Here is a 144,179-nt window from a genome sequence, read left to right on the forward strand (position 1 = left end):
TGCATTGAGGAAACACATTCCTGATGGTGTCTGCAGTGTTTCATTCCTGATATACGAATTCAAATTCATGACAGTTATAAGCAATATCGTCCCAATAACGCAAACCCATGTTTTAATGTTGGTTACCCATGCATCGTATCTGTAAGGCATGGCGATAGACAATAGACGATTTAGGTGTTGTAGGCCGTGCAATGCGATATTGTAAGAGGCAAATGTCGCAGCAATCCAGCTGCTTGCGGTACAGTACACATCTCTGTAAGCCCAGGAGTGGCTGACGATTAAGGGAACCATGAATCCGAAGCCCACTGCCAAACATACATCGGAAATTGCATGGACTTTTAACATTATTTTGTTTGGGATGTCCGCAAGATATGCAATCGTCTTGAAATGGGCAATATTGAGACTGATGGACAATGCAGAGGTTGCAGCAATCACGAGGGCATACACGATGGCCACGTTGACAGGAACAGTTTGACCAGTTGCAGATGTCGTTGTTCCATTATTGAAGGAGTCGTTCAAATCCATCTTCGAATATTTCCTCAGTGCAAATCTTACAGAAACTAAGTTGCAGAAACAACAATTTTAGTGCGTTTGATTAATCACTTGCATGACAATTGGCAATACTGTCTAACTTAAACAAAGTGGATATTCAAAGAAAAACGGTGTCATTGCCGACCGGAACGTAAATTCCATAAACAGACGATGACGTACTTGATAATTTTTTATTAAACGCAAATATATCTATAAGTATTTTGAAGAAAAAAAAATCAGAAAAAATTGCATTCTGTAACATGTCTTAGGAAGGTGAGACACCTTTCAAACACTTCATCTGCAAGCTGCCCAGTAAAATTTTGCTGATAGCACACATGTCAGACTGTATGACCTGAAAGGCCTACTGTTAAAATGGCAAACCAGTACTCGACTTGATTCTTGTCTACATATAGTGTGTTCCATGGCGTCCGTGTAGCTAACATCTGATATGAATCAATAGCATGCATTTTCGGTGTTAAATACGTACATTTCCTACATAGTGCATGCCGGGCGTGGCAGAGAAAGTATTGGAACCAGTTATACAACGTCGACATCAATGCTCAATTTACAGAATCCATTTCCCTTTCGGCGCCACTTAACTCGCTCTATTGAGAGAGATACACGGTTCATTTTCTTTTAGACAAACATAGTCCTAATAAGGCAGGAACGAATGAGCTGAGATATGGAATGATTGGCGGATAGAATAGCTGTCTGCCTAACAAAACCAATAGAGGTGTGACATTTAACTGGGGAGTTTTCGCTTTCACGATGCACGACAAATTCAAGAACATAGAAAATGTGTTGTCAAACGCCCTACATGTCAAAGCACAGCCACGAGTTTCGTCTGCATGGATTCTTGACAAACGATATCTTTGCAATGTTTCGTCAGCTCCGGAACTTAGGACGAAACTGCTGCTACGGTTCACCAATTTCGACGAAGACCTCTCACCTTTTCTTTGTCAATTGACGGGAATTGTTTGTACATTTACTGTGTTCTCAAATCCGGCCCCGTTGCAGCTACGTACAGTCAACCCTCTAATAATACAGCACCGGAAGCGCTGCTGATGTCGATTGTCAATCTGCCAATATCATATTGTATTTCGGAAATGTGAAATTATTACATCTCCTTTGCAATGGTGATACTGGTATAGATAAGAATTTGACTTTAATAGCCCTACTACTGATCATGATTAATTTATATTTTGTCCAGCACTACGATTGGTGTCATTTAGAGCATCAATGTAAGCCCTTTAGTAAGATAGGTCTACAGATTGAGTTTTAAAAAAAAAATGTCTCTGCAGGTGTCTTTAGGAGCCAGCTTTGGGTTGAAGGTCAAGTATTGGTCAACCCATCGAGTTGGCGTCCGATTTCAACATTTAAAATACTTAATCCTCAATTCAGAGTTTTGGGCAGCTTATTATGAAAATGAGAGAAAACTACATTGTTAAATTGATCTTCGGCGGCGAAATTTATTTATCTTCTGCATGAAGTCCGCCCACAATAATAAAAAAGCGTATTGTGTATTATTGCTTTATTTAGACCTCCAAGAAGACCAAAACCTAGCGAAACAGAAAAGTCACCCGCATTATGTTGCACTCAACGTAATTTTAGTATGGGTACCTAACAAAAAATGATTACATGTCTTTTTGGGCGTAAGTCTAACGTGAATATTTCAGTTATTATCATGATATTTGACGTGAGTTAAAATCAATGTCCCGTATTCTGAATTCGGGTTTAACTTTAATAAAACATGGTCTAACTCTGTGCTAAAATTATGGGAGGCAAAAATGTCAGAATTCTGTTAACATTGTATCTTTCTTAAGTTCACTGTGGTTTTTACTAATTCTTGAATGGAGAAGACGCTATCTTATTTAAGTTAAGAATGATTTGAGAGCCAGATGAGCCGCTACATAGAACCTTTAACATTTAAGATTTATGCCACAATTGGCTATCCATAGTTAAACCACAACTTGCTTTAAAAATATGCAAATCAATCAAACTGAATTTAAATGAATCTATAATAAAACGAAATGTGCCTAACGACTTGTTCGTGCATCTGTCCCTGCTATCCGTCCTTTTCACATTATACACCGCATTCCTTCTTACTGACTTCTGTCAGTGTATGTGTGTCTCCCAGCCTTCTCTCTCTGATCATGTATCTTCTGCTTCTAATCTTTTAAGTACATGCCACTTCTCACCGAGTCATTATTTAATCTGGGTCCCGTTGCATATAAGTAGCTAATATGGTATCTTTGCCATCCAATGGTAACTACCATGGTAACGCTGATCAACAGCCAATAAAAATCAAGGATTCCATGCAAGTTACCATTGAACGGCAAAGTTACCACAATGGGTACTTTAATGCAACGGGGTCCTGTAATAAAATTTCATCAATGTGAGTGCCGTGAACCTCAATTTCGAGCAGGGGAATAGAACACAAAGGTAGCTGCCCCAAATAATAACATTTTGGGAAAATATGTCCCAAGTCACAAGAATACAATAGATAATAGGAAGAAGGATATTAAGGAAGAGGAGAAGAAAAAAAAAGATGAAGAAGAAGAAAAAGAAGAAGAAGAGGAAGAAGAAGATGATGATGATGATGAAGAAGAAAAGAAGAAGGGAATACGAAGGCGATGGAAGAGAAAAAAGGAAGTTAAAGAAGTTAATTTTGTACAGGAAAACTACAAATATTTGAATAGTTCTTACTTTTTCTGCAGAATCTTCAGACATCTCTGCAGCAAACCCATTAAGTGCTTTGTAATATGTTCTTAAAACCATGAACTTTCCCTAGTGGGAGTTTATCGTCTGTTTTATGTATGTTATTAGAGCATCTCTTCATCCTAAAATAATATTGGATGAAACAAACAAATGGATTACTCGCAGTATGGAACCTACGTTTATAAAGTGATTTTGAAACTTTTGTGGAAACTCTAAAAACATTTATTTGATGTTAAACAAATATTTATATATATAATGATTTGAGATATAATTCATGAATGTGAATAATTTTGACGTCAGTTATTTGCCTACTCATCATTTATTAGTGGGATGCACATAATATTTGTAAAAGTGTAAATCTAAAAAAGAATGGCAACTTGGCAAAAATTGAATATTTCTTTGGTTCGTGTATTCGTAGGTTTTGGGACGGGGTCGGGTGTGTGTGCGTGTGTATGTGGGGGTGGGGGTGAGTGTGTATGATGTTTGGCATGCATTCGTGTGTGTGGATACATATATATATATATATATATATATAAAAAAGTGTGATCAATCTTGGCGATGTACGTGTACGGGTCTCCTTCATAATTATATTTGAGATCAAGAGTATGGAGAGGGCCGTATAGCAAGGTCAATACCAGTCTTCATCAAGCTTTCGGGCACATGCCCTTCATCAGGATCTAAACCAATATATAAAATACAAAATATAGGCCTACTAATAACAATGGTAAATACAATACAATGCAATATATAACGACGATAAGGAATTATAGTTCATAAATCATAACCAGTTATTCATATAAGGTAATGGTGAGTCAATGTGTAACGAAGTATAGCATATATAGTTACTGTAAGGTCCGTAAGTAAGTGTATTGTTGACAGTAAAGTTAAGTGTGAAGTGAGGTCAGGTGTGCCGGGATGAGTTCATTAGAGGGTGAAGAGGGTCGTTTATTGGTCGGCGTTTATACCACGTGGGCTTAATGTTTTAAGTTTGTGTATCCAATGAGATTCCCTTTTCATGATGGTGTCGTGTTTCTTGGTTTTTACTATTTCGATGGCAATGATGTTAATGTTGCGTACTGTATGCCCGGGAAGGTTGTAATGTATGGTGTATGAGAGGGTTTTGCTGTTGGGTTTGTTTTTGTTGTAATTGGTTACTTCTGATCAAGTGTTATTTAAGCGTGTGTATAGTGTTGTTTCAGTCTTTCCGACGTATCGCATGTTGCATTTAGTGCATGTTAGGAGGTAGATGACCCATGAGGATTTGCAGTTTATGTGATCGCGTATGTTGAAGGGCATGTGCCCGAAAGCTTGATGAAGACTGGTATTGCCCTTGCTACGGCCCTCTCCATACTCTTGATCTCAAATATATATATATATATATATATATATATATATATATATATATATACATATTGTTTTATTGTCCAACTTAATGGAAATTCATTTTGTTTACCTGCAAACATACAAGTTACAACACATTAAAAACTATACATAATCAAGGAGAGACAAATACACAATATTGGTGTGCATTCTTAAAAACAAATAAGAACAACAAATAGGCAAATTTAGTATAATTATCATTATTATCATTTCAGAACTGTTAAATTAGTAAAAGTATCACGTCATTTTTTTTATTACTTGAAGCATAATTGAACTCTACATGTACATTGACCATTGACCATGTTGTCAATATTATTATAATGACTGTATTCATTATAGTTGTTGTTATTATCATTATCATTATAATTTTTGTCATTATTATTATTATTAGTAGTAGTAGTAGAAGTAGTAGTAGTAGTATTACCACTACTACTACTACTACCACTACTGCAACAGCTACTACTACTACTACTACTGCTGCTGCTACTCTCATTACTCTTTACATTTGTGGCAGTTATTGTATTCATAAGGAGACGTAGATGGCAATATTGAAGAATAAGAATAATTCTGTAATTAGATGACTTGTTATCTATTTCATTGTTTATGGAAATTCTAGAAATCGTTTATATTTTCATATTAACATGAAATTGGCACGTGTATACATTGATAACGACGATGTGGTTATCTGGAATATTGTGTAATCTGCTATCAATACAACTGACCACGCCCACCAACGATAGCAATAAACAAATTGGAATCCAGATTCCCATCTTGCAAGATGTACTATAGGGCTTTCTTAAGAGCTGAAGAGGAAAAAAATGATATCAATAGAAATCAATAGATAGTGAGTGCCATGTATGTCGCATTTATTCTACTTTTTCTCCTCTCTGAAGTGTTTTATCTCAGTCAGCACGATATGTCACATACGATTCTCAATATAGATATTGAATATTAGTCTTCTGGTAAATACAAAATGCGAAATAAAACTATGATGAAGAAATACGGTTCGGACAACTGAATAAATATCAAATAATGCTAATGCCATCATAATAGGAAACAACTCAATAAGTTTCCTGTGAAAATATATAAAAAATATCATATTAAAGAACTTCAAATGATCATATTTCATTTCGATAATTAAGAATGGATATAACATGGTTAAGACCATTCAAACAAGATAATAGCATAATGTTGTTATCAGATTAATCCTAGAATATTTCAATAGCTTGATAGCTAGCATATACGAAACCAATTGGACCGTTTATAATAGAAAGGGGGGGTGAAATTAAATAGATGGTTATTCAGTCGCTTTAAACGAGTACCCCTCCCCCCTCCCTGCTAGCTAAAGATTTCATACAATATTTTCACACTTTAGGTGTGTTTATCTGTTGAAAGTCATATACTTTATGACCCATTTTCTTAAACCACCATGTGCCTTGAACCTTCCCGCTCTTTTTCGTGAATATCTTGTTATTATGAAATGAACCTATCGTGAATTGGAATTTAAATATGGTTTAGACTTACCTCTGAAAAAAATGTTAAATTTTATCACAAAGATCTGCTGAGCCATAAAATGTCTTTATCGATAATCTTGAAGAAATATTATTTGCGCATGAAATCGAACTCTGCTTGTACTTTGTTCCGTTAATTGACAAAATCAATATCTTTCAGTCACCCGTAAAAGATGACATGTAATAAATAACATAGATTGTCATATAGGGCGCATTATGTTTGTGTACGCGAGTCCGAAGTCGGATAAGGTTACAAAATGAATTTGTTAAAGTAGAAGATATGTGCTGTATAAAAACTAGTTATAAAATTAATAATTAAAATAAGGGATATTAAAATAAAATGGCTGTTACATTGTTACAGTGATCATTTTAATAAAGACAGGTATTATCTTTATCGTAAGCATGGGTGAGAGAATGTGAGGGAATGTGAGGGCGTGCGTGTGTGTGTATTTGTTTGTGTGTGTGTTTGTTTGTGTGTGTGTATGTGTAAGGTTTAAGGTAGAGCTGACTAATAAATTCGTACATGATGTGAAATCAAGGTGGTGATAGGATTGGGCACATAGATGAACGCCTTTTCTTTAAAAAATAACAAGAAAACTCCAATCAAATTCTCCTTATAAATTTCCATTTCACATATCTATATTGTGTTTTTCTTCCCCCCCCCCCTCTAAATGGTTGGGGCTGCTAATTTACTTACACATTTTTTTTTTCTGCTTGCACCTTAATAGTGCGCTTGTGCCATCAAACTCCACTGCACGTTGTATTACTCTATGCGCATAACAAGAGAGTGACCGAGAAGCACATTAATTTTGCCAATTTTCCATCACAAGAGAGACAAAGAGGGAGAGGGAGGGACAGTTAGTAATGTGCCATGCATGTTCAAGGTATACTCCCCGAATTTTTCTTTTCATTGAGCGTTTGGTATTGGGGATCAATTTCCTTCAATTCATTGTTATAGCAGGTGCCACCAAAAACTGGGGTGCTGTATATGTCATCACACCTGACAAATAAAATATGTGGTACAAAATATAGAAAGCTGAATGGCATGACAGGTAGTTATAAGGAAAGTGAAACTATAACCTGTTTCAAAACATGACACAATTTGTGATATTGCAAAGATAAATTAGCTTTACAAGTATCAATATATGGTTACAGAGATGACTTGAGACTGATTGGCATATTTCATTGAAAACACTTGTAAAGTACCTGACATCTAAAGACCCGGTCCCACTGCAGGTACGGATGCAAAGAGGATGTAAAACGAAAAAAATCGTGCTCTCTGTTGGAAAACGCTATCTGTTGTGTACTCATTGCATACGTGCTTTAATACGCTTTATCCATCTACCATCCGTCCACTTTGATTTCATCCGCGCAAAAAGTTTTGAGCTGCATAAAACTTATAAAACTGATGAACTTTCCGCTAGGTCTGATGTAAATCCGCAACACATACGAGCGGCAAACGTTCCATGTCCGTTATCGTCCGTTAAACATCCGCTGTATCCTATCTGCATCCTCTGGGCATCCTGGCAACTCAGATCCACTGAAGCTGAACAACGGAAAGAGGGAGCATAGATAAGGTACATGGAACGTCTATACATCGTTAGTAGCACGGAAATAGAAGGGATGTAAGCATATGCATCTCGTAAATAAAGTATTTAAAGCCCCCGGTAACACCATCGGAGCTGTCATCCACTTCCATCCATTTATATCCGCAAGGTTTCCGATGAACAACCGTTTAATATCCGCGTTACATACTATCCACGTCCGTTCTTTTCCGTAATGTTTTCGCAAATTCTTCACCAATGTTGTCCATTTCTGGAGCGGATGAAAATGGATGGAGCCACCAGAGAAATTTTGCTCGTCCGATGTGTCCCTTCTAAATACGTTTTGTATCCATCGACCAGTGGGACCAGGCATTAACTTGAAAAGCCCTCATGGCTGATTCACCCCATCCCCCCACACACACCTTTCAAGATTTTGTTTGGCTTATTAGTATTGCAAAATGTTTGAGGCAATCAGTTTGGCCAATGTTGGGAGGAAGCAGCTGTTTTATCCAAAGCCCAACGTAGAAGGAGACTCAAAGGGCAGGTTCCATTACATGTGCTCCGGCGACAATTGCTACGACGGAAATTCTATAGGCCTACTTAAATCTAACATTCAAAACTAAATAGCCCCTAATCCTTACATTTACATTATTCTGTACCGAAAACTCTATTACAATCGTAATTCTAACTCCGAGATATAAGGCCGAAGCAAATTAATATCGCAGGAGCAAATGCCTTGTCCCCCATGACCACCGACCAGCCCTGATCATGGGCGGAAATCCTAGGGGGACAGGGGGACGCGTCCCCGGGGGGGGGGGGGAATCGACCAAAAAATTCATGTTATGCTTTGGAGCGGCTTTCTTTGTTCTTTTTCTCAATAAGACAAAAATGCTATGCCTTGGAACGGAAATTTGAGTGTAAAAATGAGGGTCCCCTCCGTGGCACATACCCACTATGCATTATATACTGAGAGCCCCCCCCCCCGGGGACGCCTCCCCCTACCCAAAATTGTAGGGAGGACACAATATGAAAGGGCATCATTCAAAATCGAAATAAAACATGTATTTTGGACGAGATGACCTTACTTTTTAGGTATTACTTTTTTTTTTGCTTGTCAAATTTTCAAGCCCCTTGTTCCCCACCCCGACCTTTAGCGAGAGATTTCCGCCCTTGGCCCTGATCCACTCTGACTGTATGGACAGTCGCCAACAAAACTGAGTCTCCCTCCCTGTAGCGTGCAGACGTAGCCTCTGCATACTTTCGTAACACATTTTATTTATAGTAACTTGTCCGATGGGGGGAAGGGGGGGGGGGGGGTTATCCGTAAGTCCTGCTAACTACTCGAGTCCAACAACTCTTAGAAATTGCACACTATATGGCGCGATCGAGATAAACAAAACTAGCCACTAGTTAAGATGAGGACACTTGGGTAGGGTTAGTCGATTTCCGATGATTAATAAGAGTATGAAATAGGTATCGCGCTTTTGGTATCCGCTATTTCTCTGAAGAAATAAGATAAGGAGTGCATGGGTCATGATCAACTTGGATCTCATAGTTCGCATCGCTTTAGAGGGCGGCTTTTTGATGTTGATTATGGTTATAAATATGGTTCTAGAATACGACATTTAGGGTGCTTTTCTGTCACGGGTGTGTAGCACTCTATATGGATTATTAACCGCCGCCCCAAGTACTAGTTTATGACATTGGCACGATTCTCTGGAATCACGCAGGGACCCCACCCCCCTACATACACACACACACACACACTATCTCTCTCTCTCTCTTTGTTTAGCTCATCCACATCCATGCACACACCATCAGTCACACACATACCCTCCTATACGCACACATACACATATACATATACAGCTCACCCCTCCACACACATTTTGGTGTGGGTGGAGGGGTGAGCTGTATATACTACCTTGAACAATTTTCCACGGTTTTATTTGTTCATATATGAATACACCGTGTATACTCATAAAGTTGACAAATTATTAATGAAAGGATTGAAAATTAATAAATTGAGTGAAAGTAGGGGTGCCGTGGCTGACTGGTCTCGGGCGCCTGACTAGACAAATTGAAGCCTCGGGTTTGAATCTTGGCCACAGCTCATATGCCCTTGAGTAATTAAGGCAACTAAAATAACAAAGTTCGAATCTACGATTAAAATAGATGGAGGTGGTCAGGCGCGGATCCAGGGGGGGGGGGGGGGGCACAGGGGCACGCCTCCCCCTTTGAGAAGCAAAATTAAAATTTGTAATGTAAAAATGTCATTTAAACAGAGGTGTTGCCCCGCTTTTGAAATTGAGGTCAATTTTTTTCGGGTACGAAATATCCTTAATTTGTGGTTGAAAACCTTTTTTTCTTTTTCTTGTCAAAATTTTCCTCCGAAAAATTTGCCTACCCCCATTTGGAAAATCCTGGATCCGCTCCTGGAAGTGGTGTTGGCATCATTGATTCCAATATGTAATTATGTACATGTATGTCTTAATAAAACACTGGGAGTCTGAAACATTTTGTTTGTTTGTTTTGTTTTCTTCTGTAATTCATAATTCATACAAAACTTGTCAAAATATGGCATAAATATAGCTTAATTTATTTTATTACAAAAATATACGTTTCAAGCAAATAAGTGGAACAAATACCTAAAGCAGGCGTCATATAAACTGCCAAATAAACTTTGTTCATCACCCCCTTGTGTGAAAGATACAATATGAAATCCAACATGATTATGTACTGAAATTTTATCAATAAGACAAGCCGGCAACAATAAATGTTACTTTTCACTAAAAATAAAGAGAGAAAAAAGAAATATTACCACGCAATAATCTAGGTGTGGAGTTTTATGCTATCCAATTACAAAATATGTAATTATTGGAAAACAAAATATGCGAAATGTAGATCGACAATGTTGATCAATGATCAAATTCCAACTTTCAGAAAGAAACCTTAAACAAAATTGATATTTTAGTCTATTCACTGTACTTTGAGAACAGGAGTGGTTCCATCGGGGAAGGGGCGACCTCCCCTTGCGATCTTTCAAGTAATAGAAAATGAGGAGAACAAAAACTTGAAGAACAAAAAATAAAAAGGAGGAAGAAAAGGAAACGATAGAATATATTGCTCCCATCAATCATTTTTTTTTTTAATGGCTTCAACTTGAGCCCCTCCCCCTCAATAAAAACGTTATCACACCGCACCGCACAAGAATAATTAATAGTCACATCAACCCTTTTGGGGGGGCTGTCACTAATCGTAAGGTTTAGTCCTGACATGCATTACAGGCCCATTTCAAGAAAATGGATTTAAAAACGTCATTACAATCTAGGAATTAGAAAGTTAATTGCATTCGAATTTTCATTTTGAATTAATGGACTTGATATTTCTAAAGTTCTGAAATAAATCTATAATACAGAAGGCATACCAAATGAATAATAATAGAATTGAATTCAGAGTGAAACCTGTGCATGACCATGATAATTAGGATAATGTAGTGCGCTTACTCAGCGACCACTATAATATCTCTTCACAAAAATCATGAAAATAGTCACTAATATTACAAATAATGTGCTTGCAATAATGTAATTGTTTGTCGTGCTCGTTTTAGTATTTGATACATTTTCATTTTGTTTCAAGAAATTTTTCGAATTCTTCGATCGGCATTGGTCAATACCAAGATCTGCCTGTACTGTTCTTGTAGCCGGATCATATATGAAATCATTACAATCACATTTGTTTTTCTTTTGTTCGGAAGTGGAAGTACAGCAAGATATACGATTGTTCCTTTCCATCCAGATAACCTGCATTAAATGGGTCTCATTTTGAACAGGTCTAGTCCAAGGAGGGACCCTAGCTCCGTTCTGATAGCACTCTATAAACCCAATGTGGCTTCCCACTGGCGCTGTACATTTAAGCTGTGACCAGACCTTGTCACTTGAATCAACTGGGTTGGTGTTCTCGTTACATGTTGGTTTCCCCGGTTCATACTCAATATCGACACTTGTAACTTTGGTAAGATGTTCTAATTTCTTCCCATTTCTGTAGACCTCACATTTATACAATCCGGAATCTTTTCTCGAGACACGATCGATTGTAACACGGACTAAAAACATACAAACCCCTAATGAAAAGTGCTTCTCGATCTTTACATCTATGTTTTTCTTTTGACTTGGATTCAATCCATTCAAATCCAATGACCTGGATTTATAAAATGGTTCGTTTTTACCAAAACTCAAAACAAATTCCATCCCGCCTTCATGATTATACTGAAACAATATTTCTGCACCACCACCTTCACTTAAGGTCAGGTGCATAGAATTAGAATATCGGAGGTTAATTACCATTAAGAGGGATATAGCCAACGCTCGGTACGTTATGAGCATAAAGTTATTCATTATGCATATATTGTATTTTGGGTGAAAAGGGATCACCGAGCGTAGGGTATAGATTGTAATTATGTATACAAATATGTAACACCAGAATAATAATGATGAAACCAAGAAAAGTAGTTACGAGATAACAAGATTCTGTACATCGATAGTCACAATATCCCACGAATTCAGGTTCAACGTCTTTTTCATTTAATGGTAGGGGTCCAGTGGTGGTATGTAAAGTATTGGAAATATCATTGTCTTTGCCAGGGTAATGTTTATCAAATTCAAATGAACGATAGTCAGTACAATGATCAGTTGCCTTTCTATATCTTTCACTTACAGAACAACAAGAGAGGTTGCTTCTTCTCTCTAACCAAAATGTTGCCGTTACTTCTTTAATACCGCTTAAACTTAAAGGTGTTTGCGCGAGTGTTTTTCTCCCGTTCTTAGAGTAACAAATGATTCCAGCCTTAGGGTATCCGTTTTTGGCTCTGCACTGCAAAGTCGAAATTCCAGCAGGATTGTCTGGAGCAAGATGCTCCTGGTGCCATTCACAGAATGCCCGCCCTGGGGGAAAGTATACCCGTAGTACAACGTGCTGAGATGAATTATGGCTGGTACAGATAAATTTACAATGATATCTTCCAGCATCAGACGGAAGAACCTGTTTAAGTACTATTACAACGGCGAAGTAATTGAAGACATTGTCGACAAAAAGCTTGGTTCGTAATAAAGCGCATTCTCCGGGATACCGTTCTGACGAGGACGGGGTTCTCTGCTGTGCTGTAAAGTTTGTATCACCGAAGCGAATTTCGTACGAACAACTTTGTTTGCTTCCGGGGGTTATGAATCGAATGGCGATGTTGTCATTTATGCTGGCGGAAATCTTTTGAGTTTTTTGTGTTGCATCCGTTAGAGGTTCGACAGGATAAGCTCCATTTGCAATCAGAATAAAAACATGTAAAATGAAAAATGCAAGCATGTTAATACATGACATTATTGCTATCCTGATAACGTTTTCCACTAGTCATGCTGGCCTCTTTCGTAGTCTCTGTGAATGTAATACAAAGCAGAAAAGGAATTATTATTTACCTCTTATATCTTTGTCATAATGAAATAACCTAGTTTAACCCAATTTATTTTGAAAAAAATAATTTCTTAATCACTAAATGAAGTCATCATTCAATGTCCTTAAAACAATACAGTGCATATAAAAAGTATACAGTTTTGTAAAGTTTTTCAAAATGTTGTTTCAAATATGGAAGTCTATAAATATTTGATGTTCATAGATGCTCTAAAGTCTTATCTTTCAGACGTCATTAAAAAATAACTTTTATTCATGGATGAGCGAATACGTAACGTTTCTGTTAAAAAAAAAGACTTGCGTCAATAATACAGAAAATAGTCTTCAGACTTTCTATTCCAGCAGACCCCTATTAAACTGGCATTATTTCTGCCATTTTTAATGCTATCAAAATTCATTTACAAAGCTATTCATTGACCTGATTTTTTCATTTTCGACTCGCCTGAACGAAGTTCGGCAAAGACCTTGTGATTTGTTTTATCTGTTGGTCTGTAGTTAAGTTACAACGTTTTTTTTCAGCTTGCTATCTTTTATTCTTTTCTGCATCAATTATGCATTGGTAATAATAATAATAATAATAAACAGTTCTTGTATAGCGCATATCACGATTATGAATAATGAATTGGTATATGATCCTTGGGTAATAAATTCATACGTCATTTAGGGGTTAAAAGGTTATGATATGAGGTCATCCGTTTTTTGAAACATTTGTTCAACCTACTGTAATTTCTATGTTTTTCTGCATCAATTTTGAGCAAAACTTGGCACAAATTATCCTTGGTTATAAACACAGGTGTTTTCACGAGGATAAGTTCAAAGGTCATCAGAAAAATATTCTGTGGGTCAAAATTATATTGCACATTTTATTGATCGCGAAATCAGACGAGACTTATGGTTTTCGAGTCATGTTGTAATAGGTTATCTATTAGCATTGAATACATTCTTTCAAATAAAAAAAAAGGCCAACCCAAGTAAGGGGATTTGCATTGCATGAATTAATAGGACAGTTTGTAATTGATACAAATCACTCCATTGTGTGCAACAAAGATTACTCTAAAAGCATAAATAAGGGCAAAAATAGTTAACCCCCTATATAACAGTTCCCTGTTGCTCAAGCATGAACGAAACTTATATTTCTAAATGACATTCGAAAGACAAGACGTCAGAGCATCTATGAACACCAAAATATAGACATCATAATTTGTAAAAAAATGTTGATAAATGAGGTGTCACATCGATTTTGCATTCTGGTTTTTAGAAAATGTGTGCCATAAAATACGTTTTAAACACCCACAGATCTGGATTCCGACAGAATATGGTAGCATCTTCCATCTTTGTTAATATTTTCCCTCATGTAACAAATATTAAGTTCGGCAAAAAATCACCCTACATACATGCCGACTTCATTGTCATAGCAACAGATGTAACCAGATGAGCTTTATGTTTTAAAAGATGTGCTAAATCCGAGATGACTTACCTGGTCCCATATCAATGCAAGCGAACTCCCCCAAAATCACACTCCATTTGCCGTCCCATGGTCCGAAGAGAAACGAAAAAGCGCTTCAATTGTGCTTCTATAAACCCACACACACCAATGTCATGTGATGGATCATGCATGCTGATTTACTTTGAACAACATCGTCCTGCTTACGTGCATATTGTCATGAGCTTCATTATTATTGCTTTATGATTTCGAATTCCTAGGCATTTCCCCAAGTTTGATATCATTTGTTATTTACTGAAGATCAATGACATGCACATTGTAATAGTCAATAATATGTTACAAAGAAAACGTTATCAGGACAATATACTATTAAGTACTTTGTTTATTTACTCTTTGAAGTTGTTACAAAGGGTATGCAATCATTTGTTACCCATAAATGAATAGAATAGCATGTTATTGTTTTTCAAACCTTCCTGACCATATTATGTATCAGACATAAAACACGAGGTAAGAAGAAACTAAAAAAAGAATATTTCACCCTTGGCATTTGTTCTACTTTCATAGCAGTGAGTAGCATTGATGTTCATTGAACACGTCACATATTTTGAAGATAATTTCTATGTTAATAAAGGGCGAAGAAAAGTTATCTCTACCTGTTTGTCGTCCTAAGCTTCTCCTTTCCTTCTTTTCTTCCTCCTCGCTCTTTCTCTTCTGGTTCATCGTTATTTATCTCTCTGTTTCATTGGGGCTTTTTTAAAATTCTTTTTCGTTTTCGCTTTCTTATTCGCATTTTTCTTCGTCTTCATATCCACCTGCTAATTCGTCTTTTTGTTCTCCTTTTCCTCCTCCTTCTTATTCTTTATGTTTTTTCTTCCTATTTTATTCTTCTTTCTCTTTATTTTTTTCTTCTTCTTGAACATCTTTATCCTCTTCTTCTTCTTTCTTCTTCTTTTTTTGTTCTTTTGCTTTCTCCTTCTTCCTTTTCTCTTTCTTCTTATTTCTTGTTTCCTTAATCCTCCACTTTTTGATTTCTCGTCAATTACATTTTATATGCCTTTATTTATTTATTTAGTTTATTTTCTCGAGTTTTAGCATTTACTACGGAGTCACTCACTACAATGCATCGATTTCTATGAGAACGCAATTAAAATCATAATGAAGAGCTGAGAGGCTTTTGTCTAAAGCTCATGGACTAGGACAGCAGATCATCCGAAGATTTGCACCAGATGAACAAATAAAAATATGTCGTTGTCAAGAGTCAAGAGATTCCGATACTGTCCAGGTCCACCAACTTTCGACAAAAGCCTCTCTGCTCTCCATTGTGATTTGACTTGCATTTTCAAAGAAATCTCCGTAGTAAATGAAACTGTAAAATATAAAAAAAGAAACATAAAATTTGATGTTTGTTTTTCATTTTTTGTGTAAAACGAGCTCAGTATGTCCTTATATATTATTAAATGACAAAAATTGTCTTTCGACCAATTTATATTATTACTCCATATTCATTTTTTACCGTACTCACACCGAATATTTATTGGATAAATTTCGCATTATGTGTAAGCGTATTTACATGGATGGTATCGAACTCACGCTTAATACGGTACAACATGTATCGTCCTAAGACAAGGACGTTTCTTGCCATATCTGAGACATATTTTACGCCTTTTCATAAACTCTCATTCTGTACGTAATGTTATTGGTTAAATACAGTTTCCACAACACACAAACATTAATTGACGTGAGTGGTGAAATCACAATCATTGTCCATATTGAGAATCAGTTTAAGATGGTTCTGCAATCCATTTGGTAGCAGATAAAATGTATCGCGACCTGTCCTTTAGGCTTGTAATGAGATATGCGGGAACGTATAGGACATAGTAAAATTCGGGAAAGCTTTCGGCCCTTGATTTCCCCAGAACTATTACACATTAAGGACTAGATTGAACAAAAAATAGCAATCATGAAATGGGAATGGTTCATCGAGAATGCATGACCGCATTCGACTCTCCATCATGACTTAGGAAAATTATCATTTTCACCCGTTATCATTGACCAACTCGTCCCTCCCCCCTTCCTAAGCCCCCTCAGTTCAGGCGTATTCGGATACCCCCATTTCCAGTTCCTATGCATCCCCTTTTGCAGAGGATGCACCTAGTTCGTAAGCCCCTGATTTCCTAGTAACTTTAGTTAGCATGGGTATAATTTCAGATTTCCGGGCCGCACACCCCTACCCTTTTCAAATCCTAGCTCGCCCCCTCCACCCCGGGCCACTAGAGTATTCAAGCATGTTGTGGAGCTAAGCGGAAATGACAGTAAGCATGGTAAGTATTGTTTGTTTTTCTGGACTTTAATATTGTTTTTAAAGTCTTTACAACTTTATTCCTTTCTGTTTGGAAGGGGAGGGGGAGTAGGAAACTTGGATGACGTGTCTATCTGTCTGCCAGTACAACTTGCTTTAGCTGTCTTCGAAGATTGTGCATCCATATCCACCACGAGCTGATTACCATATATGAATCCTGGGGAATGTCGGTTTGATTTTAGATCAGGGGAACTTTCATTTTCAGACCCTCTGCTTGTAACGTCGTCAGATGGATCGCGTGAACTTGTCGAACTCATTGTGATCGAGCTACTCGAACTGTCTTGGTGCCTAGAATCAAAGATCTTTGAATCACAGGAATCCCTCCAGCAAGTGATGTCATGATGGGTTGGTCTTGGGGAAAGTGGTGCGTTCCATGATTGCGGTTCAGCATAATCGGGTTCGTCAATATTCACATCATCCTCTCTGGAGTACTGACATGCTTCCTGCTGTGGTAATGGAATTATGCCGGCAATTTTTTGAAGTTCCTGGAAGTCACTAAAAGTGAGAGTTCTGTTAGCATGGTTAGGTTGATTAAAATGCATGTACAGGACGATTATGAGAACAGAAAATAGGCAGGTGATCAGAAGAACTGCAGCTATGATGGCTCCTATGGTTATGGTAAGATAATGGTTTTTTGTCAGAATAGGGATTTCATTGTCCGCAGCCGAAGGAATTATGTCATGAACAGCCACACCGCTGCTGACATCATCTAGATCACTGACAGTAGGTCTAACTGTCATCAACGAAGCACCCGGATAAGGAATTGTAGAGGTACTTGCTGGATCGGATAATCCTTCAACTTTACCATTTTTACCAAGAACAGTAACAGCATCTTTGTCAACAGTGTAGCTGAAAGTCAAGTTTTGGACGCTGGTTGCTAGTGTTCCAAAACTGGCGCTTGCAATCTGTGGCACTCTCGTTGGTTTGCCATTAACGATGATAGGACCAATCGAGCATGATACCTCTTGTCCAGGAAAGGACGTCGGGGAAGAAAGAACACATGTGAGGTATTTGTTGTGAAGTTCATGTGCTGCTTCAAATGATTTGGGAAGCCCCTGTGTATTATTATTTTGATCGTTAAAGTTCACTGGATAAATAGTGATATTGTCTAAATACCACATCACCAGCATCGATGAGTCCAAGTACGAAGTGTTACACCAGGGCTGAATGATATCTTTCTCGTCGAAAATCAATCGGTCCTTTGGTCCACATTGCAGTTCGTCTCTTTTGGGAAAATACTGAACATGCAACGTTCCAGTCTTGGAATGACACATGTGCAAGTTATAGTTTTTGTCAAGAGCATACAACACGCAGTGGTGAGATTGTTCTCTTCTTCCAACATGTCCAACGCGGTAGACTGTCAAAGTAGATGTCATTTCTCGAGCGTTTTCATTGAATGAATCCTTAGTATCGTGGTCATGCAACGTTGGGTTTATGAACCAGGTAATGCTATCAGTGCCTTGATTGAAGTTAGAGACAACGCAAGTGAATGTTGCATTTTCACCTTCCTTCACTATGACACTCTTTGGATTGGTGACGAATCTTTTAGGATTACTATGATAGCACATTGATGATACCCCATATATTAAAGACATAACAAAGATCAATGATGTAGTAGCCATGCTTCGAGGTGTAGCTTTTGGGTGACTCCTGAATTCCGATTTGTATTTTTCAATGGAAATCACGTTACTTAAACATTCTACGATGCGTTTAAAATTGACTCATCATCCGTATTAACAAACAACATGACAAAGGTGGACAAGAGATATATATCGTTCTGTTTCTGTATTCATGCTGAAGAAATTTCTGTTTCGAACCGGTGATTACACAAAGGCTATTCAGCATATCAATCATACGCAAAGCCACACTTGAGGAAATTAAAATGACATTATATTCGACGTCATGTCTTGTATCATTGATTATGTTGAGTGGGCAACTAGTCCTTAACTATAACAGTTGGTATAATATTATTCACATCTGAGGTTTCTAGTGATATGAGGCATTTAAAGGTCAAGTCCACCCCAGAAAAATGTTAATTTGAATAAATAGAGAAAAATCTAACTAGCAAAACGCTGAAAATTTCATCAAAATCGGATGTAAAATAAGAAACTTATGACACTTTAAAGTTTTGCTTATTTTTCACAAAACAGTGATATGCACAACTCAAATTAGAAAGTCGATGATGTCCCTCACTCACTATTTCTTTTGTTTTTTATTGTTTGAATTATACAACATTTCATTTTTTATAGATTTGACAATAAGGACCAACTTGACTGAATCATGTAGTATAAAACAGAGCTCATTCCATATGTTCAGGGAGGAATTAATCGTTGATTCACTTGACAATGAGGAGAAAAATGGAATATTCCCTATTTCATATATAATAAAATACAAAAGAAATAGTGAGTGGATGACGTCATCAGTCTCCTCATTTGCATACCCACCAGGATGTGCATATAACTGTTTTGTGAAATTAAGCAAAACTTAAAAATGTCATAACTTTCTTATTTTATAACCGATTTTGATGAAATTTTCAGTGTTATGCTTGTTGGATTTTTCTCTTTATATTTACATCGACTTTTTGTTGGGGTGGACTTGTCCTTTAAATGTACACTTTTGCTGTTTTTTACAAGACATTTATTAATTACACCCTCAATCATTGTGTGCTATGAATTTATTGATAAGATTTTTCAATGATGCTTTGTTATGCCAATATTTGATGAATTACAATCACCAACATTTATTAGATATAACTATATAGCTGAGAAAAACTCTGCATGATGAATTCAATATTATTTCATAAGGTTATCAACACTTCATACTTCGGCTTGAAATATCTTATCTCGGATTTCTTTCCTCTTTATGGGGCAATCATTCATACTTGGCCGGGCTGTAATTTACTGTCATTCAAGTGGCCATATATCGAGTTCCCATCTTCTTTCTCACCTGAAGAAGGAATTATTGAATTTGATTTTTTTTTCCTTTCAACATGTTCAAACTCGTTTCGCACAATTGAGAAAAAGTTCAGCCTCTTTTCTCATTTATTTCCCTCTAGTTTCAGTTATACAACGGGAATTTACTCGTTGTCGGTCGTCTTTTGAATTTAAATACTACTATGATATTATTATTAATGTAATCAGTATCCATTATCATTCTTATTATTATCATCATCATCATTATCATCAGCAGCAGCATCAGCATTATCACTAATCCTTCTCATCCTGTTTGCTGTATGTTTTTGTTAGTTTCGTTATTCTTATAATTTGGTGGTGATTTGTTTTACCTGACTGCTAAGAAAGCATGAATGCTTGTAAGCAAGCAACCAGAGGACCAACGGCTTAGGGTCCTCTTCGAGGGACCTGGTAATGAAGATTAATGTCTCAAAGAGCGCTAGCGCACCATGAGGGAATCGAATGCGAGTCACTAGAATCCGAAACCCCCGCTCAATTTAATATGTTTACGTTCCAATTCACCAGACTCGGGTCAACTTTTAAAGACATGGTTCTTGTTCTGACAACATACAGCAACGGCGATCGCAGAGGTCGGCATAATGGCATATATATGAACAATTTTAGGGGACACAATTTGAAAAGAAAAACGCAAAAACTTAAGGTATTAAATGGCGCGACGATAACTATCTATCATTGATTAATGTAAAACATAGTTGTACAGGATTTGATTAGAATCGCATTTGCTTTTCAAAACAAGCATTATATAGGTATAAATGGTATATGTTATTGATAACTTTCTTAGCGTATTAACATTGATAAACGCGGATGCCAAAGATTTGTTGACACACATGTTACCGTAACCCTGAAATCAAACATCGATTTATGGTTAAATTGATACAGAAGATGAGAGTTGACTCAGATGAGAAAAAAACAAATATATCATACATGATCAACATAATTAAGGTAGAATTCCAAGGCCAATTTTTATTTATTTATTTATTGTCACGCTCATGATATGTTATGCATGGCTCACTAAGCGAGCAATTCAAGAGAAAGGAACTGGTCACCGTTTTTATCAGTTCAAGTTTTTTTCTAGTTTAGTTCTTTATTTCATTTCCATTAAAACGTGATATATGCAAATCAGATACAAATGAATGGGTTGAAATTTAATAGAGCATAATATGGAAATGAAACTTTCATAAAATATCATTTCATTGAACTACTTAATTTCTATTCAGTGATTATTATGGCAAGGGAGATGTTGGCTTGTAAACTGGTTTATTTTATACGACAGCATTCAGAAAACTTTACCTGACGGCTGACCTCAGACAAATGATCATGCTATCATCCTCATCATTCTCATTATCCCCAAACTATGTCCCTTTTCAGTTCATGTTAGATGGACGTGTATGTCCGAACACTGATATGGTGTAGATCTGAGGGTTAAATCATGTCCAGGTATAATTGGGGAATGTAAGCAATACATCGAACTGAAAATTCAAAATTGAGGATCACCTCAAAATTGAAAATATTTTCCAACTCATCGGAGAGGATTGGCTCTAGTTCCACCTACCCAGGCTGTGCTTCTCTCAATGCTCAAACCAGCCTACGCCCTTGGAAAACTCAGATACTTTGAACCTCTTGAATGTAATATGAAACATGTTGCGACAGACATGACAACAGGTCAGAGATCACTCCCATTTGCTGATTAAATTTGATATTGTCTTGCTGTTGTGTCCAGGTATTTATATGCTTTGAAAATGTCAATATTATATCTTATCAAAATGACATCTTAAAGTTGATTGTTACGCCCCCTACAAAATTGAACTTTATCATAGGTTTCAGCAAAAAAAATAAAAAAATCTATGAAATCTGTGAAGGCGCATACTGTCTTCTGTTGGTTGTATCGTGCCTACGATAGACCTATTTGTGACTGAAGGAAATTATTTACAGTGCAGCCTGCATTCGTCAGGATGCAGAGGTAAGATTTTTTTTGTGTATTTTAATGCTTTTGCTAAAATACAATGTGGACGCATTTATAGGGAATGAAAGCGAAATTTACAAACTCACGGATCTACATGTACATAACCCCGATGTGGTATACATACGTATTTCTTGTATGCCCATGTATGAAGCATGTTAGAGAAAATCAATTAGTTTTGAGAGTTTGACATTTCAAAAGTGTAGAAAATATCACTTGACTACGCACGGGTTACAAATCGGAAGATTGCATTCAGCTGCACTGTGCAGTATACATTCATCAGACATGTCAGAATTAGTTAGCAAGTTCTCATTTAATTATCACTGTAAGACTATTTTTTTCTCTGTAACGGAGCAGTGTGAAAATGGGATGCATTAAATAAATAGGCATAATTTCGCATGGCCTACATTATTTCAGATGTTGATTCAGATATGAAACAAAATAAATATCCATGTCTTTACCCTTTTTTCCTTTTTAGAAACATCGGAAGAGCATTCACCATGAAAAAATGAATCTTAAAAAGAAGTTCTTGCTCCTCATAATATCTGCTGCTGTTCCTTTATGTCTCTCCGATCACAGTCTACAAGAAATTACGTCGTATGAGGACAGAACTGTTACTCTTTCCTATTACTTCCATGACCCCGCAAATGTGAACGAATGTACATATAGTTTAACGTTTGATACTGTGTTATTTAACAACAATGGTACATTTATAACATCGGACATATACACACCTGACAAGCAGCAAAGATCTCGTTTGAACGCAAAACGTATATTTCAGTCTTTTCAAGTAACTTTAGAATTGAACAATATCAATAAGTCTGACGCGGGCGTATATGGATGTTATTTCCAGTGCGGGGTGACTGAAAGCTCTCAAAGTTATTTGCTTCAGATATACCATCCACCTAAACCAGCCGATTGCAACTGGGTTAGCACTGCAGAAGATCCGTCTCTAGATCTTGGGCAGTATAATCTTTCCATTCTGTTTTGCAGCGCCACTAATGGGCACCCGACATCAGCAATTATATGCTTCTCTCAACACAATCAAATAACATCAGTACACGCACCAAAGCAACTAACTGGAGTTGAAGTTATTGAAGCAAAGTTTTGGCTTTCAAGAGATGTACATATAAGATGCTGTTCTATGTATCCACTCTACCAGAAAAACTGGGATTCATGCAAGGATTATGAGACTATTTCCCCTAGTCACCTACCAACGCCTGTTTCAGATAGTGGTCTTATCAAAGAGGTAAATGATATCAAAACTGCTACTACGGAACCATTTCCTGAAAAAGTGACGATAAGTCCAATTGTCAAATTTGGAACGAATAATTCTTCTGGAATAGCTTCTAGAGCGATATTTTCAATTGCTCACGCAATCCTTGTTTTGCCGGTACTTATTGCTTTATTAGGGATTGTTTTTGATTTCAGCAGCATATGAACTTTCAATATGAGCAGAATTATTCCAAGATTATGCATCTACATTGTAATCCATATCATTGTATATATTCAAGGCAAATTACCCATCGTCGAATCCAGAAACCTAATAAGTTTAAAGGAAGGTGAGGCTGCAGATCTATCATTTCAATATGATTTTGTACCAGACGTAGATATTCAGATTAGAATTGGTAGTCGTCTTCCTTTTTATAGACATAAACCAGTCGGTAATATTGATACCACCGGATTAAGTGGGAGTCAGGCAGAAAGGTTCGATGTGATAATAACCGAACCTGTACCAAATTATATGATTGTGGTCCATGTGCTTATTACAGAAGTTCATAGAGAAGATGCCGGCACATTTACATGTGCAATGTATAAAGATGGTGAAATATTAAGTGATCATGTTAAGAGAATAGGAGTAACTGTAGAGCGCCCACACGGTAAGGCAAGATGTAGACATGATAATCATTTTATTGATTCCAGTAATTCAGTTTGGGCACATATGAAATGTTTCTCTTTAATAGGAAGTGAGTCTCCCCATGGTCAGGTCGAATGCTACCAAAGTGGTGAACGGGTTCCCCCATGGTCAAGGCCAATTCTGAACGAAACTCACTTGATGCAGGTTGTCTGGATGAAAAAGACAACCCGTATCTTTTGTTGTACATCTAACATCAAAGAGCCAAAAGGGAGATGCAAATGTAACGATTATATTTGGGACCCTACGGCTAAAAGAGAAATGCCTAGTGGTCTGAGGCCATGTTCTTCGGGTATAACAGAAACTATTTCCTCATCGAATCAAAATAATCAAAATACGATTACTCCCACAATTCAGTACAATGCAGAAACAGAAAACGAAGATAGTGATATAAATCGTTACGCATCTGAACTAAGTTTGATACCTTTTATTCTAATCATCGTTTGTTTGATCCTATTTGTTCAAGTGATAGAATTTCTGAAGAGAACATATCGATCTTGGAAATGGATTGTGCAAAGCCCCTCAAGCTTAGGTGACAGCAGTAAAGGGGAATCGAATATTCAAGATAATAATCGTAATGAACGTGCAGAAATGGACGAGCCAATTGTTAAAAATAGGAAGAAATATGCAAAAAAATAGACTTGTTCTTCATTATGCAGGTCAATGGCGTGGGTTCAAGAGTGGGGGGGGGGGGTTAGCAAAAATGACAATGGCCCTTTGAATATTAAAGTATACTTCGTGATGGCTCAGTCACACATACCATTAAGAACCGGTACGAACACCGAACGAACGAATGAATGCCGTCGAAACCAGCGTTCTTATTTATATTTATTTATTTTGTTTTATTTATTTTATACTGCAGGGTAGGCCTGTTCAGTTCTTAAAACTGCTTTACAAAGGCGCCCTGCAGTTTAAAATACATGTCAAGATAACTATGAACAACATCAACAAACAACATCAAAAATACAAAATACAAAATATCTAACATCAGAAACAATTAACACCAAAATATAGAGTGGGAAGTGACAATTTAAACATACATAGCATTGTAAATCAATGGAATATCATTTCGCTCTTTATCAATTCGTATGAAAGGCTTTGCATAATTTTTCAAAAACTAACAAGGAGGTACAAACTTGTAAATTTGAAGGAAGTGCATTGAATAATTTGGGTCCGACATATGCGAAAGATTTTCTTTTATGTTCAATTCTAGCTTTGGAAGCTGAAGGGGGCATCGTAAAGACCGTTCGTGAGTTTTACTGTTTGGTCGATGGTCTTGTTTAAGGTTTTTTTTAACTTCGCACAAATCTCTCGTAGTAAGACAGCCATACGAACGTCGTGAGAACATCATAAGAACCACGCAGGATTGTGTAGGGCCGATAGATAATTCTAAAAGCCTTAAATTCTTACGATGATCATAACAACGCCATAAGTAGTTCAAAGAGGGTTCTTACCATGCTTACAGCGTTAGTAAAAACCTCTCATACGAGCCGAAATTCACACGGAGCTCTTGCGGGCGACTCTTGGTGAAAAGTTAACCTTTTTTCGATTGAGAGCAGTAGCGCACCGTGACCCGGAGGAGACAAAGCATTGGAGGGGCACTGTAGGTTCCACGGGCCTAATTACATCAGGAGGGCTAAAGATATTCGTTCGACCCAACCCATTCGAATTTTTGTCAATTTGATATTGCTGATTGTCAAAAATGTATAAATATGATTCAAAATCTAACACTGATTCTAAAAATGGTAACTATTGAACTTCCTTCCCCCAAATTGGGAAGATAAAGAAGTGACTTGGAACTATTTTTTGACTGGCGGAATAATTAGGGCTATTTTACTGTTTCAGTTGATGAATTCGATCCATTCATAGTTATCTTCATAAATGGCGATTTATTTTTAAAATGAGCTGGCTACGGTACCCTATCCTGGTCAGATTTGGAATGTCAGATATATAACCTATCCATTGGTAGTAAACATTCCACCCTCTAATTTCACATTTATTTTTTATGAATTTTTCAAAAGTGCCATTTTAACACACAAGTCTATGGGGAATGTTTTACGCGCGTGACACCTGTAAGTAATATGGGAAATCCCTAGTAGTGGATGGTATACCTGGCCAAACTGTTCAGTAGCAAACAATTTCTCACTGATATCAATATGTTTAGTCATCAAGTGGTGCAAAAATGGATTTAATGCCTAGCAGGGCTACATCAGGTAAAGTTAGTAGGTCTGTGTAGCCTAGGAATGTATGTAGATTGGTCAATGTATAGAGTCAATGCCTCTTTATGTTCTGATTTATCATTGTTTTGTGTTAGTGTACATCACCTACTTAGCATTAGAAAGACCTTTAGAAATTGCTCATGTTAAAATTGTTCTTAGGAAGAGGGTAGGTAGAGAGGAGGTAGAACTTTGAGAACTTTACTGAAGAGAACTAGAGTGGTACCTTCAAGAAGGAATTCAGAAAGGGCACAGAGTAAGGTAAGGTATCTAATAGTGCTCAACTAAGGAGGAGGGGGGTGGATGTGTGCTGCAATCTTAGTATAGCCCCCCCCCCTCTTTATTAAGCCATGCCATCTATAAAATTATCCTTCTTTCTCTCTCTCTCTCTCTCTCTCTCTCTCTTTCTATCTATCTAATTATGTATCTCTTCCTTCTTACATTTGAGAGGCAACAGCCCTAGGAAGATTTTGAATAGGTCAAATGCAAGTATACTAAAGTAGTATCTCATTCTTTTATTGTTTCCTCATCAAATCTCATGTATATTTGATATTTGGTAATTATGTTTGGGGCAGTTCTGGTATCCTGATATCTACACAAAATTTACATACAACTTTATATTAAAATTGATAGGGACCTATATTGTCATTGCATTCACTGTTGGGCTATATGCAGGTAGGATTTGTATACATCCATATATAGTGAAAATAACATGTATGAGTAACACATTAAAATGGGTCATTGCATAGAAAATAGACATTTTCAATGCATTTCTTTGTGCTAGTGTGAGTGTACAGATATATAAGAATAGCAAAGTAGCTATTCAAAAAAATAAAATTCATAGGTCCTATAATATAGGTTCCACGGGCCTAATTACATCAGGAGGGCTAAAGATATTCGTTCGACCCAACCCATTCGAATTTTTGTCAATTTGATATTGCTGATTGTCAAAAATGTATAAATATGATTCAAAATCTAACACTGATTCTAAAAATGGTAACTATTGAACTTCCTTCCCTCAAATTGGGAAGATAAATAAGTGACTTGGAACTATTTTTTGACTGGCGGAATAATTAGGGCTATTTTACTGTTTCAGTTGATGAATTCGATCCATTCATAGTTATCTTCATAAATGGCGATTTATTTTTAAAATGAGCTGGCTACGGTACCCTATCCTGGTCAGATTTGGAATGTCAGATATATAACCTATCCATTGGTAGTAAACATTCCACCCTCTAATTTCACATTTATTTTTTATGAATTTTTCAAAAGTGCCATTTTAACACACAAGTCTATGGGGAATGTTTTACGCGCGTGACACCTGTATTTGCTGTGCCCCCCAATGCTTTGTCTCCTCCGGGTCACGGTCCGCCATTGATTGAGAGTGACATGGGTCGCGCGTACGACTATCTTGCGAATTCACAAATCGTAAGATGGCCGTAAGTCTGAAGGATAAATAATTCAAAGCATTCTTACTAAAAGCGCAGGAGTTCTAGGGGCATTGTACTAACCAAAAAAAATTTTGTTTCAGGAAATTCTTAAAATGTTCTTAAAGGGGAATGAAACCTTTGGAACAAGTAGGCTCGTGTCAAAACAGAAAAATAAAAGAATAAGAACAAAGAAAGAAAAATCGGACAAATAATGAGAAAGTTATGAGCATTTGAATATTGCAATCACTAATGCTATGAAGATCCTCCCTTTGGCAATGCGTCAAGGATGTGTGATGTCACATGTGAACAACTGTCCCTTTGATGGACTATAAAATACCCCCAAAATGTCTCATTTTGCTTTTTCTTATGGTGATATAAACTCTTTATCCATGATGTATTCTTCAGAAATCTGTATTACATGCCCTCCTATAGAAAGAATATCATGATCTACTGATAGATGTGATAAAAGAGGCAGTTTAAGTGAAATATATACTAAAGTAAAGGGAGAGTTGTTCACAAGTGACATCACATATCTTTGTCGCATTGCCAATATGAGGATCTCCATAGCATTAGTGATTGCAATATTCAAATGCTCATAACTTTCTCATTATTTGTCCTATCTTGTTCCAAAGTTTTCATTCTCCTTTAAGAAAGCCGTAAGAAGCTATGCCCCATCTAAGAAACTCTACGAACTCCGAATTCGTACGAATATTGAGATTCGTACGAAACTTTGTGATGGTAGCTTTAGCTGATTTACTGAAATATGATGTTATGATGTGAATTACGAACACATTATGTCCGGATAAAAATTGTTCAGAAACGACCCAAATGTATGCAGTCGAAATAACTGAGCATTTTACTGGTATATGAAACCACTTTTGGTTCCTGCGAATAGGCTTTACTAACTAGTGTTAGAGCTTTGTAAAATTATGTTTCGTTGGGAGAATTTGAATAAAAGTTAAAATTCTTATTTGATTAAACATTTTTTTTAATTTCATGTGGCGATAACATCCGATGTTTCAGTGCTTCTATGTAAACACGACTCTATTAGTGCATGTGGAAAGTTACAATGAAATATATTTTTCTTTAGTCAGACATTTACAATTACTTAGCTTTAGTACCGAGTTTTTTTCAATCATGCCACTTCTAATTAATAACCAAGAGTTTTTTTCTTAATTTGTTTCCACCGAAACTTGGGATATGCCACAAACTAATTTTTCACTATAACTTACCTTTTAATTGCTACCGGATCGAAAGAACCCCTTTTGTTTCAATGATTATTTATCTATCAGCACGAGATGGTACTGTCAAATTATGCACGTTCACATCATTATTAGACAAATGAAACAACTAAAATGACACGTTCTCATGCATTTGTTTCATTCGTCTAATTGTTGCCGTGTTAGTCTGTGTGATTGAGGAGGCGACGAATGTACAATATTAAACTATCTGATATTTTTTTCAACATTTTCAGTTTATCCTCGCTGCTATAGTACTAGCAGAATGGCATTTGCCAATGGAAGTAAATGTATTATTTTCATCACTGACCGTGTTTTCTAATATTTGGGTCATGTTTTCTTGTTCATTGTCATCCAACGTCTTTGGTATAGAACCAGCAGATAGAATTGCAAGTCCAGGAGAGCTCATAAATTTCACATGCGTTATCCACAACTACGATCCTTATTTGGACCAATTTCACTGGAATGTTATTCCAGAAGCCAACAACACAATTAAGGTTATCAATAAATATTTAGAACAGACTCGTGATATTTGGTCTATTATCACCCTTCAGGTTAGCATTAAAATACAATACATTGCATGCGAACGGATTTATTCTAAACATAATTTCTGTATATCATCTCGAAAAGCAACATTAAAGATGCAGATGGCGTGGCATTTCCCTGAAGAAAACGATCTTGATTGTGGGCCAAGGAATCCAAAGATGGTTCAAGAGGGTGATACACTAGATATTTTCTGTAAAGTTGCCAAAGGTGAACCTGCTGTGGACATTACTTGGAGACTGCATCCTAGCATAGGCCTACCACATCTATATTTACCTCCACACGAAGATGATGGACTAGAAAGGACTTTAACGCACACCATCCAGATTAACAAAACATTGCACGACAAGGTAATATTTTGTATGGTGACCAGTGAAATAGCTTTTCCTGGTCGCAACCTAACGTGTCGTATAGGCCCAATATTGGTTTCGAAAAAACCTACAGTTCTGGTTTATCCAGAAAATGCTACACTTGGTTGTAGACACCCTGTTGAATTCACATGCGTTGCACAAGGCTTTTCTGACAATTTCAGCTACTCCTGGTCCTGTAACCCCGAGGACGTTCTCATGGGATGTTTGTCATTGTCGGAGACCGCCAACATTTCTTTGATCAGACATTCTAACTTGCCTGATATTGAAGCTTATGTAAAATGCTCCGTGTCCAATGGCTTCGAGCTCGGTACATGTGTTGCTGCGGTAGAACTAGTTACAAGTAATATCCCATATCGAGCAGCAAGTGAAACCGGAAGAGAAACAAAACACTCTCCTGAAGAAATCCTAACAATTCACATTGAAAATTACACGAAATCCGGATACATAAGAGAAAGGATTTTGTGCTCCATATCAAAAAGAATTGAAGACGAAGTGCAGTTTCACTGGTATGTGGGTGATCAGGAAGTGCATGATGATAACCCTTATTTTCTCAAAGAGCAGAATTCCTCCACGGGTTATTATCTTCATTTGATAGATTTAAAACTAGCGAATTTTAATGATTCCTTATCCTGTGTCGTACGTACATTTTGTAATCTAACATATACAAGATTCGTTAACCAAGAGAAAAGTCAATCGACCATCACTAACGAAATGCAATGGAAGAACAGTGTCCAAGCTGGGCTATCGACGACATATCCAACTAAATATCAATATAGTTCTTCAGTCCCAACTAGGCCTATCAGTCAAAATGCGTTACAACCAACAACCGAATTATATCAGAAGGAAAACATTTTCAATATTTCTAACCTTCCTCAGTCAAAGAATGATGCTAATAGTCCTAACGAATGGAAAAGCATTACATTTGCACTTGTGAGTATGGGTATCATCATACTCGTTTCATGCACATTGGCTGCTATTTCAGCCATGAAGTACAGGCACTTGAAGAAGGGAGATTTGAAAAACATGAAGCATTTACAGAGCGAAGATAAAGACCCTAGCAAAATCATTGATGGAAGTGCATCAGTTGTTGATCACACCTACGAAGATCCTCAGGCCATGAAAACTGAGTCTACAAATAATTTCAGTAATCATATTTTTGTTAATCATGCAGTAGAACCCAATTTTACCACAAACCACAGTTTTCTGTCATACTGTACTGATAGCTCTTCCTCATGCACTAGTTCAATTGCTAGCATGCGGAGTAATTCCAGTGGGGTCTACCTAGAACCCAACGTTAACATTCATTCTTTGAATTTGCATTCAGAAAATGACAGTGATATGCATGTTTCCTCGACATGCCTTAATGATACGAATGTTTATGAAAATGAAAAGGTATTCCAAATGCGAAAGCACAGAGCTGATAGGTATCTCAGATCTCAAGGCAATTTATGCTTATCAGCAAGAAGCCTGAAACCTGAAACAAACCCTTGGCTACCGATGCCATCATTACCTCCAAATGCCCTTGCAAAAGAACATGAGGAGAGTGTTTGAATTCAGAAAAGTTATCATGCAGCAAGACCCCCCTCCCCCTCCCCCTCATGCGCCTCCCTTAAAAATGAGTGGGTTTTTTCAAATTAATTTCAGTGGTATAGGAATTTAGCTTTGGCACAACTTTGTGACAAATTATTGCAGTATCTACATTATTTTGATTGTTGTAGAACATGTGGACGCAGGCCCCTACACATTAGAAGATAATATATGACATAAGAGCAGATTTCTACTCGTCGAAAGCGCAGTTACGGTTTTTAAGGTAATATTAATGTCGCTAAGAAACCACAAATGATGAAAAATTTGAAATAATTTCATCCATTAATAATGTTAATATCATATTTGTGATATGTTAGGGAGATTGATAACAATCATTCAAACCACTTTCACAAACAGTTAATTGTTTTATTGTAATTTGTATACATTCATGATTACACTAATATAAACTTTGCTTCTGTCGAGCATAAAATGCGTATTTATCATGTTTTATGTAATTATGGGATGTGTATAACTGGGTATAGATATCTTCCTTGTCACTTTATGTGTGTACAAACTTTTTGCATGAAGGAAATTAATGTTAATCATTCCGATTTCAATAATTATACCAAAGGAATTAATGTACATATTTCGACCTGTCTGATACGCATTTGTAAAATTTTCCAACGATGTTGGCCCATACCCCGGACCGTCCAATAGCTCCAGAAAGATCGTAGAATATTATTTGAGATAAAGTATTATAAACATTCAGCTGAAACTGTAGTGTATATTGAATACAAAACGTCGTATGAAATACAATCGCTACAAGCAAAATCTATCTGATACTCCCACATTTCAGAGTAATTTGGGGACAGCTCAAAAAGGCTAGATCATGGCCGTACCCAGAATTATTTTCCTGGGGATGGAGCGAAGCGAAAGAGCTTGTAATGAGGCACTTTTGCATTTTCTAAAGTGGAAGTTAAGGATTTCGTGGACACTTTTGGTGAAGTTTATGAAGATTTTGAGTAAAAAAAAAGCAAGTTTTTTTTTTTTCGGGGGAGAGACTGCCCCTCTGCCCCCCCTCCCCCCCCCCCCCCGCTGCGTACGGAAAAGTTTTAGATACATGCAAATGGCGATGGATTGGTGGCATTCCTGTCGAGAACTCATTCTATGTTTTTAAAAATAACCTGTCACTTGCATGTATGTCATAGATATCATAATTCTAAAGAAAAGTTTGTTTTTTTCTTCAGTTTTTCTCATTTTTTAACATTTTGATATTTCAGCAACCCAGGGACGGGTATACTCACTTCTCTTGGATATGTTCTGTATATATTGATTGTTGGGTTGCAAAGTGTAAATGTATAAATATTGTAGTATACTTGTGAGTTGTTATTATATATATATACGAAAGATGTATAATTAGTTTACACCCTTGGGTGTTTACCCTGCATTTTGTCCTATAAATTTCACGAACTGTACCAATGGGTATGATCAGTCATTTGATAAAAGACAATCTTTTGATTTTGAAAAGATGTTTAAAACGTGTTTATCCCTACATGATACATTTGGATCAGTTAACACAGAATTGGTTTAAAGAGTGAACCGAGTGAACATGAATTCGAGAGATGTTGAATGATTGTCATTAGAGTGAAGCACCTTTTCATAATTTTAGGGGAAAGGAGGATAGAAAAGGGAACAGCGAGAATGAATGATTGGGAGAAGTACGTCTTTGAGCAAAGATCCCTTAGTAGCAATGCCAAAAATAGTTAATTCTCGAACTTCTTTATCAGGTTGAGTTTCTCTCACATTTCTTTTATATCACATGAAATAGCTCATCAGAAGCTGTAAGGTTATTACCACTAATTAAGTAATTATTCTATCGTAAATAAATATATCAGTATTTCAAGTTTTTGTTTTCTTTTCTCAACGTGATTTGTTTTATATAAGTCAAAATCATTTTCCCATGAAGATATCATTAACCAATATCATTTAATTTTTGATGCATCCATGTTTCTTTAATAATCAACTTTATACATATCCAAATCTGCATTTTTATATCTAGTTTTCATAAGATTTTTAAGTGACAGATATTGTTCCTTACAACATTAATAGTTCATGTTCATGTAATCTAAATTATAAGATTTTTGAAATGTAATCTATGTGTTCATCTCATTTTTCTTTTATTTTGTTACCATTCATCTCAGATTAACACAGAAAAGGGAAATTACTATTTTCCGTCGGGTGTGCTTTTTTGTATGAACTGTATTGGAGGCCTGTATACGTTTTTTGTATCATTTATTAAATTCAAGGTTCTTACTCTAGGTTTTTAGCTATGTGTTTATGCTATCATTTTGATACTTTTTCACTGCTGTATAATATGACAGAATATAATTAACTGAAAGATTTGACTTGATTTCAGTGAAATACAAATACCAGATATACATAAAAATATTGTATTGAATTTGTATATATTTACAAACAGTAATGTGAAGCTACACATAGATACAAGGAAAGAAAATACGCCCCACTCATTTCCGATATTAAATACTTTCCAATCGAAGTGGGATCGAGAAGGTACATTTCCCCGGATAACACAAAACGACTGAAAATGCTTTAAAACGAATTTTGCAAACCGACCCCTTACAAAATCTTTAGAGATAACTTATCCAAACTTGCAGTGACATCATCTTTTGTAATTTACTATTCCAAAAATAATCCCAAATTGGAAAATCAGATTCCTATGCGTATACAGCCTAGTTGTTGCTAGTGAATTTTTATCAAATTCTCTATTTCAAGTTACTTTAATTTTCGCTTCAGTGACTCCTCTGGTACCTTATGATCTCGTTCAATACTTTATGATATGCCCTGCCTGTGTCAGTAATGCGACCGCTACCTGGGCTTTCTTTTCTTATGTCTAAATTAATGTATAAAATGGATCTGCCATGCACTCTAAAAAAATATTAGGTTAATGTGCTCCATGAGGGTAATTATGTGTCCAACCAACATTGGGCATTTATTTTGAGCATTTTTAAGCTAAAGTTCTAAAGTAATTGCTGGTTATTTTTTAACCTTACTGGACAATATGCTAATTCCCACATTATGCTGCCCCAAATTGGGCACATAATTTCCCTCGTGGTGGTAAAACTTTTACCCAATACTTTTTACAGTGCCGGTATCATGCATTGTTCCTTTATTGCTTTCTGTTCAATATAGTGATGCGAAACAAACCTAAGCGTACATGTAGATTATATTCGCGACTTCTCATGATTTTTGTTATTGCTCTTTATCAAATAATGATTAAGCAGCATTCAACTTTTACATCCAATCAGTCTTAGAAAAGGTAACATTAAAAATTGTCATCGCAAACGAAACTAGATATTTCCACTTTGTATTATTAATGTCTGTGTGCTACAGTTGAGTATTAGGTGAGAGTTATCAGCATTGCTGAAGAAGTATTATGGTTGTAATTTATTCGGTTCAATGAGGTTTGAAATTCAACGTTTGATAAAAGTTTGGTAAGGTGTGTGCGGGAGTGGGAGTAATAGTTATACCATTGAGACATAAAGGAAACTGTAGAGGATTATCAAAGGGAAATATGAAGAGACATATACAAATGAGATAGAGGGGAAAAGAATGTAGGTGTACATGTATATTTCTGGGGAAAAGGTTGGATACATTCTTGTATTATGGTAGACAGTGTGTTTATATGTGTTATGACAGGCCGTTCATGCCATAAGCCGTCATTCATTCACTCACTCGAGTAGACATGGTAAGTGCGTGATTTGTACGTATTTTACAATCACTCGGAAGAGTGAGTGATTGAACATTTTTATCCAATCAGAGAGCTATCGTTCTCGAGACCCCCCCCCCCCTCCCCCTCACTGAAGTAGTTGTACGTTCACTCGAGTGGATGTACATCCTCTCGAGTGGTTGCACATGCATTTTATAGTTAATTGAAATACACTTCGGTGAGGGTGGGGGCGATTCTAGCTCTCTGATTGGATAAACTGACTCGCCCGAGTAAGTGCTCATTCACTTACTTCGACATGCTCGAGTGAGTGAATGAATGGCGACTTATGGCATGAACTGCCCGTCATACTGTGTTCCCGTGCGGGGTGAGTGTGTGTGCGCATGTGGAGGATGTGTGATGCGTGAGGGTGTGTGTGTGTGTGAGAGAGAGAGGGTGTGTGGGTTTTTTTTGGGGGGGCAGTTGCATGGTCTATATTGGTAATTGTTATTAATCAATTGGTCTTGTTGCCCATAGCTGCCTTTATACCCCCAGGGTTTATTATTTTTAATCTGTCCTCATTGATGCCGAATTTTCTCCATTTACAGTGTGTGTCTATGAAATAAGACTTGTAAACCGTTTTTCAGGCCTACACCCATATTTCCGTTTCTGTAATCTGCCATTATCGCGCGTAGTTTTGCAGTTTTGCATAGATTAATAATATTACCCAAACAAATTACCCTTGGGCTTGGACAGAAACTTGTGTGTTTATCACGTCAATGGACATGATGGTTGATCTGACTGATTGCTGTCCATGGGTAATTGGTTAGGGCATCCAATTGACCTATCTGTGAAATCACTTTAGTTCTACATCACATTCAAGGAAAATATAGGGGAAAACCGATCCATTCCTTTTTTGTTGATACTCTTTTTATTCAAAATAAAAGATTTACTTGTTCGGATTTTGTCGATTTTTTTTTCTTTTTCACTCCTTCAATAATTGTACCCCCCCCCCTTTATTTCCATCCGTGAGTATGGAAAGAATATACAATTTAAAAATGTGTTTATGGAATCCTGACTGTACAGAAACATCCCGAGGTAATTAATGTAGTTAGCTTATCAAACATGTCAAATGTAGATATCATGGAGGGCTTTATTATTCATTTCAAAGGTTACTTTGCTTAAGAATGAATAAAGACATCGTGACAAGGGGAATAAAAAGCTTTTCTGTTTGTTGACGTATTTCAAAGTTTTATGAAAGCCTTTATCAGATATATAGATATTAAGTTCAAATATGTTATACAAATATTTATTCCTGATAATCCTGTAACCTAGTTGAATGATCATCAGCATGATATCATAAAAATAGCGAGTAGAGTGGAAAGGAAATTTCGCATGAGGTGAAAAAGTGATAATATATTAAAGAAGCGAAGCCAAATTGAATGTTTCGCTGTCATCGGAAATGTGATGTAAGAAAATAACACAATTTTTATACAGACCGCAACAAAGAATTAATTAGTTTTAAAATAACTTTGTTTCATACTTTTTATAATTAATTACTTTTAATGGAATTAAACATTTGATATTATCTAGTAAGTCTTATGCCCCGAATAATGCACTCTAAAAAAAGGTTTACCCAATATTGAGTAAAATGGAAACATGCTTATGTTGGTTGGGTAAAAATATATTATGTAAATTATACGCAACGTTGCGTTAAAATAGCCCAATATGGGGTAAAAAAAAATACCCAGCAAACATTCATGTTTCCATTCTACCCAATATTGGGCACAATTTGCTCAGTGTTTTAGAGATCTCAGTTACAGATATAGGCCTAGCCTTGTTTTTGTTCGATTATTTGTATTATTATCATTATTATTATTTTTTTTTTGCTTGAGTGGGAATGAGTTCGTGGGAGGGGGGGGGGTGGGATGAATAAAACATTATAATTGTAAAACTAGTGATTACATTACCTTTCTTATGTTGTAAACTATAGCTCATGTTTCTATCATTTAATTTCAATTTGAAAAATAAAAATGAGAATGTTAAAATGTTTATTCGGCGGGATTTGATGATGAAATCAAAATAAAATAGTGTGAAGAAAATGGAAGTTCAATTGCAGTGTGGATGCGTGTGTGTGTCTCTGTGTTTTTGGCATATTCTGGTTAAATCTCACATTTTGGTAAATTAATCGATGAATTTCAGACCAATATAAACCGTCTACATTGCTCTAGAGAAATTAAAATATTTGTATTTGAAAAGAGTGATACATGCAATGAAACAAGACAACGGCTCAAAATACGATTTAGTTCATCTTACATCCAAGATATTTACAGATTTACAGTGTTGTGTTCGTCTAGGACAAGGATCAGATCAATCAGGGGCCGCAGAAGCGGGGAGGGGGGGGGGGGGCTTCAGCCCCTCACTTTTTTCCATAACCGTGTACCAAAACGTTAAAATGAAATTAGATGTTAGGTATTTCCACCTTGTATTATTAATGTCTTTGTGCTACAGTTGAGTGTTAGGTGAGAGTTATCGCATGTGCGTGTGTGGTCCCTATGTTTATTGTATAAATAAAAGTAATTCTACGAATAATATATTCTGCTCCGAACACATAAATTCCTTATTTTGAGAACCAGACATTGCTGAAGAAATACTATGATTGTTATCTATTTGGTTCAATAAGGTTCGAAATTCAAACGTTGGATATAAGCTTGGGAAGGGGTGTGCGGGAGTGGGAGTAAGTTATAACATTGGTACCTAAAAGAAACTGTAGAGGATAAACAAAAGGAGATATGAAGAGACATATACAAATGATCAATATATAGAGGGAGAAAAAGAATGTAGGTGTATATTTCTGGGGAAGCTAGAGGTTGGATATAATTGTTTGACAGTGTGTGTGTGTGTGTATCTCTCTCTCTCTCTCCCTCTCTATGTTATGACGGGCCGTTCATGCCATAATCCTAATTCGCCCGAGTAAAGGATGGTAAAATACGTACAAATCATTCACTTACTTCGACATGCTTTCAATTATTTATATTTCGATTTGATAATTGTCTATTGTAATTTTATAATGTTATCAATTTTTGTATGCACTTCAAATGTGATTATATGTTACTATGTCAATTGTATCATAATTGTAAATATGAAATTGAAAGTGGAAAATTAAATAATTGAAATTGAAATTGAAGTTGAGTGAATGAATGGCGACTTATGGCGTGAACTATACCCGTCGTACTGTGTGCCCGTGCGGGGTGTGTGTGTGCGCGCGCGCATGTGGATCGAGCCGGTGTGGTGTGTGTGTGTGTGTGTGTGTGTGTGTGTGAGAGATAGAGAGAGGGTGTGTTTGGGGGAGGGGGATGCGCTTATGTGTAAAACGTTAAAAGGCAGTTGCACGGTCTAATATTGGTAATTGCTATTAAACAATTGGTATTGTTGCCCATAACGGTTTACACTACATTTTTATCCGCAAGGCTTATTACTTTTTAAAACTTTTTTCTTTTACCCAAGCAATTGTGAATTATTGTATGCCGAGTTTTCTCCAATTCCAGTGTGTGTCTATGAAATAAGACTTGTAAACTGTTTTTCCTCGATATGTATACACCCATATTTCCGTTTCTGTAATCTCGGACATTATCGCGTGTAGTTTTGCATAGATTAATAATATTACCCAAACAAATTACCCTTGGGCTTGGACAGAAACTTATGTGTTTATCATGTCAATGGTTGATCTGACTAATAATTATTGCTTTCCATGGGTAATTTGTTAGGGCATTTGTTAGAGTGATCATTTGTTAGAGTGATCATTATATTAAAGAAGCGAAGCCAAATTGAATGTTTCGCTGTCATCGGAAATGTGATGTAAGAAAATAACACAATTTTTGATACAGCCAGCAACAAAGAATTACTTAGTTTTAATATAACTTTGTTTCATACTTTTCACAATTAATTACTTTTAATGGAATTAAACATTTGATATTATCTAGTGTGTCTTATGCCCCGAATAATGCACTCTAAAAAAGGTTTACCCAATATTGAGTAAAATGGAAACATGCTTATGTTGGTTGGGTAAAAATATATTATGTAAATTATACGCAACGTTGCGTTAAAATAGCCCAATATGGGGTAAAAAAATACCCAGCAAACATGCATGTTCCCATTTTACCCAATATTGGGCAAAATTTTGCTCAGTGTTTTTAGAGATGCCCTATACTCAGAAACAGATGTAGGCCTAGCCTTGTTTTCGTTTATTTGTATTATTATCATTATTGTTTTTTTTTTTTTGCTTGAGTAGGAATGAATTCGTGGGGGAGGGATGAATGAAACATAATAATTGTAAAACTACAGATTACATTACATTTCTTACGTTGTAAAATATAGCCCATGTTTGTATTATTTAATTTTAATTTGAAAAGGAAAATTAGAATGTTAAAATACTAATGTTTATTCGGTGGGATTTGATGAAGAAATCAAAATAAAATAGTGTGAAGAAAATGGAAGTTCAATTGCAGTGTGGATGTGTGTATGTGAGGGAGGGTGAGTGTGTGTGTATGAGGATGTGTTTCGGCATATTCTGGGTAAATTACCAAAATGTGCAGTTGCCAAAATGTGCCTTATAAACTAGTACATTGTAGCACATTTTGGCAAATTTTGCATGCTGGGATTGTTCGCTCAATCGTCTGTTATCATTAATTGCCTTTAAAAAATACAAAATACACTGACTACACAATGAGGTCATATCAGTTAGTCTTTGTTTTTCTAAAACCACAACGGCTAAATTTCCCATTTAGTTACAATTAATTTTGTGTTGGTCTGAAAATCTACATGGTCTAACACCCATGCTTTAAGTTGGTCAGTGTCCACTAGGCCTACGTCCAATGCCATTTCATCCAATTGCCATGTCGTCTAATGCCGTTTCGTCCAATATCATTTTGTCCAATAGACATTTCGCCCAGTAGCCACCTCGTCCAATCCTGCGTCCAATGACCATTTGGTCTAAAAATAAAACATAACACAAATCAAAATACGACCCCAAAAACGTTACAATTCCTGATTACAAACGCATAAATACTAATAATTCCATATCCAAAGTACTGGCGCTTTGTGCAAGATATAGAGAAAGAGAGAGAGGGGGATAGAGAGCAATAAAAAAAAAAAAAAACAGTTTAAAACAAAACGCGACAAAGAATACAGCTTCTCGAAAATATTTGATATTTAATTAACATTACTTCGCCCAATTTTTATTTGTATTTTAGTAATAAAATACGCTCATACTTACAGATTTAATAAGGGAAAACAAATGGATTCTCCAGTATCTGATTTAAATTCATGGCTATCTCTGAACCAAAAAATAAAAATAAAAAGGGGGTGAGAAATCAAAGATATACATGATTTTTGTGTGTTTTTTGTTTTGATTTTATTCTTTAAAATTAAAGAGTTAAGCTTTCAGTATGCAAATATGACTCAAATTTAGATGTCATATTCGCAAAAGCAGGAGGTTTTCGGGGTTTCACATAACTTGATCGACAAATCAATTTTACATGAGTTTATCTTCAAGAAGAGAATAAATTGCAACGCCTTAAAAATGTAGACCATTGTGGCAATAAGACGAAATTGACAAAAAACCGTGATATTATGCTATCAGATAAGACTATCAGAAATTATTCCTGAGAAGTAGATCAATCAACGAATTGCAGACCAATATAAACCGTTTACATTGCTATAGAGAAATTAAAATATTTGTGTTTGAAAAGAGTGTTACAGGCCTACAATGAAACAAGACAACAGCTCAAAATACGATTTAGTTCGTCTTGCATCCAAGATATTTCCAGTGTTGTGTTCGTCTAGGACTATAGGATCAGATCAATAATGCTCTCGCAATTAAAGCTCGAGCTAATTTTTTTTTTTTAATTGACCTGGAAATAAATTATTTTCAGGACTCTTATCGGTTTTCAAGGTTCTTTCCTTACACTCTACTTCTCACAAATTTCGTGTGTTCTCCAATTATTTCACATCATTAACCAGAATAGGAAAACTATGAAAAATGAATTATATGCCAAATGTTGGTAAAATAAACGGGACAAACCGCATTTTGCTTGGTTGCATGCAGGAAGAGGTAACAAAAAGGAATTTTGAAGAAAAAGATATGATATATCAATACAGAGACATGAACATGTTATTCTGTTTGATCCTGATTTTTATTTTCTTTTTCCGTCTATATGTTTGTAACAGTTTCAAAAATGAGTGGTTTCATTCTAAAGCGATCAAGAACATTATGAGAAAAACACTTTCAATTGTCATCAAGCGTAAATACAATAAACATCACTACCACCATCTTGACGTACAATCATCATCATCATCATCATCATTATTATTATTATTATTGTTATTATTATTTTTACTTGTTGTAGTAGTAGTAGTAGTTGTTGTTGTTGTAGTAGTAGTACTACTAGTAGTAGTAGTAATGTTATTAGTATTATTATTGATATGATGATTATTATTATTATCATTATTATTCATCATCATCATTGTCATTCTATTATGATCGTACATGTCATACGCTTCATCATATTGAAATATATTATGATGTTTATCGAATTATTGGGTGATGATAACTTAGGTCATCCCCTCCCACCTACAAATAATTAAGGATATATCTCCCACCCCCCCCCCTCCTCCCCCGGATCGAGACAGTCATATGGTTTTGACCTAAATTGTAACCAGCTAAATATCTTATCCTGTTTGCTTCATATTCAACAAACCAACACATTTATATCACTTGGAATTATTCAAGCGATTCTGTATTCCTATTGCACATATGGCTTACCATACATCATAAATATGTATGAGTAATTATGAATATCATTCCTTGTGATTGATCATCGTTTACAGGCAAACATGCGGATAAAAATCTATTCAGAAAATCAAGACGCAAAAATCTTTAGTCTCATTATCTTCCAATTAATTACCAACCAGGTTACGCATTTATATATAAGCACAGCACCTATGGATTATTAATTAATGTGCAATCTATAACATTGCATCTCTTTACTAACTGCTACAACAAATATCTTTATTTTGGTTGGGATGGTTGAGTGCCCTCTTCGGCGGCATGCCTTAAACTAATGAGTAAGGAAAATAACGAGCCTAGGTAGCCCTAGGTTCCACAGCTTAAATAGTCTGTGAGGAATTTTTCTAGAGGGAACAGGTAGCCCTTGGAGTGACCCATCTTACTTTGATGGGATGCACCACGATTGGCTATCTTCCCGTTCATCCCTCAAATGTCATAGAAAGAAATATCAATCATATAATACCTTGGTCACGTTTGCTCTACGGCCGCCGTAAGGCGAATCGAAAACAGCCGTTAAATATTTTGTGTACCAGCTTCATATAGGTGGTTTGAAAAAATGAATATAACGGGTGCTTTCGACTCGCCGTACGGCTGCCGTAAAGCAAATGTGACCGAGGTATTAGCAGTGTCTCGCATCTCATATTGCCAAGAAAAAATAATAAACTTACAAATTATTTTCGGAATTTAGATTTAAGTTGTAAGTTATTTACTATCATAATTATTTTACAACTAACAATGTCTTGATGAGCCTGAATCTAACTTGTTCTTACGCGCTGATGTTGCAATCTTGCCCATTCGTGCGATTAAATTCAACAATCGTAATAATAAATTTTCTCCCCTTCCTTCAAATTAGATAAGCTAATAAAAAAGCAATAGTTCTTGGATAACATCTATATAATAATGACCGTGCAATATGAAAATCTTACATTAAAGAAAATAACAAGGAAATCATAATATTGTCATTACTATCCCCCAACGCGTGCAAAGATCCCACTGTTGCTACTTTCTTGCCTTTAAAGGGGCCCGATCACCCTGTAGAAAAGTTTGTTGTAAAAATAGCCGGCAGAAAAAATAAATAATCAAACATATTGGTGAAGGTTTGAGAAGAATTTTAACATGGTTAAGTTTTGGATTTGTGACGTCATAAACGAGCAATAGCCCAACGGGTAGCCCAACATGTTATGTAATATAAAATGCATCCAATTTTGTAATGGTCCGTATTTGTGGCCGTGAATATTCCTGGTTTCTTTTTAGGAACGGGTGCGGAATCATTGTCTATTGATATACTGAAGGCACAGAAAAAGAAACATTTTCAATTTTCTGGGAAAATGACATTTCATTGATCAGTTGATTTTGCCATATTGTAGGAAAGCTGCTCGCATATGACGTCACAAATCAAATAATTAAAATTCGAATAACTTGTTTATTCTTTGATCGATTTTTCTCAAACCTCAGGCGGCAATATTAGTTTATTATTTTTTTCTAGGATATTTTCACAATAAACTTTTTGTCAGGGTGAACTTCCCCTTTAATATTATTATAGGGGATGAGGAATACGTATATAGAAGAGACAAAGTGACTACATTAACTACTTGTTAATCATTGTTAATTGATATGTCGTATTAATTGTTTCCAAATGATGACAATTCTATTGCTCTATTATTTTTTCTCTCATTTCTTTTTCTCAATTAGGCCCTACTTGTATTGATTATCTGTGATTTATTGCACAGAATGATAAAAAAACAAGAAAAAAATATAAAGGACCCCCCCAAAAAAAAAAAAAAAAATTGTGTCTATTATCATCATTTACTAGGATACTTGAACGTGAGAATGTAAAGCGATGCCGGCGTATCGAGCTATATTTTCGATAGTAACGTGATTGACTTACATATATTTCACACAATTATATAACATCCGAATGAATATCGTATGAAAAATAAGACATGGCAGCATATTCATCTTTTTAATTAAATAATACGGCGATTTGAAATCAAGGACAGTTCAAAATATGGTGAAATATTAGGGAACCTGCATTAAAAAAAGCAAAGCTTGTCAGGTCTGCAGGATCAAAAAGAAATATGAAGTCTTAATTTGCAATTGATATAATCTGAAACTAATACATAAAGAAATGCCAATATTTACAACTGTAGAGTACGTGTACATGAAAAAGAAGAAATACGTGTTAATTTGCCACTATTTGCAACTATTATGTATAGTGTAATTAGAATCCTTGACAAAAAAATAGAAAAATAGGCATAAATATATATAGGGCCTATTGGAAGTTCTGCCTTACTGTTAATTTTTCTTCGTTGCTTAATTTCTTTATCTATTTCATTAAGTAATTTATGCATTTATTTATTACTTATTCAACTTTTTGTCTCGTTTATTTCTTCGTTCTCATTTAATTATTGATTTATTGTTTATTCATTTAATTCATTCATTCATTTATTCATTCATTAATTCATTCATTCATTCATTCATTCATTTATTTATCTTTTTTTTTTCAATTAATTAATTTATTTATTCATTCATTCATTTTTTATTTGTAGATTCATTTTTTTTCTCTCTGTCTTCATCCAATGTATTACGGTGGATAAAATGGTCTATGATAACATAATATTAAGGGAGGGAGCGAAAGAGTGGAAAAGAGAGAGGGGGGGAGAGAGACTGAGAGGGGAAATCCTTATTTTAATTAATATTTACCCATAGGCCATGTGACGTGACATGTGTCACGTGATAATGATAAACAACTTTACGCAATCCGCTGTTTTCGCTTATTCTGACTGCGACGAATACAAATTTGTGACATCAAAATGCCAATTTCAAGCAATGCACGACTACTTGGGAAGACTTTGCGGCCTCTACTGGCAACAAAGTTAGTTCAACCGGTTCCTGCATCAGCCTCGTATCATAAAAATGTGAGTACATCTTTTTGTGGCGACCAGAAAATTATGAGAAGAATGAGATGAGAAGGCTGCCTACACGGCTACAGTACCACTACCACTGGTACTAGTATCAAAGCCGAGTGAGAGCGCGCGGAGCTGAGTTTGTGTGTAAGGTTGCAGTTGGTAAAACCAGGTGGCAGTTTCCGGTCAAATGTGTAGTTAGTTAGTTGCAGCAAACCATGAGAAAGGGGCTTACGCTTAACAATACTGTAAGGTATAATGTTAAGCCCCTTTCTCATGTCCCTATAAATAGGAACATGTAATACCAATACCATTTTGTAATAATGGAAAAGTTTTAAGTCTGAAATTTTTCCTCAAAATTGGCGCTAATGCAGTTTCGCACCAGCCGATTACCAGCATACCTCATTACCAATACTTGTTCCCAAATGTCATGACAAGTCTGTCAGTCACATTTCCAGGTCAATATACCCACCTTTTTGGACTGAAGTTATGCGACCAAGGCAAAAGATTCGCCTAGCTGCAGCATGCTGGCAGTTCGCCACATGTTCGCATGATTTGGTTGCTAACTTCAGTCCATCAACATTACGGTGCCCGGCGAATCCAAGGCCAAGATCCGTGAAGTGATGTCTGAGGATTCGAACAACGACATTGAGATCAAAGCTGAAATACAGCCGTTCCTGATCGCGATATTTGGAAAAGAGGTAGGTATATATTGACCTCGAAATGTGACTGAGAGACTTGTCATGACATTTGGGGACAAGTAAATTTAGTGGTGATGAGGTATGCTGGTAATCGGCCGGTGCGAAACTGCATTAGCGCCCAATTTCTTACATTTTTTAGTATGTAATCCCCACCCACCGACGGTAGTCATGGTAGTGTGTTAGTGCGAGCCTGCCTGCATGTGTATCACGTCGCCCAATTCGAGGTTAGCTATAGCTATACTAACCAGGCACTACACGTCACAGTCAGTGCCGTGAGTCAGTGACAGTGGATTTTTGAGAAGTCAGTAAACATCACTTCATAACAGAAGTAGATTTAAACATTGAAATTCAATTTAAAGAATAGAAAAGTTGCTTACTTTTTTGGAAAGCTCGAAAGTGGTGTTGCATACTCTTCCACAGAAGTAAAAGGAAGCCCGACATGCCTGATGGTGGCGCTAACGAGCTAAATTAGGGTTGCTAATTTTAAAAGTGCCGCGCTATTAATATTCACAACCTTAATTCAGCTCGTCAGTAGTTTTATAACTGTGTCTAAATTCTTTGTAGACCCTATGTGCAATTCTTATGATTATTTGATAAAATATGGGTAGAGTCTACCAATAAATACAATACCTTTGAAACGTAGTTAAAAGGGGAATGAAACCTTTGGAATAAGTAGGCTTGTGTCGAAACGAAAAAATCAAAGAATAAGAACAAAGAAAGTTTGAGAAAAATCTGACAAATAATTAGAAAGTTATGATCATTTGAATATTGCAATCACTAATGCTATGGAGATCCTCCTATTGGCAATGCAACAAGGATGTGTGATGTCTCATGTGAACAACTTTTTCTTTGATGGACTATAAAATACCCCCAAAATGTCTCCTTTTGCTTTTTGTTATGGTGATACAAACTCTTTATCCATGATGTATTCTTTAAAAATCTGTATTACATGCCCTCCTACAGAAAGAACACATGATCTACTGATAGATGTAATAAAAGAGGCAGTTCAAGTGAAATATATACTAAAGAAATGGGGAGAGTTGTTCACAAGTGACATCACACATCTTTGTCGCATTGCCAATGGGAGGATCTCTATAGCATTAGTGATCGCAATATTCAAATGCTCATAACTTTTTCATTATTTGTCTGATTTTTTCTCAAACTTTCGTTGATCAGTTTCTTTGAGTTTTCTGTTTTCACACAAGCTATCTCGTTCCAAACGTTTCATTCTTTAAATGCAAGGTTACTCTCCAAAGCATCTGCTACTTGCTTGTCAATCACACAGTGCAAGAAATGTGTGCAAGTAGTAATCCATCGTGAAGCTTATCTTAGTCTAACCTGTCTTGATCCAACTGATCTCATCTCCTATTTATCTTTGTATTCTTAGGTGATAGATCACTACGAGAACCCAAGGAATGTTGGAGCAATGGACAAGAATGACAAGAATGTTGGCACAGGGTTGGTTGGTGCACCAGCATGTGGTGACGTCATGAAACTACAGGTAAGCTTTGATTTAGAAAGTTATTCCGTTATGATTCTTGTGACTGACTGTAAAATTAGAATATAAGGTTAAGTAACAATTATGAAAAAATATTGTTCAGCTGTTAATGACAACATCTAGAGATGTCAAGTTCAAAGTATAAAATGAATATCAATAAGTCATTTTGCAAAGCATTTTTCATTCATTCATTCATTTCGGTGTTTTTTGTTTTTTTTTTAAATTTTATTTAAATAGTAAAATCAGTGAGATATCAGGCAGGATTTTCCTAAGAATGTAACCAGTATTTTTCTTTATCTTGAATGCTCACAAGTCTCAATTGACTTTGCATTATCAGCACTGACTTTAAATTGGCAACACCGTGCCAATTTGAGGAACAAAGGCAGATTACTCTCCATACCAAAGTTGTGTACTCACTGGGGTAAAAGAAATAGGTAATTGCTCTGAAATAATCTATAATAAAGAAAAAAAAGATATCTTAATCTCTCTCTCTTTCTTCTTTCTTTGTTTTTCTTACTCTTTCTCTCCCTCTCCCCCTTTACCCTCTCCTCCTTCCCTTGCTTTCACTCCCTCCTACCCCTTCTCTCTTTCTCTCACAATCTCTATTTTTACAGATCAAAGTTGGTGATGATGGAAAGATAGTAGATGCCAAGTTCAAGACATTTGGTTGTGGGTCAGCAATAGCATCAAGTTCATTAGCCACTGAGTGGATCAAAGGAAGATCGGTAAATACACTGTACACAACCTAGATGATGATTGCTCATGATAGATGATCATAGATCGAATGGCCTGTATTCTGAATTTCGGTTTAATTTAAACTCTGGTGTAGATTTGTGGTTTAACTATGGATTGCCAATTGTGACAAAGTTAGAATTCGAATTTTAATTTTTCAGCTCATTCGACACTGAATTCATTCATAACTGACTGGGAAGAATTATTGAAATAGTTCTTTTCATCACTATAACATGATAAATGAACTAAGCAAAGATAGGGATTAACTATGGATAACCAATTGTTACAAGTTTCTAAAAGTACATGTTCAAAATATCAGCTCATTTATCAGTAAATTCTGTAAAAACTGACTGGGAATAATTAGTGAAATAATTCTCTCCATCATTAAAACTTGAAAAAAGAGCCAAGTAAAGATAGGAAACATAATTTAAATTTTGAAATTTTAGCATCCCATATAAATGGAGTTAAAAGGGAGTTATTAATGAAAGATTCATTTTGTTTCTGTTTTTGTTTTTGTCAAGGTCGATGAGGCAAAGAATATCAAGAACACAGACATCGCCAAAGAGTTGAGTCTTCCTCCAGTCAAGTTACATTGTTCAAGTAAGTAGTCATCATAATAAATAACTTTTTTTCTTTTTTTCAAGTGACAATGTAAGAAAACAGGCTGCATCACCATTCAATGTACATTATATTCAAAGATGGAGCCCCCATTATATTAAAGTATAATTACTTATAAGCTTCATTTTGCGCAAATAATTTTGAAAATGAGTGACTGAAAATGCCCTTCGGATTTTCTCCCAAAGAATTATTTAAAGAATTTTATCATTTATTCATTGATTAAACTGTTTTTGAAGGGTAACTCAAATCTCCTTAATTGTCCATAAGGCCTAAATAAAGCACATACAAAAATTCATCAAATCAAGCTCACCAGGGTCCTGTAATACAAAGGTTAGCGATTAATCGTACGCTTGATTTTCACGATTGGTTGTACATTGTAGTCTATGCAATCAATCATAGAAAAAAATGTTTGATGATGATTGCTAAGCTTTGTGTTACAGACCCAGATGTAAGAAAACAGAAGTGCAACCGACACTGCATTCACCCTATCTTAACTGGGCTATTTCGGACCAGTGTATACTAGGGGGGGGGGGGTCAATTTGACCCCCCCCCCTCAGATCTCGGCCGCTGATTGCGCGATCGCAGCGAAAATTTGCACACGCCGGATGTAAACTACAAGACTATAGAAAAAAATTTAAAATATTAATTGTTTATATTTTTTTTTTATTTATGCAAATTTGCCCTAAATTTTTTTTTTTTTGTGTATGTTTTTGCCTTTAACTCAATTTATATAGCTAGAAGAATGCTAATTTTTGGTGGGAGTATCAATTTATACATTTCTAACAAATATCTACAAAAAAATTGCGAAAATATGATTAATTCCTTATGTATTTTATTGTTTATTAAATTCTTATGTATTTCTGTTTTTTCAAACCTTTGTTTTTTATTGTTTTTTCCGATGAACTTTGTCAGGGACCCTTTTGCGATCATAAATAGCATAAAACAAATCCATTAAAACCAACAAAAGTGAAAATAATCATACATTTATGATTTTTGGTTGAAAAACACAATTTGCATTGACTTTGAACACGGAATCACGTTTTTGAGCAATTTCGGGTCTGACATGCACTTACAAAATGTTGCATAATTTCGGAACCACGTACCCGGGCGTCGCAAATTTTGTCTCAAAAGATGCGCAAGACTTGACAGTAAAAAGTCAGCGAGCGGTGCGGTAAAAAAAATTGGCGCGACGGCGTAAGTGACAAAATTTGTCGAGGGGGGGTCAAATTGACCCCCCCCCCCCAGTTTAATAAGGGTTAAATGAAAATTCAATTAATTGCCTAACTCGAAACTTTAGGTTACGTGTAGACCAGAGTATACAAAACCTGTGTTAAATAACATCTTCTAAGTCAAATTTTGCCTATTAAAGTCAAACAGATATCTCTGGTCCTAAGAGATTCTACTTAGGCAGAGTTACCTGTACTTCATAAATTCATACATGTAGAGAATATAAAAAGTTATTTACTATGGGCACTACTGATTCGAATAACAGTTTTCATCTTACTATTATAAGTCTCATTATTAGATTATTATTATAACTATGACTTATACAGTACATGTATATTTTCTACAGCTCTAATGACAGATCTATTCTTTGTGGGGCTAAGCCTTGCACAGTGTACCTATTGATAATTAAATTTAAAACCTCTTTTCTTCATGCACTATAATGCTGGCAGAGGATGCTTATTATGGATTATATCATCAACATTCTTTTACACAATTTTTTTAAATATGTTAAGAAGGTGCAAAGCCTGTTCATAATACACCTATTGATAATTTGATTTCAAATCTTATTTTCTTCCCACACTGTAGTGCTGGCAGAGGATGCCATCAAGGCGGCGCTCCAGGACTACAGGGTGAAGCAGGATCCCAAGGAAGCAGCAGAGAATGCATAGAAACTGTTTTTATGTTATCATTATTAATAATCCTTCATTATATTTTGTGTGTATTTTATTTTTATGCAATGAAAGCAGTCCACTTTTTCAGTTTGCAGGAAAACTGGCATTACCATAGATTACAAAACGCACAGGATGGTGTAATAGAAAATTAAGAACTCACATGTAATATCATTTAAAACTGTTACACTTGATTCATGTTTTGCCAGTTACATGCACATGCCCAGTTGTACACAAGTCTATAACTGATTGTACATTATCTTTTCTGTTACACGGCAAAGCTTTACAGGGCATACGTGTAGTTCTACTATAGAATGTTCACACAATTCCACTAAAAATTTCCCAAATTTTGCAAGGAATTCTCGCCACTTTTAAGTCAATAATGATGTCAGTTTTTATATGGAGGAAAAAATGACAACCATAATAGCCTCCTCCATTTATGTGAACCATAGTGGACAATTTTCTAGTAAATAGTGGGAAATTATGGTACATTATGGTAAATGTTTGGTCAAAAGCTGAGCAATACTACAGTACCAGATTATTCTGAGTATTGTATGAGTTCATACGAATTTTTTCTTTTTGGGAGAACTCTGTCATGCTATTATTATTTCTCTCTTTTTTTATGGAATGTTCTGAATAACAGTGATGCTCAGGTTTCTGAGTAATTTGAAAAAGAAAATAAATCAAAGTCAAAGATTGGATGCCTCGTTTTCTGTTCCTATGAAATAAAAAGTGTGTTTACTATTTTTGAATAACTGTAGACTTGAATAAGCATGTTATTGGCTAAGTGGTATTCTTGGTAGACAAAAGTTTAGTGCAATGAAATATATTGTCAGTGTAGACTTACAAGGTTAAGTACATGTATGCTCTTTGATAAAATTCTGATACTCATTGGTAATGACTAATCATATCTAGACAGGCTTGTTGCAAAATTGTGATGCATTTTCACATTCTGTTGCATCTTTTAGTGATATTAATAAAATTTGAAGCACTTTCCCCTTTTCAGATTATTGTAGAATTGTTTGTTGTTACCAAAATGTGAAGTGGTTTCATGTTCAAGAACCATGAACATTTGTTGCCGAGGGAAATACATGTATAGTACAACACAATTGATACTTTCTTTGTTGGCTGAATGAATTTTAGCTGCAAACGAGGATGTTTGGTTAATACAGTGTACTTTCTTTACTAAACCTGGGTGAAACTCATTAATTGTACAAGCCCTCTCTTTGATGCACCTTTTCTTTATTTTTATCTATTTTTCATTAACTACTGCCCATTTTGTTTTGAGGACAGTCCTATTCTGGACTTTTTGCATTTACTACGGGAAAACTCTACAACGCACCAATTCCTTTAAAAATGCAATTAAAATCACAATGGAAAGCTGAGAGGCTTTTGTCGATATTGGTGGAACAGGACAGCATCTGAATCTCTTGCCTCTTGACAATGACATATTTGCAGTTGTTTGTCTGGGGCAAATCTTGGGATGATCTGCTGTCCCAGTCCACCAACTTTCGACAAAAGCCTCTCAGCTCTCCATTGTGATTTTAATTGCATTTTCAAAGGAATAGATGCACTGTAGTTTCCCCATAGGAAATGCGAAAAATACCTAATACACACCTACAAACTTCATTCAGATGAATGAGTATCATTCAGAATAAATTGTTATTGAAATGCATGTATCATCCAACTCCACATGGAGTGTTTCTTATAACCTGCATGTACAATGGTGTGGGGGTCTCCAATTTTCAGTGAATTAGTGACCTATATGGATGGCTATCATAATTCATGTATGGCTTGCTTGTTTCTGCACAAACATTGTCGGGTTCAAACTCTGAGATTATTATTTGCTTTTGGGTGTTATCTCGATGTTCATGTATATAAATAAAGTAAGAAATATATTAACCAATGTGTGTAGATTAGTTTAATTTGAATGTAATTATGATTGGGATGTTGCCAAAACAGAAGGAATATTATGTGAACATAGACAAGAGGTGAAAGAGAGGGATATCATTGAAAGGTTGAAAGGAGGTGAAAAAAATCAATAGTTACAATAGATTCAATTCAAACTCTAATTACATAGTGATGAAAGATTGCATATATAGACTTTCATATCAATTGCTTATTTGAGTTTGATTTTAATCTTTTGCATCGATTCGGATTCATTGAATTTGTAACACCAGGCCCAGGTATAATCATTGAATGTGGGGTTTAGAAAAAAGGAAAAGGGAGATTCTTTTTAGAGAAAATGAAATGCGAAGAGGGCATGAGGACACAAAATAGAGGGAGAAAGAAAGGAAAATGAAGGGGAAAAAATAGAGGAAGGATAAATGGATAGAGAGAGCATGAGCAAATAAAGGGAGACAAGAAAGTGGGTGGGTGTGAAAAGGATGAAGTGAAAGAAATATGGGGAAGAAGAACGATAGAATATCAGTTGATGAAAACAAATATTGGGTTGGATAAAAAATGAAAAGAGGAAGAGAGATAGAAAGGAAATAAGGGGCATAAGACATAGAAAGATACAATGACAGAATATATAGAGCAAGGAAAATGGGAGAGAAGGAAAAAAAAGTAAGATGATAAAAAGAGGAGGAAAATAGTGGGAATGAATTAAAGAGGAATAAAATAGAGGAAGATACAAGTGAAACAAAAATGAGGGAACATAGAAGAGGAAGGAGAGAGAGGGAGAGCATGAGAAGAGGGAAAGATAAAAGTTCAAGGCAGAAAGGGAAGGAGCGAAAGTTGTATTAACATGTGCTGATTGGTCCAACGATTTGGTTAATTGCAATTTAACCAATTTCGTCTCATTTCCAGTTTGGCTACACCCATTCCGCCTAATATCCACTTGGTATTTGTATTTCTAACACCACTTTAATAGTCGATATAGTAAGTTAAACTGTTAATAAAAAGAACTTTCATTTGAAAAAGTAAGTGGAAATTAGACCAACTTGGCATTCTAGACTAAATGCTAATTTGACAAAGTGAGTATTAGACCAAGTATTCTGTAGACCAAATTGATAGTAGACCAAATGGTTTAGTCTATGTGGTATTGGGACTATCTGAGCAGTAGACCAACTGCTTATACAACAAGTGAATATAAACAAAGAAAACATATACATGAGAGAAAGAAAGAAAGAAAATATGAAATGAAGAGTTTTGGGACCATTCTCTACAAGCAGTTTGCTTTTTTATGGTCCTAGCCATATTTTGTACTATTTATTGCATAATTATGTACACTGTATGATTTGTATATACATATTTTTATGGTTGAATAAATTGAATTGAAATTGAAAGAATAAAGATGAAGGCAGGAAGAAAGGGAAATGGAGATACACAGACGTCTTTAGTTGAAGAAGGATAATGAGGAAGAAAAGGGAAGCAAGAGAGGCAAGTAGGTGGGAACAGAGGGATGGGGGATTTGTAAAAATAAAACGGATGTAATCAATTCTACTGTTCACAATTTCAAACACACTCTAGCTTTGTACTGACAAACTAGATCTTCTGACAATTCTCTTTTTTAATAAAGCATTTATTTTTATTACTACATTCAGGTAATGCATGATAGAATAACATAAATTACAACTTTAACCATTGCCTCTTTGATATCAGTCATTACCACATTGAAAATCAAATGCAGTTTGCACCTGGTCTGTCTGATGTTATTTTCTCTTATTAGCCCAATTGCTCTTTCATAACTGGTCTTATCCTATTTGTACCCCATTCATATCATTATGCCAGCCAAAGGCAGCTATCCATGGAAAATCAGTTATACTGTTACTTTATGGACATGGTTCTTTCTATAGCAAGTATGAATGAGGGTCAATAAAGTTAATACTTTGCTTTGTCTTTCTTTATCACTTTTTGTGTGACTATTTAGACAAAATACCACCATATTACTCTTCATATTGTGGATTATAACAACTCATAAACTACGTCTGCCCAAAAGTCTAAGCCTGTAATCTAGGTGGAAGCTGCAGCTATACCTTTGCTGTTAAGGTAAACGTAAGCAAGTTGTTTGATGCAGCCACCATCTATACACTCCCGCCTTGCTTTAGTATTGTTTTCTTTTTATCGATCAGTATTTGGTGCAGGTTCTTCATACGAAAAACAACATCTAAATCAAGACAGGAGTGTAAAGTCAGTCGCTCTCATGCAGCCACTGTTTGTATTCTTTTGCATCAGACTACTCACTTACATTTCGTGCAACACAATCAGACTCATAAGTAATGCCAAAAGCTGTTGCCTCAACCTAGAATTAAAGGCTACATAAGCCTCAAATGTTGCATAGATTTTTGCAGATATGTTATACATGCTCACTTTATGGGCAAAATCATTGTTTCTCAACCCCTTCTCCCCATCCCTCCCATGTCTAAATAGTCAATGTTGGTTGGAAAAGAGCCCTAATTAATTACTTTAGAACTTTCACTGTTCAAACTGAATATTTTTCTTTACACTAATATGTCAGTTTGACATCACTGCAGAGAATGTTCTTTTGATAGGATATTTCCTGTTTTAGTGAAATAATTTACAGGTACAGTGTATACAGTATAATGTGAGGGTGTCATCTCTTCCGTTTCATGTGGAACTTGTAGACTGGTGCCGACTCGGGTGTCTCCTCCTTCACAAGCTTCTTACGAGATTTATCCTGCAGTATGGAAATAGAGAGGATAAGAGTAAGAGATAAAAACTTAGACAATGAAGACATAGGGAGAAGCAAATAGTTCAGCGACAAGCAAATAGTCAAGAGAGAAAATAAAGAAGAGGAATAGAGAAAAGAAGAAAATTTAGAAGAGGATAAAAAATATAGGAGAGGGAAAAAGATGGACAGAGAAAATAATTAAAATAATAACAACATCTTTAATTGTGCAGTTCTTGTATAGTACATTCATAACGTCCCGATGCACTTCCAAACAACTTGGATAGAAGTACCCTAACGTTAGCCCTGCAGTATTTTATGAAGCATTTCAAGGAATGAATTCCTGCCAGGTGCGAATTTTTTCTAACATGGGTTGAGTGAGGTACAATGTGGTTTAATTTCTTGCTGAAGGAAATCATGCCATGGGTGGCATTCAAAACCATGACCCTCTGTTTCAAAGTCAGAAGACTTAATCCACTGGGCCACAACACTCCAAATAATGATATATAATCAGAATAGTAAGGCAGCTTTGGGTCATCATTTATCATACTACGCCTTTATCATGGTTTTATGCTGTTTGTCATTAAAAACTATCAGGGCCAAATGCATAAAAGTGGTTTAAAGTTTGACCAGGATTTGGACAACTCCATTACATGACCCTGCATTTACTCCTGGTGGGTGTTTCATCAAGCTGTTCGTAAGTTAATAAGAGCGACTTGAAGAATGACTGGTGATCCTTTCTTGTGGTAAATGGCATATTCATTAGCGATGGTTTGGCACATAAGAAAGGTTCACCAGTCATTCTTAAAGTTGCTCTTAACTTTAATACGAACAGCTTTATGAAACGGCCCCGTGGTCTTAACAAGACAAAAGTGCAAACCAGGAGCATTTCACCGATTGCACTCACTTTGTATCACGACCTATTGGCTCATTCCAAGTGTATGATAGACAATGAAATGTTCCTATGCCAAAATTGAATAGTCCATGCTTTCCAACTTTTTTTTTTCATTCCAGCCTTTATGTTTTTAATTCTTATGTGTCCAGCCTTTATGGTTTTTTTTCATTTCTAATTGATAGTTCTACATTTAAGAACATGCACAAGTAATGAAATACCACCAATAAATAACCTTAGAATTTTTCTTTGCTTCCATCTTCTCTGCAATGATGTTGAGTTGTTTTTCCCTTTCAATTCGCTGGCTGAGCTCATGGTATCGCTTCTTCTTTTCTTTTCCAACATCCTGGAACAAAAAAATGATAAAATGTAAGATTTATATTAGTGCTTAATATAATGATTCTAAGTACTGCATACCATTACCCCAGCTTTAGCACAGCAAACCCTGATCAGGTGCATTCAAGGAATTCCTTCCTACCGGGTGCCCATTTACTTTACATTAAAAAAAAAAAGGCATACCTATTCGACAATTTGCATGCAGCATGTATCTGCAAAAAGCTTGTAACCCGAAATGTGTTTTGAAATCTTATTCTACCCCAGAAAGATATTATAATATATACATGTAACTCTGGTGTTCTACTATAAAGGAGAAATTAGACTTACACAAGATAAACAATTACATATTTCATGCATTATCCGGTCTTATTCGACTTTGTTGCCATAAACCGTCAGGTTGACGGTAAGTGCACCCATCGATGATATGAAACAAAATCTTATTGATTGTAGGACTTTGTATCTACAATACTGCTCCTACATGTACACCAGTAGCGTATGCAGGATTTTTTAAAGGGGGGTTTCAAGCTGAATGAAATGTTGACAAAAAAAGGGTCTTCAAAATTTTTAGGGGGAGGTATTTGGGTATCAAAAATATTTAAGGGGGGGGGGGTTGAACAGCTGTAACCACCCCCCTGCGTACGTGACTGTCCTACTCTTACTTAAATATGAATTTGAAATTATATTGACTCGACTCACCGCTAAGCCTGAAGATGTCCCTTCCCCTGACCTGGTTCCTGCTAAAGCCTTCAGCAGTGACGGGTCAGATAGCATGGACAGTGTAGGACGATTGTGAGCTCGATGGAGCAAGGCAGGATGGGTGTTCAGATGCTTAGCTGGATCAAATTCTTTTGCTACAGGACAAAAGCACATGCAAACTAGAAGATTGAAGTAGTGAACATCACAGAATTATGGGGTAAACAATCGTAGGAGTGATTCTAAATTAAATTATTACACCACTGCAACTAGTACTACTAAACCTACTTATACTACTTCTATCTCTCTCTTTCTCTTTTCTTCTTCCTCTTTTTTTTCACATTGTCCTCTTCTTAGCATTCATCTCGTTCTCCATGTCGTTCTCATCCTTCTCCCTCTCACCCTCCTCCTTCATTTCTCTTCCTGTTTGCATTTTCCTCATTCTCCGCCTCCTGCTTCTTCTGATGATAAAGTCATAGGCTTTGCATGGCAGCATATTTTTTCAACAAAATGCAGAAGATGACACAATCAGGCAAATATTGTGAAAGAAGATGGAAGGTACATAATGTATAATGCTGCATATGCCTGTCACACTGTCAGCAAAGAAACAAGTTGGTATCGAAAAGAAAATGAAAAAAAATATATATACATATATGGACGTACCTTCTTTGACAGTGTCAACAAAAAATGTGTGCTTGTTCTTTGGTTTCTCCTCTCTATCTTCAAGCATATGAAGACTGGATTTCAGCTTCTCAATTTTCTAAAAGGTAAACAAAAATAACAGAATTAGAAAAAAATAAAACTTTGAAGAAAAACAGAAAGATAACTAGTTACTGCATGGAATGAATTGATTAGAACTTTTTTTTAATAAACAACACAATTTGAAGATTTGCATTACACTGCATTGCTTTGAGAAGGAAAAGTCATTGAAAATGGAGCTATTAAAGAGGAAAAGAATCCCACCATGGCCTAGCGTCCTTTGGCAAGGCGTTAATCCACACTTTGCCACTCTCCACCCAGGTGTTAAATGGGTACCCGGTAGGATGTGAAATCCTATATGTAGTATGCCTAGCAATTGAGTCTTGGAACTCTTGTTGGAATGCTCCCCAGGGAGTGGAGAAGTGCATACATTGTATGCGGGCATGCAAGGATCCGATGACCGGGGTAATAATATGTCTGTAAAGCGCTTAGAGACGTCGTTCCGATGTATTAAGCGCTATATAAATGCGGAATATTATTATTATTATTATAAAAGTTAATTTTAGTAAACAAATTAAAATATTATAGAACTCTGATAAGAATCATATGTGACCAGCCACCCCAAAATGAACAATAAGTCGCCCAAAATGAATTTTGAGATTTTTCTTGAATTTGAAAAGCAAATCCTAAGCTTTACAATAACATACAATTCGTCAAATTTGATCAACAATAACTCACTGAAATACTTGATTGAATGCAGAGAAAAAAAAAGTGAGAGCTTCCGAATACAAGGAGAAAACAACATTTCAAGTTATTGTTCACTCAGGCATGACATACGTGCACACTGAGTAGTTTTAATGAAACTTCCAAGCAGTCAGCAAAAACTTGTGTCAAAGAAACTCTTGAATCTTGTTTTTAATTCAACTTTACAACTCGAAATTTTTACAGTAGAAGAATTACCCTTCAGACAAGCTAAGTTTGAATTTTTGCGTTTTGAAGAAAAGTTTACTACTTTGGTTATTAACAAAGAACCTTCCCTGGTGACTTATTGGTGGTTTTGGGGTGGTTGGTCACATATTATGTTCACAATATTATGAGAGAAAAGGATGATGAAAATCTAACATAATTTTTAATTAAAGGAATCTGACTCCCCGAGGGAAAAATTGGCATTCATGACAGAAAACTGAATTACAAGAATATGTACATGTAGTAATAAATTGCAGATTGCCAATAAACTTACTTTTGATTCAACCGTCATCTTGTGGTTGACGTATCTCAGATCTTGCGTTTCCATCATCTTCACTTGTTCTTCAGTGGTCGGTTCGTCTTTCTTCACGCTGGTATGAACTCCATCCTATCAGAAAACATCAGACACAAAATTCTAGGCTTTTCCATTGCAGTTGTGAAAAATAATCACAAAATACTGTCAAACAGGCCCCCCCAAAAAAAAAATTATAATACAGTAGTAATATGAATAATGTTAACAAATAGATAAATACAAAGAATTTAAAAAATCAATGATTAAATGGAAAAATTTATCATAAAACAGTTCTCAATCATCACGAACCATGGAATGGCAATTTCTTCAACTTATAAATGACCGTCACTAAAGCAAAACTTTTAAAACTCCTCATTCTGTTATTCGACATGTATTCAAGGTGGATTTTTTCTCTAACCTTATTAATGTTATTCAATTTGTTTTATTAAAACCACCGTAAACACAGTGTGAACTTCTCCTTTAAGATTTAGTTATCTCCAAAGAGATACTGACTGAATTATTTTTTTAGAGCAATTCAGATGAAAATAGTACATTTGGGATTTACATGTACACAAAATTATTCCACCTGAACATATTTATCCCATTTTAATCATATTTCCCTCAATCGTATTCTCCTCAGCAGCAAACATTATTTTCCACAAAGTTGAGAGGCAATGAGATTAATTACAATCATCCTTGTGCTGATCATCTTGTAATAGAATTCATCTGGGTTCCTATCTCGTGCTTTCTGACGAAGCCGCTTGAGTGCAGCTTGTTTCTTGTGATAATCCCTGAAAAAAAATGCAATAGAACATGGACATAAAATGACTGAGAGATAATATATTCATTTGTTTTTCACTTATCAACTAATGCATTATTCATTTCTCCTAGCCATTAAGAAACAAGTCAAGTCATGTATGCAATGATAATAACTTATCATAATTCACAGGGACAGAGAGGCATTACTACCTTTAGTTAACAGTATAACTATATAGGCAGTGAAATAATTCTCTTTCTTGGCAAACCTAATATTAAGATAAAGAGTAAACAGGTAAAGACAGAAAAGCGTTGCTAGAAATCAGAATGTATTTTTAAACGAGCTGAAGAAAAATAAGCTAGCTTACCTTGCACGTAGTTGATAATCTTTCTTCTTTTCTAAAAGTCCAAACTTGGCACGACTGGAAGGCTAGGTTAAAGAACAGAAAAAGAATATGAAAAAGGGAATGCAGAGGATTCAAGGCAAGGAATTAATTTGAATGAGTGGAGTCTGGAGAGAAGCTCAAGAACTTGATCGGATCATTTTCATGACAAAAAACATGTACAAAAATACAAGGAAAAGAAGCGGGGAGAGGTTATGATAAAAAAGGCGTAGGGTAAGAATCTACAGTTTATATATTATATAACTTTTAAACAAAATTATCGAAATCGCGACAAACACCCACGAATATTTATCACGACCTTCCAACCACTCACAACAAACACAAAAATATATTGATGGGACCGTTGACGTAGTAACCGTCGATCGCATTGAAGACTTCTTTAATAATTATCGAAATTCTCTAGTCTCCACTCACCTGAGATCTTTCTCGATGGCTTTTCTGAGCTGCCTTTTGTGCCTTCTTGAAAGATGACATCTTTTTAACTTAACAGTACTGAGGAGATCTCCACGCAAATGATGAGGTTACAAAAAAAAAATTCACACACGTGTGAACGTCACAAAGTTGTTTGTGTATGGAGCGCCAAAGGGAAATGGGAGATTATCAACTAAAAATTCGACAAATAATGAGCACAAAGTATAGGCTGTGCCGTGGGGGGGGGGGGGGGGCTGTAAGTGCATTGCTCACAGATTTGGAGTCAGGCATTGACCTATTTCCTTATTCACTATTGATAATGATAGTTGGATTTGGACATCAGATATCCCATCCTGGGGAGGGGGGGGGGGGCACGCAATTAATATGCTGCTGCCCCTCTTGTGTGTTTTCTAGTTAATCAACTATGGTGGCCGGCGTGGAGGCGCATGATTAAAGAAAATAAGAAATGTATATTATTATTATGGACAAGACGAAAGAAAGCAGGGATAGATTTTTTTAGATGTGGAATCGAGGCCCTTCTTTCGATATACTAAGCAGCAAATAACCATTTTGGTCCAAGCACCCATTAGGTGTAGAGCCCCATCCAGCATTCTTTATTCAGATTCCTTCAACTTCTCTCTCTCTCTCATGCAACTCCCCTCTTTTCCATGCCCTGAATCTCTAGATTCAAAGAGGATCTTAATTGGAATTAAAGTTTGTTTATCGATCAGAGCAGTTCTATCTCTCTCACTCTCTCTCTTCTGCCACATATTACATCCCTCATTCTAAAATGTTACCCAAAGCTTGTTATCGATCAAAAAATTGAAATTTTAATAACTTGAAATATTTGATGGATTTCTCTCTAGCCTTTACCAATATTTTTTTTCCTGCTATTTTTTAAATAAACTTTCATTCGGGTTGAACTTCCCCCTTAAACACAGAAGTATGAGATAGATACAATGATCTCAAGGCCAAAATGCTTAATACAAAGCACAATGCCTTTGTCCCTCTTAATTATACCAACAGTTTAATTTCTGTATATATTACAAGACACATAGAGACATAATGAAAGTAAATTGAAACTCTTTTTTTTCTTACAAAAGTTAATTTAATGCAATTGAATTGCAGACATACAAATGAGCATACACAGAAACAGTATTGTACATTTAATGTAGATAATCATAACTAAGTTACTTCTGTAATACGGAATGAAAAATCTGTCTTTAGTGGGAAGTGTTGCATAAAAGGACTTTCTGTTGTTGGGTATTTTTTATTTTTTCAAAAAGGGGGGGGGGTTGATTTAACAACCCACCGAGACTTTATTCTTCATGTACATGTAAATAACTGCTAGGGGTGACAGGAAAAATATATAATTAACATTTCAAGAAAAGAACATGGTGGTAAATAAGTTGCATATGGTAGGTATAATGTTTCATCTATGAGGTTCAACAAATCAGGAGGATTCTCAAATATCGAGCCCTCATCATGAAGCTACGTTTCCAGGGATTGCAACAGTTTAACACTTACACTGTACATAAACTGTAGCATAAAATCCTTACGTGTGAGCCCAACAAACTGAGTTTGCTGCCTTGTGTTAAGCCATCATCCATAAAGTGAATTACAATATAAATATTTTTTGGAAGATTTTTTCTTCTATTTTTGTATGGGGGTGCAGGGTGGCTTCCATTTGATCTAACAACTCACCAAGTCTTTATTCTTTGTGGAAAATTTATTTCTAGCTAGGGTCGAAGGTAGAATATAGTATTATTTCAAGAAAATAGCTGGACGGTAAATACGTTGCTGATATGTATAATGGCAGATGTAATGTTTTATTTTCAAAGTTTTTTGGACAAATCAGGATTCAAAAGAATACCATCAACTATCGCCGTGAACACAGGCGCGTAGCCAGGGGGGGGCGGTGGGGGCGGTCGCCCCCCCCAAAACGTCCCCAAAAAGAAAAAAAAAAGGGAAAAAAGAGAGGAGAAAAGGAAAAGGGAAGGGAGGAAAGGGAAGAAAGGTAGCTTTTTTTTTTTATTCTTTATTTTTTTCTCAAAAGAGAAACTCCTTCACTCTTGCTCTAAATTTATATATGAATTTTGCTTCCGCGCTGCGTGCGGTTAAATGACAATATTGAAGTTCTCCATTGTTTCCCCCACCCTTTCTCTAACCCTGTTTTTCCACCTCAGCTATATGTGTTTCTTGCCAAGTTCAAATGTACACATTATTAGGGCATGGAATTTGAGTAAGATTAGGCCGAACTATATGAAGTTATCTTTTTTTTTATCGCGCAACTTCTGGTCGGGTCGGCTCCAGGCGGGTAAAATCAATTTCTGCCGTCACCTCCATAAAGTCAACTTTTCCCGCTTTTCAGCTCATTACTAAACAACCATAATTTTGGGGCAAACAGGTTCCTAATTTAAAAAGAGGAAGGTATAAAATTCGTGTCGTATTAAATAAAAGTACAATATTTATATCGAATTCTATTAAACTTCATGTCATTTCCCTGCACATTCATCTCCTGTCCTGTTTTGCGCCCTCAGTTTGAAATTTTGAATGACACTTGAGATAGTTCAAAATGAAGCGCTTCAGGATAAGTCAAAGAAATTAGGCATCCTTTTTTATATAATTTCAATAAATCACAGAAGTTTCAACTTTTTGCGCACTATTTTCCTTGTAATGAAGTTCAATAATCTTATCAAATCAATTGAATTAGAGTCGATGGGCATGATGGGGTATTAGAGATATCTGCATTTGATGAAACGTCCACCCTTTGACATTTCAGAGTTTCATTGCTCTGCGCGGGGAGGAATATCTTCCTCCCGGCATATACACTTCTTCTCCTCTGTTTTGCGAGTTAAAGATATGCACTGTCGCTAAATAGTAATCAAATCTGATCTTTCCAAGGGAAGTATTCAATGTATCTTTGAGAATACCCTTTTCTCGGGACCCTTTTCATGGCAAAAAAAATGATAACACGCTTTAGCTTCCGCGCTTCGCGCGGATTTATTATCATTTTAATTTCCTCCATTGTATTCCTTTTTTGTGCGTTCACAATCACTTTTGAAAACAAGGTTCAAAATCACAATATAGTCAACTGAATTGGAGCTGATATAGGTACTAGAGACAAGAGAGACGGCTCCTTTTCATTTTAATTTATGAAACATCAAAAGCTTCGCGCTTCGCGCGGGAGGGGGAAATTCCCCCTCCCTGCACCCACCCCCTAGGGAGCGCGCTTCGCGCGCTCTGTAATTGTTGGCACGCTTCGCGTGCATTTACCGCCCCCTCCAAAATGAAATCCTGGCTACGCGGTTGCGTGAACATGCATCTCAACGTCATTATCTCCTATCCGAGTTGTTTAATGGCAGATGTAATGTTTTATTTCTTAAGTTTTTTGGACAAATCAGGATTCAAAAGAATACCATCAACTATCGCCGTGAGCATGCACGATGCACCTCAACGTCATTGTCTCCCATCCGAGTTGTTTACAACGGTTATGTACCAGGATCTCAACACCAGGAACCCAAGTATTTGTGGAAGGGAAGTTTACCGAAAAGTTGTGAAGAAAATGAACATTAGCTTTGCAAAACTAGGACATGAAGGATGCAATACCTGTCTAGAGTTTGAGACCCACAAGAAAAATGTCAGTGAGGAAGAGCCATGTACAACATCATCTGAAAATAAAGATGACATATTTAATTAGATGTAGGGATTGTATAATAAAGTCTATGGGACTTTAGTAACTCAGGGAATATGCCACAATAATGTAATAAACATCTAAGTTCTAAAACAATGGATTGGTCAGCATTTTATGAATGTAGATGATCCACTCCTATATAACTGCCAATTTGTCTCTAATATTCACTCGGTGTTTCCTTTAATTTTCTATCATATTTTCTTTATTAAAGGAGATAACCTTATGAGCAGCAAACGCTACTATGTTGTCATCGATCGTCAAGTGGTAGCAACTAACGTCACATCCTTTGACATTGCTGTCATCATGCTGTTGGCCAGTTTCTACTGCTTCAATATCCTGTACACAGAGACATGCTCATCAACCCTTGAGTTCTTTCAACAGTATGTACATGCATGTTTTAATTTATTTCACATAATTCAACATTTTATGAAGTCTAAAACCCAGCGCACACTATGCAACGCGCTGCGACGTGATTTTTTAACGAATCGTAATTTGCATTAAATTTGAAAGTTCCAAGAAGTTGAATTATTTTATTCGAAGTTCAACATAATGCTAGGAACACTAAAATAACAATTCTGTTTTGCTGCAAGACCTGTTGTTGGAGTAAATTCCAAATCGGCTTAAGGTCACAGCCGATGATGACGTCATTGCGATTTTGAATTGAAATTACTTGTATTCCCACCGGGAGGCTGAAATTACACTGGAAATTCGATTTCAGTATTCATACCACTATTCGGAACGTTGATAGTTCAAATTTCATAGGTTGGAATGCTCATATCAAATGTTATTACAATTTCTTTGAAAATCACATCGCGTTGCATAGTGTGCGCTGGCCACAATATTGAATTTTAGAATTTTTTTTGGTGATGGCTTCCAAACTTCTACACAGAATTCTGAAATTCATTATTATATAAATTCATGCAAATTTATTTAAAAAACGAAAAATGCTACATGTACTTCTCTATTTTGCAGTGGATTTTGATTTTGTCTGCTTTATATGAAGGGCTTGATGGAAATTACAAAAAACAAATTACCCCATTCCAGGGCAGGGACATATTATACATGTACACCTCATAATTTACTGATCTATGCAGATTCTACTGGTACATTTAACACAATTTCTGGATACAGATTTGAATAGTGACATGATTAGAAGGTCTGGCAGAAAATCACTTTCAGGATGGTTCATATATCAATTTCAGAATATAGGAACCAAAGTTTTTTCGTGATTTTATGGTTAGATGAACTTGCCTTTCTGTGTTTGTGAGTCTGCATGAGATTCCATTCGAAATACCGGTATGTGCAGTATTTTATGTGTCTTGGACGCATGCTTTTGATACTGGTTATTCTGATGAGAATAATGTGAACTTTTCTTGTACATTTGTAACAATGCAGGTGTTTCCTGAAAGCTGTTGTCACAGTACGCCAAATTGACGCCTGTTACCATGGTTAGATACGCAATTTTATTCATGAGTCCACTGTTTGAAGAGTGGACTCATGAATAAAAACAGTGGACTCATGAATAAAATAGCGTGGATAACCACTGCAACAGAGGTCAATTTGGCGCACTGTGACAAAAGCGCGCATCAGCATTGGACATGTTTTTTACACGCGCCCGATACGTGCTAAATTAAGCGTAATTTATACAGAAAATCTGCATATACCATGGACTCAATCGTGGGTTTTCAAAACCACCTTTGTAAATTCTGGCTGTTATGTTCCTGCATGTGTATTATTAAAGTATGCTTTATTCTCATTGACTCTCAAACAAGACGGTCTTTCTTCTCACTCCTGCTACTTCTAGATACCTAATAGAGGACCTTAAGTTTCACAGATGTACCCATCCCAGGAACTATGCCCGGTGGACCAGGCTCATCAACCGAGACAATTTTACGGTCACTTCATCAACACGAGTACGCAGCAATCACTTTCAACATGGACGTCCATTTTTCAGATGATCAACACATGCGGGTGACTTGTGTAAGATAGCGACAATAATGGCGGACGGTAAATGGCAAGTTAAAGTTCATGGTAAAGATGTGTCAAACAATGGTCTCTTGTGACCTTATCTATCCATCTTGACCAGCCCAGCAAACCTTTTCTAGACAAAGTTTTTAAGGATATGCTAGTTGCATTAAATGTGCATGGAAAAAAGAAGCGACAGATTGCCAACTATGGAACTGGAAAGTCATGAGGGTGACTTGTGTATTCGACAATAATGGCTGATGGTAAATGGCATGTGAAAGTTTACGGTAAAGATGTGTCAAACAATGGGTCTCTTACGGCCATATCCATCCATTTTGACCAGCCTAGCATACCTTTTCTACAAAAAAATAATAGGATATGCTAGTTGCACGAGATGAGCATGGAACAAAGAGGCAACAGAGAGCTAATTGCGGAACTGAACAGTGAGTGTCACTCGCGAAAGATAGCGACAATAACGGCAGACGGTAAATGGCGAGTGAAAGTTTATGGCAAAGATGTGTTGAACAACAATCTCTTATGGCTGTATTTATCACTCTTCATTGCCGTCACATTCTCGCCTTTCCTGGATGCATTCGACATCCTCCATGTATGTACTGGGAATCAGGACTATGCAGACCTACTCGAAAAAGAGATTTCTGCCAGGCCCATTTATTTCCACCCTTGAATGAACCAGGTACATTTCCTGTGTGTCCTACCTACAGGAGCAATTGAGCTGCTGTCCACACAAGAAAGGGGAAAAAATAGGACATGTAGCTCACAAATCAATACACAAACCTAAAATATAAAAGACAAAACAGGAACTATTTGAGATTTCATTTAATAACACAAGAGAACAAATGTAAAGAGACATCTTTCAACTGCTAAAAAAGAACTGAAAAAATCTCACTCTGCAGGATGGATAGGAACTCACAAAGAGCCAGCATAAAGCATTCCAAACAATGGTGGGGGAGAATTCTGACTTTTCATGTCATTTTTCGGGGGGGGGGGGGGGGGTACCTGCAAGACTTTTTTGAAAAACAGAAAAAAAGCTGCTTCCTCAAAAGGAGTCCAACGGATGCGGCGGCACCCAGGTGAGGCTGAAAATCACTCTACCAGCAAAATCCCCAGCAGCCTACAATTTACTTTGTACTTCTGGCTTTGTCAAATTGCCCCACAAAAATCCACATGCATTTAATGTCTCCCCTGGTTACAATTTCAAAATACTCCAGAAAAGGTGAGTAAAGCCATCGGCTCCAGTTCCTAGCCAGCCCTCAAGAAAAATGTGTCAGTTATTTTTTATGAAATGAAAATTAAGAGTGGGTCGGTGTACACATCAAAAGGCACCCTTGTCAGCTTAACATGCCTTGGCAATCTGAACACCAAACTAGAGCTTGTCAGATGTTGTGTACCGCGTACAGCAATCAGCAACGTGTAAGCCCAAAGTGATTCACATTGACCGCTGGAAAGCCTACACTGGTCCAAAATTGAGAAATTGGTTGATGTCTAACCTAGGAAGGAGAAACCCTGCTAGGAAAAGGGTGATGCCAAATAGATATAAAGATTTAGTTCATAAGGTTTAACGATTAACCTGCACTTAGGAAAACTACCAGTGTTTTCTTTTCTTCACTGCAGATGCCTTATTTGTACTGTCACATATGTAAAAGAAGTATCAAGGGATACAAGTACCAGCAACACATGCAGGAGCACGAGGCCACCATGACCCTCAGATGTACTAATTGCTCGTACGAGACGGAAGGGAGGTCGGAGATGACCTTGCATTTCGGGAGGATGCACAACTGTCGAAAACAAGAGGCAAAGTTCATCAATTACACTGCGGCGACGACGGGACACCTGAGAAAACGGGAAGGAGAGTGGAAAAAAGGGACAAGTACGAGGCCACCATGACCCTCAGGTGCACTTATTGCTCTTACGAGACGGAAGGGAGGTTCGGAGATGACCCGGCATTTCAGGAGGATGCACAACAGTCGAAAACAAGAGGAAAAGTTCATCAATTACACTGCGGCGACGACGGGACACCTGAGAAAACAGGAAGGAAAAGAAGGAAGAGAAATTCGACGAGGACAACTACCATGCCAAAGCCACCTATCACATCGCATGTTCTTGCAGTCATGGTGCGTGGCATCTTTACCAGGCTCCAGTCGCCATTTGGGTATTTCCCATGTACTGCCATGTCAGCAGATCAATTGTATAATATCATATTAGAAGGTGTGGAGATGCCCGCACACAGCAGGATCCCATGTGCGGGCCTTTGTTTCAGACGATGCTTTGTCAAACAGTAAATATTATGAACTTTGTGCAGATCATCATTTTACGATAAATCCATTTGATGAAGGTAGCTGAATCTACTTCTTTGCAGAACTGATGCACCTCATCTTCTTAAGACCTTGGTCAATGATTGGGATGCTTTTGTATTCTTATAGATTTTCATATGTACTGTGCTCGAGTTTCCGGTCCTTCCTAACACATCGCTGCATGTGCCTATACTAGTGGTTTGATGTTATCTACCACAGGAGAGGTTCACTTACCCGAGCAAGGAGTGGGAAATATCAAGATCAAAGGCAAAGACATTGAAGTCGGGTGTTTATGTTAAAGATTTTGAAGGACCAGTGATCAAGGGGGTCAAGAGCTGACAGCAACTCAAGGGTGATGCCAAATAGATGTAAAGATAAGGTCTAACGATTGACCTGCACATATGACAACTACCTGTGTTTTCTTTTCTTCACTGCAGATGCCATACCTGTATTGTCACATATGTAAGAGAAGTATCAAAGGATACAAGTACCAGCAACACATGCAGGAGCACGAGGCCACCATGACCCTCAGATGTACTTATTGCTCGTACGAGACGGAAGGGAGGTTGGAGACGACCCGGCATTTCGGGAGGATGCACAACAGTCGAAAACAAGAGGCAAAGTTCATCAATTACACTGCGGCGACGACGGGACACCTGAGAAAACGGGAAGGAGAGTGGAGAAGGGACAAGCACGAGGCCACCTTGACCCTCCGGTGCACCTATTGTTCCTACTAAACAGAAGGGAGATCTGAGATGACCCATCATCGTGGGAGAATGCACCACAATCGAAACAGGAGGCAAAATTCATCAACTATACCGCTGCGACGACTGGACACTTCAGAAAAAGGGAAGAGTGCAAGGATGAAGTTCTGAAAGACAGGACAGAGTTGAGCTGCATTCAACAAGTGAGGAAGAGGAAGAGATCTCAGAGAAAGTATTGTTAATGTATTCAAGTCATCACCAATATATGTTACCCCAGAACAGTGAACCCATGCAAATGGAATTAGACACAGGACCAGCCGGGTCCGTCATGGCAAAAAATAATATTGACGAGCTGAAAACCTTTTCAGAAGAGCTATTGAGCCCGCTTGGTGTCCCAAAGGTAAATGTTGACGGACAGGCAGGTACTGTATGCGTTGAGAGAAAAATTCGAAAAAGAACTCGACCGTCTTGAGGCAGAGGACATAACAAAAGCTGCACATTCGGACTGTTATGAAACCAAATGGAAGTGATAGATTATGTGGTAACCACAAGGTCACAATTAACCCGGTGCTCAAGGTAGAACAACATCCTCTGCCAAGGACCCAGCACATTTTTGCTTATCTGGGAGGTGGACAGAAATTCACCAAAATAGATCTGGGGCCCGTCATACAAAGAGTTGGGATTGATCCGATCAATCGCGACTATGGAAAACCTGGAAAGTTAACATATGAAATGCATTTGTTCATTTTGTTCATTTTTTTTTCTAGATATGTATATTCATAAATTCATCGATTTTTTTTACAATTTAGTGTGTTCTCCTTTGTTTTCAAAGGATATTTTGCAAATTTCCTTTTGAAAAAAATATGACACGGATGGATTTCCATAGAGTTACAATTGATTGGAGTAATCGTAACTCTTTGTAAGACGGGCCCCAGAAACAGGCATACCATTGGATGGAACTTTAGGAAAGATCACAGAAATTGCTATCAACACGCATACGGGGGTTGCACGAATACAATCGCTTTAGTGTTCGGATTGACGTCTGCCCCAGCTATTTGGCAAAGAACCATGGATCAAATCCTCCAGGGTACACTAAGTTCCCAGTGTATGCTTGATGATGTGATTATTACACACCTGAAAATCTAGCTCGAGTGCTTGAAAAATTTGAGAGAAATGGACTTGACACAAACTTGAAGAAATTTGAATTTTCTTTGACGATGAGATTTTCCATTGTGGACAAAAAAATCTACAAAAAATGGCCTCGAAAGGCAGAATACAAGTTCTGGTATGTAAAGAAAGGAGAAGACCTGCAAACATATCAAACAGCCTATCACATTAGCTTCAATATTGTTAAACAGAGCAAACAAAAACAAGAGTGTCGCTAAGGCGAGCACATAATACGCCCGCCTGTAACGCAGAAAATGGAGTTATTGGTCAAGCAAGAAAAGTGAAAGGTGGCGACTTGACCTTTTGACCTAAAAATCAATTGTGTTTACAAGGAAAAGATAACGGATGGACAGACTGACAGACACCGAACGTGATACCATAATACATCCAGTCTAGGACGGGCGTATAAAAATATCCGCAGAGAACATTACTTTGTCAATGTTTTGGACCGTAAAACGTGCCGCTGATCAAAAGTGGGGATATCCTAATATACTGATCGCATGTTGTAATGTATTAAAAGTGGTGATAATGTTTGAATGACATCCTACTGATCACCACTGGTTACTGATAGAACCATACATCGGGAGAAGGGATAATGTCGAAAATGCCCCAAGAATATTAGTCAAGGAAATCATAAAAGCTAACCTGCAACACTTCCCCACCAAAGTAGAAAATCAAAAAAATATCTCTTAACAATACACTAAACTTTAGGAACCCCTGAATAAGGTTGAAATTCCAAGTCTTTTTGGATTTGTAGAGACAAACAACTAATTGAGTTCATGACAGAATGACCCAAGTCCTTGGTTAAATTGAGTTTAAGTAACCATAGGAAATCGTTGCTCACACATCAAACATACACAGACATACATATGATTTTCTTGATTTACTTGAAAAAAATGACTTGGAACTGAACATTGACCGTCAAGTATTTGAAATGAATACTTGACCGTCAATGTTCTAGGGCCCGTTGCAGAAAGAGTTGCCCTTAAACGCAGGCCAAAAAATCAATTGCAAGTCCCAAATGCATGCTGTTGATTGGTTGAAAATCAAGTAACGCATGATTTTTGGAGTTGCGATTGATTGTACTGTAACTCTTTCTGCAACGGGCCCCGGTTCTTCATGCAATCATTTTCTTCATATTAGAGAATGCACTATGGGGACATTTCACAATGAATTACATGTAAGTGTGCTTAAAAGTGAAAATTTCCAAGTTACATGTGAATACATCAATGCATTGGTCAGATTGTGCTTAATATGAGACATGCTCTACTGCATGTTATTGACCAATGTAATTGTGTGTTCATGGCACAAAACCATACATTTTTGTTAGACTTCATTCTTTGTGAAACTCTCCCCCCCCCCCCTTACTTCCGATCAATCTTAATACTTTATATGAACGGGTAACCGAGATAAGTATTTATCATTTCCGTTATCTCATCCACATCTTGTATCTATATCCTTTTTACTTTCAATATTTTTACCTCTAACAGGTTTCATTCTTTGATATTTGTATTTTGACAATATTTATCTTGATTGTAGATGTAAATGTATTTCTACTTGATTGTGGTAAATAAAATAAATGAAATGAAATACCGATTCATTATCCATTTAGCTTGAAATGCGACATCATATTTACCCCTCTAACCATCAGACAAGTATCTTAGCATCGAGAATCAGACCATTCAATGGTTAAACAAAAGCCAACTTTCCTATTTTTCTACTTTCCTACTTCCAGGTATGGGAAATGAACTGTACGTCTCTTGGGCAAGTAGGGTACTTGTAGTTCATCTTGGTTCATTCGTTTCCATTATAAAATGTCCAAAAGACAGTCAACAAGGCGGAGTACAACACCACTCTCTTTATTGCCTATGGGTGGGTACCCAAGCAAGTGAAGATCCCATCTCGGTCAATGATCCTTTTCAATGACCATGGTAGACTTGACTAGACCGGGTTCAACGGTCAATCTCTGGGTCACGTGTCCATGTCTTCAGGTGTGGCGGAGGCTTCATCCAGGGGAGTGGGGTTCTTCTGCATGTACTTCTCTTGGACACTAGCCGTTCTGAAAATAGTGTGTTAAGGAAAAGTATCATGGTATGGTGAAAAATACAAGGAACAGTGATATTTATAGACAGCTAAAAAAAAAAATACGGGCAGCAGGACAATCAATGAAAAAAAATAGTTTTCTTTTCGCAATATAGACATCGTTATTTGATCAATTCAATAGGGGTTGTAATAGAAGGTATAATTACAAAAGGAGAAAAATCAGCCATCTTTCAAATAAGACTTTAATGCTTGTTTCCAACAAAATCTGACTAACATAAATGTTTGAAAATATTTGATCAAGTGAATACATGTATATGCACATGCAGGCCTCTAGTAAGTGCACTCGAAAGCACTTGGAGGTGTGTACTTATTACAAAGAAGTTGCTGAACCACTCAGTAAAATCAGTTCTTAAGTTAATTTTTTAACCCTAAATAGACTGGGCTATTTCGACGCCTAAGAAGACTGAGGGGGGGTGCTGAAAAAAAAAAGAAGGAAAAATAATGATACATTTTATGAATTACCCATGGCATTATCTACAAAACTATATCAAATTCTGCGAAAAATCTTCATTGCTCATTAATTATGCTAATTTATGCGTAAAATAATAAGTTTGCTCTAATTAAAAAATAATGCCCCTAAATTGCTAATTTTTGTTTCACATACTCTAGATAGGCATCTGATCAAATTTATTTTTCAAAAATTTCAACATCACATTTATTTTCTTATGTATTCTATTGTTTATTAAATTTCTTACATGTATGTATTTCTCTGTTTTTCGACTTTTTGTTTTTTATTGTTTTTTCAATGGAAATTGACGGGGACTTTATTTTGACCATAAACAAGATAAAATTTATTGATTGTAAGCAGTAAAGGAAAAATAATGATACATTTTATGAGTTTTGGCTAAAAACACTATTTGCATTGGATTAATTCACGTTTTTGAGTAATTTTTGGTCTGCATGCACTTACAAAATGTTGCGTAATTTCAGAACCGCGTAACCAGGGGTTACAATTTTGGTCTCAAAAGTTGCGCAAGACTTGAAAGTGATAAAGTCTGCAAGCGACGCAGTCAATATATTTCGAGCGGCGGATATATCGTGAAAAATGTCGAGGGGGGGGGGCTAAATCAGCCCCCCCCCTGTCTTCTTAGGGTTAGGTAATCAATTTGTCTTTTTAAAATGTTATTTCCTTCAAATATTCAAATGTTAGAATAATACAATCCAAAACAAGAATAAACTGTTTTCCAACCTAGATAAATGTTTTATGTTCCTGCAATAAGTAATCCATAATATACTCTCAAAAAATTACAAAGTACATGTTTTTGTTTCCGTTTCTGTTTATGGCAACTCCTGTAGGAACTCGGCAGGACAGCATTTTGCTGGTAAACGCCAAGCTGGTATATAACCAATTACCTAGGAAACATTACACGTCTACTTTAATCAGTCATAATGGCTGACCTTATAGACGACAGATATTACTCTTGGGCCTTTTTATCAAAGTGGAGACAATGGCAGAGTGGGGATTCGAACTCACAACCTTGCGATTATGAGTCCCATGTTTTAACCACTGGACCACAGACAGGTAAAATGGCTCACGAGTTACCTTCAAGAATATAGCTTTATTAAAATAGCCAGTCCCACCCCCACCCCCCGGTACTTTTAGGATTAATAGAAGATTTTGATAAATGATTCTAAAGGTATGATTATAAATGAACTCTTAAGTTGAGTGACTGATGCAAAGGATACTTGAAGAATTCGAAGTCAGCCCCCACAGCACAGGACATCAAGGCCTTTAGATTCCTTTCTTCAAGATCTCCAAAGACATAGCCATTGGCTTTGTCTATCGTCTTGACGGCAGTCAACACACTGTCCTTGTCCTGGAGTGGATGGAGGAAACAATTTTTTAAAGTTAATATCAATAAAGAAGAGACTGAAACCTGAAAGGGACTATTTACAGTAATACAAAAACATTGGCAGATCTGGCTGGGTTCAACACAATAACATTTCGGTTACACTTCGTAATTCCGAAGGTTCGTAATTCCGAAGGTTCTTTATTCCAAAGGTTCTTTATTCCGAAACACGTAAATTGCCTATTCCTCGATGTTCGTTAATCCGAACATTTGTGGCGTTATTCCGAAGGTTCGTTATTCCGAAGGTTCGATAATCCGAAAATGAAATCAGGTTCGATGTTCCGAAGGTTCGTTAATCCGAAAAAGAAATAAGGTTCGTTGTTCCGAAGGTTCGTTAATCCGAAAACGAAATAAGGTTCGTTGTTCCGAAGGTTCTTTAGTCTGAAAACGAAATAAGGTTCGTTAATCATTTAGTTTTCGGACCAACGAACCTTCGGAATTACGAACCTCATTTCGTTTTCGGATTAACGAACCTTCGGAATTACGAACCTCACTTCGTTTTTGGACTAACGATCCTTCGGAATTACGAACCTCATTTCGTTTTCGGACTAACGAACCTTAGGAATTACGAACCTTCGGAATAACGAACCTTCGGAATAAAAAAAAAATAGAGCCTGAAGTTGTAAGTATCTCGGACTAGCATCTTCGCACAATCAGTCCACATGCACCTACAGTAGGTGCTCAAAAGTTAGTGAACCCCAGTACCCCACCATAAAATGCACTCTTTAACGCTGAATGTTGAACGTAGATAACAGCCTTCAAATGTTTGGCAAGCCCAGAGAAACAAATTTACTCAATGTAATATTATTTTCACATGACTTCACAATTAAACACCTAAAATATGCCAGAACCTGAACACATTAAATATGTTCCCTTTCTGTTGGGGTTCACTAACTTTTGAGCACCACTGTACATGTACATGTGAGCCCACAAGGCATTAATTCTACAAAACCCAAACATCTAATTCACACTAGATTAAGGTAACTTAGAGCAACATATTCTTTGGGACAGCCGGGCAGCCGGAACCATGTAATTTAAATGCCAGTTGTGGTAACGATCTAAAATGATGTTGAACAGAATCCAATACCGATGCGTTGATATATATGTACATGTATGAATAAAAAAAAATGTGTGCCAAATGATTTTGGGAGTAGTCATTGTTTAGAAATCGACAAAGCAAGCACAGTCTTCCACTCAAATACAGAATCTTTTTTCCAAGCATTCATAATACACTGCCCCACATGTGCTTATCTGTGTTGGTGATCTCCACTGTGATAACTTTTAAGCATACATGTATGATTTAGGTCGACCACGATGTGATGACAACTGACCTTGATTTTAAAGAATTTCCCTTGCTATCAGTGTATTCTTCCAGGGGCAGATCCAGGATTTCCAAAGGGGGGGGGGCACATTTTCCAGAGGAAAAATTTGACAAGCAAATAAAAAAAATAGGTCTTCGCTTTCAAAAGGGGGGGGGGGCACACTTCTGTTTAAACTGCATTTCTACATTACAAATTATAATTGTGCCTCTCAAAAGGGGGATGGGCCGGTTTTGCCCCCCTCCCTGGATTCGCCAGTGATTCTACAACTACACCCATTAGGGCTATCTTTCAACGATAAGACCATTAGCTATTCTGACAACACTGTTATAAGGAACCCAGTAAGCCATGGTTGAAGTAGATATCCATGCAAATTAAGATCCACATGTACATGTATATCATTCATGGAGCGTTGTGGCCCAGTGGATAAGTCTTCTGACTTTGAAACACGAGGGTCGTGGGTTTGAATCCCAGCCATGGCGTAATTTCCTTCAGCAAGAAATTTATCCACATTGTGCTGCACTCGACCCAGGTGAGGTGAATGGGTACCCGGCAGGATTAATTCCTTGAATGCATGAGCGCTGAAAGGCAGCTCGAGCTAAAGCCGGGGTAATAATGATAATAACAACGCGCCTCGGAATAGAATATTTCTAGATAGATGGCGCTATATAAATGCCTATTATTATTATAATTATTATTATTATTCATATTAATGTGGAATGGAAGTGTGCATGCAAGCCAAGTACTCCCTGTACTCTGAATGAATGACTGAATGAATTTATTGATTATCCAATGCAATGTTAATACCAATTTACAAGTTTACAGACAATCAGTTATGAATAGGCCTACATAGAAAAGCAAGGATAATAGGAACCAGAAAATAGCATGAATGCTAGTCAAGTCTGGCCCCTTCTAGTCTAGATAGATACAGATAGAAACATGTTTCTTAACTTCAGAATGAATAGTCGTGAGTCTACTAAATATACCCTGTAATATGTATAAACAATGAATACATAACAACAAACAGGACAAACAGCCAACCAGGGAAAAATATTAGATGGGGGCTCGGGGCGATAAAGAGCCCAGGAAATTTTTTTTTTTAAAGACTCCTGGAAAATCCCCATTCCCTGCAATGTTAAAGCTTCTTCAATGTCGCAGATTTATTTGATTTTATTTTATTCATTTCTGCATTCACATCAGTATCAGAATTACAAAATACATATATACAATATACAAAGGTAATACATACAGTATAACAAAATAATAGTCGTATTTTAAATATTGTAAATAAATATCAACAAGATGTGTTATACTTTCAAAACAAGATTATTTAAATGAATGCAGGAGACCGCCATCGTGAGCGATTAGGCTTGATGATGATGGAGGCCTCGTATGCAGTAGGCTATGAAAAGTAGTCCCCAAAAATTTGTTTTAAAAATATTTGCTTGCCTGCGGCCAACAGAGAACTTACTTGAATGTTGAGAGGGATAAAAGAAACAAGACTGTAGTCTTCCACCAGACCAATCAGGGCCTCGTTCAGCTTCTTAAACTTCTTTAGAAATGGGTCTTCTTCTAGATGTGACAGTAGGTAGCCTAGATCCAACACCTCTGTGAAGTAGTCCAGGTTGAATGCTACAAATAAAATTACACAATTAATTGTTCTGTATATTACAATACATCTCTTTCCTTTTCATAAGAAGAACTTTCTCAGTTTTTATGATTCTATTTCACTGACTGAATATTTTCTAATCACATAACTTGGTAAGTAACAAAAATCAAATGTTTGCTCTGGTTCTGTGTTTTTCAACTTTTAACCCTTTTTGTTTATTCATGATATTTACATTTTCTTGAAGAAGGGATTTCTATATACCCCAATAATATGACAAATGTTTACTTTCTCCTATAAAATGCTTACCCCAAAATTGAAATATACATGTACATGTAGCCTTTATCAAAGGCAAAAACAAAATGAATAGTGCACCTCGTAACAGGTTAGGCCTGAGTCATTATTTTGAAAACGTTTAAATGCTAAATAATAAACGTCGTTTACATTTAACCGGCGAAGGTAAAACAAAAAAATCCTTCACCAAAAGTTGCAAAAAAAATCATATTTTGCATCTTAAAATCCATGAAATAACCACCTATTTTCTATATTTCCTTGAAATTGTTTCGATTTAGCTGGACACTATCAAGAAAAATGAAGAATATTCACATCTTTATTGACTGATTGTTTCATGTTACACTTGGTAAATATTGTAGTCCCACATGTAGAATTTCATAGTGTTGCAACATTAAATGAAAATGATCATTGATCGATTCAATCATTTTTTTTATTGTTTTACACTCGGTCAACACCATAATAGTCTACATGTGGGACTATAAGAGTGTAACATCATAAACAATCTTCTAGAGTCAAGTATTAAAGAGGTGAACATTCTTCATTTTCTCCGGTATTTCAAGGAAATATGGAAAATAGATAGCCAATATAAAGATGTAAAATGTGAAATTTCAGCAACTTTTTGGGAAGGTTTCTTTTCCCCAATGGCCCTAGATCTCTATATGGTTAAACAGTTGTCAAAATAGGTCGTTAACAGCGATTAAACGCTTTGACCCAGCCCAAGAATAGATTTTTTCAAGATAGAAGATTTTAATTTGACTTTGATTGGGTGTTGAGCATTGTCACTTGTCACCATGTTGGTTACCATTAGATGGCAATGTTACTATAACAGGGTTCCCACAGAAATTTGAAAACAGAATTCCATGACTTCCCGTGACGTCCCGGGAGTTATGTAGAATGTGGGATGTCACAAAACTGGGAAAAAGGGAAATCATAAACACCAATTATAATAGCAGAGTATAATAACAGAGTATGAGAGTTGCGAGACACAAAAACTGGAAAGCTGCCATAGCCAAGAGGTAAATGCAATTCCATGACTTTTACAAATTTTCCAAATTCCCTGACTTTCCATGACCACAATATTTCCATGATTTTCCATGACTGTGGGAACCCTGCTTTAATACATGTATCTATTATCAAATGGGTCCAGTAGAACTTACGTAATCTTCCATACTGCTCCACGAGGTCAATCTTTGACAGGAGATTAACGTGAGGTAGTTCCATTTGTAGCATGGTGGATAGAGAAGTGAGGAGGACACTGATGAACTTGGCTGGATCACTGCAGTAGTGGGCATCTACTAGATGAACAGACACCAACTGTAAAGAAAGGAAGATTTGAACATCATTAATAGGGGATTGAGTACTTTTGTGGAGGCTTGCAAAAATATGAGCTGTGGGGCACTATATGCTGTCAGTATATGCAATGTTTCAAGAGGAAACCCTGGGCCTTCAATCAATAAATATCATTTCATGCTCTAAAAGTGAAATGGGGTTTATTTTTCCTCCATATCCTCGAGTGTTAACTCAAGTGTCCATAAATAATTTACACTGACATAATGATGACAGTAGTCATCATTATATCAGCCATCAAGCGACCAAGAAGCTTAACATCTAAGGTGGTTCCTGTCTGACCTAAAGGTTTGCAATTATGATCACAACATAGCTGAAAGAAATAACAAATTATTTTAAGATCCTGAATGATGATGATATTGATGATAAACAGCAGTTGTATAGTGCCATTTATCTGTAAGAAAACATTCAAAGGCCCCGGTTCAACAATATATCTCAAATTATTCACAAGTTTGATGGAAAAGTTGGGTCTTTAGTTCAGAATGAAATCAAACAAACCCAATATTAAAACAAAGCAACTTATGGCCTTTGTCAGTGACTATCTATAAGGCTATGGTCACAACTTCCAAAATTAGACTGCTTGGGGAACGAGCAGCGAGTTTTATAGCCAATTTCGCCCGGGCACCACTGGTTTTTGGGGGCATCGCTTGGTCGCCACTCAAGACTTAAGGTGGAGTTAAAATTCTGGCGGCACCTGCTCACTTTTCACTTGCCACCCTAAATTAAAAAACGCTCAGTGCCCGGGTGGTCACCGTCTGGGCACCAACGTAATCGGTCAAAAATTGAACTCATGGGATCAAAGGCTTTCGAGCGGTCACCGGCCCGTTGCCAACCGCTCGTTAGCAAATGATACACTAAAATGTTGTTTATTTCAATTCCATTTTTAATTTGTGGAATACTTCACCTTGAAATTCCACTTCTGGAGCTGGGCGACCATGTTCTTCACTGAATCGTGATGTGTGTAGAGCTCAACCTGACCAGGACAGTCAAAGAGAAAGTAATGATCCTTAAACTTATCCAACTGGCCCTTCAACCAGTCCAGGTTCTTCTCCAAATACTCCATGCAATAGACCAGGCCTCCATTGGGTCCAAGCCGAAGCTTCTCCATGACATCTGAGAGGGTGACAAGGTCAGAGATGTCCACTCCAACGTCGTAGGGGAGAAAGTCGTTGGCCGGGTCCAGGTTCACGATGGTCACTTTGCGTCCGGTTTGTGAGAGGAATTCCTTCATTCCCTTGCAGTAGGTGGTCTTACCAGATCCAGGTGGTCCGATTACTACTTGAGCAAAGGCCATGTTTTGATGCTTGTTCTATTTAAGTCAAATCTGAAAATGAGAGATTCAAGACGATGTAAGTTCTGGGGTATGTTAAGAATTATAACTACAATGTACACTAACTTTGCCATTATTGTAACTTCCATGGAATCCTTGAATGTGATTGGCTACTGAGCCTCGTTAAAATGGTAAAGTTAGATAGGCCTACATGCAGTTGCAAGTCTTTATAAAAATGGACCTAATGGTCACAAGACTGAATTATGAAAGAAAATGATTGGTAAATATTGATGAACTTCTTCTTCTTCTTCCATGTCCACCTTTGGTGTGTAATCATACTTTTGGCAGGTATGGTAGGCATCTGAATATGTACAGTGCAGGTTTAAACAAATTCATCAGCTTGGAAAGTGCAGCTAAAAACAAGTGGCCCTATCTAGCAGAGCTGAGTTTCCTGTACCACTTGCTTGAATTGGGCTAAATTGGTACAGCTGATGGCATCTTGGAACAGCCCATTCCACAGTTTAAATGTGTCAGGGAAGAATGTCCGTTGGTAGCTAATGGCAATGCGACCGACATTGTCATGACAAGCATGAATGTAGGACCCTTGCTGTAGCAAAATCAGCATTCATTATATTAGGCGCTGTCTTCATGGTCTTATTAGACACTTTCTTTTTTAAAATATAATACACTCTGAATCAATCTATCATCCAAGGCCAAGCCAGGCCCAGGGTTCAAAACCACCTTAGTAAATCTGTGCCAATACTCTTCATCTTTCATACGGTACTGAAAGGTCTAGAACAGCCCAGAAAAATGTTGATTTAAATCAAAAGAGAAGTAGATTGTCGCTAGGGCGAGCACATAATACGCCCACCTGTAATGTGGAAAATGGAGTTAGTGGTCAACCAAAGAAATTACAGGTGGCAACTTGACCTTTGACCTCAAAATCAATAGGATTCCTGGGATCCATGCTAGTATAATACAAACCAAATTATATGAGCCTAGGTCAAGTTAAACTAAAGTTATCATGTATACAAGGACTTCAGAAGGGTAAGATGAAAACATGTCACAATGACCTTGGACCTTTTGACCTCAAAGTCGATAGGATTCCTGGGATTCATGCTAGTATCATACACACCAAATTATATGAGCCTAGGTCAAGTTAAACTAAAGTTATCATGTTTACAAGGACTTCTGAAGGGTAAAATAAAGCATGTCACTGTGACCTTGACCTTTGACCTTTTTCCATGGTGACCTTGACCTTAGACCTCAAAATTAATAGGCTTTCTGGTATCCATGCTAGTAACACACACACCGAATTATATGAGCCTAGGTTAAGTTAAACTGAAATTATTGCATACAAGGACTGCAGAAGGGTAAGATGAAAACATGTCACTGTGACCTTGACCTTTGACCTCAAAATATCAAGAGGCTTCCTGGGATCCAGGCTAGTATCATACTCACCAAATTAATTGAGCCTAGGTTTAGTCAAACTGAAGTTATCGCGTTTACTAGGAAAAGTTAACGGATGGACAGACGGACGGACACCAAGCGTGATACCATAATACGTCCCGTCAAGAATAATGCTGAAAGTTTCATCAAAATCTGATGTCAAATAAGAAATTTACGATATTTTAAAGTTTCGCTTATCTCTACAAAACAGTTATGTGCACAATTCAACTGAGAGTCAGTGACGTCGCTCACTATTATTGTTTTTTCATTGTTCGAATTATACAATATTTCAATTTTTACTGATTTGACAGCAAGGACCAATTTGACTGGACCATAAAATGTTAAAACAATGGTAATTCCACATGTTCAGGGAGGAAGAAAACTCTGTTTCACAGGAGAATGAGAAAAATATTAGAATATTTCATATTATAGAAATAGTGAGTGCATGATGTGATGTCATCAGTCTCCTCATTCGTATACTCTGTCTTGTCTTTCCGTTAATGCCCACAATCATCTAACATTAAACAAACTCATTTCATTTTCCACATGCTGCCTTGGCCTTGCAATTCATTAGATCTAGTGTCTAACAGAAAGGCCTAGATCTAAATCGATTTAAACTTGAATATCTCATTCTCAGTTAGATCTAGTACATAACATCATAAGTTAGGCCTAATGTTTGCATCTACTTAGGATACTTAGGGAATGTACTGAACGAAGTCATTATGTATTCAGTTCCAAATTCCTTCTTCTCTTTAAATTGGCCGGATCATATGCTGGTGGGTCAGCATCGAACTTGAACTTCACTAGTTCACTTCTCCAATATTTGTCCAGTCCGTTCTTGAAGCTGTAGACACTGGGTGTATTAACTATTAATTCATCCATGGTTTTCTCATTCTCATATAAGGATTTCTTACGTTTCTCAGTGACTGATCTTGGAATAAACAATTGACATCTGGTAGGCCCATGAACCTGACCCAAATCTGGCACTACCTCCTGGTCATATCTATGAAATAACTTGTAAGTTTCAATGTAGGGAGTTTCAGTTGGATCAATCTTTGTTTGTATGGAAGTTTTTTACCTCAGGTACCAATTTAGTGGCCCTTCTCTGTACATTTTCTAATGCATGAATATGTTTCTTCGACTCCATACGGCATGTGCATACTCTACATGTAAATGTGGTCTGATCAAAGCTTTTATACATGTAGGAGTAAAAAGTTCTCCTTGTGTAAATAAACATATGTTCATCTCATCAAATTCATTAACCTATTGGCTTTATTGATCTTTGCCTGAAAATATTGGTCAAAACTAAGCTTTGTGTCAATGATGACGCCTAAATCTACTTGTTTCAACTTGTGATAGATTATGTGTGGCATTACCATGTGTCATTGTGTAGCCATTAAATTCATCACTCTTTTTTCCCATTGTAAGTAGACAACATTTATCTGGATGGAACTTTAACAGCCACTTGTCAGACCAGGAAACAAGACAATCTAAGTCTGCCTGTAATAACTCGGCATCATTGTCATTCTCTACATGTTTTATATCTTCGTATCATCTGCAAATAAATCAATATTACTTGATAAAATCTGATCCGGCAGATCATTGATGTCCATGACAAAAAGCAGGGATTCAAGGACACTCCCTTGCAGAATTCCGCTAGTAACAATCAGCCCAATCAGAGAAGCCATCATTATAAACACAAACACGGTGCTTACTACCGACCAGAAAAGATCTGACCCACTCACATATGGGTTTGGATATGCCAAATCCCTCTACTTTGGCTAAAAGACTCTGGTGCGGGACCTTATCAAAGGCTTTCATGAAGTCTAAGTGTATGCTTCAACTGCACCGCCGAGTCCCGCCGACCTCCAACATTCTTGTCCAATCATCTAAAACTTGGAGCAACTGCAACATAGTGGATCAACCAGATACAAGTCCAAATTGGTTTACACTGAGAAGGTTGTTTGTTGCTTCTCACATGCTCATATATTTTGTACCTTAGAATAGACTCCATGATTTTACATACTATACAAGTAAGACTTATAGGTCTGTAGTTTGATGGGAGTTTACGATCTCCCTTCTTGAATACTGCACTAACATTGACTTTCTTCCAAATACTTAGGACTACGCCTGATGCAAGTGAGTTCGAGTAGATAATACTCAAAGATTTGCAAGAACAGGTGCCATTTCAAGCAAAACATGTGGATGTAACCCATCTGGACCTGGTGATTTTAATAGAAACATTTAGTTTACTTAATTTCTTCAATACACATTCTTCAGTAATAATTACTGTGTCCAAATTAGGACATCATGGCGTTGAACAGAAGGGATAGGTCCATCAGGAGTGTATTATACAGTAGAAAAGTGTTTCAACAGTGCATTGATTTCTCTACATCAGATTTTGTCAATTAATTCCTATTTCCAGTACATTCTTGTAATAGAGGTGGTATTCCACTTTTGTCTTGAATTTCGCATACTGCCAGAATTTTCTTAGGATTAGATTTAACCTCCTTGGCAAATGGCAATGTTAGACTCATATCTTTTCTGACAATATCTTTTAGCTGCCTACACTTTATTTCTGATTGTATATTCTCTACAGTTTTGTCCAACTCTCCCAGGCTCTATGCCTTTTCTTCATCAACTTCAAGGTGTCATAATCCATTGGAAAATCACTACCCTTGCCCCATGTACGTCTACCGCTTGTTTCAATAGAAAGAATAAATTCTCCCTTAGCACAATCGATTATAAGGATGAGACCACTGCTGATCGACATCACTCACAGCTGAAAGTTCTTCCTCCCAAGGAATGGCACTTTACAATTTCTCTATCCTTCAATCAGCATAACAAAGCAAATAAAAAACCAAGACTGAGTCAGTGATCACCGAGTCCCAAGCCAGGGACTACAGTACAAATACAAATTTTTTAGATGCATAAACTTAGTCCGGCATGTCCGAGCCGAGACTACTTCTGTCCGAGTACTAGTACTAGTATGGTAGTGGATCGTATTACCGAACACTTTTCATGAATTCAATCATATCAAACACATTATTCTCATAAAATTCACCAAACTTTCACCATAAATACACAATTACCTACAAAATATAAATATGTAAAAATTATGCCGAAATCGTTTTTCCTTTTTACGATATTAGCTTCCAGTCGGACCCCTCTTCGCATGTGAATATTTTGGTCACTTGAAAAAGGTATCGTATTAACGAAAGTGTGTTTTCTATGGGAAAAGTTGAGATAACAACAAAATCACTACGCTATTTTGACCATATTTTATTAATATTATTTTTAGAATATTAAGACTTTGAAAATGTGTTTTTCACCATTTTTCATCATCTTTCTATTCAAGTTCCCTTTAGAAGGATGTTGCAAAGTTTTGAGCGTGTGAAATTAATTTCTGACGCGTACGATGCGCGCGTATCTGCCTATATTTTAGATCTAAGTTAGGTGTCCGGACATCGTACCCTCTATCCGATCTCCACGCACGTGTACAAATATGATGGGGTGTCCAAACTTCGCGTACTTTTCAAAATATTCTTCAGGCTTAATATTGTTTACAAAATATTAACAATTTATACAAAATCAATCAAAAAAATAGTTACCACATAGACGGCAAGATCGTATATTATAAAATTATTGACGAAAATGTGAAGTAGGTCAAGGGGTTTCGCCGGTATCGCGATCTCAAAATTCCATTCCCATCTACGAATGTGCGCTGTGCTGGAAAACCGTTCTGAAAAAGTGTGACCTAACTTCGCAGACCAAAGTTTTTGAGATTTAAACAAAAACTCGAGCTCAAAAGATGAGATATTTATATCAAATTGACGACAAAATGCTATACTATAGAATCAGTCAGTACCACATTTCAGTCAGTCCGCAAGCCCTGAAAAAGTAGCTTCTTTTATCCAAGAGATATTCATGACTAGAGGGTTTTTGCATAGTTAATGAGCTTGGTGCGAACCAAAACACCTCTTTTTATTCGGCCATTGCTGCTCTAAATATTGACCAAATTTCATGTTTTTGGTATCTTTGTAAAGAAGAAGAATCATTCTTTCAGGTCATGTATTTGGATTTTTAAAAGAATGTTGTAATATAGGAAAAACTTTTGATCTAAAACATAAAACAAAATATTTTTTTTCATGCAACAAAAGTTGTTGTTTTCACACTTAATTTCTGTTTGGGCACAAATGATTTTTAGATCATGATAAAGCTGAAGATCTAAGCTTTAATATGATATAATTTTAATAAGAAGATGTATTTTAGATGGGTCAGCAGCGAGCTTTTCATAGGCCAAGTACATTTTGCAGCTCAAAAACAAGAATACTGCGCTCTGATTGGTCATAGAGCCACACACCCACGCAAATCCAATGTTCCTCACACTGGGCCTCTGCAAGGTCACACTCACCATGTGGTAATCTCTTCAAATTACCCGCGCCTGTTTGTTTTGAAAACAGTATTCAGCCAATCAGAACTCTGGATTTTATGTTACTCAGAAATTTCAGAAATCTCGTCTTGCATCTTGATGGATAAAGCTGGCTGCTGACCCATCTAAAAGATGCCACATATCAAGAGTGACATTGTAAGAAAGTATAGAGTTTGAGCTTTCTGATGATATAAATAATGTTGGTGCCTAAAACACAGAATGTTGCACAATTTGCAAGTGAAAACAGAGGAAAACAATTATGTTTGATGCATCTTTTCAGGTAAAAAATCACTTATTTATCAAAATATTTCATTCAAAAGAAATGACCAATATAAAAGAGTAACATTTACTCTTGCCCATGGTACAAAAATAATCAATATTACTCGAGGAGAAAGTGGTTAAATTCTTTGAGAAAGAAAGTCTCACAATTCACGAGATTTTGCAGGGACATGAATTCAGCCACGAGAGGACTTGGATAAATCTTGCTCATTTGCTCATTAACACAGGGGCTTGCGGACTGACAGATTTAACTCACATTTTTGATGATATCTGCTTGCAAAATGATGATATCGTGATGCTTGTTGAGAATAAAAGATTTCTTCGGAACGGGCGCCAACACTTTTTAACAGTGACTGACAAATTTGCCGATCTTTTGTCAATATTTTCATGAATACTAGGCTAATACTAATAGTAATAGGCCTACTGAACTCATCCTAAAGTAAAAAAGAAAATTACGCCAAAAGGTAATTTTAAGTCGCTTTTCAAGTTGATGTCATATTTTAAGAATATTGTCTAGTTTTTTAGATAATGACCGTCCGCGAAGTATGGACACACGCGAAGTTTGGACTCACTGCCATACAATGTCAATGTACACCGGTTCATGTCTCTGCAGCAACCGCTTTACCACGGCCGCGGCGCGGCGTCCACGGCGGGCGAGCCAGGCCTGCAACTGCCATGGCTGCAGTGGCCAGTGCATGCCGGCTGCGGAGCTCTGTTCAATTCCACCTTACAACTTGATCGAATAAGTTCTAACATTTAGACTTATTATCAGCTTCCCTATCACGCAGTTATGTTTTTAGTAATAACCAATAAATGAAACACGATCAAATTATCACATTCTCAACTTACATGAGGAGAAAGCAAATGAACTAGGCCTACATTTAATTAAGCCATCGAATTCTGAAGTTTCACTCTTCTGACGTCCTGCTCAGATTATTATTTCAATTTTGCGTTAGTTAGACGACCGTACGCGTACCGTACTTAAAAAAATAACACCAATTTTGTATACCATATATACTGTATATCACTGACTTTTCTAGAATACTTTCATTTCATTTCAAATGCATTTTTAGACTTCACTATTTAAAATATATTGCTATATAGTGGATTAAAGTGAATTAAAACCTATTATCGGCCTATCTGTCAATTGTTATTTCCCTTGTTATTTCTCACCTTGAACCTTGCATGAAGAGTAATATCCGTATAATCTCTTTCAGCAGCTTCAAAGCTTTCGGGAAGAACCTTAATAATAAGAGTAATCCTGTGCGAGTTGAACAATAAAAAAAACTTGCCACCTCACAAATCCCCAATTTAAGTAAAAAAATATGTATGTCATGAACGCATATTATGGCTGGATTATTTTTCCCCAAATAATATCATACCATATTTATGTGGTATGTCTATAGGAGACAGGAGGCAGTGATGTAAATTTTGATTTGCGCCAAATTATTTGGGATACCATTCTCTTTCAGGTCATGTTGAATAATTTTTTTCTTAAATTGGGGATTTAATTGTGAGGGGTCAATTTTTTTTTACTCACACGTACGGTATATAAACAGAAAATACCCTTTCTCAGCTGTGCAATTAATTGGTCAATCATAATTAAACAAATTTATGAGGGAATTGCACTAAGATGAAGATTGCCCATATCAATCCTTATTGAAAGAAAATAAATAAATATTGATCGGCACGCAAAAGAAGGTCCCGCAAAATTTAAAGCATTCTTCAAGTTGGGAGTGCAGGGCGGCGAGTATTTTTTTTTTTCTGCTTTAATCTAGGCCACAAATCCGAGAAAAAAATGACTGGTAAGTGAAACTATAAGATAAGATATTAATTATCATTGGTATTATCGCATTTTTGACCGTACTAGTCAAATATGCGATAATACCAATATTTGAATTTAAAAAAAATCTAAATCAATTTGGCACATGATATATAACGTAATTGTGCCTGTTAATTAATTAGAACTCATTTTTTATTGATTTCTAAAAAGGCCGGTTTTTACTCAACATAATAGAAAAAACATCAAATTATGATAACAAAAAAGAGGTTTTATTCAGAAAATAATCATAGTAAAAACGTACTTAAAAATACATGAAAAAACAATAAATGGGGCTCTAAACAAAATTAACAAAGCTATAGTGTTGTTTATAAATTTTGTGTAGATGGAAATATGGTTGAACTTAAGGTACTCATTCTATTGAAAAGACTCCTGGTCACGATGGCATTACAAATAGAGTCGTGAATTCTCCTCTGCTTCAATTGAATTTATCATGATTGCAGCTTGGTCAGGTTCCAAAGAAGATGAAAATAGACCCATTTTCAGAAAGGGAGATCAATTAATTACTAGTAATTCCCGCCCATAAATATCTTTGTTAACTTCGTTCTCAAAAATTATTGAAAGGATAATTAAATTTTTATAAGAGGACATGTTGCTTTCCATAAGAAGTATTATGTGATAATCAATTCGGTTTTAGAGAAAAGACAACTCATTCTATATTGGCATTAATAAATAAGATATCTGTATACTTCTTTAAACAATTCAGAATTTCTGATCATATCGTAGGGCGTACGTAGGGTAATTGTTCCTCGACTCATTTCTCAAAAGCGTTTGATACAATAGATCATGAAACGGTAAGTTATCAATTAAATTACGGTAATGGTTTATAGAATATATCTTACTGTTAGATTTCAGTTTGTTACCGTAAATGAATCAGAATCTCCAACAATTAAGGCTAGTTACCTATGTAATTCCACAAAGTAGTATTCTTGGCCCTTTCTTTTTGTACTTTATGTTAATGATTTGAACAATTCATCTCATGTTCTGTCGTTTATTATCTTTGCTGATGATTCAAATATTTTCTACACACATCATGATCCACATTTACTTGTGAGCACTATGAATGCAGAATTTAAAAAAAAGTAACAAACTGGATTCAGGCCAACAAACTGTCACTGAATCTGCAAAAACTATATGTTTTATTTGCCGCATAATACTGCAATCAAGGAAGTGCAAACAACAAATTTTTAGGTCTTATACTAAACGAACTTAGGCCTACGTGTAATGCTCATATCAACAATATATACTGTGGCAAGAAATATTGGAGTCATCAATAAGCTTAAAGGTCAAGTCCACCCCAGAAAAATGCTGACTTGAATAAATAGAGAAAAATCAAACTGGCATATCATTGCTGAAAATTTCATCAAAATCGGATGTAAAATAAAAAAGTTATGACATTTTAAAATTTCGCTTATTTTTCACAAAACAGTAATTTGCACAACTAGGTGAGTCCCCGGGGGGGGGGGTGCACTCGACCAAAAAAGTGGTAGGGGTGTGCCGCGGGCGAGACAAAAAACGGGGGCCTTGCATGGAGCGGGCTCATTGTAAAAAGGAGGGTCCTCGGAACGGGCTTCGGAACTACAAATGTTTGTGAAAACGGGGGTCCTTGGAACGGGTCGCCTGCGTGCGAGTGCGTATGCATCCCTATGGAACGTACTTGCAGCTAGCCCGGCGGCACGACTGACGGGCGCGCTAGCGCAGAGGCGATGGTCGGACGGCCGCTTTTCACCAAAATTGCGACCGGAACGGCGTAACGGAAAATATGCGAAGCCCTGGAGCGGCCGGATTTTTTTTCTTCTTTTTTCTCGAGAAGAAAAAAATGCTATGCTCTGGAGCGGCTTTCTTTGTTCTTTTTCTCAATAAGACAAAAATGCTATGCCTCGGAACGCAAATTTGAGTGTAAAAATGGGGGTCCCCTCCGCGGCACATACCCACTATGCATTATATACTGAGTGCCCCCCCCCCCCCCGGGGGTGAGTCAGTCGATGATGTCCATCACTCACTATTTCTTTTGTTTTTTATTGTTTGAATTATACAATATTTCTTTTTTTTTTAGATTTGACAATAAGGACCAACTTGACTGAACCATATAGTATTAAACAATGCTAATTCCACATGTTCAGGGAAGAATTAATCATTGTGTCACTTGACAATGAGGAAAAAATTAGAATATATTTCATATATCATATAATAAAATACAAATGAAATAGTGAATGAGTGATGTCATCAGTTCCCTCATTATTTTGCATACTAGCCAGGATGTGCCTATAACTGTTTTGTGAAATTAAGCGAAACTTTAAAATGTCATAACTTTCTTACTTTACATCCGATTTCGATGAAATTTTCGGTGTTATGCTGGTTGGATTTTTCACTTTTTATTCAAATCAACTTTTTGTTGGGGTGGACTTGCCCTTTAAAAACGTTCTTCCAGCACAGGCGCTATCCACGTTGTATTGTGCAAGAACCATAATCTTAATTATGGGATTGGCATGGGGAAATGCCTATCAAACATGTCAAACGAGACTCAACAATGTCCTGCTACTTCAGAAAAAAGTACTGAGAATAATACGCAATATGTCCTTAAGTTAGAGCTCAAACGTATGCAGGCGGATCCAGCCTTCGCCAATAAGGGGGGGGGGGGCGAAATTTTTTACAGCCATACTTTCCCCGATCGGCCGCTCGAAAATGATTTTTGGTTTCTTTGAAGGGGAAGTCCTAATAATTCTTAGCTTTATTCTTATAAATCAATCCTTATTCATATAATTCAAGCGAAGCGCGAGCTAATTTTTTTTGGAAATCTTATGTATTTTTATCCTAAAATTTGAACATTCTGGGCAATGTTTGTTATCCTGAAAAAGATGTGTATGCAACTAAATAATTACTGCGGACGCGAAGGGCGAGCAGAAATGAACTGATGGAAAGGGTACATGTTAAAGAATTCATGCATGTAAGCCATGAATACGCTACATATTCTAAAAATGAAATAGTGCGAGCGCGAAGCGCGAGCTGATTTTTTTGCCATTTTTTACCCAAAGAATGGAAATTCTAAGCACTTTTTGTAACTTAAACAGAATAGGTATCATTATCATGATTATATACCTGAACAATTGATGCGAGCTTGAAGCGAGAGAAGAAAATTTCGAGATTTAGACTTACTTAACAAGACAATCTATTCATGTCTTATAAATCATGAAAAGGATGAGTAATTGGGGATCTTCCTTACATTAAAATTGCGAACGCAAAGCGCGAGCACAAAATTTTGATATACGTTTTGTACTGATCGAAAAGGTATCTATTAAGGACTGCTTGCACTCAACAATTTATGCGAGCGCGAAGTGTGAGCGGAAATAATCGAGATTTAGACCTAAAAATAGTTTGTAAATCATGAAAAGAATGAGTAATAGGGGATCTTCCTACATTAATAATGCGAGCACAAAGCGCGAGGAGAAATTTTTTTCTGAAACTTGATAATGATTTAAACAGAGAACAAGTTGAGTATCTTAATAAATATGCGCGCGCAGGTTTCATATTTAGACCTAGAATCTATGGGCATTCTAAATACATCTTTAACGATGAAAATCAAAGCGAGCGCGAAGCGCGAGCTTAAATTTTTTTTTTCCGATCTGAAAAAAAAGAGTCGATTTCAGCTCTATATTTCAAGCACCTTGTAGGAAAATTGTGAGGTGGATATGGATCGCACTGATATTTTTCATCATAATTACTTTGAGTTTTGACATAGGACCACGACATCCTTAGGACATGTCATCATATGAAAATGATGACTGTCTTCCTATTCCTCTTACTAAGGGCGAGATGAAACAAAAGGGTCAATTTAATTATTAATTTTGATATCTTATTCATTCATGCCTAATGAGGGTGAGAAATAATTTTTATGATGATATTATAGCCTGAAACTGGACATTTCAAGCATTTTTATATTTATAAGTAGGATGCATCAGTTAATAAATTTTTAAACATTAATCCAGCAAAAATTGCGAGCCTAAATTTTTAATACACTGTCATGAAAAGGGGATTTTATTGAGACATACATAACTCGCCAATCAAAATGCGAGCATGCAGCGCTAGCTGATACGTTTTGAAAATCAGACCTGAAAAGGGATATTTTGTAAAATTTATGGAACACACGAAAATAATAGGTAACTGGTAAATCATAATTTGCGAGCGCGCAGCGCGACTCAGAAAATGTTAATATTCAGACCATATAACTGGAATTTTTACAGAGCACTATTTACAAATCAATTTGTAAATCACACAAAATAATGAAGGTTCGATTTCCGAGATGAAATATGTTTTGTATAATTATTGACTTTCAAACTTGATATTTAAACTCTATAATGAACAAGATATGAAAATCACCTGACGGGCAATGCGAGCACGAAGCGCGAGCGGAAATTTTATATAATGACACGAAAGATTATTTTTATTTTCTAAGTCTTCCCCTCATCTTATTTCATTCACTCGTCTTGTGACTATCACCATACCTAAAAGATAAACAGAGTATTTTCTAGCAAAACTGTATTTTCCACAGGACCAAAGGACCAAACTCTGGAATTCATTTGGACAGAGTAAAAAAAGAGGCAGCTAATCTGAATCGATTTAAATTACTCATCAAAACATTTCTTTTGAATTCTTACTGATTCAAACAAATATATATAAACTTCGATCATACTTTTCCACGGTAGTGTTGATTATTTTAAAGTCAATATTTAATTTTTTATATAGACTATATACATTTGTGTTACAGTGCTTATATCTATATATAAATTTGTAGAATTTTTTTTTTTGATAATTTTTTCTCTACTTATATCATATTACCCTTGTTTAATTTTTTGATAGGTGTCTACATCTTACAAGCTTTGCTTAACAGTAGGCCCCTCCACTTTTTCATTTCATTGGTACGTTTCAATCCTGCATGATTGTGTTATGCAGTTGATGCATCTTTTCTTTGTAAAAATGATTTATTATGAAATGTGCTTTGTGGAATATGAATATATCAATAAAATAAATAATAAATGATACGTGAGACTTGTGTGGCGCACTTTCCATCTTGATTAAATGCTCAAGGCGCAGCTATAATAGTCGAAAAAACAACATTTGTTTGAAAAATAAGTCGATGTCTGTCACAAAGCACTATTTTTGTATACAAGTATATGTTTTCAGGTTGCCCATGAAGGTGGGTCATAATCATGATAATAGTCTGGGGTATCAAACTCTGGGGAAGAGTTCCTGTACCAACGGAATTTTCTTCTCAATTAACTGATTATAACATGTATAATGTGTCTTTATGTCTCATGATGACAATGCTCCCATTCCCGGTTTTGTCTAAAGGCCTACCATTGATGTTTATTCTTATAGTTTATTCTTATTACATTGCTTTTTATTTTGTATTTATGTTTGTTCGTTTACTTTCCTTTACGTAATTACACATTAGGGCCTATTATCATTCTTCTTTTTTTTTTACATTATTTTACTTATTTTTAAAAATTTTATCTTTCTTTTATCCACACAATTCCCCCCTCCATCAAGTTCTGTTATTTATTTTTTACAAGGAGTGGGCCCTATACTGCCAAATGTTCAAATGTGACTTTACTTTGGCACTTTATTTAGTACCGGTTCCATTGTTGTTTACTTCCAAAATTTCATACAAAACATTAAGGAAAATTCCATATTGTGATTTCCATTGTAGTATATATAGGCCTTTAAATTTGTTATGATAACTACGTTTTTAAGATGACTTTGGGTCCTAACTTATATAAGAATGTGTTGGTATTCCTAGTCCATTTCCATCACAATTTAAAAAAAAAAGAAAGTAACGTACTCAATTAAGCCAATATGATCATTTGCATCATATCTTTTGTTATTATATATATATATATATATGTATATATATATATATATATACACATATATGTAAATTAAGAAATATAATTAAAACAATTATGGAAAAGGATGCATCCGTAAAAGCCAATAAGGCTTGCAATGAATAGATGCTCCAAAACGCACAACATGTGTTTATACTGAAACACACGCCCGGACATATAGGGGCATATAGTGTCTCCATCCACCCGCTGGGATCCAATGCACATACTCGGCAGTATGCATATGCAGATCGCACACAAAAGCTGCTACCATGTCAAACATAGATACCCGACATAGCAACAGCCAAAGCACGCGATCCATACACCACTATAGACATTATCAGCCGCTCCCGACGGGTGAACAGATTCACCTGCCCTTTAGGCATGATCATGACTTATTTCTAATTTTTCCCGCGAAATATGGGATGACATGCTTTCATTTTATTTTTCATTTGTTTTATTCAATTTGACAGGAAGTAAAACATGAAAAGTAAATCTAACCATACCAATGTGCAAATTTATGAGGTAACAACAGGCAGATTGGAGATGGCCTTGTCATTCGTATAAAATCGTTTGCAAAATGCGTACATACGGTCGATTTAATGAATTATCTAATCTCTCTGGAAAAAAATCATGAAGCGCAGTGCATACTACACACAACAATAATCACAGCAAGGTCTGACAATATGCATTACCGCATATAATTATACTCATTCATGCATGCTTACTCACAATTTGTATCTTGGTGCAAAACAAAGGCTATATAGGCCTACATTCCTCCACGTACATGTATGATCATGTAATTCATTATATTTCATGATCAGGGGACAATGGCCTCATGGTTTTTATAGTAAAAAGAAGAAAAACAAGAGAAAAACAAGAAAAGGGGCGTTTTAAAGAGTGATGAAGGGTAAAAGGTCTGGATGGGGGCACGGCCCAAGACTCATAAATTGGCGCCGCGTCCCTCTGCAGCTCTAGACCACGGCGCTTAATTCAAAGGGTAAATCAGAATACCTATACAAAATAAAGTTTAATGGAAATGTTGTACAACGACGACCACACCATTGACTCCAATCCCCTTCAATGTAATATATTTCCTTATCCCTTATCATAATATATCCCGAGTGCAACTGAGACATGTACCTCTACTTTAATTCGTTCGATCGTTGTTTATTAGTCGCTATCTTACTACGATAATTATTTCAAATAAATCACGTGCACTTTAAGATTGATGTTACAAAAATTTAGATGTCACAAACCAATCTACCTGCATATTAATCTAGTGATATTAATGCAGCAATTAAAGACAAATGCTACGCGTGCGAGTTCAGTATTTACCATATGGCCGTCATAAACGACTGGTTTCCTGGTGCAAATTTCATTATTATACACTGCGTCCCACAAAAAAGGAAACCCGTTTTCAGAGACAGATTTCACAATTATTTAACATATTTTTACTTTGAATTTGATACCCATGGTAAGAGTGGAATCTTATCTTTAATTTGAGACAAACACCTTAGCATATAATTTACGCATGGCAGGTTAAAAACAGTGATTAATATTGAGGCCTATCAGAAACGATTTGCGCAGAAACTCACGTGTTAATCTGAATCCACTCACATTTCAAGGATCACTGAGGGAATCTTAAGAATAAAAAAGAAATGCTGAGCCAATCGTCCAATAAGCACGGTTGTCGTCCAATCTTGTCACTTTTTTCTGCGCAACCTGATTTTGACATTAAAATTTCAAACTCGTCTTGCTCATTAATGCGTGAAGTGTTCGTCACATATCAAAATGCAGAGGAATAATTGAGTATGATGATGTCAATAAAATATCATAATTAATTTGCCTCTTAAGAAAAGGGATGCGGGATTCCTGGTCCCGGGATCACGGTGTCCTTTTTCCTGGGACGCACTTTACAAGGGTTAGATGTACTATCTGCTTTTACTGAATATATATAGCCTAGTAAATAGAGACTATTTGCTCGACATTATGCTAGACCGCACAGCAGCAGGCGCTGCTGCATCCATAATATATACCAGCTACCCAGGATCTGCAGCACAGATCGAAGTCTACCCAGGCTCAAGTTCAGGTCAAGCTCTATTCATATTCGTTTTGGTTTAGCAAGGCGACGGACGATTCTCCTGAAAATGGCGGACAAATATGCCAAAGAGACGGCGGAGGAGTTTTCCTCCCGAATCTTCGATATGCTGAGCGGAGCATTCACTGGGATTTCGATTGCATTTGGAGTCAAGAGCGGTCTTTTTAAAGTTCTAGTAGATCTTCACGACACACCATTGACTTCACAGGAGATAGCTGATGTAGCTGGCCTAAAGGAGAGGTAGGTCATATTGGTTTTACATGCACGTATGTAATAACCTCGGCCTACTTGTTATATATCAAATACCCGCTGGAAGATTGTTAGCTCATATAGTGTTGGCAATATTTGGATTATGGCGGAAGACATTATGTGAGAGATTTTTGACATATCAATAATAATGGAACGTATTTATTTATTCATGTATTTGTTTATTTATTTCTGATATTTATACAGGGTTACACATATCACCAATTTGGTGGTCTTCCGTGTGGCCCTGTTAAAAAATTATATTAATAATAAAAATATTAGGTAAGCAATGAACAAGATATGATACAGTGATAAATAATACAGGCACAAAATATAAAAAGAATTATTGGTATCCTTTGAAATTATGTTCATTTTGATAATCAATTTTGACAATTTCAAATTTTGAAGGTAGCGCATAAAATAACATAACAATAAATTAGAACGAAAAAGAAATTACCAAATATGAAAAGCAAGATAATGATTACCAGTCAACACTATTACCAATGATTTCTATATACATATTGCCCATTAATATATCAAACCAAAACAAATTATTGAGGATAAAAGGATCAGTGTTACAAAATAAAAGCAAAAACGATTTGACATCTCAATCCTGGCATTAAAAAGGGTAAAAAAGAAATCAAAGTTAATTTATTAAAATGTTTTGATTGCTTTAGCGTTAATAGGTGCAAATTGTGAACAGTGTGGTATATGAAGAAATATGACATAACATTTACGGTAGTAGAGTGATGTAGGCCTATCACGAAAAAACAAATTTGAATAGGACTCGTGGCAGTAACAGACAGAAAAAAAATGAAGTAACGTTAGCTATGTACATGTATATAAGTAAATCAGACAGTTTAAGGAACAATCAATATTCAGTTCTTGTTTAAAGTGAAACCAGAGATAGATCGACTCGGTCTCACCTTAACGTTTAGAATATTGGTGTCATATAGGCATATTTTTAATATCAATTCAGTAAAACACACAATAGCACAGTGAAATGAATAGTGTGTTGAATACAGATCGAGTATAATGCATATTCTGCGCTAACCTAATATAGGCTCATGTATATTAGTCTTGGTAAACTTACCTTTTGATATTAAAGATTACAAATATTGTGAAATTTATCATTTGAAAGATTATATGTTGGCCATTCGATTTTCATTAAAAAGGGGAATGCTGAGGGTTTTTTTTCGAAGTGCCAATAAGTCCTATTGTATTTTCATTTATTCCAAGTCTCTATGCGCTTGAGAAAAGAAAGGAGAGGAGGAGTGTTAGCGAGTTCATTTTAATGAGGCTATATAGGTACAATTTATGTTAAGTATGTAGATACAGTGTAGGCCCTATAGCCAAACTAACTTGTTCAAAGGGCAAGTCCACCCCAAAAAATTATTTGAATAGGTAGAGCGAATTCAAACAAGCATCGACGTCAGATGTCATGGATGTAGAATAGAAAAAAAAAATAATTTGGCTCACTTTTCACAGGGCATTTATAGTGATTATTATATAACTCAAACGAAGATTCTTGCCATCTGATTGGTTGAAAGGTGTTCAATATTTGGTCCATTTTTTACTGCGTGCATTTTGTAATTTTCCATTGCACGGTGACCGTGCATTTTTTATTTTTCCATTGCACGGTACGCGCGCTAGCGCTCGCTCAGTATAATCCTTGTATGTCTACTTATTGTGTATGTGTGTGTGTGTGTTCGCGCGCATGAAGTTAGCGCAGATCAAACTGACTGTGCGCACTCGACTCAGATCCATGAAGCAATGCGCGTCACAAACATGAAAGCAAAGGGCTGATGAGCTGTCGATACATGGTGTTATCCACCGACTAGCAATTATCAGAGAAAAATTAGTTGCTGGAAATAGGCCAACCTAGGGCGGTATTCTGAAAGCTCAATTAGCGGTCAATTAGCGCTCAATTTGCATTTTGGTATTCTGAAAAGTCACTTAAGTGCCCCTTTCCTTATTTGGCAGGGTTGCGTTGCGCGCACTTGCAGCAGTACGCGTTATGACCGCGCGAAGACTTAATTGAGTAGTTACGAGACTTTTGGTATTCTGAAAAGTCTCTTAGCGCTCAATTAGCGGACTTTCCAGTGGAGAAAGATAATGGTGATAAGAGGTCCATTAAGTCTCATTTTCTCTTGCTAAATTTGGCTTTCATTTCGTATAAATATCATCAAATCGGTTTAATACTGCGACCAAAATTAGGAGGAAGCAAGAGAATAAAGGAGAAAGGTATAAAAATGGAATAAATGGAAAGAAGGTGGTATATAAAGGGTGTCCAAACTTGGCGGACATTTAAACAATATGTTTCAGGCTTAAATTTGTTCAAAAAATATTCACAATTTATACAAGTAAAATAAGGAATGGGGACTATATTTGGTAATAAAGAAATTAGAAAAGAGGGAAAAAGAAAACAGAAATTGTGTACTTATAGGGGAAATATGACTATTATTTTTCTATATTTTCTTTTATTATTAGCATCATAAAGTGTTTTTTGCACATTATTTTGACAATAATGAGATTGCCAAATCACAATAGATGCAGCAATGTTCAGGGGGAATCAAACCTTGTTTCCGACAATGAAAAAATAAGCATTGACCCCTTTGGTACAAAAGAAAAACGATGCCATCGTTTTCCCCACCTATAAAATCTTAAATACCATAACATTTGTACATCCAATTTCAATAAAATTTCGGCTTTTTTAAAACAATTATGCTTGTTTGATTTTGTAAATCCATTTATTCAAATCAGCATTTTGTTGAAGAAGATTTCTCATGAAAATGAAAAGTATGTTATTTTTAAAATAAGTAGGAATTAAGTTAAAGAAGAACCCCCCCCCCCCATCATGACCCCGAGACAGAGGCAAATAAAATATTGTAAAAAAAAAAAAAAAAAAAAAAAGCTACAAATGGATTCAAATAAGTGGATGTGAAAATCAGAACGCGTTCGAAAAAAAGAGAAAATCACAAAGGTACAATCAATGAGAGAAAGGGAAAAGACAACAGTTAGCTTCAACAACATAATGAACCTCTAATCTCCGATGCAAATGCTTTTAGCATTGTTTTTCAGCAAAAATTCTTTGTATCAATATCGTGGTGCAGTGCACCTGCAGCAGCCGGGCGCTGCGCTGCAAGCCAGCAAAGTGAAGAGACACTACGCGCTGGGAGAAAATTTTACGTTGTAAGAGCGCATTTGATTGGCTAATTCGGCTCAGTAGGGGCGTGGCCTAAAGGGAGTTAATTGAGCGCTAATAGAGTTTTCAGAATACGAATTTGGAGGTACATTAGCGCTCCATTAAATGGGTAACTTATGAGGAAACTTAAGTGGAAACTTACGAGACTTTTCAGAATACCCCCCCAGATCTTTATCTTGTTATTCCTTTTTTTACATTTTAAAAAACTTTGTAACTTATATGAGTTATATAAAACAAATAATGAATGCAAATATTTGTGCAATGGAAAGAATATTTACATTCGATGAAAGATTAAAAGTTCCATTCAACTCGGCTAACGCCTCGTTGAATGGAACTTTACATCTTTCATCTCATGAAAATATTCTTCCCATTGCACGCATACACATTCATTATTTGTATATAGTATGTCATCCAGTGATTCACTATTTATTTTGTCTTACTACTATTATGATACATGTTAAAACTGGATCCTTAACTGCAATTAGATATGCTTTAAATAGGCTGAAAGGCCTGTAGCTCACCTTACATGACTCGTATAACTCCAAGGGGCGGCGATCCTGGGGGCCGGGGGCACAGTGCCCTCTTAATCAATGCCCCTTTTTATCCAAGAAAAGGGTCCCTCACGAACTTGTTCTGTGCCCCTCTACCTTAGAAGAACCTGTTTTACGCCGTTATCAAGTGCCACATTAGGTATTTGCCTTCTTATAGGTGCCCTTATATCTGTGCCCCTTTTTACCCAAGAAAAATGCCCCTCACGAATGTGTTCGGTTAGGTGCCCCCCACCCCCCCCCCCCCCCCCCTTTGACCTGAGAAGGACCTGTTTTATGTGTTAACGATGCCCCCTTGCCTCCTTGTAAGAGCCCCAAAGGAAAAATTTGAATAATCCGACGTGCCTTAAGTTTCATGAAGATGTTAGTGGGGGTAGATAAGTCATATTCCCCTTTTGTTTTAAGATAGTGCCCTTTTCGAAAGAAAATGTGGCAATTTTCCTTGTGCCTCCCCCCCCCCCTCCACTAACAACTTCGCTCCGCCAATTTTGGATTAATTCTAACAAGTACAACCCCTCCGACATTCTCATCTTTACAGCATAGTGAACCAAAAACTTTATTACAGAGTACTCGAAATTGCAGCGGGGACGGATTCAAGACAAGAACACAGTAAATCTACTGAAAATGTCCGTCAAATGACAAAGAGCAGCCGGGAGGTCTTTCTCGAAAATTGGTGAACAGGAGGAATAGCAGTTTCGTTCTAAATTTTTGAGTTTACGAAGAATTTGCAAATGCCTATATATCGTTTGTCAAGAGTCCGGAACGAAACTGTTGTTTTAATTCACAAATTTTCGACAAATATTCCTTGGGTGTACTTTATTATGAATAGAATTTGACAATATATTTTCTTTGTTCTTGAATTCGTCTTGCGTCATTAAGCGAAAACGCCCTATTAACCGTGTAGCACCGTGTAAACCTACAAAGACCATCTGACCATTTTGACAGCATTTAAACCGATATCGTCAATAACAGGTATGTCCGGGAATGGTTGGGCGTGATGACCACGGCCTTCATCGTCGATCTCGACCCTGTGACAGAGAAATATCATCTACCGCCTCACCGTGTAGACAGCTTTCGGTCAGGAACTATGGAAGGCCAGGCCGCTGATTGCTGCATTGGGATACCTGTCGTCAGTGATGTCTTCCGCACGATGCTTAAAGTCATTAAAAAGGAAGGACCACGAGGTACGTGTAAAATACTACTTGCCTATCAGGGGCTGCGTAACCGATGGGTCCAGGGGATGGGCCCTCACCTTTTCCAAATCGTGTAAACAACGTAAATATTACCATCAGATTGTGACGTTTGCATGATCACCCCTCCCCCTCACATCTTAAAACCTTCACAAATTTATAAATTGTCGTGAGGGAGCGGCTTTTGTCCCTTTTTAGTCAAAATGAAATTTCATTCGGTGATATATTTGACCAATAGGTAGCGACCAAATGATACACTTTTAAAATGATTTAAACAATGCCATTTACTATGTGAATTGCACATTAGTTGTTTAAACAGTTTAAACAAGTGTTTAAAATCTTGTACAACCATTTCATGCTTAATTTGTTGATAATTAAATACTAGAGTTTAAACTTTGTTGTTGTTTAAGACTTTAAACACTTGTTTGAAATGTTTAAATAACTACGGTGCGATTCACATAGTAAACAGCATTGATTATATTATTTTTAAGTGCATTATATTTCGCCATATTTTCTCATATTTGTTTTTCTTGGTCGTGGAACTCAGCGAGCCAATTCTTCGTGGCCCGCAACATATTTACTGTCTATTTACGCAAGAGGCAAGTGGGATATGACTTCATTTCATCATTGCCCGTTAAGTTAATTTGACGTAAGTTAAATGAAATGATTGATATGGATTGTTCTGTTATTTATGTGTGCGGTTTCTTTTCATTCTCAGGAATGGAATTTTCGATGGCGCCAAACTACCATGAATTCAACGATAGTTACGGTTTACCGTGGTTCAATCACTGTTTCGTCCAGGACTTCATTCCATCCCAACCGGAGATCAAGTCAAAATTAGGTAAGAATCTAAACCATTGTAAGACTTGTAAGAATTAAAGTTGCCGTAAAGCAATCGATCAACTTTGACAATTCAAACTGTTCAACTGAACCATTGTCTCATTGGGAGCGCTTCATGAAAGGTCTGTCAGACGATTTATTCCGGCAAGCATGTTTTACTCGAAAGTACCATAGTAATAGTGGCTCAGAGCCAATCAATTCAAATAAAGTGTTCATATCGAACAACTTGTCGGCAGAAAAAAAAGGATAATGAACGCTCTATCGATAACAATTCCTAGGAAAGGTTTTTCTAACCCGATCACTCCGGATCCTCGCTTCTAATTGTATACAAATTCTACAGAATGTTAACTATGAAAGCTATCCTCCTTCTTCCCAGCTGCCACTTCCTACATAAATCTAGGCGGAGGCTGAAACCTCTGCTCATATCAAAGGCTATATTACACCGGTCCCCTTCCCTAAGGCACTTTTAAAAGTAACATTTCACACTAATTTTATGTTGACTTTGAACATGATATTTTCCCTCCTTGTTATAGCTTTGTTATCGAAACGTTGAATATGAAATTAGTTCACAATTTCCACATGCCCCTCTTCGTCGTATCAGTGGATGAATTCCATGATTCACGAACACTTTTATCGCCCTAATTGATGTTTAGGGAGACAATCATTTACGAACGCAAATGTGATTTCAGATTGGGGCCCAGTGGGCAGTGATATAGCACCAAATGGGATCAACAGAGGGATGTATATCCCAGTGCATTTTCAAGGAGTCACTAATCAAATTGAAGAGAGAGAAAAAACTAAAACGTTTCCTCCCAGGTACTGGAATTTAATGAATAAGCAGGAGACACTTTGCTATTCCGATGTAAAATGTCCAGATAACCACCATCTACAATCGATTTTCTATTTCGATTCAGTCAAGCTGTAGAAGCTTTTAGAATAGGACCCGAAACTGCATCCGAAGTCTTGTCGGTTAAAAGGTTGAAAAATAATTGAGCTGTAAATGAATATCATTTGGAAGATAAGAACGAGGTTTTATTTTTCAGATTTTGATTTTATCTTTCAGAGAGTGGAATTCGGATGCTTGACGTCGGGTGCGGTCACGGTGCTGCGATCAAAAAGCTGGCCGAAAGTTTCCCAAACAGTCATTTTGTAGGTCTTGACATTGATCAAAATACAGTTGATTGGTCAAACAAAGAAGCTGAATCATCAGCACTTAAGAACCTGGAGTACGTCTGCAGCGACGCCACTGCGATGCCTAAGGACTGGACCTCGACCTTCGATTACGTTTTCTTCTTTAACCTCCTTCATGATACACCCCGACCAGACCTGATCGTTGACGAGGCCAAGAGAGTGATGAAGAAGTCAGGAATCATGTCTGTGATTGAGATGGATGGCAAATCGAAGCATTGCGACAACCTTGATAACCCTAATGCTTCATTCAACTACACCGACAGCTTATTCTACTGTCTGCCCATGTCCTACAACAACCCCGATTCCGTGGCCCTCGGTGCAATGTGGGGCAAGGACCGCATACGGGAGTTTCTGGAACGGAAAGGTCTCAGAATCAAAGATGAAAGCATTCTTCCTATGCTGCCGCAGGTTCACTTCCTGTCAGAATTGATGTAAATCACACAGCTGGAATATAGGCCCTACAGTGAACTGGTTGACAGAATGACAGTCATTAAAAGCAAATAATTACCTTTGTTGAAAGTTACATGCGGAAACTTTCATTTATTTTCAAGGCGAATCGGATGTACATAAGGTAGCTACAATTAATGCGCGTGTTTCATTGGCTGAAAACCAAACTGCTTATATGTATACATATTTTAGCTGCGTTTGATGGCAACTCTTTCTGCTCCGGGCCCGAGAAGTTAGACTTTGTTCCATTCAAGGAGACGAATAGATGATTATGTACTATATACATGTATTACAGCGGGAGAAAGCTTTTTTGCAATTCTATTGTATCTTAAAAATGGAGCCACGCCGCATCAGAGAGTAAAAGTAGGCGCACCTCGACCCCATGATTTTACAATCAAAATGAGGAAGAGAGCATCAAATCGTGTGCTCGGTTGTGTATCTCTATAATACCCCCATTTTCTTGATAAGATCATTATGAAGTCACCTTTAGATAATTAAAGATTAACCATGCATATCACTTTGTATATGTTAAATTACTACATTGTTATTGTGCAAAAAAATTACCATTTGAAATGTGAAAATCAATTAAAATGATAAACACGGAAGGAAACTTTGTTTCTTTTTTTGTTTTGCAACTGTTTTCCCTGTTTAATTCTCGAACAGCTTTATGGCAACCCCTGCTTGGGATTAAAGATGGCAATACATAGGCACTTCCAGTGTGGGGTATCGAGATGTGGGTGAGGGTGAGAGGGTGGGTTCGGGTTTTAGGAGCACTCGTTCCGATACTTACTCCAGTGGGTGCCCAAAATGGAAAATGAAAGGAGGGAAGGGAGAAAGAACAAAGCATGAAGGTTTACCCGATACCAAATCAGAAGATATAGGAAGGCAAGGATCCATGGGTGGGGGGCGAAGAGCCTTGTCCCATCCCTCCCCTACTACCCCACCCCCCAAAAAGGAGAGAAGGGAAAGTAAGAGGGGAAAGAATAATAAGAGAAAAGGAAGAGAGACCAGAAGGTAAGGTGAGAAAGAGAAATAACAGAAGGGAAATGGGAAAGGAGAAAAGGACTGAATAAGGGGGGGGGGGGAATAGAAGGGAAAAGGCACCTTAGTTTTCCTTATTTCTTCTTCCTTTTCTACTTCTTCTTCTTAACCACACGTACTCATTGTGTTCGTCTTCTGTCGTTCCCTTTCTGTGCCTTCCTATTGTATTGAAATTTTTTCATCATTCAAAAGAAGAAAACAAATACAGTCACATTAAAAGCATTAAACTACGCACTACAACTGCTGTTGCTTCTATTGATACTACTACTTCTTCTTATTATTATTATCATTCTTCTTCTTCTTTTTCTTCTTCTTCTTCGTCTGCTTCCTTTTCTTTTCCAAACATTTTCCAAAATGGAAAATGAAAGGAGGGAAGGGAGAAAGAACAAAGCAGGAAGGTTTACCCGATACCAAATCAGAAGATATAGGAAGGCAAGGATCCATGGGTGGGGGGCGAAGAGCCTTGTCCCATCCCTCCCCTACTACCCCACCCCCCAAAAAGGAGAGAAGGGAAAGTAAGAGGGGAAAGAATAATAAGAGAAAAGGAAGAGAGACCAGAAGGTAAGGTGAGAAAGAGAAATAACAGAAGGGAAATGGGAAAGGAGAAAAGGACTGAATAAGGGGGGGGGGGGAATAGAAGGGAAAAGGCACCTTAGTTTTCCTTATTTCTTCTTCCTTTTCGACTTCTTCTTCTTAACCACACGTACTCATTGTGTTCGTCTTCTGTCGTTCCCTTTCTGTGCCTTCCTATTGTATTGAAATTTTTTCATCATTCAAAAGAAGAAAACAAATACAGTCACATTAAAAGCATTAAACTACGCACTACAACTGCTGTTGCTTCTATTGATACTACTACTTCTTATTATTATTATTATCATTCTTCTTCTTCTTTTTCTTCTTCTTCTTCGTCTGCTTCCTTTTCTTTTCCAAACATTTTAGCCTATCTCCCTTGTTATTATCTCCGACTGTTTCGTCGCTTGATCTCCATCGCCATCATCATTATCACCATCCCCTCTTTAGGTATCAGCCTTTTTTTAATTCACGAGATTTTTTGTTTTTCCTTTAGTCATTTTTTTTCATTTGACCGACTGCGAAATACGCCACCGCTTATTTCTTTTCTATACCTAACTGTAAATACCTCAGTAAATATCCGATTTAAATCTTGGCTAATATAATTTTTGATCGATGTAGTATTACATCACTTTGTCCAATAATTACATGATATACTGCACCGGTATCATGTAAGCTTATATTATTAAGCAAACTAGATCTAAATTCATGATATCTCTTTGGTACGAATTCATTCTTCATTTCCATTGTCATTACTATGATGATCCATAGTTTGATGATTACAAATATACCCCTACACAGCAAAAACTGTGGTGTTAACCGGTGTACATAGAGGACCACACCAGTTATTTTACACCGGTGTTAAATTGGTGGTGTTAGTTTTACACCTATAGGTGTTATTACAACACCTTTGGTTGTTATATTTACACTCTTTGGTGTTATGTTCAATCTCTAGGGTGTAATTATAACACCTCAGGGTGAGGTCCTCTATTAACACCAATTGGTGTCAGTTTTAACACCACAGTTTTTACAGTGTACTAAGAATAATAAATCCCAATTGTAAAATATATCTAACTAGTATATTACTATTACCATAACTACTACTTTTTGTAAAAGTACCGTTATTTCTATAGCCATATCTACTACTACCACTGCTACTACTACGTTACTTCAAATATCATTATTATTACTCTGACAATGTATACTACTCATAATATATTTTGAATAATTTCAAATAATTGAACTTGTTCTTCTCAGCTTTTCTTCTTCTGCGTCATATTCTTCAACTAAATGACGCCATTATGCAGGAGGTCTAGTATCATCATAGTCATAACAGTCATAGGCTCATCTCATTTAACGAGTTTAGTATCAAACAGTTGGTCCAATTGTTGGTCCAAAGAGGTGCCGTGGCCGACTGATCTAAGGCGCCTGACTATAGGCCAGTGAGCAAGGAATATAATTGGCAATGCTCTTTTATCCTGCATTTAAATAAATGAAAATACTATACCGCATTCTTGGTAACTATAAGTGTGCACTTGTGCTAACAAATAGAAATCCAATAAATACAGGGTTATTTATGAACTAGATCTAAAGCCATAAATGTGGTACACCAATATTTTTCCCCTTTCCATCTTAAATATGACCACGCACTGTCTTTTTGGAAACAAATAGGCCTATACTAGATTAAAAATTACTTATCATCTAAGGCTGATTTTAAATGAGACTAAAATATTTCCATCTACCAATTCTAATAGCTAATAAATGTATACGACGTGTGTGGGACAATGACTAACCATGGTATCGGTACAGTATATATTCACATTGATTGCTTTTCAATTTATAGTCAGTTATTTCTACATTTTTTTCGCTCTCTCTCTCTCTCTCTCTCTCTCTCTCCTGAACTCATGATTCATCATTAATCACAATGACTGAGCAAATCAATGCGTTCGAGAAAGCAGGTAACACTAGAATCAATTGCTTAGGCCTACTTTAAAATGCCTTTACCAATAGGCCTACCAATGTACAGATATAACACAAAACGTTAGTCCAGTTATCCATCACAGAAGATAAAATATTCGTTTGTAAATACCGATAAGTAAAATTAATAGTACGTTACCACGGGAAGGAGAGAAATTTAAGTCTTTGCCGACAATAATTGCTATAGACAACTCCTCTCAGCTTTTGATGAGCTTTCCGATGATTGGATGTCGGACTTCGATGAAACTGTTTAAACTGAAATGCGAATTGCCGTGTTCGAAAAGTTATAGGAATATATAGGTTATCTACATCCAACCCAACAATCTTCGTGATATGGAACGAACGAATATACTACGATAAGTCAGGGTACATTAAACTAGACCCTTACACTACATTTATATCAATTTAATCCTATGTGTATCAATGTTGTCCTAACGTTTAGGTTTGGTCAAGCTCCAACCCACCCTGACCCATCATAGTGAATTCTATAGTTCCACTAAGATCACAAGTAAAACTTGAGTTTTCATCAGACAACCTCACTTACCCCAACCATGGTTCAGTCACAGCACACACTCTAGGAATTATGTCGTCCAAACGTTTGAATCCTTCCAACATTTCCTGATAGCAATGATCCAAAATAGTCATGAAAGCGTTGACTGGTCTTCAGTATCTTTCCATAATGATCGGTGATTTCGCTCGATGTTTTGACCTAGGTAGTTAGGATACAGTTCTACCATGTCATTTAGACTGTCTTGAAAGCCCTTCTGTCCGTCACAGACCAATCAACAAACCTTCGTTGAGGCAAGGGTTCGGATTAGCCAGGCCGACAGTTAGCTTAGAAAGTAGGGTTCTATTTTCACTATTATCCATTTGTTTCCTTTATATTTGCTTCCGAAAGAACCGATTTGAAATTCGTATTTTCGGGTAAAAGCAAAGTGACATTTGAAAACTTATAAGCTCTAATCGATGTACCTGTAGTCTGAAAGATCATTCGGTAAAATGTTCATAACCTGATGCCAAGGGATCTACCCATTTCTCTTCGCTCGATGTTCTGCTCTTGGTGGTAAACATAGCTGATTCTCAAATCTACAGTTCTTCTATGTCCTTTACATTTTCTTGAAAGTCTTTCTGTCCATCATAGACCAACAAACCTTCATTGACGTATAGGGTTCGAATTAGCCAGACCAGCAGTTAGATTGGACGACAGAGTTCTATTTTCAACATTATCCCTTTATTTCTTTTATATTTGCTTTCGAGAGTACCGAGTTGAAATTCCTGTTTTGAGGTAAATGCTAAGTGACACTGAACACTTCTAATATATGTGCCTGAAGTAAAAAATATGATTCCGTAAAAAACACATACCAATGATGATCCTTCAAGGGTCGATCCAGTTCTCTTCACTCGATGTTCTGTACGTGGAAGTAAACTTTGCTAGTTCTCAAATATACAGGTTTTTGAATGTCCTTTAGATGTTCTTCAAAGCCTTTCTGTCCGTCACAGACCAATCAACAAACCTCCTTTGACATAGGGGGTTCAGATTAGCCAGGCCGACAGTTAGCTTGGACACCAGAGTTCGATTTTCAATATCATCTGTTTACTTTCTTTAAATTTGATTTGGACAGAGAGAACTGTCTTGGAATTCTTACTTGGAGGTGAAACAAAGTGACATTGGAAAACTTCTGAGTTCTAATTGATGTAGGCACAGTCTGAAAAACGCGATTTCGAAGGATCTATCAATTTATGTAAGGCTGAATGCTGTCAGAAGACCCTCTTGTCTTATGTTTATCATGCTCACGACGATACAGGATTGTGTCTCTGCATTGCAGTAACATCGACTGTACTCTATAGTCTAGCACAGTTGGAATATAATACAGTCATTTGAGTATTTCCGTGTTAAGGGAAAATAAGATATAGAAAATTTTCTAGGCTGGATCGGTAGCTGACTAAAGAACTTGGTTGCGATGAACTTGGAGACCTGTCTGGTTGAACAAAACGAGTCATTCCTTGATGATACTGCTGCGGATTATATCACCATATCTGGTTCCTGAATCCTGATGTATGTGGGACATAAAAATAAAAATAAAAGAGAAAATGAAATGAATTAACAGTTAGCGAAATACATTGTTTGAATTCAGGCTCTCAAAAGACACTCAGCGGCGAGGTTGAGGTGTAGATGTATATCCCTACATCCCCTTCCACTCTGAGCAAAATAAGAACGATTGCATTATCTTTTCAGACATGCTAAGCAGCAAAAGTTACGTTTCATTTCCACATGCTATAGGGGGTCGGGAAGTATTGCTCATAACGAACTGAGCAGACTAAGCTTGTCAGAAGCTGTCAGAAGAATAAATTTGATATAGATACAGCGAGACCCAAGAACAATGTTCCTTTAAAAGGACAAGTCCCCCTTCAAAAAAGTTGACTTGATTGTGGCGAATTTATGATTACAGCGCACCGTTTTACCGATTGCGCCATTCTAGTCTATCCGATTATATAAAATTTCATTATATCCTTACTTGTGAAATATGAATAATCATGAGGCGTACAAATGGAGTTAACCCCGACACAAAATGTTGAGCATAGGTACCAAGCCACAACCAAAATAAAAATAAAACAAAACAGCAAAGTGATACTGATGAAATACCAGTTGGTATAAGACATTTAAAAATGGATCAACGTATGCTTAAAATGATTGACAGGTAAAACTGAAAGAAAAGTCTTTGATCCTAAATATTTTCTTAAAATAAACCAGTCCTTATGCCTTAATTTTCAGAACTTAGTCGCTAGCTATATAATCATATTCTAACTTACTTTATTGAAATCGTATTTCTAAACGCTGAAGGAGGATGTCGTAACCAGTGAATGAGGATGTCGTAACCTCAATCATATCTAGCCTGTTTTTCGCGACGAAACGGAATTTCTACGACGAGAGACTTCAAGAAATCAAGATGTCCTGTTAACATGGCACATGACTTACAGTTGAGAAACGCACTTGGGAGTACACGTCAAATGTCTCGAAAACACCTTTTGTCTGGGCTAGACGGTAACGTGACGGCATTCTTCTGTCAAGTCAGGTTCATCAATGACAAAAGATATAGACCATTCATGCCAATTCGGAAAAAAAGCTGAATAGGTCTGTAAATTGGTCTATGGTAGCCTATCAGCCATATACATGACTCTACCCATTTTACGCAAGCTCACTGATCGACCACCTTCAATTACGAATTGACCATTCTGCGTTACTTTCTCAACAAAGGGCCGCCAATTGGTCACAACCTGTCTTTTTTAAGCCAATCAGATCCATCCCTATAAGCCCTCCCTTTGTCGTAATATAGCTAATCCGGGAGAAACGTAGGCCACGAGACTAAGTATAATGTGAATGGATGACACGACATTTGCCCCTGTAACATTTGCTCTAGCATAGGGTTAGATTTAGGATTTTTAATAGTAGGGACCATTAACATCCGAATAGTTCGTCTACAAACCATTTGGTATCATTTAGCCCTTTTATCATATTGTATTATTTTAATATTATAGAAGGCAAGGCATAATCTATATCTATTTCGTGTAATATCCACTTGTTTCAACGGCACTAAGCCAATATTGCTTGATAATATGAACGAAATGTCTATTTAATGAAGTAAAAAAAATGTATACGAAGTTAAAAATTAGATCAATTTAGACTAAAATGGTAATTTCCCAAGTGTAGTTTAGAACAAACGGCAAATTATACCAAATAGCTTCCGGCCATGTGGCATCTGAGAAATTAATAGACCATCTGCTTGTAGACCAAAGTGACCAACTGTCTTTTAACCCTAAAAAGACTGGGCTATTTGGACGCCTAAGAGACGGGGGGGGGGGGGGGGGCTGATTCAGCCCCATATGATCTCGGCCGTCGATCGACGAAAATTAGCACGAGCGTTACCCTTGGCATAATTTACACAACAATCTGATCAAATTCTGCGAAAAATCTCAGTGCTAATCAATTATGCTAATTTATGTGTAAAATCAAAAGTTTGCTTTAATAACTAAAATTCAATGATGCCAATAAAATGCTGATTTTGTATTCACAGACTCTACAGCATTCTTGTTAAATTGAACTTTTAAAAATGTCAATATCACAATTATTTTCTCATGCAGGGCCTATTTTATTGTTTTCGAAATTTCTTATGTATGTGCTTTTTTTCTTTATTTTTATCGATAGAAATCGTCGGGGACCTTATTCTGACCATAAACAAGATGATATTGATTTAGTTTAATCATTAAAAGGAGAAATAATAACACATTTATAAATATTTGCTGAATACACAATACACGTTTTTGTGCAATGTTGGGTCTGCATGCACTTACGAAATTTTGCGTAATTTTGGATCCGTGTACCTGGGGTCACAATTTGGTATCAAAAGTTGCACAAGACATGAAAGTAAAAAGTCAGCGCTGTGGATTTATCGTCTTAAGAAGGTTTAAAATGCCAATTAATAAAATTTTCAAGGGGGTTTTGTGAACAGGATGCATTGAAATGTAGGTCCTACTTAAGTTTTACAATATTTACCCACCCATACCCTCTCCAACTCCCCAAACTTTCAATATGTGAACATTAGCGTGCACTGAGGCTTATAAGTCTCCCTTTCTATTCGCTCATTTATTAATTAATTCATTCATACATGCATACATACATAATTCATTCATTCATACATACACATATACATACATACATGCATACATACACCCTTACATACACAAGGCAAGTATATTCCATTTTCTAATTCTTTGAAATATATAAATTTGTTTTGAGTATACACTTAATGTGCCTTTGAAATGGTAATCAACTCTGGGATCAAAAGATATAATTATAGTGGCCAAAAGACCTTTACTATCCCCACCCCCCCTCCCTCTCTCTCTCTCACACACACACACACACCCACACATACACACACACTTTCTCTCTCAGCTCTAAAGTACTTTTTAAGAGAGAGATACATTTTAAGAAACGTTATGGTTAAAGAGAAGATTTAGATATAAATTAATCGTCGTTATGAAACATGGCCCGTATTCAACGTGGCCCTGTATTATCTGTTGATTGATTTATTCTTTAACTGAAACGTGTTCAAGTCAATGAGCCAAAGGATTCAGCTCATGCTTCTTCCTGGCATACAAAAGCATCCTCAATTGTATATTTTTGGCAAAGAAAATGAACGTGAGACTAATTACATATTACCCACTTATAACAAGTTTTGCCCCTTTACACCAGCCAAAGAGTATTATATGTTTTTTATATGCATAAACTTGCAATGTCACCTTTTGTATATTATTTCAAAAAGGAACATTTACGTATTTTAACAAAACAGTGAATCATGCATGCAGAAATAGATGCAAAGGGACTTCCATGTTTAGACTACCGAAGTAAAACGACAGATGGTTCCATTTTATTTTTATTATTGAAACGAAGTTTATAGTTCTTACACTGAATTCAGAAAACGCTTTGTTCAATTTAATAACTACTTAAAACATCACCGTATGTATGGGTTGGTGTGCAGTTTCAATATAATTATTTTATAATAACTATAATAATACATCATTCAAACTGGATATTGTTTCTTTTTCATTATTTGTGCAAGTAGTTAACATACAAAAACATGCTGAAGTATGTATAACATGAATCCATACCTATATTTCATGTTACCATTAGCCAAACATGTTAATAAATTCGATTCCAATCAATGTAACAAAAGTTTTTGTAAAATTGCCCATTTAAGAAATTGGTGTTAATCATGTTAACAAAATAATCGGAATTGAATAAATATCATGGTCTGCATTAAGTCTTGTTTTCTAAACCATTGTCCTTGTATGTTTAAAAATATAACTGTACACAGCCGTGTACATGTCTAAATCAAAACTTATCTACAAATTGTAATACACCAATTACCCAACAATCAATACAAATATTTACTTAATGAATCAGCTTTTGGCTAAATACGATGTTAGCCATTTTAAACATTGGGGTACATGGAAGAGTAGTCCTTGCCTTACAACACTGTGACATAACAAATGCGGCCAATTTGAAATCTCCATTGTATAGTGATTACCAATATTTACAACTTTAAAAAATGTATGACTTTCTTATTGAAACTTTTAAAAATGTATAACTTTCTTACTGTCTTTCCGATATTGTTCAAACTTTCGCCTATGAATGAAATGCCTGTGGAAATTACATGTCAGCTTTTGTCGTTCTGGGTCCCGTCTTAAGAAGAGTTGCGATTGATCCTATCCGCCACAACTATGGAAAGCCAGCAACGTCAACATCTAAACTACATGTTTGTTTGAAATGTGTCTGACATGTATATTCATACACTCATCGTTTTAATATAGTGTGCTCCTTTTTTACAAAGGACAATTTCTTGTACTAATAATTATGACATGAATGGATTTCCATATAGCTAAGGTTGATTGGATCAATTGTAACTCTTTTGTAAGTATTATCAATCTAATGAATAATATGATTCCCCAAGCCTCCATGTAAGCAAGCATATATTGTGTTCATAAATAACAAAGTTTCAATATGTATTCCTTTTCTTCTAGCTAAAAGATTTGCACAGAAATGTACAAAAAATTGAATTTATATTCATATATTTATATCAAGAAGAGGGAGAAAGTATCATTTATTCATAAGTGATTCATTATACTTCATAATACACACAAACACACTTACACATCCCCCCACACACACACATACAAATCAATTTCAAAAGTATCCTCTCTTTTCCAGAAATGAGTCAACATATTAAGTTCTGAGAACATCAATTTAGATTTTGACATTTTACAATCAATTCTTCACAACGTTTCCTGCATGCCCTATACCTGATAAAGGTTGCAAATAAATATTATCTGAATTGAGATTTCGGGTTAAAAGTGAATGACAATATCCTGATTGTTCAAGAGCAAAAAAAAAAAATAATAATAACACATTGTGAAGGATTATATTACATACTACCAAGAAGCACAATTTAATAGGAATCTTTAGATATTTAAACTGCTTCAAATATTTTTTCCGCATATACAATTTGTGCCAATGCACATCTTTTGAGTATAAATGTTTTTAAGATTCATTTCTGAAACTGAAAACACTTTACTATTGCTACAATAGCCTACACACTTAAAATGTGGGGGCAAAATATTGTCCACTGTGTTCATGGTGTTGGGTAATGTATGCTGGTAATATATATATATATATATATATATATATATATTCTGGGCAATTATTATCCAATTTAGCAAATTTTAACAAATTTTTGTGGACAGTATGTTGCCCAGGGCTGGTCAAAAGTTGGGCATTTTTTTGCCCAACTATTTTAAGAGTGTGTCAGGGAGATCAGAGGCGGATCATAAAAGAAAACGGAATAAGTCTCCATTTGCGTATTCCCAACATTTTTCACTTCAAATATTTTGTTATGGCTCCCCAAAAAAGGGGGACACGGGGCCTTTGGGTCACACATTATTTTCCCCTTCGACAATTTCTCCGGGCTTAATTTCGTCTTCGATGTAAGGTTAGGGTAAGTGTTGAAATATGGTTTATGTTAGGGAAGAGTATAGTGATAAACCTATGGTTGAAGTTGGTCATTCGATTAGTTTTTGGAATTTAGAGCGGAGCAATTGTCGCCGGAGCAAATGTCATGGAACCGCCACTGGATCAGTTCCATGACATTTGCTCCGGCGACAATTGCTCCAATGGAAAATGTGCACGTTAATTAAGCCGAAACTAAAAGCCAACCACCAAAACTAAATAAAACCTTTTCCTTATCTTTACATTTTTTTAAAAGCAAAACCTTTTTAACAATTCTAACTTTGATCCTATACCCTCTGAGATTTTACGACCGGAACAGTTTATGTCACAGGAGCATATGTAGTAATACTCCTGCATTAGCCACCGAGGAGATATAAACACTAAATGCTCCAAAATGGTGTTTACAAAAGTTAATTCTTTACAACCCATTTTTCTTAAGTACTAATCGCAAATTATTTTTGTAGAATAAATAGGATTATCAATGCTTGGATCGTGGCGCTCTACAGTTGTAGTTGGTAGCCCTTCTTCTGGTTTCGCTGGTCCAACCTGTGCCTTGCTCGACTTCCGGTGATGAATATAAATCAATATAGCTCCTACGATGATCAAAGCACCGACTCCACAGCATACCCCAATGATGATGCCGGGGTTAACTGGTTCTGTTGGTTCCTTGTTAACCGGTATATACCGGATCGACAAGGACGCTATGTTGGACAACTCCCCTAGATTCCCGGCCTCGTCCCCAGCCTTAATTGCGAAATAGTAGACAATATCTTGTCCTCTTTCAGGAAGGGTAACGGTGATGGTTTCAGTAACCCCTGATGGGTTGATGTTAGAGAGGTTCCCGTAGACGAGGTCATCCTGTGTGATCTCAACGCAATTGCTGAAGTTCGTTCTGACGGAGGAGTAGTTCGTTGAATAGCGGAATTCGTAATTGAACGCTGTTTGATGTATATAACAAAACGACAAAAAAAAATCGGCTATAAGGGTTTGCATCAATGCCTAGCATAAAATTATTTGGGGTTAACATTCTGAATTAAAAATTATATTTCATGAAAACTAGTTTGAAATTAGTGTGAGCGGAATTATGCCATAACCGTGAATGCGCTATGGGCCTAAATAAAAGATTCGTTTTCAAGAAGCCTATTTAAAGGCAACAAAAAATACATTTTAAAAAGTAGCGGGATATTATTGTTCTGAATGAGACTTGATAAGGAAACGACAAGAAAAGTTTCCAGAAGGTTGAAATGCCACAACTCATGCTTCAGGGTGACAACAGGATGATTCAATGATTAAAGCAAATCATACAGCGTCACATTTTTTTTCTCAGTTGAATATCAGGGATATCAGAGAGCTGAAATCCTAATTAGCTGCATTTAATTAACAGGAGTAAAAAAAAAAAAGGGGGGAGGGGTGTCATTTGTGATAGAAGAGTGTAACGTCATATTTCACTAGGACAGACCAAATTCGTATCTAATAAATTGGAAAAATGTTTACAGTTGAATGGGCGACTCTCATGGAAACGTTCCACATCAATCACACACGGGCATTTAATGTACTGCAGATGTATACCCCTTTCAATTATATGACAGATTCTTTACCCGTTCCTTGGTCTAGGTCATCTCCTACAGCAGTCCAGCTGAGTGTCACTGTGCTGTTATCGTATGAAAATGATGTATACACCAGGTCCTGGATACGGGAAGGTGGCAGGATATCCGTAGCGTTTGGTGTGTAGCCTTCGACTTTGAAGACTCCTCCCGAGGCTGTACGCATGAAGGAAGGAGCAGTTGCTGCCTCCAATTCTTCGAACTGGGTGGCCCTTTTAACTAAATAGAAGCAAATATAACACTGTTTTCCTCTATGCAATACATCATTATGTGTGGATCATCTAACGAATCATCAATGACGAATGTGTATATCGTCCATCGTTTAAAGGAATATGTAATTAGATATTTTGTTATTGTATAATAATAATGATGATAATAATTGGCTTTTATATAACGCTTTAATAACAAACTACGATTGCTCAAAGCGCTTGACAATCATTATTACCCGGGATTCATTGGATCATAGCTTTTTTGCAGCCTGTTAGGCGCACACACTTGATAAACCAACCACAATGACGGTTGTTTCCAACCGGTACCCAATTAGCGCCGTGGTGAGAGTGGTAAACTGTGGATTGACGCCGTTGCCAAAGGATGCTAGGCATGTAGGCCATGGTGTGATTCGAACACATGACCCTCTGATTACAAGGCAAGAGTCAGAACCGCTACGCCACGTCACTTTCACACTGTAAATTCAATGATTCGACGGACAGAATCGATTTCCATCATACTTCCAATGAAATACAACTACCTTGTTTATATCCATATTTCAACCGGGCCCTGGGCCCCGCCGCAGACTATGAGTTTCCGCTCTTCGACGTACGAAGGGTTCAAGAATACAGTTATATATTTAAAATGCCCATCAAAATGACAAAGGGTTCTTTTTGGAAATTGGTGAACCGGATCAACAGTTTCGTCTTAAGTTTCGGAGATGACGAAAACATTTTAAAATGTAGTTTGTCCAGAGTCAAGGACAAAACTGCTTTGTTTTCATTCATCAATTTTCGACAAAAACTTTGGGTTGCTCTTTGTCATGAAGAGCGTTTGACAATACATTTTCTATGTTCTTGAAAGCGCTCTGTATCGATCGCTATGCAAAAAATCCTTAGTATCTTCAAAAGTGTCCAGTTGCTTACATTTTTTTTCAGTTTTCAAATACCTGTCGTTGTTCTTCGAACAGTTGAAGGGCATTTGTGCATTTGACAATACATTTTCTCTGTCTTGAACCCTTCGTATATCGCGAAGAGGAAACTCTCTACTATTGAGGTATCTCTGCCATCCTAAGCATCTTCGATGAAATCCTTGATTCTGATTGGCTGTTGAGCATTGTTACAATTAGATGGCAAAGTTACTAGTGACGTTCATGCAACGTCGTCTGGAACACAAATTGCATTCGAAAAGGATACATTGGATTTTAGTAACCTCTTGAGATTCCACGATGGAACTATATCCAAGGGCATCGATCTTGACGTTGTATCTGCCATTAGAGGTGAAGTCTAGAAAATATCCTGAATATGTACCGTCATCCTTGGATAAATCACATCCTAATGAATGCAGAGTGAATAAAACACAAATATGAACATTTTTTCTGTATCATCGAAGATATATGAGGAACGGCCACGTGCTCTACGGTGGGGGCAGAGGGGTAACCACCCCCATGGTATTTCAATCAGATATAACGACGAAAAAGAGGCCGAAAATGTAATAAAGAGAAGAGAAAATAATATCAAAATTGGGATGGGTTGGTAACTCTATACTGACTACGAATTTCGATTGGGCAAAATATTAATTAGCCCCTGCTTTCAAATACCCAAGATTTAAGGGACCGTCCCCTTATTGAAATTATTACATGCTAGATGTTTAAAATGTTCTCGCCCCGATTCGAAATAGGGTGATTTCAAATCAAAACCGTCTCATTAACATCTCATCTCATTTTTGATTGGTCGATAGATTACGCTGAGCACAGCTGAGTTAAACACTTGAAGATATTCCCAAGTGTCAGTTATTTCGTCACACACGTCCTCTACATGCCTAAGACAAAACAAAATTCAAATCTTCCGATCTACTCACCTGCCCCGTTATCAAGTAGCTTCATTTTGGTCGTTAAGGACGAGTCCGAAATAATAGCCGTGACGTCAGCATTGAGAACGGGTAGATAGTCCTTTTGTACCAGTGCATATATAGCCACAGCCGGATTCTGGGTGAAATTTACCTCCTGAAGCATATAAACGGAAAAGATCATGAGGAAAATGCAAGAGCAAATATGATTTTGATACCCTTGAAATTCACAATGTTATGACGTAGACAAATATGATGAAAGAGAGCTAAGTGAAATACTTAAATTATGAATTTTACAGAAATAGGTCATTGTCCTTGATGCATTTATTTTGGAGAGTATATTTTCAGACAATGACAAGATCGAGACACTTTGTCCAAGACTTCGTGGTTGGAATAGGTTAAACTGTACCAATCGAAATAATAGTATATAAATATAGGACTTCTGCTACTAACGCTTAACCGTATGTCTCATATGGGGAGGGGTGAAAATTTGAATTACGTATTGACGTGGAAGCAGTCTAGAGTGTATTTATTCATCTGTAATAGTTGTGAATGTTTGGGACAGTATAAAGCTGCACTTAATTATCGTAATATGTTCAATAAAGATTTTACGAGCAGGCACACCACACGAGCGCGGTAAATGTTTAATATAACGCCCTGAGAATAATATCTTAAATCAAATTTATAACGATCTATTTTCCTCCCCTCCCACGTTCAACCTTGCTTTACGTGCATTGTTTGATAAAAGGAATATCGATCGATTCCAATATGAAAATATATTTGTCTATAATTTAGAACTCTTGTTGGAATGCTCCTTATGGAGTGGAGCAGATGCATACATTGTGTTCGGGCACGCAATGTATGATTTAAAAAAAATCAGCTAATAAAATCTTTTGAAATTTTAAAAAAGCATTACATTCTGTAATTATGTGTAAAATAAAATGTAACCGTATTAAAATGCTACTTAAAAAGTAGCTTCTACAACGATTAAATAAATTTAGATACGCGCAAAAAAATGAAAGATTAACTTACAGGTGATCCTAACAATGCTCTTACTGTGATTGGTGAATATTCTAGAGTCGTCGGTTTAGAAGTTACAGAAATGCTAGCATGATCCTCAACTTGTATGAACTTTATGGTCAAATTCCACAAACCAGCCTTAAAGAAACAAGAACAGGGAAAAATGGAGAAGAGGACTTATCCATATTGATAATGGAATGTAAAAGAATAAAAATGCTAATAATGATAAGGTTGTTCATCATGAACGGTATTTGGGTAGCGTCATTTATCTGTGAAAAAACATTTAAAGACTTCGACACCCACAATATGTCATAGTCACATTCACAAAATTGCTAAAGAAGGAAAGATCGAATATAATATCGAACCGCGGTGATAATAATAATGAAATGTTGGTCTACAAAATGTTTTAAAAGAAACTAAGAAGCAAAAACAAGGTTAAAAACACTATATCACCCCTAAGATCGGTTGACATTTTTCTGATGATCTGACACGAAAGCAAACAAACAAATAAACAAATGGAGGGGGTCAGGTTATCAACTCAGTGACAGATTTCACTAGTTTTTATATATTTTTTCGGGCGAACCTCAAGAGTCCGTTTTTTGTCTTCGTGCTGCAAAAGTTGCTTAATGATATATTTATAATTTATGAAGTATTGCAGCACTTAGAAAATTAGAGAAATAAGGAATTTAAAGGACGTCAACACATTTATGTTGACACCCACTACGTTCGTTAGTAGAAACGTTACCTGGGCAAAAGGAATGTTTATAGAGATGAGATCATTGGCGTTATCGTGATGGTAACCAGGATAATTACGGTCTATCGTAGTACCGTTTGGGCCAGTAAGTATGACGTGTAACAGATTACCGCTCTGCGTCCATGCCACTGTGACGACCGTATCATTGCCGAGGCCCTCATCGATGACCACGGGTATACTGTAGATACCGGGGATGGGCTTGATGAGGAGCTCGTCAACGTATATCTAGATAAATTTTGAATAGAAAGGATGAATATTTTCGCCATCTTAAAATATGATAAGTTTAGAATGACAATAATTATAGACGTACGATGTTGCTAGTGTTTTTAAGATTTTTGAAAAGAATGACTATTTAAAAGCTGAAAGAAAAGTGGCGCAGAATAATTTCTCAGAGGAAGTGAAAGGAGATTATTCTTTTTTTTCAACTTATAACAAATTCACTGATGAATCCGATCAAAAATAAAACAGATCGATCTTTTCGCTCTACCAGAAAATCGTGGTACTTTCTGTTGATTAAGACCGCTTGCTTTTTCATATTATGAACTCAGAAAGTCAACGAAATACCAACGTTTGTGGGGTCAATTGATGAAAGAAATCGAGTGGAAAATTTAAATTTCTCGAATTGTGTTTATTGTAATGTGTATTCACCCTATTATCTGGAATTTCTTGTGACCATTAGGACTACTCTTGTTTTCGGATAAGACCTGACAAAAAGCGTTCCGAGGGAGAAATAGAATTAAAAAATACCATTAATTAGATTGTGTTTATCTTATGAACTTCAGTACATGAAAATCACAATCAGTGGTAACTATTTAACATATTAACGAACCTGTGTTGGGACAGTTTCGGTGCCAATGTCGGGCCTCTCTGCAATTGTTCTCTGGAACGCTTGCTGCAAACACGTTCCGGTTCCAGTATCCGAGCAGAAGCTCGATAAGCCTGATGTCCTTGTGGACAGATCCTCCATTTTCGGATCGGCTGCGTTGCTTATGGTGATGGTGTCAATGATGACACCTGATTCTTCAATTTCATCGTACGTGTCTTCGATGTACGGATATACATTCTCACCACCATCACTGAGGAGTAAGAGGTATCCACCCTCTGCATAAGATCCAAGTACCTGGTAAAAGAAATCAGAATTCGAATAGTAACGATTATGCAATATTAACGTGCAATCAGGAATATAAAAAAAACACCCTTCAACACACACTGCACAGTAATGAATTCAAGATACTTTCACAAAAACTGAATAAACAACGATTTGCCACCTTCTTGTATTTCCATCACAATGATCTCTTGATAATTTTTATAGGCATAAATATGAAAAGGTGTCATGCAAAAATAAATCACTAACTAGTTGTCTAATATGATAAGGTAAAGATGTATTCAATTCAAATTGTAAGTAACACTTTTCCATGGGCGTAAATCCTGGGGGTAAAGGGTTCACCCCCCCCTCCATTTCAAAGACAGAAGTGATTTTTTTTTAAATAATCAAATGATTCTATTCTTAATGAGTGGATTTATCTTTAAATGTCATGAAAGTTCTGTAATGGGCCCAGTTTTGCATCAAAAAGTGACAAATTTCTGGCGCTCAATCTTACAATAGGATTAGGGTTCCTACGTTTGGCTTTACTACAAACGTCGTATCCACTGCATCCTTAGAGTATGGTTATGATTAGTCTATGTATGAATCCAATGAATTTTAAACATGGTTATAACTTTGATTAATTAAAACCAACTAAAACATCCTTCAAATACACTGGCATGAGTTTGGAGGGGGATGTCATTTTTTACAAAATATGTACATACATGTACCCATATTTCAAGTTTAGTGTACGATGAGTTACCGATGACATAGACCATCAATGCCGTCAATGGAACATTGAGGACAACAATATATATCTCACATCATTTATCTTTAAATTTTTATCTATTCTTATAGGAGACTTATAAAAGCGCATTAACACAATGTAATGATTATTTCAAATGTAAATTTTGCCCTTTACCAAATGTAAATTTTGCCCTTTACCAAATGAAAATTTTGCCTTATACCAAAAGTAAATCGGGCTCACGCTATGCAATCCGATGCGACGCGCCTTTTCAAGAAATCGCATTTTGCATTAAATATAAAAGTTCTAAGAAGTAAAATTATTTCACATAAAGTTTTGCATGATGTTAGGAATACTGAAATCTTTTTTTTTTTACTTTACGGCAAGCCCTGTGGTCGTTGTAAAGTCCAAATCGGCTTCAAGTCGAAGCCGATGATGACGTCATTGCGATTTTGAATTGAATTTGTTTTATTCTTTCAGGAAGGCTCGAACTGGACTGATTTTCAATTTCAATTGTCCTACTACTATTCTGAACTCTTATTCGTAATATTTTACTAATTTGAATGTCCATATCAAATGTTATCACAATTTCTTTGAAATTCGGATCTCAACGAATCGCAAAGTGTGAGTCGGGCTTCATATACACATATCCATTGATGTGGGGGTGTCCAAAGAATTTTGAATTTCAGCTTAATATATTGCTATCAGCCCCCCCCCCCCTGCTCGTTTCACAGTAACCATGGTAATATGTGAATAAAAAGGACCGTACCTCAATGCCTTCTAATATCCCGCATCCAATGCAGGTGCTACCAGTTGTTCCTGTAGGTAATTTGTTGACGAGTCCTTCTCGCGAAGCCGTATCGGTGATATCCGTAAGAGAGGCTCTTACTGACGCGCCAGTTGAGAAACTAACGATTCCGAGTTTGCTGTTTTCCGGAATTATATTCATAATGTAATGAATAGATGATTGAACCATTCGATCAAATCGATTCCCCTAAACCATAAATGAGATTGCAGAAGAGTGTAACAAAGTGTTTATTGTAAACGGACGGGACAGCGGATGAAGATAAATTGAAAATAAAGTTGTTTTTATTTTTTTGAAAATACAGGCTTGCATTCTGAATTCCAGTTTTGCTTTTTGATGAATTGATTACTTAATTCTAAAATTTGATGCCACATACGGCTTTCCATAGTTATACCACAATTTTAAATCAGAGTTTAAATTAATCCTGAGTTCAGAATTAGAGTCACAGATACATACAGATACACAACTACTGGCATGATAAGATCACTTTGAGGAATTGAGGGCGAAAACAATGGGAACCTGAAGCGTAGTATTACCTGAAAAGATGGCGCCAGTAACATCATTAGTTCATTATCTTTGTGCTACAGAAAAGTAGTTTTAATGATATCTAACGTTTAAGGGGAAGAAAAATCAAAGGGACAGACACAGAAAAGCAACTTACTGCCATACTACCACTGATGTCAAGCACAAGGACGACACTTCTGACCAAAGAGACATGAAGGACCTCAAACTTGGGTGTGGTGTTAGATATCAGTGATATACCGTTCCGGAAGTCTGTTGTTCTGTCTAACATGACCTTCCATGCACTGTCGCCACCGCAATTGATGTTCATGAGGTTTGCAGCTAGCGGATTGTGTACGTTATCCGGGACAGAATCCTCCTCACAGAACTCCTCGACCTGGATGAGGGGGAACAACGGGAGGAAAACAGGGAATAATGATACGGATGATGCCCAACCCTTCGGCAAGAAACATGTCATGTAATTTATTTGAAAGCGAATTGATATGGTTAATACTTTTTTTTTTTAGGAAAGATGACATTTTAAGGTGAACACAACCGTCGAAGCTGAAAATATATACTTAAGTTGAAAAGTTAAAAACCGCTTCCTTCATTATTTTTGAATGGCAGGAAAGACAATTCATTTTATATCTCACCCATCACAAGTGACATAATTAACATGAAAAGGAAGTTTAAAAAGTCCTTTTATTTTTTTGACCGTTTTCAAATTAAAACTTCCTTGGTTGAACAACGAAATTAAAATAAAGAATTCCCGACTTCGGAGTGTATATCTATGCTTCATAGGACAAGACCTACCGAATGTACGTGAGCACCTCTCGGTGCAAACAACAACGATGCTGTAGCTGTCTGTCCTTGAGTCTCGGGGACGAAGCGGCAGTCGGGGTCATAACCAGAGTTATGGTTGCTCTGACAAAGACTGCCTCCTGGCATCTCAAGGCTTCCTTTGATCTTGAGCGAGCAACGGGTTCCTTCTGTGCCGCCGTATGGCGAATCGTACGCAGGAGCACCTCCTCCTTTGCCGTCATAGTGCTCCTTGAACAACCCCCACCGGTAGTATCCCCAGGTACGGACAAGAACGCGATCTGTTGCCACAATTTTAACCCGAAATAAAAGATGTTGACCTTACAATCTTTTTTTTTTATGTGGTTCGACCTATAGCGCATTTAATGATTAAAAAATGTCAAAATATGGAAGCACCTTTAAATTGAATATTAATATCAATAACTTTATATATACCAGGGCAGTCACTTCAGTAAGCAAACTGCTCTATTGCCCTCTCAAGAAGGAATCTATTTGGTAAATGGTGTATTAAAATGCATACGTTAAAAAAGCCTAAACATATCTGACTCAACAACTCAGAACAAGCATCGTAAATTACTTTAAATGATTGTTCAACTATGATGACATTATTTATGAGAGACTTATCTTGGGAGCGTTTCACCAACATTTTCTATCAAACAAATTACCAGAGCTGACAATTTTTCTTTATTTTGATGGGCTGAAAAGCACTGTTACTATGGTAACTGTCGGATAAAACGGGACTTGTCGGATAAAATGCTCTCCAGGATTAGCATTTCGCTGTTTGGTTAGCTCCCATTACATTTTTGACATGCGATGTTCTGTTTTGTCTAAATATACCCGAAAGTGAGATTGGGTAATAAGTTCACTTCAATATATGGTGAAAAAAGACAAGAAAGGTGAGATGAGTTTCAGTTGGTGCGCGCATATGGTTAGATGTGCGAGTGTGTATAGGTGGAATGGTGTTTGTTGATGTATGTGTGGTTAGGTGTGCAAGTGTGTATATAGGTGGAATGTATATTGTTTTGCGAGTGTGTATAGGTGCATGGGGTGTTAATTAGTTGATGTGTGTGAGTATAGGTGGAATGGATATGTGTGTGTGTGCGTAGTAAGGTTTGCGAGTGTATATAGTTGGAATGAATATCTGAGGGTGTGTGTATAGCTAGATGTCCGAGTGTGTATAGGTGGAATGCTGTTACACTGGTGTGTGTGAGAGTGGGTGTGCGAGTGTGTATAAGTGGGATGCATATGACGATGGGTGTGTGTGGGGGTGTGGTTTTGGTGTGCGAGTGTGTATATGTGGAATGGTGTTAGTTGGTGTACATGTGATTACGTGTGCGAGTGGGTGTAGGTGGGCTGGATATTAATTGGTGCATGTGTGTGTGTGGTTAGCTGTGAGAGTGTGTAAAAGATGGGGTGGATGTCAGTGGGTGAACGTACGATTAGTTGTTCGAGTATGTAAGGTTGCGATGGTGTTAGTCATCATCGTATCTGAGGGGGCAAGGGAAGAGCCCCCCCCCAAAAAAAAAAAAATATATAAACAGTATCTAAAGAATACGGGGGGGGGGGTCTTCCGGCCCCCTTTTACAGGGGTCCAATACTTAAAATCTAATGTATACAAATAAGTTCATTGTATGTTCGAACTACGCAAGGAATAAGGTCAAAGGCGTTAGATTATGGAACAGGTGTAACAATATCGCCTTCCCCCATCTTCTTATACTGGAAGGGAGTTAAGATTCTGCGATTACTCCTAGTGCCTTCAAGCCTTTCCCTTTCTCTATTCATCTCTGTAGAAAGACCAGGGTATAGAGATGACTGGATTACAACAAGGAGAATGGAAAGGAAGTCGATTGACTTTGAGTGGATACAATGATCAAAGGGCATGAAGAAGGATAAACAAGAATGTCGACCCTGCCCCTTTAATATAATAATGATGATGATAATGATACTAATAATAATAATGATGGTGATGATAATAATGATAATAATAACACTAATAATTTTAATAATAACAACTACAATAATTCTAATTGTAGTTTAAATGATAATTATTATTATGGTAATATCATTGACAGTAATACAAGTAATCATAACAATACTTTTGAAAATAGTAATAAAAAAGTAAATGAATAAATAAATAAAAAGCATGAGGGAACCGATAAGAGTACCAAAGTGATGGCGTCACAAAACAAATCTATTTTGATTTTCAACCTTTTAAACCATACCTCGGCAGGGCGCGATAATGAATACACAATACCAAACTTTGGTTGGAATCGGTCCATTGGGGCCTTACATATGACCTCATGAATACATAAGTAACCCCATTGGAGTCAATGTATTATATTTTGGTTCCTAACATTTAGAACCAGGCCAATCATGCTCAACCGAAATATGGTATTATTATTTTTTGTTTGGCGTAACCTGTGCCCGGGAGGTGAAAAGCGAACTGAATCACTATGACCCGCAGGTCCCTCTTCCCGATATAACAGATTGGGGGGGGGGGGGTGCAGGTGAACCACTACACCGGGGTTTCCCCCTACTCTTATACGAATAGTGCAGTGGGTTCTTAACGTGCAAAGGTGGTAACTCTCCTCTACACGGGGCCTCTATTTAACGTCCTATCCGAGGGACGGAATGTTTTCCATTGTAACATAGCCTGCATCTATGAAACATGGGAGAGACCTTTTACACACAACGCACTGGCTTCAGTTATCCGCCCGGAATGTACTAGAACCCACGATCTTTGGTTCGACGGGCAGACGCGTTACCGACTGAGCCAACAACGCTCTCTCAAAAAAATCAAAAATGGTAAAATACAAAAAAAATATGACGTCACGCTTCGGCACTCTATATGATACTGCTCTTGAATTCAGGTTTTTTTTCTGTTTTTCCTACCTGTGTTGCCAAACTTGTCTTCTCTGTACTCTTCATCAATGATGTACTTCGATGTCATATGCATCAGACTCCCTTCCGTCCCGCAACCTGCTAGGTTATCCACGAATGGCTCGTCATCCTCAAACTCGTGGACGATGATGTTGGCGGACTGTAGGGTCTCGGTTCTCGCTGACTGGTACAGGGACTGGATGGACCAGGTGTTTGGAACGAGGATCTTGATGTGTTCCCAGTAGACGTGCTGCTTACTGGCCAGGTAGAGACGCTGGGATGCTGATGTAAACATAGTCTGGGATAAGGGAGAAGTTTGGTGTCGTGAATAAAGAGTGAACATTTGAAAAGAACAGTTTAAGATATAGTGATAATAATAATTGCGGTAATGGTGATAATTGGTGGAGGAGGATTTTGTTGATGATAAATTGATGATGATGATTGTGGTGGTGATTGATGATGATAGTGATGACGAATATGATAATGAATTATGAGTCCATGAAGATGTTAAATAAATGAGTAAATTGATCCACTTATATTATATACATATACAGTGCGTCCCCCCCAAACACGTCCCTCTGACATAGGGCTGAATTAATTATAAAATGTGGTAGTATTTTCAAATAAATGTTCATGAGTAGAAAGCTCATTTCATGATCTAACTTCTATGAAATTCGCTATTTTAGAAATTATTATTATAAAGGTGTATGAATGTACATACATGTATTATATAACTATATTTATAAATTCATATAGGCCAATTTTTCATCGGCATTATTCCTTCGTATAATTCACTCAAGAAATCGACAAGAGATAATTAAACTCATTAGTGAACATGTCATAGGAAAACAAATATTGATATTAATCATAATGAGGATTTATTACTATGACCTTCGCTCTCGCCAATTAAATATCATTGAATAAACAGGAACCCGGATTTAAACTGAAAGACACCGAATTTAACTCACGAAATTACCATTCTAGAAATATTGTGAAATCAACTTGATAACGTTTGAGAAATTTTATTTTTCTAAGAAGAAAAAATAAATTATCGATAAACGTGGGAGCAATATGACCACAAAAATGTGAATAAAAAAATGGAACATGTAAAAGTCGACGACCTAGTTATAACGTTGAGTATAATCACTTTTCTACCAAGAACCGAGCCAAAATATCGTCAGTGATCGAAAGACCCTGTAATCTAGTCGAAATGTTTTAATAGAATCTTGTCATTTCCACATAAACTGTGTCAATCTCTGACTACAATATAACTAGTAAGTTATTAAATGTGATAATATTTAATATGAGCATTCCTCCCTTATCTTCGTTATCAGAAACATGAATCCTCACACGTATAGGCTCAGCCTGGCGTGTTTCTCTCTTCAAGTTGACTTTGAATCTTAGATCCTCTAGATCTCACATCAAGTGTTAGTTGCTGTGTCATTATCTCATTACTCATGTATGATATGTACGTTCATGATTGTCAAATTACAGATAACATATTTTCTGTAGTGTTGTCGAGCACCAGTATCCAGTTCTACAAGAGCGAAGGTTAAACACAAAACCAAAAATATCCGGCGAAGATGAAAATATTATCAAATAGAGAATTTGTTCTATAATTTTATTATATATTTTTACATTGATTTCAGCAACTTTCCATAAACGAATTTACAAAGACGAAAAGGCAATAAACAGAGTATATAACAAAATGTTTGATTTGTATCAAAGAGATATTTAAGAAAAAATATCAAATTACACGCAAAACAATGCACAGATTTGTATTTTCTAGGATGAATCGATTAAAGTGTTGCCACTATGAGTTTACTCTGACTGCGTGACAACCAATGTTGTGTTGTATGCATTTTATGCAACAGACCTCAGTAATTGTTGTAATAGCAGACGAAGTTGTAGAATTGTCGTCCGGTAGTAGGTCCAATAGTTGTTGATAGTTGCAGTAGGAGAGGCAGTTGTAGTTTCAATCACGGCAGTAGTGGTAGAAGTATTGGTATTAGGGGTGGTGGGAGCAAGTATCGGAAAAACAGTACAAAAAGTGGCTAGACACTGGTTTTGTGCTGTTGGCGCTATCTGTGGTGACGGTGGTGGTGGTAATAATGATTATGGTGTCGTATGGTTGGAGCAGTAGCGGATCTCCTGTGATTTTTCTTTTTTATATAAACAATTAGGTTAACTTTTGCTAACTGAGACATGCGTAAGGTGCTTGTTAAGAAAAAAAATTTACTGCCCCTATCATGCCTATAGACCATACATTAGTAGTACTGTTTGAGGTACAGACGAAGTAGTAGAGGTATAGAAGTAGAAAAGTAAAAGATATTTATTCTATTTTACAATTATATGATGGTGTTGGTAATGCAAAATTATTTGAAGATTTGGTTATCGAAGTTGACATTCCTATTAGGGACCGTAGAAAATATGATTCTCTCATGAACGGAATCTATCTTAGCTGGTTTGATGATGCTATGCACACAGAGGAAGATATTTGGAGGAAGATTGTTAATAATTTATTGATTCAAAAGAAAAAACCTAAACATGCGTATGATATGCTACAAAAAAAAATATTGTACCTCCAATACTAAGAGGGAGAGTAAGTGGGAGGAGCTTTTTGTGCACCAGCCTAAAGAGATACTAGTCCATAATACACAGGGATAACTTTAGATGTGCAATAGAAACTCAACTGAGAGTTTTTATTTTTAAGATTTTTCACAATGCTATTGGAGTCAATGCTTTTTTGTTCAAGATAATGAAACGAGATTCCCCCAAATGTTATTTTTGCTTAGAAGAACCTGAAACATTGGATCATTTATTTTGCAACTGTAATAAAGTAGTCCCTCTCTGGGAAAATTTGATAGATAAAATATATACTAATTCTGACATCTCCCGAAAATTAGTATTCTCAAAATTCAATTATTTGTTTGGTGAACATACGGGAAGTAAACATGACTCTTGTATTATTTTTCTATTTTTGTATTTGAAATTTTACATTTACTCATGTAAATTTCAGGAGAAAGAACTGAGGTTTGAGGTTCTTATCTCAATGGTTAAATCAAAACAAGATGTAGAATATAAGGTAGCTCAAAAAAAGAATAAGTTGAGTGCCCATTTCAAGAAATGGAGCATACAGTTTTAAGGAAATTTATCCTGGTTCACTTATTTTACTTATTTTGTACATGTTATGCAGTAATGAGGGTCCTCTTTTTAAACATAGGAAAGTATGAAGAAAGTAAAACTTTATGCAAGCTTTTAACATTGGAAAGACGTGTGTGTGTGTGTGGGTTTGTGTATGTGTGAGTGGTATGGTGTGAGGATGGATGTTTGTGGCTGATTATTAAGTTAATTTGAGATTTAAAAAAAAAAAAAAGTTAATTTGAGATAATTTAGCTTGTTAATGTCAATGTGTTTAAATTGTCTTGAACTTATTGTCAGCCTATATTGTTTGTAACTGTTATTTTAGGAAAACCAATAAAAACATTAAAAAAGAAGTAGAAAAGTAGTAAAAGTAGCAGCATTATCTCTGTTATTGCTGATGTTGTTGTTGATGGTGGTGGTGTCATAATTTGGTGTGGTAGCCTCAAGCTCCAATTTAGTAGCAGATTTTCGCCTTTACATGTTAGTTCTTTATACCAAATAAGGTAATAATGTAAGGTTCTTACTTTGAGATTTTCGATGATGGCCGGATTCTCTTCCACTTGAGGATCGATTGCGATGAGAAGATTTGAATAGCCCCCGTCTTTCAGGTTGATGATATTCTTCTGTCCTGAAGCGACGCCTGCCAGAAATACCTCCAAAAGCAGAAGCAGTAACACCCCGTATTTTTTATTCTCCATCTCTTAGTCTTTTTGTTCGATGATACACTTTATTACCTGAAGAGCCTATTTGAACTGTCGATTGCTTTGGTATATCGCTTAGTTAATATGCTACCGAAATGAAATGTGCTGTAAAGAGCTCTGCAAAGGATCGTCGTATCATGCACAATCAAACAATCTACGGTAAGCAAAGTTTATTGCATGCACCATCTTAAAGCATGTAATTTGTGGAACATCCTGTAGCGAAGTATAATTTGACGTAAATTATTTTTGATATGAGTTAAAGGGGGAAATCCCAGTTCTTATTGCGTGAAAAGATTCAATTCAATTCAAATTTATTTCCACATCTGATTAAAAACACAAGTACAAATTCATATGCAGATAGATATATACAATAACAAACATTAAAATGAAACATATTCAGTTAGGAATCATAATGTTGTGGGAATTGACAAAGGCCAAAGGCCTATCAGGGTTATTCCCAAAGGTAATACAATTTACATAAAATGTTTCTTAAATATATACAAAATATAACACAAAACAATTAAAAAAAAAAGAAATAGACACATAGAATTCAGAAATATAAGTGTAAATGACAAAATAACAAAAGACAACCAGACATCCGAACCCCCCCCCCCCCCGGCAATATTTTGTTAAGTTTATTCTAAGATTCATTTTCAACTAGGTATTTTTTTAGTTTTCTTTTAAACATATTTAAAGTAGGGCATATTTTGATTTCTTGTGGTAATTTGTTCCAAAACTTAGGTCCTGCATAAGAAATGGTAGTTCTTGAGAAATTATAATTTAGGGTTGGTAGATGAAAAAGATTTGATTGACGGGTCGCATATTTACATACATTTTTATTATATACAAAACAATTTTCTGAAAACTTAGGAAGTACATTTTTGGAGTACGAAAACATAAATATGCCAATCTGTTGTATGTATATCGAAAATTGTTAATATACTGAATTTTTTAAAGACAGGAGCAGTGTGTGAGTAAGGATGTAAATTAAACACAATTCTTATTGCTCGTTTTTGGAGAATGAAAACTCTAGTAAGATAGGTCTTTGCACAGCCACCCCATACTATATTACAGTAATTAAGATATGGCAAGATCATGCTATTATACAATTTAAGAAGAATATAAAGAGAACAATTTTCTTTATTCTATTCATTGCACCAATAGCTTTAGATATTTGACATGATACATAAGATACATGCTCTTTCCATGTCAATATATTGTCTATTTTAACTCCTAAAAAATTTGTAGAATTCACAATCGATATAATTTGTTGGTTGATATGTATTCTTATACAAGAAGTATTGATTTTTTTTTTTTGGCTGGAATAACATACAGGAAGTTTTTTCTGCGTTTAATTTTAATTTGTTTGCTTTAAACCAAGTATCAATTTTTTTTTCAGTTCTGTATTAAAAGTAAGACACAATGTATCAATATTTTCACCAGATAGAAATAAACTTGTATCATCCGCGAAAATTATTGATTGTAATATACTACTTACATATTGAATGTCGTTTATGAACAAAAATAATAAGGGACCTAATACTGATCCCTGAGGGACACCATAGGTGTTATGAGTGATTTCAGAAGATACATTATTTACACATACATATTGAGTTCTTTTGTTCAAATAACTAGAAAACCATTGAAGTACTGTAACCCGAATCCCATAAAATTGGAATTTTTGTAAAAGTATTTCATGACTTATGCAATCGAATGCCTTAGTTAAATCTAAAAAGATACCTAAAACAACTCTTTTATTTTCAGATGATTTAGCAATAATATTAGTAAAATCTAAAAGAGCCATGTAAGTACTGTAGTTCTGTCTAAACCCGTACTGTTTATGGTACAGTATATCTCTTTTTGACAAGAAAGAAAATAAGCGACTATACACAAGTTTTTCTAAGATTTTTGAAAAAGTGGATAAAATTGATATAGGTCTATAATTACTTAGAATGTGTTTATCTCCTTTCTTATGTACAGGAATCACCTTAGCCTTCTTTAGCATGTTTAGAGCAGTAGGAAATACACCAGATTGTAAAGACATATTAAATAGATTGGAAAGCGGTACAACAAAGGAAGCAATAGACTTCTTTAGAACATCAATATTAATATCATCATATCCAGGGGATTTGCACGAGTCAATTTTTTTTTACGATTTTAAGTATTTTTGAAATTTCAACTGGTTTCATAAACATAGACGGTGAAAAATCCCTATTTGGTAAAAATGCAAAAAGTCAACAGAGGCATTAGGTATACTGTTTACAGTATCCCTGCCAATAGTGCTGAAAAAATCATTGGGCAATGGCCTGTTTGCTGTTTATCTGTATACCATTTTGTTCAATAAAATCATATTGCACACTTCCCTTAACTTTCATCAAAATGTCATTTACAGTTTTCCAAGTTGCCTTGATATTACCTTTGACACTTTTAAATCTGGAAAAATAATATTCTCGTTTACGTTTTCGTATCTCATTGTTTACAAAGTTTCTATAACAAGAATATACATCTTTTCGATAAGAGGATGGGTTTTTCAGATAGTTCCGAAATAAGATATTTTTCTTTTTGCACATTCTTTTGAGTTCTACATCAAACCAAGGCTTTTGTTTTCTCTGTTTTAATTTCATTTCTTTAAATGGAAAGCATATGTCATAAGTATTTAGAAAATATTTCATAAATAGATCAAAAGTACTATCTACAAATGTACAGTCTAATATTTGTTCAAAGATACAATCTGCATACGTACAATCTAATATCTGATCCCAGTTTGTCTTAAGTAACGTTTCACAAAGCAGATAAATATTAGAGTCATTTATTGCACGCTTTAAGACTACATCACAGCGATCGTCTTCAAAAACAGATCTTAAGTGACAAAAGATTGAAAAATGATCACTCACGTCGGTGAGAATTATTCCTGCATTTATTTTATTTTCAGGTCTATTGATAAATATATTGTCTATCAGAGTTACAGATTGCATAGTAATTCTGGTAGGTCTTAAAATTAAGGGAACATAAGAAAATTACTTTTAAAAAGCGTATCAATAAAACTATTTACATTATTGCAAGAAGTAGTCTTTAATAAGTCTAAGTTAAAATCTCCGATTAAGACACATTCTTTGTTTTCTTTAGATATTTTATGAAGTAGTACTTCCAGTTCACTTAAAGAATATGGTATCGATTGAGTAGGTGGTCTATAACAGACAGCAAAGATAGTACTTGAATATTTACCATAAACTTCAATGAAGAGACTTTTAATAAAGTCCTGAAAAATATCAAGTTCTAAACGTCTTCTGAATTTCAATCCAGTTTTTAAATAAAAACCTACTCCACCACCACGTCTGTCATTTCTCCCTTTTCCGACAAAGTGATAACCATCAATTTGTACATATTCCTCATTTTTGAACCAGGTTTCCGATACTGCTATTATAGAAAACGAGCATTTGGTTTCAGATAATACACATTCAAGACTGTCAATATTCTTAGTCAAACTTTTACAGTATCCACACAATTTGTATTTGAAATTTCTTTATTGTATTCAGGTAAAGTATAGTAATGAGTATTTGGACCAAAATCATCTTCCAGAGCCCGTAATGAATCTAAGTGATCTTCACAAGCTAGACAAGTTAGATTATTCATATCAGAAATTTGCTTTTCACAAACCACACAAGAAAAATGTTGTGACATTTAACTAACACAAAGGGTAAAATGTTAAAATAAATGAGTAAATACAATTAATCTAGTGAGATAAAAAGGTGACAATAAGTTCGCAACAACGTTTGCAGCCAGAGACATATAAATGTAGCTTTGATTTATTCAAAGTCATGATCAGTAGGAGGGTCAGGACCCTCATGATAAGGTTCATGGCAATCGGAGATCAAGCTCACTTCCGATGAGTTGGGTTACTTTTTCACCACCGCTAGCTTTCACTAGAGCTATTATTTTCCCATCGTGTGTCCAGGCGGACTCCAAATTGGACGACTGGTAGGTTTTCTTGTACAGACTAGCGTTCTGGGGAGTTAGATCCTCTTGTATCGCTATTCCTGTGTTTTTCAACATTTTTCGTGCTTTGATGACTTCTTCGCGTTTTCGATAGCTCCGAAATTTGACAATCAAAGACCGCGAATGCTGTCCAGTGCGCTTCCCAGTGCGATGAGAACGATCGATGTCATCACGCGTTAAGGACACATGAAGTTTCGTATTGCTGATATCGCAGATCAGCTGATCCGTGTTTTCATTTGCATTCTCCTTTACACCAAAGATACGCAACGATGAGCGTCTTGAGTACTGCTGTAGATTATTTGTTGCAATCTCTAAGTCCTGAAGTTTGTGTTCATTCTTTTGTAATTCTTCCTCTACCTTCTTCAATCTTTGTACCCTATTTTCTATTGTTACTGCCAGGTCATGAATCTTGCTTTCATTCATCTCAATCATTCGTTGTAATTTCCCAAATGTTTGTTCAGCAATTTCCATTGCAATAGACAAAAAGTCGAAGAACTAATTAAGTTCCCAATGTTTGTACCCATCACAAGTCCAATTACAACTGCGGATTTCTTTGTCCCAATTTCAAGGGTACGCACTGTGTTAGAGTAAATACTAGGAAAATCTATAAGATACAATGTAAGGTCTCAATGATATAATATCAATTGTGTCCACTTTAAATATTAGAACAATCTATAACCCATAACCCTTTTGTTGTCTCCACGGTAGTTCTGGAGAAATAGAATATGACATGATTTGGGGGTTTACCCACCCTTTCTCCAGGGCAAGTTACATTGTTTATTTGTGCTTTATTTGTGCAAGTTTATTTGTGCTTTCTTTGTATGTTAATTTTATTCTGCTGTCGTATTCTGCAACTGAGATAACCCCTTACGAGTCCCTTGTTGCTTTTTGGTGTTTCAAATTCAGACCTGTTCATTGTATTATGTAGTCAATTATCATGCTTTATTGTTTGAATGTATTTATATTTGTATTCTTTTTATCGTGGGAAATAAAATCTATCAATCATTCATTCAATCACTGGCGTAAATCCGTGTTGATGGGTGGGGGGATGACTGAATTTTTTTTTTAGATATGCAAGGAATTGCCATTGATATGTCCACAGTGGCGTACCGTGAGTCACGGCATGGGGGGGGGGGCACCAGCAAAATTTTTGAATCACTGAGTGAGTGTGCTAGTGAGCACGCTCAGTTGCCAGTTATACTGACCTAATAGAGAAATTTTAAAGACAATGTCACTAAACTGATATGTATCTCACTGATCAAATAATGCGAGCGCGAAGCGCGAGCTGAAATTTTTTTATATTCACACCTAAAAAGGGACATTATAATAAAATTTGTGTAAACATGATAGGTACCTGTCTCGCTAAACAATGCGAGCGTGAAGCGCGAGCTGAAAATTTAGATAATTCAGACCTGAAGTGGGGCATTCTAAGGTTTTTTTGTAAGAATTAACTAGGACCATACGTATTTCATTAACCAAATGATGCGAGCGCGAAGCGCGAGCTGAAAATTTTTGATATTCAGATCAGAAGGGACATTTTAAGGACTGATTTTAGGAATTTATGAAAAGCAGACATATCTCACCAATCCACTAATGCGAACACAATCGGACAGGAAATATTTCATATATACGAAGACCTTAACATGGGGCAATCACTTTTTGAGTCGTGAAAAAGAAGCATATGTCACTACATAAAACAATGATAACTCAAGTGCTAGGAAATATATTTGGTTTATATTGACTTGAAAATGGGATGTTTTAGTACAACAGGATTATATATCACGTTAAACAGACAATGCGAGCACCAGGAACAATGAAGACGTAGGCCCTGGGCAAATTATGTTTCATAAAGTTATGATAAATATGTTTCTTATGTAATGTAACATAACATAATTATAATATAATATAACATTATAATGAATAATATTTTCTTCTTTCCCACTACGTTTCTCTTCCCTTTCTCCCTCTTTTCTCCTTTTCCCCTTTCCCCGTTTTTTTTTTTGGTCAGCCGATGGGGGGGATGTGCCCCCCTTGCCCCCCGTAGTTACGCCACTGTATGTCCATATGGCAAATACCCCTCCAATATTAGTATATTTTTTACCCCATGATGGTTTAATAGTTTTATTAGAGATTACATTAAAAAAAAATTGACATTCCATCTTAATCCCTTCCCAAAGACCCCAACATTGATGAATTGGAAGAAACGGGGGTTTCTCTTCAATGTTATAATAAGGACATAAGTATTTCGTTTGGAAATGGTGAACTGGCTCTTTATTTGCATTTTATGATTCAATAATATTGTTTTATTTGTTAATCGGTATTTTAGGAAGAATTTTCACCAATAAAACAATTATCTCTTGTGATTTTTTTTAATTTCTTTTGTAAAAAGTGGGGGGGGGGTGTTTGTACAGGCCATTTGTTTGTACAGGGATTTACGCCAGTGCATTCAATCAATCAATCAATCAAATTTACCTTGTCTCGAGACAACAAAAATTACAAAGTTACAATATATAATAATAATCCGACTATTACTAATGATAATAATATAATAGTAATAATAACACTAATCTTATACATGAATACTCTAAGCCCGAAGGGGGGGTGATCGGTTGAACCGTATCTCCTCCCAGGATTCGCCACGCCCGGGCTTCAAATTCGCACCGCGTGCCGGGCCTTCCACTCTTCATGGACTCGCCACACTCGCAGCCCATTACGACATCGCACAACGAAGTCGTCGTCCGATTCTTCCACCGAAAATCGCCGTAGACACGCGTGTTGTAGCCCGACATTTATGTAACGTGAACACTTACGGAGAGGTTGCTAAGCAAGATGTAAGAAGACGTAAAAAGTAAGGTAAGATTGCATTTTAGTTTATTGAAAATATGGCCACCGCACATGACTGCATCAGTTATTCAATGCGCATTTATAAAGAAGTCAACTTCATTGAATTTGCACAGAACGTGAACGTGAAACTACGGCGAAGGCGAAGTCCGACTGAGTGAACGTGAAATGAGATTTTGGCATTCTGTCACAATTGAAATGCACTTTCGCACCGGGCGATTTTCGCCAATTAATTTTGGCACAATATAACAATTTTATTCCCAAATGTCTAATCAATCCATAACCTGAATTTCAGCCACAACGAGCATCGGGAACGAGTGTATTTCGGCTTCGATCTCGACGCCTTCGTTTGAATTCTCAGTTGGACTTCGCCGTAGTTGCGATATGGACTGAAGTTAGCGATCATAATAATGTGAACCTGCCTCGCGAAGGATGGGGCAGTTTGCGCCGCGCCGCCTGTGTGTCTTAGAATTCAAGAGATCGAAGTTGAAATACACCCGTTTTAGATGCTCAATTCTTTCATTTTTCCCTTTTATTTATCCTTTCTTTACCTTTCACTTCTTCTTTCTTTTCTTTCGTCCTTCCTTTCCTTTATACTTCCTTATTATTTTCTTTCTTTAATCCGTTTTTTTTAGTGATAAAGGGGACAAAAAAAATTTATTTGCGTCTTTCTAAAATGTTTTCTTCCTTCTTTACTTTTTGGGACCAATAGAAATAAAAAACAGTAAAAAAAAATAATAAAAAAAGGCGGGGGCAATAAAATGAATATCAGCTAATGCAATGAAATACGTTGAACAAGTAAATAAAAGGGTTAATGTAAATCCTCCAAAACTAAATACTTTTTAAACTTCCCTTTTTATAGTTAAAATGAGGGGCAATATTTTTAAACCCTACTTTAACTATACAGTGCGTCCCAGAAAAAACGAAACCGAGATTTAGCGATGATTTATCATAACTTAATCACAAATACAATAGACAAATGACCTACCAATGTAAAGCTTAGAATGTTTATTTCTTTCCCTATCTTGAATACATCTGTCAATCTACAACAAATTCTATTTAACTTAATCACACCCCCAAAACCCGTGGAATTTCCACGGGATTCTGCTAGTAATGATAATAATAGTAGTAAGAATAATATAGGATTTGTAGCGCACGTACAAGGCGCTCCTAAAATACCCCGGCTCAGCTAGGAATTACTTCCTGCCGTTACCCATTTACCCCACCTGGGTTGAGTGCAGCACAAAGTGGGTAAATTTCTTGCTGAAAGAAAACAAGCCATGGCTGGGAATCGAACCCACGTCCCTCAGGTTGACAGATGAGAGTCGTAACCTCATGACATTTTGTTCTTACCACATATCATTAAATACGATTTAATTTTCAATTAACTCTGCAATCTCCAGTTTACCTTTTTATAAGTGAATCTTAAATTGAAATGTAACCTCAACGTTATCTTTATTATTAAATCGTCCTTAATAATATTTTCTTCTGTTCGTTGCCATCATTTATTACCTCTCAAAATCTATCAACTGTGAGGATCCTGCATTGATCCATCATCCACTTTATACTAATAACAATCAATTGTGAATATCCAACATCAACATCAGTCAAGGACATCATTTGTGTGCGAACTGCGTAGGCCTACTGCCTAGTATGTGCATGGACTCCCGGCGAGTGGATGGAGACACTATGTCCCCGGGCGTTTGTTTTATTGTGAAACTGGTATACATGTGCGTTTTTGTGCATCTATTCATTGCACGCCTTATACGGATGCACCTTTTCCTTTATTGTTTTAATTATATTTCGTAATTTTAATTATATATTTTCTGTTTAACATACATGTAATGAGATGCTTATGAGATAATTTTTAACTATATACAATGTTTTCTTGACCTACTGAAGTTTGCCTTTTTGTAAAGCTCAGGAAAAAAAGGAGAAATAATAATTAATCCTCGAAAATGAAATCATTTATGTGTCGGGTATATTCCGAGCATTTTTAATCGGTAAACTATCAATTTCACAGATTGAGTATCAAAATTAAGCACTAAAACTGAACAATGGTCATCGCAAGGGGAAAAGGTACGTGGAATATACCACCCAACACCTCTATGGGACTAGATAATCCCGTCCGACACAATAGGGGATCAGCCCCGTCTGAGCACGCTAAAATGTATCATTCTGCGGCTCGCGTGCTAAGAATGAACTTGATTTTTCTCTTCATCACGAAACTCATCGTGAAAATTTTTAACCAACACGCATTGCTACACTCCTAAGATTTATGTTATGGGTGATTACTACGGGGGGCATGGGGGGCACGTGCCCCCCCCCCCCCCATCGGCTGCCCCCCCCCACAATATTTCATTAGTGAGATGCGTATGATAATCATGATTACAATGTCTACAAAAAAGTGTTTCATGTGTTTAGATGTAATTCTAACCAAATCAGCAAGCGCTTGGCACTCGCATTAGATGAATATGATGAGATATGTATACTCTTTACATGTCCCTGTTTGGGGTCAATATATATAAAAAATTCAGCTTGTGCTCGATCGCGCTCGTGTTTGTTTAGCGAGACAGGTATGTAACATGATAACACACATTTACTTATTATGTCCCTTTTTAGGACTGAATGTAAAAAATACGCCACTGGGTGATTCCATACGTGTCGTACGGGACATTTAGAAAATATTTGACAGTTTTTCGACAAGAAAAACAAATATTCCAGTAACTACAGGTGACCATCAAGTACTACCAGAGTGTTAGGAAAACCAATACTTAACATGACTTGAATTCACATCCTGTATAATACAGATTTAAAATATTAATGTGTCGTACGGACGCAGAAAAGTGGCTTTTCTGGAAACCTCAAGTTTGTACTCTCAAGTCTCTGATTTGGACAGATAATTCTCATAAGAACTGAACTCAAATTGATATTCAATTACCCTAAGAACAAACACATATATGGAAGAAAGCAAAATAAACATTGTGGCGTACGGGACACTCAAATGTGTCATGTACATGATATATGTCACAACTGTCACTTGTAGTTCCATAAAATATTTTTTCTAAAGAAATGCGATTTTACTGTTTGAAACTTTTCTGCATTTCATGAAACCGTGTGGTTTGTATTATTTTCCAGATTTTTTCAACAACATGGTTTGTCTTATTTTCCAGATTTTTGTTGAACAACTTGAGAAAAGGAAGAACTTTCAATTCTGTATATAAACAAATTAGTGATCATCAAGGGACGTCCAAATAGATGATTGATATGTAAATATATTTTTTTACATCTTATGATAATTTCACAATAGCATGCAAGAGGAAATCATCTTCCATTCTAGGATGAATTAATTATGGTTTTCTTTTCATGCTCAATGAAAATGAAATTAACCAGCTCTGACCAGTGAAAATCACCAGTTTAGTTGAAGGGATTCACAAAAGAATAAGCCGGCATGAAGTCAATTAGAATGGTTAGAATCACCTATTTCATGTTCAATGGAGATAAAAAAAAATACCTATTCAGTTCACTTATAATGCCAAATCAATTACTTACATTAAAATAGGCCTACTGTTTATAGTTTCTGAATCCAAATCCTGCAATGAAATGCAGTATATATTGTGTGTCGTATGAGACAACTTTTAATAGGACAATTATTGAAAAATGAAGGGCAGTAATTAGATCCTTATAGGATAAATAGATCACCCATGGGTCAAAGATAGAGAAACTGATATTGTTAGATTGCATCATCAAAAATAAATGTGTAGGAAAAACTGTTGCATTTTCATGTGTCGTACGGGACATTGCCAAAAATATGTCATGAAAAATCAGGGCTGCCCCTATTATGGATCACGGAAATGTTGTAAATATTATTTGGAACCATCAATGATACATTATTCCATTGACCTGCAATATTTTCAATCTTCTCGTGCTTTGCCAATAATGGTCTCAGGCAGTGTTTTGTACTTGACTATTTAATCTGCAAAATTATTGAAAATTCCATTGTCCCCCCCCCCCCCCCGAAAAAAAAACATATATCTGACTTCACTTTTGGTTAAAACACATAATTTTCATAAAATTCAGGTATCATAGTAAGATATTACACTACTTATGACTTAATGAAAGCATGTTGAAATTTATGATATTTTTGAAGTTCTAGTGTGGAATCGCCCTTATGTATCATTTACACAATAATATGAGATGATTACCATTCTTCGGGCGAACAGTTGGTATAGTAGTTCGAATCTAACGATTTTCTTTTATAAATATATTTATAAAAAAAACCTGATTTCGAAGGCCTGTTATTTCCTTATAAAAAAAGTAAAATAATCAACCAACCTTAACAGTTCGGGAAAATTCTAGTAAATGTATAAGATGTTTTTAAAAAAAAAGGATTGAAAGGATTTTGAAATGCTATATAAAATTAACGATACATTTTGCATAAATTTTTGCATATTGTTTCACTCATCGAAATGACTGGTAATTCGAAATCTTACCCACCCTTGCTGGTAAATTTGAAATATGTTGGTACACCGAAAGTCAACGTAAATGATAAACATTCACATCATTACTAAATTTTAACGATTCAATTAGTTTTTAGGATTTTAATATCTCAGACATTTTGGAGAGTGAGCAAGGCGATGTTAACAAGATTGCGACCTACCACGAGAGGGCTTTATAATGGCGGGCTCCGCTGAGTTGATACATAGCCTATGGGCGGTTAAGTACGTGTTAATAAAGCAAGTGTTGCAATATGGTTTTATGTCAGGTTTAGGGTATGGTATAGTGATAAACCCAAGGTTGAAGTGGGTCATTCGATTAGTGTGCAGGGACCTGGGAACGATTTTTTCAGTGGGGGTGCTGAAATCTCTACTCAAAGGTGGGGGGGGGGGGGAGGAGGGGACACAATTGAGTTTTCCATAATTACACACCTACCCATCAACCCCCCCCCCCCCACACACACACACACACATATATATATATATATATATATATATATATATACATACATACATATATATGACAGTCACTTTTAAGCTTTCTTCTTAGCTTTCTTTTTATAAAAGAACATAGATATATTATTAGATAACTCGAGCGCAAAGCGCGAGCTATTTTTTTTTTTTGGGGGGGGGGGAAATTTCATGTTTTTTGTCCTGAAAATTGAACATTATGAGCAATGTTTGTGGTCCTGAACAAGATGCGTATGTAACAAATAATAACTGCGAACGTGATCAGTGCGAGCAGATATTTTTATATACGCTCTGGTCTGATCATGGACCGAAAGGGAAGTGTAAAAGGACTGTTTGCAGTTACCCATTAAGACGATACATATATCAACAATCAAATAATGAGAGCGCGAAGCGCGATCTGAAAAATTGACATTCCGACCTAAATACTGGACATTCTAAGCACTTTTTGCAATCATGAACAGGATAGGTATATAACTATACAATTTATTGATGCGAGCGCGAAGCACGAGCGGAAACAAAGTTGAGATTTCAGACCAAAAAAACGAGACATTCTAAGCACTTTTCTAATAATGAAAAGGATAGGTATACAAATATACAATTGATGCGAGCGCGAAGCGCGAGCGGAAATAAAGATGAGATTTCAAACCTAAAAACGGGACATCTTAAGCACTTTTCTAATCATGAACAGGATAGGTATATAACTATACAATTGATGCGAGCGCAAAGCGCGAGCGGAAACAAAATTTAGATTTCAGAGCTATAATTGGGACATTCTATTCATGTTTTGTAAATCAAGAAAATGATGGGTAATTGGATATATTCTTACATTAATGTGAGCGCGAAGCGCGAGCAGAAAATTTTTGATATTCTGATCTGAAATTCCACACTGAATGTAATATGGTTTGAACAGATAAAGAAAAATCAGACGAACATAAGAATAAAGATTTGATCAAAATCCGACAAGGAATATCAAAGTTATTGCATTTTAAAGATTAGCATTATTCCGGTGAAACAGTTTTAAGCATGTCTTCATTAATATTCAATGATCAAACTGATGATGACATATCCCCACTTGTTATTTTGAATTTTATTATTTAATATTTTCCCTTCAAGAACCAAAAACAGTTGAATTGACAACTGATTTAGTCTATAAGATATTCTTTGCTGCAACTTATTTCATTATAAGGGAGACATATCATTCACACTGGTATGAAAAAATGAAACAATTTTGATTCCATGTAATTACACAAGAAACAGGATAGTGGGGACGTGACATCTTCAACCCACATGGGCGGAAATCCCAGAGGGGACAGGGGGACGCGTCCCCCCTACCAAAAATAGTAGGGGGACACAACATAAAATGTCCCCCTACTATTTTGGTATTTCATGGAGAAAATACATCACTTCACAATCTAAATAATATCTTATGGACTAAATGACCTTACATTTTGGGTGAAAAACTTTTTTTCTTCTTTTTTTGTGCTTGTCAAATTTTCCAGGCCCTGGTCCCCCTACCTTTGGGGACAGATTTCCGCACATGTCAACCCACCTATTAAATATTCATGTCGACATGCATATCACCATTTTCATAAAATATTGCTAAACTTTAGAATCAAATAACTTAACTATTTGTTATCAGATTTTCATAAAATTGTATTTGATATAAATATTTTCAGCCCGGAGTAGCCCCAAAACAAGCTGCGTATCTGAATAA

At 36.4% G+C, this 144,179-nt stretch overlaps 8 protein-coding genes and 1 non-coding gene across 11 annotated transcripts in view; 4 read left to right on the forward strand and 5 right to left on the reverse strand.

The window, feature by feature from the left end:
* Nucleotides 1–15,676: 15,676 nt before the first annotated feature.
* Nucleotides 15,677–18,731, reverse strand: LOC135153979 (uncharacterized). The gene has a single exon (XM_064098976.1). It carries the CDS (start codon nt 18,567–18,569, stop codon nt 16,965–16,967), a length of 1,605 nt encoding a protein of 534 aa, XP_063955046.1. The 5' UTR covers nt 18,570–18,731; the 3' UTR covers nt 15,677–16,964.
* A 3,655-nt stretch (nt 18,732–22,386) lies between these two features.
* Nucleotides 22,387–24,747, forward strand: LOC129259373 (uncharacterized). Its single transcript, XM_064098977.1, has one exon. The coding sequence runs from the start codon at nt 22,388–22,390 to the stop codon at nt 23,318–23,320; it is 933 nt and encodes a 310-aa protein (XP_063955047.1). The 5' UTR covers nt 22,387; the 3' UTR covers nt 23,321–24,747.
* Nucleotides 24,748–41,951: 17,204 nt separating this feature from the next.
* Nucleotides 41,952–42,108, forward strand: LOC129259772 (U12 minor spliceosomal RNA). The gene has a single exon (XR_008584382.2). It is a non-coding gene; the product is annotated as a U12 minor spliceosomal RNA (small nuclear RNA).
* A 2,171-nt stretch (nt 42,109–44,279) lies between these two features.
* Nucleotides 44,280–51,942, forward strand: LOC129258827 (iron-sulfur cluster assembly scaffold protein IscU-like). The gene is made up of 5 exons (XM_054897065.2): nt 44,280–44,608; nt 46,685–46,798; nt 47,410–47,520; nt 48,049–48,127; nt 49,958–51,942. Exons 1-5 carry the CDS (start codon nt 44,504–44,506, stop codon nt 50,038–50,040), a joined length of 492 nt encoding a protein of 163 aa, XP_054753040.2. The 5' UTR covers nt 44,280–44,503; the 3' UTR covers nt 50,041–51,942.
* A 1,613-nt stretch (nt 51,943–53,555) lies between these two features.
* On the reverse strand, nt 53,556–60,284 carry LOC129258317 (probable U3 small nucleolar RNA-associated protein 11). The gene is made up of 8 exons (XM_064098630.1): nt 60,126–60,284; nt 59,676–59,737; nt 59,240–59,342; nt 58,534–58,647; nt 57,258–57,354; nt 56,598–56,752; nt 55,801–55,911; nt 53,556–54,682 (listed from the first exon to the last, which is right to left on the reverse strand). The coding sequence occupies exons 1-8, from the start codon at nt 60,183–60,185 to the stop codon at nt 54,599–54,601; spliced, it is 786 nt and encodes a 261-aa protein (XP_063954700.1). The 5' UTR covers nt 60,186–60,284; the 3' UTR covers nt 53,556–54,598.
* Nucleotides 60,285–67,116: 6,832 nt separating this feature from the next.
* On the reverse strand, nt 67,117–86,862 carry LOC129258826 (GPN-loop GTPase 2-like). 3 transcript variants are annotated; one of them, XR_010293403.1, is made up of 8 exons: nt 86,763–86,862; nt 79,388–79,807; nt 78,294–78,450; nt 76,708–76,868; nt 73,754–73,884; nt 68,803–72,023; nt 68,434–68,620; nt 67,117–67,254 (listed from the first exon to the last, which is right to left on the reverse strand). XR_010293403.1 is itself a non-coding variant. In XM_064098631.1 (6 exons), the coding sequence occupies exons 2-6, from the start codon at nt 79,775–79,777 to the stop codon at nt 71,936–71,938; spliced, it is 927 nt and encodes a 308-aa protein (XP_063954701.1). In that variant the 5' UTR covers nt 79,778–79,807; nt 86,763–86,862; the 3' UTR covers nt 68,373–71,935. The 3 variants fall into 3 exon arrangements, 1 of the variants encoding a protein (XP_063954701.1); XM_064098631.1 differs by lacking the exon at nt 67,117–67,254 and having other exon boundaries at nt 68,373–72,023; XR_010293404.1 differs by lacking the exons at nt 67,117–67,254; nt 68,434–68,620 and having other exon boundaries at nt 69,598–72,391; nt 73,576–73,884.
* Nucleotides 86,863–95,560: 8,698 nt separating this feature from the next.
* Nucleotides 95,561–104,997, forward strand: LOC129258316 (S-adenosylmethionine-dependent methyltransferase Rv2258c-like). The gene is made up of 4 exons (XM_054896605.2): nt 95,561–95,973; nt 100,705–100,916; nt 101,641–101,763; nt 102,826–104,997. Exons 1-4 carry the CDS (start codon nt 95,783–95,785, stop codon nt 103,386–103,388), a joined length of 1,089 nt encoding a protein of 362 aa, XP_054752580.2. The 5' UTR covers nt 95,561–95,782; the 3' UTR covers nt 103,389–104,997.
* Nucleotides 104,998–114,722: 9,725 nt separating this feature from the next.
* LOC129259370 (calcium-activated chloride channel regulator 1-like) lies at nt 114,723–131,174 on the reverse strand. The gene is made up of 12 exons (XM_064098979.1): nt 130,485–131,174; nt 126,829–127,114; nt 123,931–124,217; nt 123,278–123,514; nt 122,581–122,805; nt 120,812–121,102; nt 119,974–120,207; nt 119,241–119,366; nt 118,221–118,365; nt 117,573–117,694; nt 116,148–116,372; nt 114,723–115,487 (listed from the first exon to the last, which is right to left on the reverse strand). The coding sequence occupies exons 1-11, from the start codon at nt 130,656–130,658 to the stop codon at nt 116,193–116,195; spliced, it is 2,307 nt and encodes a 768-aa protein (XP_063955049.1). The 5' UTR covers nt 130,659–131,174; the 3' UTR covers nt 114,723–115,487; nt 116,148–116,192.
* A 12,770-nt stretch (nt 131,175–143,944) lies between these two features.
* LOC129259364 (calcium-activated chloride channel regulator 1-like) overlaps nt 143,945–144,179 on the reverse strand; it is an 18,623-nt gene continuing 18,388 nt past the window's right edge. The window contains exon 12 of the mRNA XM_064098632.1: nt 143,945–144,179. This exon is cut by the window's right edge and continues 2,261 nt beyond it. The gene's annotated coding sequence lies outside the window, so the exon portion shown is untranslated.

The sequence above is a fragment of the Lytechinus pictus genome, chromosome 4 (genome assembly GCF_037042905.1).
Source record: "Lytechinus pictus isolate F3 Inbred chromosome 4, Lp3.0, whole genome shotgun sequence".
Lineage (NCBI taxonomy): Eukaryota > Metazoa > Echinodermata > Echinoidea > Temnopleuroida > Toxopneustidae > Lytechinus > Lytechinus pictus.

Bases quoted from the DNA above. Each gene is read 5' to 3' on its own strand.
- LOC135153979 (XM_064098976.1), bottom strand. From the start codon at position 18,569: ATGGCTACTACATCATTGATCTTTGTTATGTCTTTAATATATGGGGTA.
- LOC129258317 (XM_064098630.1), bottom strand. From the start codon at position 60,185: ATGTCATCTTTCAAGAAGGCACAAAAGGCAGCTCAGAAAAGCCATCGA. The intron at 56,753-57,257 runs GTACGTCCATAT...TTTGTCCTGTAG, and splicing joins TGTTGACACTGTCAAAGAAG to CAAAAGAATTTGATCCAGCT. The intron at 55,912-56,597 runs GTGAGTCGAGTC...TTTTTGTTCCAG, and splicing joins GGACATCTTCAGGCTTAGCG to GATGTTGGAAAAGAAAAGAA.
- LOC129259373 (XM_064098977.1), top strand. From the start codon at position 22,388: ATGAATCTTAAAAAGAAGTTCTTGCTCCTCATAATATCTGCTGCTGTT.
- LOC129258316 (XM_054896605.2), top strand. From the start codon at position 95,783: ATGGCGGACAAATATGCCAAAGAGACGGCGGAGGAGTTTTCCTCCCGA. The intron at 100,917-101,640 runs GTACGTGTAAAA...TTTCATTCTCAG, and splicing joins TAAAAAGGAAGGACCACGAG to GAATGGAATTTTCGATGGCG. The intron at 101,764-102,825 runs GTAAGAATCTAA...TTTATCTTTCAG, and splicing joins GGAGATCAAGTCAAAATTAG to AGAGTGGAATTCGGATGCTT.
- LOC129259370 (XM_064098979.1), bottom strand. From the start codon at position 130,658: ATGGAGAATAAAAAATACGGGGTGTTACTGCTTCTGCTTTTGGAGGTA. The intron at 122,806-123,277 runs GTAAGTTGCTTT...TTTATGGTTTAG, and splicing joins ACATCAGTGGTAGTATGGCA to GGGAATCGATTTGATCGAAT. The intron at 118,366-119,240 runs GTAAGTTAATCT...TATATGCTTCAG, and splicing joins GAGCATTGTTAGGATCACCT to GAGGTAAATTTCACCCAGAA.
- LOC129258826 (XM_064098631.1), bottom strand. From the start codon at position 79,777: ATGGCCTTTGCTCAAGTAGTAATCGGACCACCTGGATCTGGTAAGACC. The intron at 78,451-79,387 runs GTGAAGTATTCC...CTTTCTTTACAG, and splicing joins TCCAGAAGTGGAATTTCAAG to TTGGTGTCTGTTCATCTAGT. The intron at 73,885-76,707 runs GTAAGTTCTCTG...CATCCACTCCAG, and splicing joins TTATCCCTCTCAACATTCAA to GACAAGGACAGTGTGTTGAC.
- LOC129258827 (XM_054897065.2), top strand. From the start codon at position 44,504: ATGCCAATTTCAAGCAATGCACGACTACTTGGGAAGACTTTGCGGCCT. The intron at 46,799-47,409 runs GTAAGCTTTGAT...CTATTTTTACAG, and splicing joins GTGACGTCATGAAACTACAG to ATCAAAGTTGGTGATGATGG. The intron at 47,521-48,048 runs GTAAATACACTG...GTTTTTGTCAAG, and splicing joins AGTGGATCAAAGGAAGATCG to GTCGATGAGGCAAAGAATAT.